Below are 127,376 nucleotides of genomic sequence, written 5' to 3'. Positions count from 1 at the left end.
CAAATCAAAAAAAAAAAAAAGTGAATATCTACCCATGGTAATAACTTCATTATTGGAAAACAAGCTTCAGTCCTTTTAAAAGAAGCAATGTATGGAATATGATTTAGGCAGTGCACACGCAGTCCTGCTAAATAGAGCAAGTAAGTGGTATAAACCCCTTATTTTTGAAAAATCAATCCACGTAAGCACTGGAGCACTACATACTGAGCCATTACCAGTCTCTTTTGCCCACTGACATATTTCTTATATGAAAAAAACCAAACTCTAATTAAAAGTAAAAAATAGAGAGCATTGATATTGTTGATTTGCAAACAGGAAGGTTATATTTGTGGCATGCAGAAATAGCATGTCAACAGAGACTGGAGGCCGTAACACAGACATTTCTGGGGCTCAGCAAACCACCTGAAGGTGAGCACAACATCCCAGCACCGTTAGCCAGCGCCGTGCGGTGACACAGCGCCGGGCTTTTGCCACATGCTGGCCGGTGGCAGACGGGCTCAGCTGCAAAAGCTTGGGAGGGGGAAAGTAAAGGAGTTATCTGAAGGGTTTTGTCATGATAGGAGGCGTTTGAAAGCTGAAAGCTCAGCAGCAGCATCACGTTGAGCACTTCTCGATGTGCTCCCACATAGCCACGTGCAGAGGAGATTGTCCCCGACACGGTCCTGCTCAGGGTTTCCTCCCTGCCTGCCGCCTTGCTGCGTGCCCAAGGAGGTTGGGGACAGGGATGGGGATGGTTTGTCCTTCCTCTCCTGCTGCCAGTTTCTGGGAGCAGCGTGGGGCAAAGCCCAGCCTGGCCCTGCTCAAGCGCTGAGCCCGTCCTGCTGTAGCCGGACAAGGGGTGCAGGCACAGCCCCCCACTGCTCTCTTTAAATTCAGCCTCCTTTGCACTGCCTGTGTGCAAGGCAGGCTCACTCCACTGGCAGCAGCTCCTGCCTGCCAGCTCGGGCATCACCCCAGTCTCCTTCCCCGTACCCCTCTGCAAAGGGACCTGCTCCGGGTGACGCTGCTGCCGAGGCTGGAGCTGAGCCCCGCTGGGTTCAGGAGCCCTTGGCAGCCCCGAGCAGAGGGAAACCAAACGCAGCAGCTCCTGCACCGCAGGTGATGCTCAGTTAGGTTTATCAAGCCCGGCCCCGTGCCTGCCCCACGTGCTGGGGCTGCGAGCAGACCCAGCACAGACATCCCTCCCGTTAGAGACTGTGCAGATAGGGAGTTTTCAAAAATTACACCGTGATAAAGTCTAATCATCCCAGCTAATTACATCTCACTAAACAGTTGGAAATAATGCTTATCTGCTTGGAGCTGGCTGAATTGTCCTAGCTTCGAAATGATGGATTTCCCTCTGAATACAGCCTAGGAGAATAAATGCTTTCATGGTTTCAGGGAGCTGCCTGGGACTGAGGCAATGGCAGCAGTGATCCGAGATAGTCCTTTAATCGTCAAAGCCCTCAAAGCATGCATGAAGCCTGAGGCTGGTACAGAAGTCCACTGTGATGAGCAAAGTATTCCAAACCTCCCCTTCGCCCTCCTAGGGACCCAGCACGCTGGGATCCTGGGTGATCTCAATCCACGACCATGAGGGATCATTTAAACCAAAAAATAGTTGGTTATTTGGGATATTTTTATGCTCACAGAAGTCAAACCAAGCCTGGCAGGGTCTGTGTGCTCAGCTCCCTGCCCCTTCAGCTGGTCCCTCTGGATTCAGTATCTGCAGGGAGGATCACCCTTGCTTCGCTCCCCTTGGATTTTCCGTGCAGTCATTACCACGGTGTAAAATCTGACCTCTGGGCAGCCAAGGTGGTTGATGCACCTGCAGAGCACCCAGAACAGGCTGTTCCCCATTGCTTACCGCCTCCAGGACATACTGAATTCCTGCGACCACTGAACACAGGAGTATGTTCCAGGATAAAGCTTTCAGCCCAGTAAATATTTATTTCCCTTTGTTTGACATAAGGAGCAATCAGTGCAGTTTTCCTTTCACTCTCATTGACCCTGGGACAAGGATCTGTTTCCACCTCAGTCGGATCACCAGGAAACCTGATCGCTTTGGGGGAAGAGCCTGGGGGTGCTCAAGGGCAGGAGGGGCAGCCGGGGGGTTTCAGGGTGTCCCTTGCACGGAGAGCTGCATGCATCTCTCCAGTGGTCCTGACAGCCAGCACAGCTGAGCTCAGGTCCCCATCCAAGGCAGGACAGCCACATGCAAACCCACCTGGGGTCACCTCTAAGGCCTTGGACATGTCCTTCTTCGGGGACTCTGCTGCAGCATGGGATCTGAGCAAGCCATGGCTGGGCAGGAGGGAAAAGCACCAGGCAAACAAGGGCATGAACGTGTCCTGCTCCTGCGCTGGGGGCTGCTCGCCTTCACAGGAACTGGTCTTGATGCAATTAACAGCTGTATAATTGCAGCAGTAAAACTTCCTTCTGCTGATAAAGCCAAGGGCAGCTCTGCCTGGCCTGGCAGAGCAGCAGTGCCATGCCCGTGGCTCCGGGGACGGGCCCCGTGGGTTGTTGTACCCTCCGTCCCACAGACTCCACTGGGATTTGCTGTGCTGGAGCAGCACTCTGAGATAACAAGGTGATTAAGCACTGCTGAATCAGGCCTGCCACCACCCAGGCTTTTGCTGAATCAGGACTGGAGCCGGGGCAGGATCAAAACCATCCAGCCCCAGTCCCAGCCTGGGCACCAGCCTCCGCGCAGGGGTATGGAGAGGAGCAGCTCCAAGCCTGTCCTTGGCTGGGGGGCAGCTTGGGACCCTGCAAAAAACCACAAGCCAGTCCCCAGGGGGCTGTGGCAGCCAGCACAGGGGTTGGGGTGTGCCCGGGACGGTCACCCCCCACCCACCCACACCCCCGTGGGTGAGCACCCACCCGGCCTGCGACCGCCCTGCTGCAGAGAGGGGACCGGCAGGGCCGGGGGACCGAAGCCCCCGGGGCTTGCAGAGGGCACGGGTGGAGCAGGGGGCCTCGTGTGGATCATCATTCCCCTCTGCTGGTCGGCACTGGGATAACTGGTCGCTGCCAGCCAGGCGTTGGCAGGGAGCTGGGGCCGGCCCGGTGCAGCCTGGGGAGGGGGCGGCAGCCTGGCTGCCCGCCCCCGGCCCCCGCGTGGGGTACTGGCACCAGCACGGGCGCTGGGATGAGCACAGGATGCGGGCAGGGCCACCAGCATGGCCTGGGACATGGGAGCAGGCACCGGTCTGGGCACGGGGCATGTTTGCAGGGACAAGGCATGGGCACAGGACACTGGCACTGGCACCGGTACGGGCACGGGGCACGGCACGGGCACGGGCGATGCCTCCCCAGCACCTCCAGCTGCTTGCAGGCTGCTGCGGGGACCCAGGAGGGGTTGGGGGCTCTGCCAGCTGCCCGGCCTTCCCGAGGGTCCCACACTGATGGGCACTGGACACCAATAAACACAGGAACTATGGTCTCATCCCCTTTGGCTCTGGCAGCTATTCCTGGTGTGGATCAGGCCAGGATGCAGCCCTGGATCTGCCCCTTGCTGTGGGATACGGTGAAAAGTGATTTTCTGACCTGTGGATTCTGCCCCGCTTCCAAACCCCAGGCAGGGACAGGGCATCGCATCATGCAAGGCCTGGCGCTGGGTCACTGCAGCCACCGCTTTGGCATTTGCACCTGGGAAAGGGAAAAAAAACCATATGGTTGAGCAATGATGAACAGCTGGGGACAGTGGGAAAACCCACAGCACGGAGCCTGAGCCTTGCTTGCACCCAGAGCAAGAGTCTGCTCAGCCATCACCCCTCACGGCCTCCAGCAAAACCACCGGACACTTGGAGGTTATTAACCCCGGGCAGCTTCGCCCCAGGCAGCTCATGGGGGTGAAAGCAATTGGTGACCTGTGTCCTCCCTGTCCCTGCAGACATCTTCCCTTGGGACATGTTCCCTACCCCGGGGTTAGTCACTGGGCTTTGTTGTCACCACTTTGCCTCTGTGGGCACTGAGGGCGGGGTGGAACTGGCCTCCCTGTTTCACATCCCCTGATGATGGATGCATCCCCCAGTGGGATGAAGCCTGGAAGGTTTCCCCCTCGCTGGGGCTCTGGAGGAGAGGAGCCCCAGGGCTCTCAAAATTTTGCAGAGACCCTGCTTGAGAGAGCCAGCAGCTCCAGGGGAATCAGAGAGGGCCCAGGGCTAGGTTCACGCTCTCCCATGGCTGCCCTGTGGGTGCCCCTGAGCTCCCAAATGCACCCGGAGAGGGCCCAGGAGGGGAAAGAGGTCAGCAGAAGCTGCTGGTGTTTCCCCCCAAAGCCCCAGCCCCAGGATTCAGGAGGTTGTGGGTCATCTCCATTTCTCCCAGTTAAACAAATTTCCAGCATCTCGACAGTTTTTAACTGAACTTTTGGGGTTGAAAACGCCCACAGCCTCCCAGCCCAGACGCCTTAGGAAAGGACCAGCAAGGAGGGATCAGGATGTGGCCCCAGGGCTGCACAGGAAAGCATATCCCACATCAACTACCCCTGGGTGCCACAGACATCCTCAAACTTGTCTTTCAGGAAAACCAGCTTCATCCAGCTCCCTCGGATTTCTTGACCCTGAGACCAGTCCCTCATCTTGCCTCCCAGCTCTCTCTGCTATTCAGGCAGGGCTAAGTTCCACGCCGACAGTCACTGCTCACACAGAGGTCCCAGCCCCCAGGGCCCAGCCATACCCGATTCACATCATTTGGATCAAAACAGCACAAGATGGAGTGAGGGGAGCAGCTATTACCTCTCCCCATCCACCCAGATGTTCCTTCCCAGCCCTACGGTGGAAAGGGGGGTGAGGAAATGCTGCTCCCCTTCCCTTACCTGTGCATGGTGTCTCACGTGCACCAGGACCCCACTGGCTGTGGCTCGGCTGTTCTGGGGGGGTCTGGGCTGCGTGGCTCCAGCTCCTCACCCGGAGCCCCTTGCAGAGGAGGGGAAAGCTCCTGGGGGTCTCCAAGGGTCTAAGGCCTGTGGCCAACAGGCTGTGGTCCCTGCTTGGAGGAGCCACCATCCCAAGGCATTTTGCACCCCAGTAAATGCCTTTGAGTGGGAACCAGCTTCCAGCCCTCACCCAGCCCTGCAGCCAGCAGGCTGCTGGATGTCAGGACGTGGGGTCCCCTTGTTTGATGGGGCCGAGCCTCTGCTGTCAGGAAGGCAATGCCAAAGCATCCATCCCGCAAGCAGCTCTCTTTCCACCCCACCACCCGTAGGACGTTTCTGTCCCTGCCCTCCCAGCACTCACCTCCAGGGCCTCCAGCCCCAGCCTTTGCCCAGGCAGCCTGCAGATTGGGACGGCCAAGGTTTGGTTGCTGATTTTTTCAAACGAAGCAAACATCACTCTTCCTTTAGTTTTTTCTGCCAGATGTTATGGATGCAGGAGAACTACCTGGCTGCTGTGGTTTTGAGTGTCCCTAAGGGCAGAGAGGGGGGACACCCCGGGGACCACCAGCAGACGGGTCCTGGCTCACCTGTGGCTCCATACACATGCTGTAATTTTGCCTACAGACAAGCGATGCTCAGCCTCACCGGGAAGATTGACAAGGAGATGGTAAATCAATATAAATATCTTGCTCTTAAATAGCCTGCTGGTATTTATAGCCCGTGGTTGGCAGAGAGTCCGGCAGCTCTGACAAACTCAACTCCAGCTTATTTTTAAGGAAACATCGAAGAGAACAGGTTTTAGAGCAAAGGATCGAGGCGCACATTTGCCTGACCTGGGGCTGCTCAGGGCACCCGTGCAGCCGGGGCGCAGCGCGGGCCCTCGTCACCCTCCACCCCTCCAGAAGCCCCTTTGCTGTCCTGTGTCACCAGGCACCCCCTGTTCCTGCCTTGTCTCTAAGCGATGGGGTGAACATTTCTATGGCCATACAAACATATATATATCTATCTATCTATCTATACCTGTGGGCACAGCCTTCTCTGGATCACTCTGCCTTTGCTCAGGCTCTGCACTAGCATTGTGCCGTTTCCCACCTCCTTTCCCATTTTTCCCTCTTCACCCCCATCACACCCTGCCCAGGCTTGGAAGGGGGAGCACAGACACTTTCCAACCCCCTCGGCACGGCCCCGGGAGCCAGCTCGGGGCCAAGCGCAGCAGCCCCCAGCCCCAGCGGGCACCCCGCACCCCAGCCTGGGGGAGAAGCCACCCTCCTGCAGCGGCACCCCGGTGCGAGGAGCCGCGGGGCCAGGGGCCGGGCGAGTGCAGCCTTTGCCCCAAGATTTACAGCCCCAGCCGTGCCCATGGTGTGCGGGTGTCTGCATCCCCTGCCGGGGCTGGGGGGGGTGTGGGGGAAGATATTTTGCTGGAAAATAAGCCTGAGACACCATAGGGACCCCTCCCCACTGCCCTCTCTGCTGTCCTGGGCAGGGCCTTTACCCCCAAGCAGGTGCTGCAGCTCTTTGGGGAGGGGGGACACGCAGGTTTCCCACAACCCCACGGTGGGGGGGGGGGGCAGGCAAGTTTCCTACAGCCCCATGGCAGTGGGGGGGGATGCAGCGCTTTGCTTCAGCGCTGGCAAAATAAACCCGGAGGTGCAGAGCTGAGTCCTGGGGGGCACGGAGAGATGCTAGGCATGGGGGGGGGGGGGGGGATGCTGGCTGCAGTGGGGGGGGGGATACTGGGTGCAGTGGGGGGGTGCTGGGTGTGGGATGGGGGGATGCTGGGTGCGGGGGGAGGGGATGCTGGATGCAGGGGGGGGGATGCTGGGTGCACGGGGCGATGCTGGGTGCGGGTGGTGATGCTGGGTGCAGTGCGGGGGGATGCTGGGTGTAGGGTGGGGGGATGCTGGGTGTAGGGTGAGGAGATGCTGGGTGCGGGGGGGGGATACTGGGTGCAGTGGGGGGGGGAATGCTGGGTGCGGGGTGGGGGGATGCTGGGTACGGGGGGTGATGCTGGGTGCGGGGGGGGGGGGGCATTCCGCGGTGGCAGGCGGGCTCTGCGCTGCGGCGCGGGGCGGGGCGGGGGCGGAGTGACGTGTGCCCCGCCCCCTCTAGCCCCGCCCCCCCGCGCAGTCAGCTGAGCCCCGCCGCGGCCGCCGGAGCCCGTTGCTCCCCCCCCCCCCCCCCCGCCCGCTCCGTGGCCCCCCCGCCCCTCGCCCTCCCTCCGCATCCTTGCGCCGCCCGGCGCTGTGCCCGCCACCCGCAGCCTCGCCCGGCTGTGTGTGCGTGCGTGTGGGTGCCCCCCTTCCCTTCCCCCTTCCCCCCCCCCCCCGATCCTTCCCCAGCCGCTGCGGACCCCCCCCCCCCCGGCACCGAGACATGGCCCCCATCGGACTCAAGGCTGTGGTGGGAGAAAGTAAGATCCGCGTCCGGCCGCGCTACTTGCGCATCCCGCGGTGGGGGGGGGGGGTGTGAAGAACTGACCGGGCTCCGGCCCCCCTTTCCCGGGGGTGGGGGATGCTGCGGGTGCGCAGTGTGGACCCTCGGGGCGGCATCAGCGCCCGGCGCGGGGGTGGGACAGGGACGGGACACCCCCGTGGGGCAGCCGGCAGGACGTGGGGACAAGCCGGCCCGGTGCGCTGGGGGGGGGGGGCTGTCGAAGCTTGCTTGTTCGGGTTTTGTTGTGGTTTGTTTTTTTTTTTTTGGGGGGGGGGAGGTGGCAGCGGGCTGTTGAGGCTATTGGGATTTTTCTGCATTGCTGAGGGAAGGGGAGGAGAAGGGGGGGGGACGGTGAAAAAAGGAAGGGGGGGTAAAGAAGGAAGCGAGAGGCGCTTGAGTCTTTCCCCCCCCCCCCGCCCCGCCTCTGGCTTCTAAATGGCCGCGGGGCGATCGCCCCATCGGAGCATAATCAGGAAAACCCAGTCGCCCCCGCTTCGGGGGCCTGAGCCCGGGGAGGGGGTCGGGGTGGGGGGGGCACAGGGAGTCCGGCGGTGCAGATCCTCCCCCCCCCCCCCCCCCGCCGCCGCCGTGCCAGGCCGGGCGCCTCTCGGCTTTGTCTGCAGCAAATCCCGCTTTAAGGCTGATATTTTTTATTTTTTATTTTTTTTTCCCCCCCGGACGTGACTTCGCTTCCCTAATGCCGGGGTGACCGTGCCGCCCCCCCTTCCCCTCTCACCCCCCCCCCCGGGTATTTGCGCGCCCGTCGGGGTCCCGATCCGCCGGGCTATTTTTGGCGGCCGGGCCGCGGGCCGGGGAGGCGGGGGGGGGGCACGGAGCGGCCCCGGGTTCGCTTCCTCCTTCCCCCGGCTGTTGCAAGATGATATTTTCAACGCCTTGATGGCGGGGGTGGTGGTGGGGGGGGGTGTTCTCCAAAACGCCCGAGGCTGGGGGGGGGGGGGGGGGGAAATGGCGGGGGGGGCGGGGAGGTGGCGGTTCCCTTCCCCGTAGCAAAATTCAAGCGAAAAACTCCGCATTGAAAATAAAATAATCAAGAGCAGAAACGGCAGGAACCGGTGGAAACTTCCCCCGGGCTCCCCGCAGCCATTAAAAGCCTTTCTCGTCCCTCCCCGCTCCTCCTTCATGATTTATTTCCGTGGCATCGTGGCCAGCCGGGGCCGGCTCTTTTTTTTTTTTTTTTTTTTTTTTGGGGGGGGTGGGGGGAAGGAAGGGGGTAGGTTAGTGTGTTGTCTGGGGGTGTATATGTGTGTGTACGTGGGTGAAGTCCCCACGGGTGGGGTGGCTCCGGCAGCCGCCGCGTTGTGCCGCGGAGCCCTCCCGCGCAGGCTGCGGGTGGTGCGGCCGGGGCTGGTGGTGTGATCGGGTGGGTGGGTGGGTGGTGATGCGAGGGGGGGGCTCTCTCCCCTGGATTGATGGCCCTGCTTTGTTCCCAGTCGTCACCAGGCTCCGGCATGGGGGGGGGGGGGGGGTGGGGGGGGTGCTGCGCCATCCCTGTGCCCCCCCCCCCCCCCCCCCCCCCCCCCCGGGGTGCTGCATTGGAGGTTAGAGCCCAGCCGGCTGCAAAATGAAAGGGAAAAGGCAGGGAAATGCCCCGTTGTTTCTCTGCTGCAGGATCAGCTTTGGGGAGGAGGGGGGTTGGCTTCTGTGCTTTGCTGGATTTTTTGGGGGGGAAGGGGGCTGGTCCCCTCACCTCTGGTATGAGGAGAGGGGCTGCCCCCAGCCCAGCCAGGCTGGGGAGGGGGGGAGCTGGACCAACCACCCACACGCCCCCAGGCAGGGCCTCATCCAGTGCCCTCGCTAAAGAGGGGACAGAGACCAGCGCCACTGCATGTCCCTTATCTTCATTCATTGTCTCTGTGCTGAAATAGGCTGGGAGAGCACACACACACACATGAGGTTCAAGGCAGCATCATGGAAATCTGGCTCAATCCTTCCCCGCAGGGTTCAGTGACAAACTGCTCTGTTCTTCCTTGAAAAATAGCATTCCAGACTGAAAATAATAACTGGTAGCTGGGCATCAGTGCCGTAGCGGGGCTGCTGGGGAAGCGTGGGTGTCTGGAAGGAGGGAGCAGGGTTTGTGCAGGCAAAATGCTGCATAGGAGCGAAGGACGGGGCCCTGGGAGAAGCACCGTGTGGGGTCCAGCCCACGGGGTTTGGGGTGCCAGGGGGAAGCTCCTGGTCTTGGTGGGTGCTGTTTTCAGCTGGAGCTGCTCCCCAGAGTTCGGACCAGTCTGTAGGGTACCCAGCCCCCTCCCCTTTTGCTGGGCACCAATGCGGCTAGCATAAGATTTCCACGGCTCTCCCTCACTGCGCCAGCCTCCTCTCGGACAGGGGTTCCCTGAAGGTTTACCTGCAGGAGAAGATATTTGCTTATAAGGAGCAAGAGGTATCTCTGCTGGGCTCCCTCCCGAGGAGGGAGGGAAGGATGCTGCCGCGTTGCCATGGCTCGCTCTGCCAGGCCCCCCCTCCGGAGCTGCATTCTGCCCTGGCTTCCCTCCAGACCCGGATTATTCTTCTGACCAGCTGGTGCCATAACAAGATGGGTTTTGGAGGCTTCCGGAGAGGTGGGAGGAGCTGGGCAGGGGGATGAGGTGGGTGAGTGTTTTGGGAGATGGGCAGAACTGGATTGTCAGCCCCCAGAGCTGTGGGGTGCGTGCTGGGGGGGGCTGTCCTCATGCCTCCCTGCAGTATCCAGCAGCGATGGCTGCATCCCTCCAGGACTCACTTTCATCTGGCCGGGGTTGGAGCTGAGGCGCTGGGCCCTGGAGGTGATGCCTGAGGACCAGGTCCTCCTCGTGTGTCTTCTGTTTGCTCTGCGACCACCTCCCAGGAAACCCCACTGGAGAACCAGTTTCTTTGCTCTGGTGCTGGTTAGAAAAATCTCACCCAAGCGTGGGAGCTGGTGCCACTTCCGTGGACACCCATCCCCAAAATCTCCATCTAACCCCCCACCACATGGACATTCCTCCCATCCTCTCTTGCCCCAGGGCCTCCTCGCATCTTCTCAGGGCAGGCTGCCCCAAGCTTCCCCTGCCCAGCCTGGTCCCAGCTCTCCTGCAGCACCCTGCAGTGTTGAGGAGGAGGAGGCTGGGTTTACTTCATTGAACTATCACCAGCGAGGCAAGACGGGCTGTGCTGCAGGGCTGACACTTGTGCAGTGCCTGCCACCACAGCGGGCTGGTGCAGGACACGGAGCCGGAGTGCACGGAGGTGGTACCGGTGCTGGATCTGAACCCCCTGGACCCCTTCACCTGTGGGAGGAGAGAAACCTCCCCGAGGGCTTCCTTTTGCTCACACGGCTGTCAGGGACAGATGGGAGAAGCAGAGCAGTCCTGGGATAAGGGAGCAAGAAAACACCTTTCCCCCAGGACACCAGCTGATCCTCCCACGGAGCATCCTTGCCTATAGAGCCTCCCGAAGAGCTGACCTGTGCCTGGATGCCTGCCAGAGCCACACCGAGGAGCCCCACGGTTAAATCCTGCCTGGATGAGGTCTGATGGGCCCTCAGCACCCATGTATGGCACTTGGTGTCCTCATCTGTACCCCTCGAGGGTCCACCCCTGCCTGGCCTGCGCTGGGATGCGATGACTCAGGGACCCAGGCTCATGCTGAGCTGCACGTGCTGTGCTGCACCTCTGGGGACAGGGAGGAGGCACGGGCAGGGCTGCCAGCGAGCTGCCAGCCTCGGGACACAGCCAGGGGCCCCGGGGACCTGCCGGCAGGTTGCTGGTGCACGACTCACCCAGGCTGCTTGGGGCACCTCACGGCTCCCACCACCCCTTTGCTGAAGGCACAGGGAGACTTCCAGGGCCAGATGCTGCTCGTTGAGGATGCTCTGAGCCCATCTCAGGGCCCAAGGCACAAGGGTTGTGCCCCAGAGCCAGGGCTGGCACGGTCCCTGCCAAGCAGAGGAAGAGGAGGCAGCGAAGGGCGCAGGGCTGTCTGGTCCTGGTGGGATCACTGCAGGGATGCACATTGCATCCTTCTGCCTGCACAGGGCCAGAGCTTCCAGCCCTGCCATCATCTCTGCACGATGGTGAAGTGGATGGGTGAGGAGGAGAGGGTTTCTACGCCTTGTCCCCACGGGTGGGAGCTGACCCTGAAGTCGGGCTCTTCCTGGGCAGCCCACCCTCCTGACCCCCAACTCCGGGGAGCCCCGAGGGCGGCGTGGGGCTGCCTGCCCGATGTGTGGGTACAGGGGTGGGCGCTTGGCAAAGCCTCTGCTGAGGCCTTTAGCCCTGTTACCAGGGTCTGTTTCGCTTCCAACGACAGCTCTATGTTGGAAAAGCTTGAAAAAATATATGCAAAATACAGGGCTTACCTTCACACACTCCAAACCGTAGTCTGCACCAGGGGCTGAGAAATACTTACCCGTACATGACCATGGAAGGTTACCAAGAATGACACACCTCACTTTGGCAGATCTGCATCCACCCACCAGTGTCTGCATGTGCAAGAAGGTTGAAAAAGCTACCGATGGAGAGAACTTGGACTTTTTCCCCTCTTAAAAAAAAAGAAACTAAGGTCTGAGTAATTCCCCTGCACCTCTCAGGAAAAATGTCCCAGGAGAGATTCCTTCCTTCTTCCCACAAAATCAACACATTTAAAAAGAGAATCATCGTCACATGGCTTTTAGTTACATGCTGAGAAGCAGATGCTGCGTCCACCAACTCACGGTGCGGGAAGGAATTTGGCTCTTGTGTTTTGGAGAGCGCAAAAATAGATCAGGCTGAAGGTGCATTAATTTGTGGGCTTCCACATCGCCCACGTACACACACAAACACATGAATGTGTGCACACACATGTTGACACTCATGTTGTAGGGTCATTTGTGGAGCCCATCAGATGGTTTGACATTGTGCCACTAAGAGAGCAGCAAAGACCACTCAGAGCTGGACCAGTTCAGCTGCACATCAGCTGCTCTCCGTCTGGTCCCCAGCATCCACATGGGCACGGGGGACCAGCCCAGCCTGGATTCCCACTGAGCTGAGCCTGAAGAGCCCCATTTTGTTGGTATTTTGCTCCTTCTTGGTTCAAAGCAGAGAAGAACCAGCTCAGAAAGCCACGGCCACACGTGTAGGAGAGAGTGACTTACCCCTGGGAGAGGGTCCCCTCCCCTCCGGGGTGCTGTGACACCCCGTGCGTGCCGTCCTGCTGCAACAAAGCTCTTGGCTTCTCTTGGCACTGAAGCACCAGCAACATTGGTGACACTGACAGCACCTACAGCTGCCAGTGGCCGGGTACAACATCTCTGCTGGGGAGGGAAACGTGGTGGAAGAGGACAAGCGTTAGTGAAGGGTGATGCCTTCAAAAGGGACCTGAGGTGGTCTGAGGCCCATTGACTACCCAGGTGAAGAACTGCTCAACTCCCAGTTCCTTGTGCAGACTCGAGGAAACTGTGCCAGGAGTGATCCCACAGTGAAAATCCTTGTGGATTTTACCCTGTTTCTCCAGTGCAGTCAATGAGAGCTATTTGTGGGTGTGATCATTCATTTAATTTCTCTTCTTTCCTTTTGGGTGTGTTATAAGGAGTTCAAGATCTCCGGGTCTCTGTCCTTCTCTTTAGGCTATGCAGGTTTTCCGTGGGTTTGGCCAGCAGGTATAAATACATACATCCTTCATGAGAGCTGTGCAAATAGGAAAAGGAGGACTTAATCACAGGTTGCTATGATTACGTGACTAATCCTTGAAGCTAGAGCCCCAGCAGCAACGCAGTGCTGCGTGGCTCCCCAGAGTAGCACAAATACTGCTTGGCGTGGCTTCAACACGTGCTGTGTTTCACCAGTGGCCATGGGGGAGACATGTGGTGCTGCTCTGGATGTGAAAATATCCAAGTTCACCTCATGCAGGGTTGGGGAGGAAAGGATGAAGCTGAGCCTGGGCAATTCTGCCCATGCAGGACTCATTGCAGCTGGACGGCACCTGGGCTGCACCACCAACAGGTTCCTTTGTGAGGAACACGTCCTCCAAAAAGGCTGAGGTCTTCCTGGTGTGCATCAGAAATAATCCAGGGAGAAAAATAGGTGTTCAGGACACAGACTGCTGGAGGGGAGGTGTTTGAGACTTGCTTGGTTTATGGATGCAGTGGTCTCCGGGCTCACATCATCCCTGAGATGGCTCTTAGCCACACTGAAGGACGTCAGTTAGGCTTTGCCTCCTGTAAATGAAGTTATTCTCTGTGTTCTGAATGGGGTTGATGGCCTTCCTGCCATCCTCTGGTCTGTGGAGCCTATTTTATTGGAGACTGCTTGGGGATGGTCCACTGTCTCCTAGAGGTCCCCCCTGAAGATGTTCAGAGGTAGATACGTGCTCCACTACATTCACACGTGGTTGTATCTATGTAACATTCACACTGTCTTAACCAGTTTGTTAATGAGCCAGCAAAAAAGCAGTTGCCAAGCCAACCCAAAGCCAAACATGTTTGTCTTGGAGATGCAGCATGACAGCTTTTTAAGAGAAGTGGGTCTTGAGCAAACCTCACCGTGGATTTCTGTGACCTGGCTCTCTGGATCTGCTCTGGGATTTTGGATCCCAAGATGGAGGACGTGTGAGGAGAGTGAAAAGGCTGAGCCCTGCCTGTGGCAGGGAAGAGCCCACGGTTGGGACCACTCGTCTCCTGTAGGACCTTGGGCAATTCCTACAGCCCGTTGCCCATCCATAAAGAAACTCCATCTTCCCTTACCACCAAGGTGTGCTGCCCGTGAGGTCCCGGGACATGGCAGCAAAGGAGCATTTCTGAGCAGCAGGAGTTTGGCCTCCTGCATTGCTCTGGGAGGGAAGGGCTCGGGTCAGCTCTAGAATAAAAATATCCCCCGGCTGCAGCGTCCCTCATCCATCCTGGTGCTCCAGGATGGGGTGGTGGCCAGGACACGGGTTTACTGCTTCCAGTGACCAGTGGAGCTTGGGGCTGCTGATTAGGTTTCAGGCTCTTTCTGAAGCGGAATAACGGGCTTGGGGCATCCCCAAATGAGTTTGTCTCAGGTGCAGCACAGGCTGGACTTGGTCACAGTTTTGTTGGTGTGGGCACAAGCGATGGCAGGGTTGGTCCCTCTTCCCCCAGAGCCACTTGGAGACATGGGGCTGGTTGCATTCACCATGAGCAAGTGAGGCAAGGCAGGCTTGGAGAAAGGCTGCCCGGCCAGCGTGGGATAAATAACGCAGGCTAAGCCTCTTGGAGTGATGCGTGGGCTCGAGTCCTGCTAGGCCACCATGTCACCAGCTTCTGGCCCTACTTGAAAATGCTGCAGTGGGTCATTTTCATGCCATGCGTCACGCCGAGAACAAGGCAGGTGGTGGGCTGGGGGAGGTGGTTGCTCTTGAGCATGTCATCTGCATGATTGCTCTTTTAGGACCATATTACTCAAGAGCGCTGGAGCTCCTCCGTTCGTGGGTGAGATGTGCTTCCTCGTCCATAGGCACTGATGTTGTCTCTACATTGGAGGATAAGTCCAGAGCTGTCTGTGTTTGTTCTCGGTAGAAATTATAATTAAAATTCTTCCAGCCTGAAGGAAACAGATGCAACGTGGTAGGTCTAGACAAGCCAAGTGTTGAAGGCACTGGATGAGATATGCTTACGCATTTTTTCCCCTGAAACCTGGTTTATCTCCAAGATGAAAAGCTTGGCTGTGAGCGTCACTGACTGACATTAGAGCCCAAAAACTCTGACTGGACAGACTGTTTAGGGACACAAACAGCAACATCTGACCTGCTAATGCGGGGATGTGAGAGCACCGCTTCCCAGGAGGGATCCGGGCTTGACTTGAGGACCTTGAACTGAGGAGCTCCTGTTTCACCTGAGAGTCTCTTGCCGATCCTATAACTGGTTGCAGAATCAGCTCAAGGATGCCTTCCCTGGTATTGCTCATCCTGGATAGCTGGCATTCCTTCTCCTGGTTATACGTGCCCTTGCCAGAGAGGCTGCTTAGAAATTGCCCTGCTCTGAGGATGGGTCCGGGTGTTTTCTCAGCTCTGGCTTTGGCTAAACCTTTGGTCTTATGGCCTCAGCTCCACCGCTAGCAGCCACGTTAGCCAAAACAGCTCCAGGGAGCAGCTGTACCCTGTTGGACTGTGCCTTTTGACCTCAAAATTCCCACATCTTCCCTCTTTCCGTGCCAGCCCTGGCCACCTGCAGCTTTTAGCGTTGCGCTCTTGGTCCACCCAAGGGCTAACAGACCGCTCTTAAACCTGGGGGTTTAATGGCTGCTGCAAGGACACCTGAGAGGTGCAGGTCATGGCCACGTCTCCTCCAAACAGAACACTGTAATCTCAAACACTTCTGTCTCGCCCTCCCACGCTTTGCCAGGGCCCCGAAGCCTCTTTGGAGGATGCTCTGTGGATGTGGCTCTTTCCTGGCCCTGCCCAGGCTCTGAGCTGGCCCTGGCAGCCGGTGGAAGAGCGGACGTGGAGGCTACTTTGCAGCCAGATCTGACCCGTGGTGAAGGCAGGAGAGGACACTGGTTTAGGGACGGGCTGTGCGTGGCTGCAGCCCAGGCACAGGGCAGCTCTGCAGCGGGCTGGGAGCAGGGCTGGGCCCCGGTGCCAGCGGGGCCCCGCCTCTGAGCAGGGGATGGACGCCCTAAAACCAGAAAGCTCAGAGCAGTCACCCTCAGAGGTGGCCAGTTTCTGCTCTGGGAGGCCCATCTTGGTGCCAGGATCAGGCCAGGGGACATGACAGCACTTTTGGCACTGGGAGGTGCACAGCCGGGCAGACGCTCCCCCCCATCGCACGCGTCCAGCTCAGCCCACCCCGTGCAGAACAGAGAGTCCCCACAAAGCCAGGCTCTGAGGACAAAATGTCCCCTACAGTGGCTGCCCCAGTGAGGAGCAGCTCGGGGCTGGCCAAGGCAGCTCCCCAGGGAGCCCTTTTTGGGTTCCCATCCCCTGCGTGCCGCAGCAGTGCTGGGAGCGCCGTGCCAGCCGGCCGTGGGAACCTTTGCACCGACAGCACCTTTCCCTGGGCCCCAGGACACTCCTTCCCAGCCTCCTTCCTTCCTTCCCCTCCCAGCCCCAGAGCAAAGCGGGATTTTCGTGGCAGGGGCAAGATTTCTTCCAGGCTGCTCACAGCCAGACCCTGACCCCTTCCCGGCCGGCGTCGCCGCCCGGCACGTGGTGCACCGGCACGGCCCCGCCGCGCTTTACTCCCCGCCGCTTGCGATGGAGGTTGTTGGTGTTGGGATGGAGGGCGCGGGCGTGCTGCCTCGTAAACAGCGCTGTTATTCCTGGATGCTTGCGCCTGGGAAGGAGCCAAACGTGAGTAATGAAAGGAAGGGGAGGGATGCGCTGGCATCCCTCCTTCCCCAGCCCCGCTCCTGCAGAGCGAAGGACCAGAGAGAGCAGGACCAGGGACACACGAGCAGCTCTTGCTGCCGGCTCCTGCCCACGGCGGAGGATAGTTCCCAACTCACTTTTTTGCTGCGTGGGTGACCTTGATTCGGGTGGGCAGCACACATGGGAGCAGGCAGCAGCTTTTGCCCCCTCAGCAGTGTCCGGCTCAGGGGCACAGATCATGTGCATCCAGTTACGCTCCATCCCCCCTTAAACGGGTGCCCTGCACCCTCTTTACCGATGGAGAGGCTGAAGGATGTGACCAAGGGCAGGCAGGACCCCAAATTCATGGCCAGCATCTTTCTGGAGCTTCCCTGAGGCAGATTTCGCTGGGAAGGAGATGGCTGTGCAGCGGTAGGAGCGGCTGCCTCCAAGTTTCACAGCAGGACAGACAGACCAGCGATGCTCACAGGCTCCCATTTTATCCCTGCTGGCAGCCGTCCCCACCCTGGTGCTGCAGCTGCAGCTGAGCCCCGCGGGCAGCCCAGGGGGTGTTACAGCCTCACTCAGCCCCTGAAATCCCCGCGGGGTGTTTGGGTGGTAGCACAGGGAATGAGCCGACCAGTGTGGGGAAACCATGGGGAGCATTACCCAGAAGCAGGAGTTTTTAGGGCTGGGTGCTCCCAGGACAGTCCCTTCTGCATACATCCCTCAAGCATTATCCTAAAAAAGGGACCAATTTAGGCCCCAAACTGCCCCATATAAACCCAAATTGAGCTTTACCTGGGGGATCAACACCCTTGGGGTCACTCCCACAGCGGAAGGCAGGGTGACACCCTCAGCGATGGGCTCCCCACACCTCATATGTGCTCTAATCTAGAAACATTTCTTAATTGTGTTTTAATTGGGCATTTCCATCCCTGTCCCTGGGACCAGAGGGTCAGAGCAGGGAGAAGCACCGTGTGGAGGACGTGGTGCAGCTGCTCACGGGCACAGACTCTCCCTCAGGCTCGGCCAGGCAGTTCCCTGGCGTGTCCCAGCTCTGTGAGGGTGCTGGTTCATACACCAAGGGTAAAAGGGGGACCTTCAAGGTGTTGGGGGACACCTCATGTCCCCTAACACAGATGTTGAGGCAACACGTGTGTCTGGCAGGAGGGCAAGTACCTATTCTGGCAAGGCTTGGAACCCCCTTCCTGCGCCAGCCCCAGAAGGGGACATCCCCATCCCGCTGCCGGGGCTGCCCCCCAAAATGGCCTTAACCTGCACCCCACGGGGAGCAGCCCGCAGGCTGGCCCAGGGCAGAAGGGGGGTGTCTGTGCCTGGGAATATGGGTGCAGGGTGGCCCCAGCCCCGAGGGGTCCCTGGGGTGGAAGGGGGACCCAGGGGTGCTGCTGTCCCGGCTGTTGTGTAAGCCCAGCAGCTGCGGGAGATGAAATGAGATTGTGGGGGATTATAAGGAACAAGCTCGGGCCGCTTGATTCTTGTTTCTAAAAGAAGCTCTTAAGCCACAGTTGTTTTTCTGGCGCTTCGGATTAGGGCCAAGACATGAGGGGTGGCCTCCAGGATCCCCACAGGGACCCCCACCGACCCTCTGCTAGCCTGCGGCTCCCCACTGGTGTGGGTTCTGTCTATTAGTGCCAAACACGAGAGAAAAACAGGGCTGGGGGGTGACCACCCCTCCCTGGGTACCCCAAAACCACCCTCCATCTCCTCCCCATGTCCCCAGGAAGGGCACCAGGGATGCAGGGCTGGCTGTGGTCCCACACACGGGTGGGGGTTTCCGTGCCCCCAGCTCAGACCCTGCTGCTGCTGCTGGGCTCCGGGGTGCTGCAGGAGGGGACTTGGGGTGCTCACAGCCCTCCGCGCTCCCTCTCTTGCAGAGATTATGCACGATGTGATCCGGAAAGTGAAGAAGAAGGGCGAATGGAAGGTGAGCAGCAAATGCCGGGAGGGCCAGGAGAGGAGAAGGAGGAGGAGGAGGAGGAGGGTGGGGAGGAGGAAGCAGGGAAGGGGGTAGGTGCGGGCAGGAAGCCCCCCAGGGATGGGTGGAAGGGTGGGGAAGGGCAGCTCCCTGGCTGCCCGCCGTGCCCCCAGCTCACAGCCCCTCTCCCCAGGTGCTGGTGGTGGACCAGCTCAGCATGCGCATGCTCTCCTCCTGCTGCAAGATGACCGACATCATGACGGAGGGCATAACCAGTGAGTACCTGCTCCCAGCCGTCTCGCAAACCCCGTTGTAGGAAAGGCGGGACCTCCCCCTCTACCAGGGGACCCGCAAAGGCATCTCCAGGCTGGCAGGAGCCAGTTGAGGCGGTGGCACAGCCCCCACCCAGCCCCATCCCACTTGGGATGGAGACACGCCACCTCCCATCGCTCGTGGCCAACTGTCTTGGTGCTGGGTTGATGTTTCACAGCCTCCCTCCTCGGCTGCTGGGGCTGGAAGAGCCCAAACACTTTGTCTGCTGGCAGTATGTCTGTCCGAGGAGAAGACTAGATGTTATTTTACGGCAGCCTTATAAATAGCTCCCTGCAGCCCTCGGAAAGGAGAAGGAAACCCCAGGGCATGCAGCGGGAGGTGTTCGGGGTGGTGGGGGTTTGCCCCAGCCCTGGTACCACCGGAGCATCACGCCTGGGGGTCCCCTCCGATGGAGGGATGTGAGAATAAACCAAGGCACCAGCAGTGTGGGAGCACACAGACAAATCCACTGGCCCCGTGGGACCTTGCCAGGCACCCACGCATGGGGCGCCACGGGGCTGGGACAGAGTGGGGACGGCCCCAGCTCCTGGGTGGGCAGGGGCGAGTGGCTGGGGACGTTTTGGACACGGAGGGGTTGGCTGGGCTGGTCCTGTGCTGCCGTGAGATTTCCAACAACCCTGTATAGCCGAGTGCCCCAGCTTACACCCAGCCCTGCCACGGCCTCTTGTTTTTTCCCCCCCACCCCTTCTAAGTTGTGGAAGACATCAACAAGCGCCGGGAGCCGCTGCCCAGCCTGGAGGCCGTCTATCTCATCACCCCTTCCGAGAAGGTGAATACGCCGTGTGGGGTGCGGGGGCACGGCCGGTGGCGGGGGGGAGGCGGGGGGATGCCCACTCTGGGACGGGCAGCCGTGCCCGTGGGAAGCATCTTGGCTCCAGCGAGGCCAACGGTGCTGAGCTGCCCCCATGCCAGGAGGGGTGGGGGGACCCTGGGGGACCCTGCTGAGATGCCCGTGGTGCCCCCCTGCCCGGCCCAGCTGGTCCCTTCTCTTGCAGTCCATCCACTCCCTCATCAACGACTTCAAGGATCCCCCCACCTCCAAGTACAGAGCTGCCCACGTCTTCTTCACTGACTGTGAGTACCTGGGGGGTCGCAGCTCCCACCCCATTGCCTAGGCACCCTGGACCCCCACCTCCCCACTGGCACCTCCCGGGCAAGAGAGGAGGAGAAAAAAGCAAACTGTGGGGTGAGAGCCCCATCCTGCCCGTGGAGCTGGGCAGCTGCAGGTGCAGACGGGTGGTTGCCATCACCCACTCCCAAAAGGATGGACAGATCCCTGTGCCCCCCAGCTGGTGCTGCAGGCAGCCAGCCCTCCTCCAAGAAAGAAACAGAGGGGAGGGAAAGTCCCTGTCACTAAAATGTCACGCAAGCAAGCGGGGATGGGGGGGATGCTGAGCACTACCCTCCTCCTCCTCCCCTTGCAGCCTGTCCCGATGCCCTCTTCAATGAGCTGGTGAAATCCCGCGCTGCCAAGGTCATCAAAACCCTGACGGAGATCAACATTGCCTTCCTCCCCTCTGAGTCCCAGGTGAGGCTGGGCTGGGGACCGTCCCCACTGGGGTGGTCCGGGGGCTGGGACAGTCGGGGGATGCTCCGGGTCCTTCTCCAGCCCGTCAGGGTCCGTGTAACAGCCCCGCACCCCTCTGCCCCGGCCGGCTCCTTGCCCCCTGCTCGGCTCTTCCTCCCTGTCTCTTTCGATTACTTCTCGGGGCTGATCTGCCGCGGGGGATTTAGCGGGTGCTGTGCCTTGGCCCCGTGCTGGCAGCCGCATTGGCCAGCACCGCACCCCCGCCCCCAGCCAAGGGCACTGGGGAGCTGGCCCGTGCCATCTGCCTGTGCTGGGGACATGGGGACAGGGAGGGGCAGATGGTGCTGGACCTGCTTGGTGCCATTAACCCTTCAAGCCTCAGCATTTCTGCAGAGACAGCCAAGCGGGAGATGACCTCTTGGCATCGCCACGTGCAGGCAAATTGGCTTCTGGTCTTTACTGGTAGCCTGGCCAGGGAGCAGCGTGTCCCCACTTGTCCCTGGGTCTCTGGTTCCCTGCCTGGAGCAGGTGACTGCTGTGGGCAGGGGGTCTCCTGCCTGCCCTGCTCACCCTGAGGGGCTACACGTGGGTAGGGACTGTGCTGCAGAGCCGGAGCCGGGGGAGGTGTCAGGGTCCAGAGCTGGCAGCCAAAAGCCCAAGGGATGCTCTGAGCATCGCTGAGCTCCGGCTGCCCGGTCCCAGGTTTGGCTGGGGACCTTCATCTGGGATCGAATCTGGTTTCCAAACCCACCGGAGTGTCCTGTGGGGCCGCTCTCCTCCAGACATCCCTCGCAGCGCATCCCCTCTAACCCCTCTCCCGCTGCACCTCCCAGGTTTACTCCCTGGATTCGGCCGACTCCTTCCAAAGCTTTTACAGCCCCCACAAGGCCCAGATGAAGAACCCGATCCTGGAGCGCCTGGCAGAGCAGATCGCCACGCTGTGCGCCACGCTGAAGGAGTACCCGGCCGTGCGGTACAGGGGGTAAGGGCAGCGCGGTCGGCACCCCCCCGGGGACCTGCCCTCTCCCCCAGCAGCGCGGCAGAGCTGGGGCTGTGCTGTGTCCGGTGCTGGTGAGGGCGTGGGGATGGAGGAGATGGCGGGACAGACGGATGTTTGTGCTCAGTATAAAATCAGGCTCAGACCTGAAGATGCTCTGGGGAGGCGGGAGCCTAAAACCCAAGTGGCACCTCATGTAGGATAGAGCGAGGCAAACCCCGGGGAGAGGTGGAAAGGGACAGCAAAACCTGCTCAGGTCTCTCCCATGAGCCAAGGACGTTGCACAGGGAAACCAGCAGCTCCTCCCCATCCCCGGCGGGCGGGAGCTGACCTCCTGCCTTCTCCAGGGATTACAAGGACAACGCCATGCTGGCGCAGCTCATCCAGGACAAGCTGGACGCCTACAAGGCTGATGACCCCACCATGGGTGAGGTGAGCAGGGACGGTGCCGGCAGCCCCGGGGGAGGATGCTTGGGCGATGCTTCACTCCCAAAGTCCTGCTCGGGCTCTGCCACGCAGCAGTTACAGACCCTGAGCAGGGACCCTGAAATGGCCCCAGCTTCCTCCGACCACCTGCAGGGCTGGAGGAGCCCCCAGCCCCGCTGCTGACGGCTCCCCCCGGCTCTGCAGGGTCCAGACAAGGCTCGCTCCCAGCTCCTCATCCTGGACCGTGGCTTTGACCCTGCTTCCCCGGTGCTACACGAGCTGACCTTCCAGGCAATGAGCTACGACCTGCTGCCCATCGAGAACGATGTCTACAAGTGAGTGCAGCGCTGCTGTCCCTGCGACCCCCACGAGTCCAGCCTTCGAGCGGGAGTTGGGAGCTCAGCCATGAAATCTGAGCATCCCTCCGTCCATCACAAGTCATCGGCTGGGAGAAACCATTCCTGCCTGCGGCCTGGCCGGCGTGGTGGGCAGGACTGATGCAAACGGGGCTTTTCTAGCCTTCGGCCCTCTATCCCTTCCCACCGTTTAGCAGCTGAAGGGGTACCAGAAGGCGAGATGCAAAAACCGACTTGAAATAAGAGTCAAGGAGCCCCCCCTTGTCCCCCCATCTCCCCACACCTCCTTAGAGCCGCGCACCCTCCCCAGCAGCAAGGGACCACATGCCCCGCCAGCCCTGTTCCCACCGTGACGCTCCCTGCCCTCTTCCCAGGTATGAGACGAGTGGTATCGGGGAGGCCCGGATTAAGGAGGTTCTTCTGGACGAGGACGACGACCTGTGGGTCACCTTGCGCCACAAACACATCGCCGAGGTGTCCCAGTGAGTGTCCCTGTGGGCGGTTTGCTGGCTGGGTGGGATGTCAGCTCGGCATTGCCACCCACCCCGCTGATGGCTGTGCCCTCCTGCTCTCCCCAGGGAGGTGACCCGGTCCCTGAAGGAGTTTTCTTCGAGCAAGAGGATGAACACAGGCGATAAGGTGACCCGACTGCACCCACCAAGCTGGGGACAGGCACCTGGGGGGCTCGGCCGTGGGCTGGCACATGGCAGAGTCTCCTGGGGACACCCGATGGGGACCTCTGCAAAGGGCCAAGGGTGCTCTGGTCCCTGATGGGGGGGAGATGACTATGGGGTCCTGTCTTACGCCCAGCCCTGAGGAGACAGGGTGCCTTGGGAGGGTGCTGTGCCCCAGGGGTCTGTTTGCCCCCAGCATGGGGTCCGTGCCCATCCCACAGTGGCTGCCTCTGTCCCCAGCCAGTTCCCTTCTTGAGGCCCTGAGTTGGTGGCAGTGAGGGGACCCCGGTGGAAATAGGATGTCAGAGTGGCCAGAAGCTAAAAGCACCATCTCAGCCTCGGCCAAGCGCACGGGGGTCTTGCAGAAGAGTCCTCAGGGGATTTCTACCCCCAGCATTCCAGTTTGCAAAGCTGCAGACCCCCTCCCTGCCCCTCAGCTGCAGCAGAGGAGACCCAGCAATGCCACAGCAGGCGTCACCAAACCCCCGCGAGGGGCTTGCACGGGGGGGACAGAAGTCCTTGGCAGGGTCACCCCCTCTCTGCTCGTGGTCCCTAAGTCCCCGGGGGTGAGCGACCGCGTCCCTTTCCCTTGCAGACCACCATGAGAGACCTGTCCCAGATGCTGAAGAAGATGCCGCAGTACCAGAAGGAGCTCAGCAAGGTACGAGGAGGAGCGGGGGGATGTCCGTGCCGAGTGGGCGATGGCAGCTCTCCCCAGGGGGTCCCCGGCCACGGGCAGGGGCTGCGGCCAGCGTGGTGGCACGGGGACCTTTGGCTGCTGCCAGCACTGCAAGGGTGGCCGCGCTGCTTGTGTCTCCCCAGTACTCAACCCACCTGCACCTGGCTGAGGACTGCATGAAGCACTACCAGGGCACAGTGGACAAGCTCTGCAGAGTGGAACAGGTACTGGCTTCCCCTGCCCCATATCCCCCATCCCCACGGGGACAACTGGGGCCGGCGGCTCCTGCCCCACAGCTCAGCACCGAGCCACAGGTTGAGGGGTGATGAGCACGTGCGTTCTCTGCAGGACCTGGCCATGGGCACTGATGCTGAAGGCGAGAAGATCAAGGACCCCATGAGGGCCATCGTCCCCATCCTGCTGGATGGGAATGTCAGCACCTATGACAAGATCCGCATCATCCTGCTCTACATCTTCCTGAAGAACGGTGAGGAGGACACCTGGGCAGGGGAGGGCAAGACGCGCAGGCAGCTCCGGGTGGCAAACAGCTCAGGGTTCAGCCAAGATAAACCAGATGAAAAAGCTCAGCACTGTCGCCCTGACCACCAGTAGGCCAGGTGTCCGTCCTGAGGTGACAACGGTGGGGCTGTGTCCCCACCGGGAGGCATTTCTGGGGACACCATCTCCCCGTTGCGTTTCCAGGTATCACTGAGGAGAACCTGAACAAGCTGATCCAGCACGCTCAGATCCCGGCGGAGGACAGCGAGATCATCACCAACATGGCCCACCTCGGGGTGCCCATCATCACAGACGTGAGTGTCCACCGCCCGCTCCCCGCAGCCCTCCTTGCCCCTCGGGAGGACCACGTACCCCCCCGGGGTGGCCCCAGCACCCTCCCGGGGTGGCCCCAGCACCCCCCCTGGGGTGTCCCCGATCCCACGGCCGGAGCCCCCGTGTCTCAGGGTGTCCCTGTGCTCCTTCTGCCCAGTCCACCCTGCGCCGCCGGAGCAAGCCGGAGCGGAAGGAGCGGATCAGTGAGCAGACCTACCAGCTCTCCCGATGGACCCCCGTAATTAAGGACATCATGGAGGTGAGCCAGCAAGGATGGGGATGGGAGATGGAGCAGAGACCTCAGCACTGCCCAGGAAGGGACCTGCAGAGAGCTGGGTGCTTCCAGCCCAAATCCTGACACCTCTCCCTGACTGTCCCCTCCAGGCTGCTCCCTACCTGCAATTGCAACAAGGTTGGGAAGTTTTGGGAGGTTTTCCTGTCCCCCCCATGTACATGCTGGCCCCAGGTGGGATGTGCAGCCCCGGCCCAGCTTGCATGGCATCCCCGCAGTACAAAATGTGATAACAAACTGGTTGCTCCTTGTGCCACACCATGTCCCACGGCGAGCACGGCCGGGTGGCCTTGTCACAGCGTAGTCCCAGCTGGGCAGGGGGATGGACATGGCACCGTTCACCGCTGCCCACAGGCACAGCCCTGCCTGTACCCACAGGAGCTGCCCCACGTGCTCTGTGCTCAGGTAGCACCAGGCAGAGCCAAAAAGTGATTTTTTTTCCAGGCACTGCCTTCATCCTGACCCGCTCCCTCCCGATCACCCCTTGAATCAGAGCAACCTGCTGGGGGTTTGCTCAGAGCTGGGGGGATCCCGGGCACCAAACCTGCCCCCCAACACAGACATTTCCCACCTGCTCAGACAGACAGACAGACCCTGGAGCCACATTTTGGGGAGGGGTTCAGTGCCACCTCTGCTCCCAGGCACCCATGACAAGTGGAGCCGCAGCTCCCTTCGGTTTCCAAAAGCGCACAGCTCTCGCCTTCCTCTACCACCGTCCGCACAAACCCTCCCGGGGTGGCTCCGTGCCCAGGATACCCCTCAACCCCATCCCCAGGGCCAGAGGGCTCAGCACAGGGCAGCAACACCTCCCAGGTGGCATCAGCCCTGCACGGCTGATGAAAGCAAGAGCAGGCCCCTTACCCCCGGGGCTGGATCACAGGTGTGAAGCCTCCAGCTCAGCTCACACCCCTGAGCTTTTTAGGAGAGGCCCCTGCCCTGGCCCCCCCTTACCCTACCTCCGCAGACACCCCCAAACTCAAGGCGAGCCTCACCCCTGTACCCCTGTGCTGCAGCCCCTCTGCGGTCCCCAGCACCTCCCTCCTCCCCCTAAGCACACCCCATTACAGAACCACAGCCAAATTGTTCCAAAAAGCAAAGCTACGCAATTATATGCCACCGATCCCGTCCCAGTTGGGCCCGGCCTCCTGGGCGCAGCGCTGCAGAGGGGTTCTAGGGCCAGGGGCCATGCCCTGCTCCTTGCTGACCCACCCCCCGGGGCTCTCTGCCCGCAGGATGCCATCGATGACAAGCTGGACACCAAGCACTACCCGTACATCTCCACCCGCTCCTCCGCCTCCTTCAGCACCACTGCCGTCAGGTGGGTCCCCCGTGCCCCCACCCTCCCCCTGTACGTTGGCACCTATAGCACCATTGGCGTCCACCTCTCGCCTGCCCGGAGGAGCTGTATCCATCAGCAGATCTGTGAGCTGCTCTGCTGCCATTTTGGCACGCCGTGCCTCAGTTTCCCTACCTGCAACACGAGCAGCGCTCGTGGCTGGAAAGCTGGACTTCTCCCTGCTCTGGCAGCAATCTGGGAGCTAATTAATACGTGGTTTAGTTAAGATGTGAACTCAGTGTTGCCTTGAGCTCATCCTTCATCCTTCTCTCCCTCTCTCTAGTGCCCGCTACGGCCACTGGCACAAGAACAAGGCCCCCGGCGAGTACCGAAGCGGCCCCCGCCTCATCATCTTCATCCTGGGCGGCGTCAGCATGAACGAGATGCGCTGCGCCTACGAGGTGACGCAAGCCAGCGGCAAGTGGGAAGTGCTAATAGGTGAGTGGGACCCGGGGCCGGACCCTGCGCCCCGTCGCGCTGGCTGCTCATCCCACGCTGCCTCCGCCACCCCGCGAATTCCCGGCTCGGGATGAGCAGGAGCTCTGCGGGAAGGTCTCCTGCTGCCTGATGTCACCTCTCTGTCCCCTATCCGCAGGGACAGGGTACGTCCCTCCACCCCTCCCTGGTTTTGCTCCCATTTTTCCTCCCCCTGGCTGGTCGTGTTCAAGCAGAGCTGAGTGAAAAGGAAGGGGGGTTTTTTTTTGCGGCTTGAGTCGCTCCTGTCGCACCCACGTTGCACGCTCGTCCTCAGCGTCGCTACAGGGAGAAAAAAAAAAAAAAAAAAAACAACAAAACACACGAAATAAAGAGGTGTGCAACACCACTCGCCAACCACGGTGTGCACTGCGTGTGCAACAGGACATGCATTTGCCTGTTGCACGTGTGCTGCGTGCCCGGCTGCACACACGCAATGCACGTGCAACAGGGCGCGCGTGGCGTGCTCAGTCTGAGCACCCCGGCTGCGCTCCCGGAGGAGCCGTGGGCAGGCGTGGAGGACGCGGTGGAAGTCCTGCCACATTGAGCAAGGAGCTTTTTAGGTCCCCTAAAAATCCCCTGGGGAAGCACAGCTGGATACACACCTTGTAGGGCAGGGGCAGGAGCCCCTCACAGTCTCATCTGGTCCCTGGATTCTTGCCTGGTAGAGCCTCTTGTCAGTGTCTTATCTGCTCCTTGTATTCCCCTGGGAGCAGCAGCCCCCTCTCCATCACCTCCCGCAGCCCCCAGCCGTGTCCCCTCTGCCTCCAGCCCCACCAGCACCGCCCAGCTCCATCCTGCCTCTCGCCCATCTCATCCGGGGACCGTCCCCTGCATGCGCCTACGATGCTCCGGGTGGCAACCGCGTCCTTCCTCGCCCCGAAAAATGGGGGTGGGGGCGGTCTTGGCGCAGCCGTCAGCCCCGCTCTGTTCTCCTGCAGGTTCTACTCACATTCTCACTCCCACCAAATTTCTCATGGACCTGAGGCACCCCGACTTCAGGGACTCTACTAGGGTATCATTTGAGGATCAGGCTCCAGCAATGGAGTGAGCCAAAGAAACCAAGTAAAGGCAGCTTACTAACGAAAAAGAAACTCTTCCTCCCCGAAGGGTTTTCTTTGATTCTTCCGTTCCTCCTTTCTTTAATTATTATTTTGGGTTTCGTTTCCGTTTGGGTCTCCAATAAGAAAATGCTTGCAGTTCCTCCTACCAGGTGGAAAAGCATCCAGCGCCGCTTCCATCACCCCTCTGCCATGTCTCTCGGGCCAGACCTGGCCGGCTCCTTCATGCCATGAGTTCCCCCTCGCCGGGGCCGGGGGTGGCGTGTCGGGGTCCTGCCTGCCCGGCAGAGACACCCCCCCCCCCCCCCCCCGGGGGCCGGGCAGGGGGCCGGAGCGCCCCGGGATGCTGCCCTGGAGCGGGGCTGGAGGTTGGGTGCCCGGGGGAGAGCAGGCAGCGGCGGGCACACGGGGCAGACCCCGGCGCTTGGCCCAGCTCCGGCTCTTCTCGCCACCCCCGAGCCAAGGGTGGGCGCTGCCGTGACACCCCCCCCCCACACACATACCCCCCCCAGCTCCAGGGTACGATGAGGCTGAAATCCCGAGGTGATGGGAAAGCTCAGGTTTGCTCTGGCGGCGTTCGGTGCCCTTGGATGGGCGGGAGCCCCCCCCCAGGACGTTGCAGACCCCCGAACCCTGTGCCAGGGTTGAGCTGCCGGCGGTTTGAGCCACCGCTGCCCGGGGGGGCTGGGCGGCCAGTGGGGGCCAGCTGCTGCCGGGCAAGGGGCAGCGAAAAGCAAGAGCCCTTTTCCTCCCCCCTCCCACCCCTCTTTGTCCCAGCCCCGCTCCGTGCAGGCAGGGGAAGAGCCGAGGGACCTGCCACACACAGTCCCTGCCTGCCCGCACCTCCCACCCCCTGCACCCCCGTGGCTTTTTGGCCAGTGCCTCCTGCATCCCCAAAGCATCCAGGAGGGACCCCACCGGCCACGACCCCGCTGCACGGGCACCTCCCGGCCCCCGCCTCATCCCGCCCAGCTCCATACCATCTCCTTCATTTCTCCTTTTCCGTTCCTTTCCCGTTATCCCTCCCCGTCCATAGACATTTTCTCGCAAGCATTTCCACCGGCGCGCGGGGCCGTCGCCGCCAGGTAAGGCCTCGCCGGGGGGGGCCGGGGACAGCGGGGCCGGCGGCCGGGGCGCAATGGGGGGGTGGGGGGGGGTGGGGGTCCCGAAGCCGTCACTGATGCTCCCCCCACCACTTCCTTTCCTTTCTTTCCTTTCCCACAGGGTCCACGCACATCCTCACCCCACAGAAACTGCTGGACACGCTGAAGAAACTCAATAAAACAGAGGAAGAAAGCAGCAGTTAAAAGGAAACGCCGCCACCGACTCGATGCCGAATTCACCTTCCCCGCCGGGCGCCAGGCCCGGGGTGCGATTCTGCGCCCAGCCCCGGCCCCCGCCCAGCCCAGCTTTCTCTCTTGTTCTTGTGTTGACCCCCTCCTCCCCTCCCGCCGCCTTCCCCATCTCATTTTATCCACAGGGAGGGGACAACAGCTGAAAAATACTAAGAAAACCAATGCATTGTGTTTAAAAGAGGAAAAGGGAAAAAAAAAAAAACAACTATATATTTGTAGCTGCAGCTATCCGAAGCACCCAGGAGCTCATTGCTGAGTAACCCATCTGCTCATTGCTAGTGAATGATTATGACAAAAAAAAAAAAAAAAAACAAAAACCCCAAAAAAAACAACCACCTTTTTCCAAAAGTTTCGCTCCTCATTGGGGTCCTGTGTGGATGGACGGAGGGCCGGCTGCTCGCTCCCGGCCGGGGATCCCCCGCCACCGTCTCCTGTCCCTTGCCTTTCCAGGGTGGTGGGTGCTCCTGCCAGATGTGCATGCCAACACCTGGCACGGGGTTTGGGGGGGGGGGGGGGGTGGGGAGGGGTGTGCACCCGGGATGCTTCACACTGTGGCAATTCCCGTGTGAAAAGGGACCAAAATGGTCAAAACCTGGAGATGGGGCTTGTTTGCTTGCACAGCCGCTCCTCTGCCCTGCTGCAGCCCGGCCTCCCCCTCTCTGGGTATTCCTTAAAATGCATATAGAGATATATATATAGAAAAAAAAAATACTAATTTTTATATATATCTATCTCTCCATCCATCCCCACGGAAGCTCGGCACCCCCGTGCCCGGCTCTGCTCGTGTCGTCCCGTGGTGAAGCGTTTCTGAGCGTGCCGTTGCCCCGAGGCCCCCCCCCACCCTCTGGGCCCCCCTCTCCAGACTCTGTGTATATTAATGACTGTGTCTTGTGACGTTCTTACAAGCTTGGTGTATAGTGATTTAACCAAACCTCTGATTTTACTTTTTTTTTTTATTTTACACCCAAGGATTGCCCCCCGCCCTCCCCTGCCGTTAGATGCACTGCAATATTTTGGGGTCCATTGTTTTGTTCTCTCCCCCTGAAGGCTGTGATCTCCTTTTCCTTCCCCAGAATCTTTCTTGCCTCGTTGGTGGTTAGCCCCTCCTTCCCTGCCCGTCTGTTCCTTGCCCATAAAGTTAAATATATATTTTTAGGGCAAAGGCTGTATCATTGCACTGATATTTGTTGGTTCCTCCTTGGTCCACCCACCCCGTTTGAGTTCCTTCTTGGTTTAGCAATGCAAATGCTTCAGGATCTTGTATGTTGGACATTATATTTTTTTTTTCTGTTACAGTTATTTATATAAAAAATAATTTATCAAAAAGGAAAACTTAAAAAAAATCTAGTCTGTCTTGGAACTTGTTTACCTTGAAATTACTGGAATCTAAATGTTTGAAAGTGTTGAAGCACAAACATGTATCATCTCTGTATATCTGTTCTGTACTAAAGCACTCGAGTGACTAAATAAAAGCGATCTCCATCCCTAGTGCAACCAGGGCTGTGCCATGCCGCTTGCTCGGGGGCCAGGCAGGCGAGGGAAAGGCCTGGGGAGATATTCTCACCAAACCCCAAATGCCTCCAAGGCAGAGATCCTGGTGTGGTGCCGCCAAAACTCACTGGAGAAATGGCTTTGAAAAGGAAGAAAAACCCACAAGCCAACCAACCACGTTTATTTCGTTCAAAAATAGGCGATTATCTTAGTACAAAATATCATCCAAATGGCTCATCTGGTCATTACAAAATAGGAGATACGGAAAAAACCCATCATCTTTGCTCCTGGCTTTTGCATTTGGGACAGTTAAATACAGCTGCACGCTCCAAGTGCTCGCTTGGGACACCGGTACGAGCAGATGCACCCAGAGACACGGAAATCTCATTAAAATCCCCCCCACATGCCCCCAGCCCACCCCTCTCCCCCCAAAGGGCCGCGTCAGGGGCAGCCCCATTGCCAGTCCCCCCCGTGCCCCCCCCCGGGGTTGCAGGATCCAGGCTCAGTGGCTTTGCAAGCGCTTGGGGAGGCTCTAGACCTGAGTAACTCGCCAGGAGAGTTAGTGATCCCCCCCCACCACCACCACCCACACACAAATGTGGGTCTTCGTACAACAAAAATTCAAAAATAAATAAATTTGACACGGGCACTTTAGGTAGGTCCTACACGTAAACACGGCCAGGGGCACTGCAGGCTGAGATGCATGGGGGGTGTGGGGGGGGTGGGTTTGGCTGGACCCATCCCGGGGGGCACAGGGTACAGGTTCCACAGGGGTGCTGGAGGGTCCCCCCAGGGTTTGTGGGGTGCAGAGCACCCACCTCTGAGGTACTGTGCCAAGGGCTGCTCCGACCACATCCACTTCATGAAAAAACAGGCATTAACTCCTTACAAAACCAGCCCGGAGGTACAGGGGCTCTGCAGACCCCCCCGGGGCCAGATCCTACCCCTGCCTCAGACTCATGGAGTGATTTCTCCTCGACCAGCCTAGATCCCCTGGGAATCTCGAGGAAAACCCCAAATCCTTCTTTTTTTTTTTTTTTTTTTTTTTTTTTTTCTGCCTGGATGACACTGTGGGCAGCCACATCCAGAGATGGCCAAAAAACCCCACAAAAATGCCCTAAGGATTATGCTGGAAATTAAAACCAGACCACCCATATGTATCTATATAGATACATACAGATACATACACAAGTTACATACCATCGATCAACCCTAAAAGAGTGATTTAGCTGCTTACTAGCTACCTTTGAGAAAATAAATTCACAGAAAACTCCCAAAAGAGCTCCCTTCCCAGGGAGGGCTGGGCTCAGGTCAAGGCCAAGGGCAGAGGGGGGGCACACGGGCTGAACCCCGGCACTGAGCCCCCCGAGGACGCCCAAAGTCTGGGAGAGGACTTGAACAGGGAATCGCGGGTATTTCTGCCCACGCAGGTGTGGAAGTAAACACTGGGGGCTCCACCTGGGTTGCAGTAGGACCTACACAAAGTCAGAGCACCCCCAGAAGCGCTCAGCTCGGGGTGGTGTCAGCCTTGGGGGGGGGGGGGGCACCGGGTCACCCTGTTGGTCCTGGGGGACGGTGCCCTCCTGCCAGGGCCATGCTCGCACCCCCAGGGAGACCTCTGCCCACCTTTTGCCCCCCACTCCCGCAGCTTGGAGGGGAGGGGGTGTGTGTCCTGAAAACGGACAGACAGCCGGACAAGCGATGCGAGAGCTCTAGGACAAGCGGGATGGGAGCTGGTGCCGGATCCCGCGGAGATGCCCCCCAGCCCTGGCACCCCCAGATCTGGCAGGGAGCACCCAGCAGTGCGGGGATTGCTGATCGGGGTTGGGGGGGGGGGGGGGACCGTCCTCCCCCTCCTTGCCCCCCCGCCAGCGCCGGGAAGGTCTGTCAGGACCCTCAGAAGAGGCAGGAGCCCCGCAGGTCCCGCGCCCGGCTCAGCTCGGCAGCCAGCGCCCGGCTCATGCGGGTGGTGGTGACCCGCACGCCCTGGGCAGCCGCCGCGGCCCGGCTCAGCGACCGGTTCAGCTCCTCCAACTCATCCAGGGCCAGGGTCAGGCAGCGGTGGTGGCCAGGGGTGTGCGGCCGGGGGGGGGGCTCGGCCCGCCGGTGCCCCGCGGCGTGTTGGAGGGGGACCCCGGCCACGGCTGGGGCTGAGGTAGGTACCGCCGGGGAGCAGTAGCTGGGAAGAAGAAGGGGACATGGGCTCGGCTTTGCTCCATGAGCTGTGCCTCCCCAGGGCTCTGGGCCTCCACGCTGCCTAATTTTTCATCCCTCTCCCTTTTCTCATCCATCCCCAACCCCCAGCACCCATCTCCCCGCGCTCACCCCCACACAGACACCCCCCCCACACACACCCTTTCCCCCAAAAAGGAGCTGAGGGCTGCACGACCCCACTCCCAGCCTGGGCTCCGTGGGCAAACCAGCGGGTCCCTCGGGTGGCCACAGCCCCTCCTGGGTTCACCCTCCTCCCCAGGGAGATGCTGACCCCCCCACCCCGACCCCCCCCGCCACAGCATCCTTACAGCACGGAGGGGGTGTAAGGCACGAGGGGGACGGGTGCAAGGCAGCCGATGGCAGCGGTGGCACCAGGGCTGGCTGTCAAGTACCAAAGTCCGGGCTGCTCTGGCTTCTCGGCTCGGGGACCGACGTGGGAGCCTGGGGGGGACGTGTCACCGGGGCCACGCTCTGCTGCGGGGAGGAAGGCAGTCAGCTGCCCCCAGGGGGGGGATGAGATGCCCCCGGGGGGGCGGGGGGTGCAGCAAGCGGCACCCCCAGGTGAGCCCCAGTGCCACACCGGGCTGGCACTGCTGGGTGCAAACACCCCTGCCCGCGGGGAGCTGGTGGTGGCACCGCTGGCTGTCACTTCTGTCCCCAAGCAGTGTGCCAGCGCTGTGCCGGGGGTCTGTTCCCTGCCCCCTCCACCCCAGCCCCCCCCGCAGGGACGAGGTGGGACGAGCACGGGCCACCCATCCCCGTCACCCACCGTGCGTGGCTCCGTCCTTGCCACCGGGCGTGGGGACACCCATGGGTGCCCGGCAAGTGGGGCAGCGTGTCCTCCTCGGGGTGCTGTGCTGGGGCTGCCCCATGGCATCGCCCACCCGGGAGCCAGCTGTGGAGAGAGGGGCGAGCGTGTCCGGGATCACCCCAGCACACAGGGCAAGCAAGGGAGGCTTGGAAGGAGGAGAGAGGTTTGGGGGAGCCGCTGGGACGGGAGCGGGGGGGGGGGGGGGGGTCCCTGCAGGGGCGGCTGCAAATGGGGGGGCTGCAAAAGGAGAGTCTGCAAAAAGGGAGGGGGTCTAAAAAGGATGGTCTGCAAAAGAAGGGCTGGGGGGTGGTGCAAAAAGTGAGTGGGCTGCAAAAGGGAGGGGAGAAGTTTGTAAAGGAGGGGGGGGGGGGCTCTTTAAAACGGCGGGGCGGGGGGTCTGCGGAGCGCTCTGCCATGCACCCAGCTCAGTTGCAGGCAGCAGGGGACACAGCCCGGCCCGGCTGTGTGCTGTTCCCCGGGAGCAGCCCAGGTTCACCTGCAGCGAAGGGACAGGGCTGGGGACAGGCCCCCAGTGACCTCGGCAGCCGCAGCCAGCGGCAGGGCGCGGGGAGGGAACCCCAGGACAGGGGGGAGTGGGGAGACCCCCCAGGCTGCGCCCCATATCCCCCCTCTCCCCGAGCCTCTGTAGTTAATGAATTAAAGTCATTAGCAGCTCCGTTAGCAGGTGTTAGAGAAGGGGCTGGGGGGCTGCTCCTGGGGCCACTCACCCGACGGTGTCCGGCTCCCACGGCACCGGGGGCACCCCGGGGTGCCCGGCTCATCTCGGGGTGCCGGGGCGACGCGTGGTGTCCCCGCCTGGTACCGTGTCCCTGCCAAAACCCAGCGTGAGCGGGGACCCCGACACGGGGGCGGGCACCCTCGGCCCTCCGGCACCGACCACCGCTGGCACCCACCTGTGTATTGTCCCCTCAATGTCACCACGCCCGGGGGGCTCCCAGGGCTCTTCTGCGGGGAGGGGGTGGCCGGGGGTCTGGTGGGCGAGGGGTCCGACTCGGAGGCTGTGGTGGAGGAGGAGAAGAGGGGAGTGGGGTGGGATCGGGCCCTGGGCTGAGCGCTGCTGGGTCCCAGGGGGGTCACCGGGACCTGCCAGGTCCCCCTCAGCGCCCCCCCAGCACCCTGTTTGGGGAAGTGGCGTGCAGGGAGGAGCATGTCCCCGCTGTCCCCACCCCGGTGGGGTCCCACTTACTGAGGTCCAGCTCCGGCCTGTCCCGTGGCAGCGATGCCGACCTCCCCCTCCTCGTGGGTGCGACCCCGGGGGCCACCCTACCCCGCACCGGGGGGCTCGGCTCCCTGCGGAGGGGACAGAGCCACCGTCACCCTCCGCTGACTCCTCAGTGTCCCCCTCAGTCATCACACCCCCCCCCCAACCCACCACCCCGATGCAGCCACGCTGCCAGTGTCCCCCCTCCCCATTCCCAAGCCCAACCTCTCCCCAGTCGCAGCAAAATGGCACAGGCTGGGGCTGGGGGTGCCCCCACGCCCACGGGACACAGCGCTGCCCCAACCAGGGGTGGCTCCTGCCACCCCCCCACACCCCCCCCCAGATCCCTCCTGCCACCTACCCCGAGGGTGCTGCGTCCTCGGGGGACGATGGTCCGTTGGCCACCGGTTGCCTCCCGGCCAGGGGCGCACGGGGGGCGGCTTTTCCTTCGGGATAGCTGCGGGAGCGGCGCAGGCTCTCCTCCAGCCTCCGCCGCAGCCGCCACACCTCGTCCCGCAGCACCCGGATGGCCTGGCTGCCACAGGACAGATGCCACGGTGAGGGGCAGCCCCGTCCTCCCCGGGCCCTGTGCCTGTCCCCCCATCCCCAACCGGTCAGGACCCGGTAGCTCATGCTGTGATGTTCCCCAAAACCAAGCCTGGGGGGGTTCTCTGGGCTGGGGTCCACGCTCAGCCAGCCCACGCGTGTCACGAGTTTGTAGGGCTCAGCCCCAGCTAGGTCCCGCCTCTCCAAGAGAAAACCTGCTGCTGCCTGTGGGGACTTTGCTTGGTGAGGTCCCTGTGGCACCCAGGGAGGGGGTTTGTCCCAGTTTGGGAGGGGGGTACCCAGACACTCACTCACGCTCCAGACGGGAGCCCAGCAGGTCGCAGCGAGCCAGGTTGAGGGACAGCAGATCGGGGGACAGGGTGGTGGGGGACGGTGTTTCAGGGGACGGTGGGGGGCTGGCTGGGCCCCTGGCCGTGGCGGGGGGGCAGCCGCTGGCGCTGGCACAACTCCTGCCTTCCACCTCGGAGTCCGTGTGAGCTGAGGGGAGGGGGGGATACGGTGAGGTTGGCAAGGTGGGACATGGGGGGGTGTCCCCCCCTGCCCCAGGAGAGACCCAGGAGAGCAGAGTCAGCAGGCGGGAGGCACCCCCAACCCAGCACCCCAAGGGGGTTTGGGGAAACACCATAAACCAGAGCCTCTTCCACCCGCAGGGCCCCCCCCCAGATCTCTCTCCCCAGGGACATGTCCCTCCCCAAAGTGCTGCCTACTCACTGCTGTCCCCGTTGGGTCCCCCCTCGCTGCCCGCGCTCCCGGCCCAGCGGCGGGGGGAGCCGCTCTGCGAGGGGGTGCAGGGGGGCAGGCGGGGCCCCCCCGTGCCGCCCTGCCTGCCTCCAGGGTAGATGCCCATCGGCGCCGTCTCGGAGGGAAGTGGGGTCACCTCTCTCTTCCGCGGAGGACGGAGGGTGGTGGGGACGGGGATGGAGAGTCCCAGTGAGCCGGGGGTCCTGGGGATGGGACAGGTCACGCAGGCAGCTTCTCTGATTGCCATGGGCCACCTCGCCCAACTCCAACCCCCCCCCAGCACCCCCGCCCTGCTCCCCACACCCTCACCGCCTCTCCCTATCATCCCACTCCCCTTCGATGTCCCAAATCCCCCCAGACAGAGCCGACAGCCCATGTCCCTGAATCCCCTCCCCGGGGCGAGGGATGTACCCGGTGCCGGGGGGCCGGTGCTCGGGGGTGTGTACGGGGGGGGACACCCTGCTGGCCTCCGAGCCCACGAAGCCGCTGTCTGTCTCCGGTGACACAATCCGCTGCTCCTACAGACGCGTCGAAGAGAGCAGGGTTGGTGCTGAGCACCCCCAGGGACCCCCCAACAGGGTTCTGGGGGTGTTGACAAGTGGGGACCCCCAGTCCCAGGGGACTTGCCTTGCGGGGCCGGGGCTGGGCAGCAGCGCTGCCCACCCTGCTGCCCTGAGGGGACAGGGGCCCCCGTGGTGGCCCAGGGAGTCCCAGGAGGGGCTTGGCTGTGGCCGGTGGCTTCTCAGTGGTGGTGGGGGACAGGTGGCCCTGTGGCCCCTCTGGCCATGGGGACTCCCTGGGGGGCAGCGGCGCGGCTCTTCTCTCTGGGGGGTGCCTGCAGGGAAAGGACGGAGCATGACCGATGGGGCAGAGCAACCCCAAATGTGGGGAAATGCCCTGGTGCAGCCAGCTCTCCCGTGGAGGCTGTTAACTCTGAAGCCTATCAATGCCAGTGATGTAAAAACCCAAGACCTGATGTAAAACCTCTCGCTTGCCCTGCCTGTTTTCCCACGACACTTACAAGGGGGAGGTCTCGAGGTCAGTCCCTTCCTCTAGTGACTGTGTCCTGGAGGGGACCTTGCTGGGGCCACTGTCCTCTGCTGCAGGTCCATCCGCCTCCTCTTGGGACCCGCTCTCTGCCAGGCTCAGCTGCTCCAGGCTCAGTGACTCCGGCAAGGACTTGAAGTGGTTGTACCTGGGGGGAACCCGCAGGCAGGAGTTGGTGGTTTTGGGGAGCTGCTCCCTGCCCGCATCCCCCCCCTTCCTGCCGCGAGGACACTCACTGCTCCAGCAGGTCACCAAAATCCTCCTCCACTCGGAGCTGCTTGTGCCAGAGGGGCCGGGGCAACCTCCCCGTCGCCTCCTCACTGTCCCCCACTGTCCCCTGGGGGCCCTCCATCAGCACAGGGCTCTGCGGGGCATGGAAAAAGTGGGGTTGGAGAAGCACGACTCCCGCAGGAGGGTGCCCCGACCCCAACATCTTTGCACCCCCCCCCGGCCCCATGCGCTCACCTCAGGGTGTGGGGAGCGGGCGGGCGGTGGCGAGGAAGGGGCTGGAGGGGAGCGGGGCTGGGCTGGGTGCTGCGGGGGGAGCTGCCGCCTGGCCCTGGGCTCCAACCGCTCCTTCAGCTCCTCCAGGCGCAGCCCCAGCTGGAAAATCTCCCCTTCCACCGCGCTGCAAGACAGCAGCCGTCAGCGCCGGGGAGACGCCAAACCCGGCGTACGGGTCCGGGGCTCAGGCGGCGGGGAGGGCGCAGTGCGGGGGGGTCAAGCACTCACCGTTCGGGGTCAAACTCCCCCAAAGCCCCTGGGTGCTGCTGCCGGGCCCGCAGGTACGCCCGCTCCAGCGCATCCTGCGCCTCCTTCAGCTTCCTAAACCTCTGTGGCACAACAGCGGTGATGGCTGAGCCTGCCAGCTTGGCCCCCGCCACCCCCCCCCCGACCCTGCCACCCCCACCCCCCACCCCGGGATGGGGTACCGGGATGGGGCTGACTCACCCAGAGCTGCTCCCGGGGCGCGGGGTCCCCCGCTTGCATCCAGCCTTCGAAGGTTTCCACCTGGCCAGGAGAGCAAGGGCTGAGCCCAGCCTTGCTGCAGCGCCCCCCACCACCGCAGCCCCCCCCCCCACACACACACCCCGCGTGTCCTTTTTTCCCCCCGGGGCTTGCCTGTGCCCGCAGCTTGTGGGTCTGTCCCGCCAGTGTCTGTGTCAGCTGGGTCCCCGGGCAGCCCCCCGCGGGTGGAGGCGGGGAAGGCTGTTGGGGTGACCCCCCCGGCTCGGGTGGTCCTGGAGCTGCAAGAAAAGACGAGGACAAGGTGATGTTGGGGACATACCACCCCCCCCCGCCACCCAGCACTGGTCCCCCACACCATGGGGAAGCTGTGGGTATGGGGCTGAACGCCCCCCCCCCTGAAAAAAAAAAAAAAAACCAAACAAAACAGAGTGGGAGGGTGATGAGCAGGACAGGGAAACGCTTTTCAACCCACCTGCACCCGGTGAGCATGGGGGGGCCGGGGCCGCGCTGAGAGCCGCCGTCCGGGCCTGTGGGATGCTGAGGGCCATCACCCGGCAGCCCCGGCCCACGGTGCCCACGGTGCCCACGGTGCCCACGGCGAGGCTGCGGCTGGGCGGCGGCGGGTCGGCGTACAGGCTCACCTGGGGGTGGGGAGAGGGGATTCGGGCACCCACCCTGCCCCACTGCCCACCCGGCCGGGCTCCCCCCACCATCCCCCCTGGCACCCTGGAGCAGCCGTTCCCACGGGGACAGCAGGCTGGTGGGGGAAAAGGTGGTGGTGGGGGGGGCACAGCCAGACACCAGCCCTGCCTCAGTTTCCCCACCCGCACAGTGGGGCAGGGCGGGGGGTGGCACGGGTGACACGGGGACGTGCTTCTGCCTGCTGTCCTGCCATTTCAGGGACGGGCCCTGCAGCCACCCCCCACCCCGCCATTTCAGAGCCCTTTTGGCTCCATCACCTTCCTGGCACGGAGGGGTGCCTGCCAGGCAAGGGGGGGGGGGCACAGCAGCCCCCACTTTTGCTGTGGGCTCTGTGGCAGCTTCAACCCCCCCCCCCCCCCCTCCCTGGGCTGGGCTTGCTCAACCACCGCTCCGCAGAAGGAGGAAGAGCAGGGGGGGGCTGGGGGGAGGAAGACACCTTGTATAACCCCGGGGAGGGGGAAGCAGAGCGGGGAGCCCCCCCCCCCCAGCCATCCCAGCGCCCCCAGCACCCACCCTGGCACCCAGGCGCAGTTGGTCGATGGTGTTTTCGGCCTCGGCGTACTTCGTCAGCAGCTTGTGGTAGTCGTCCTGCGGGGAGGGGGCACCCAGTGGGTGACAGCACCCGGAGCGGGGACGGGGGGCTTGGAGGATGCCCGAGGGGTGGGTGGGGATGTGGCAAGGAGGGAGACATCCCTGGGTGGGGGTGACAAGGGGGGGGCGGGGTGGGGTGGTGTCCCATGGGTGGGGGACACCTTGGGGTGCAGAAACCCACCCCCCCAAAGCACTCGGCTCATCAGGTGCAGATGTGGCCCCTGTTTCTCTGTGTGCAGGAAGGCTTCCCTCTCTTCTCAGGGGACAGGAGGGGACCCCAGGGGACATGCATCCTGGGGGTGACAAGCATCGGGGGGGGGGGGGGGGGGGGGATGACAATGGACACGAACATCCCTGCCTCCAGCCCTGAGCACTGCCCACATCCCTGCCTGGTCCTTCCCTCCTCACCAGCCCCCACGCAGGATGGGGGAGAGGTGACCAACACCCAGGGCCGGCTCATGGGGCTGGGGTGACACCTGCACCCCCTCCCCCCCCCCCCGGTCCCCCCCCGCCCCGGAGACCCTCCCAGTAAGGCTTCTCTGGCTGAACTGGGGGGAGCCGGGCGTTACCTGGAGCTGCTGCACCAGCTGGGTGGCTTGCCTGGGCGACCTGAACTCCTGCGGCAGCCCAGGGGTGGTGGGGGGCTGCGGGGGGACCCCCTCCCCGCTGCTCAGCAGCACCTCCCGGACGATTTCAGCCGGGGATTTGAAGCCCACGGGGCCGCCCGGGGCACTGGGGTGGGCGGGCAGGGCTCGGCCCCGCGGCGGCCGGTAGCTCTGGTCAAACTTCACCCGCGCCTCCACCTTGGAGAGGTCGGGCAGGGGGTGGTTGAGCCGCCCTCGGCCGTACTGGGTGCCACTGGCCGCGCTGGTCCCTTTTCCCGAGGGACCCCTCTCCTCCTTGCCACCTGTGTGCCGCTGCCGGGGGCACAGGGACCGCAGCTGCTGGCCGGGTTTGGGGGGCGGCACCGTGGGCGCCCCTTTCTTGGGCACCTGAGACCTGTATTGCAGCTGGGGCGCAGGGGGGGCACGTCCCATCCCAGCCAGCTGGGGCTCGGGGACAGGCTGGACGCTGGTGGCGTCGCAGAGGTCATCGGTGGAGAGGTGCAGGAGGAGGCTCCGGCTCGGGGTCCAGCCCTGCCTGTGCCCCCCTCCAGTGCCCCCAGTTGTGCCCCAGCCCCGGTGCTGGCAGGACGGGGTGGCGGGGCCAGGGCTGGCGTCCGACAGCCCTGAGGTGTCACCACCGTCTGTGCTGCAGCCGCGGGGCTGGCGGAGAGCCCGGCCATCCCGCAACGCCTCGGGGCTGCCGCTGGACCCCGAGCCCCACTGACCCTCGTAGGAGAGCTCAGGGTAGGGCTCCCCATCGCTCTCTGCCCCCCAGGGCCCCTCGTCCCCCCCGGAGCTGCCCCGCTCCTCATCCTCCTCCACCAGGTCCTGCCGTGGGCACCAGGGACCCTCCTCCACCGCGGACCCCTCCTCCAGGTCCCCGCTGTCACCTGCAAAACACCAGTGCCTCAGGGCTGCTGCCAGCCAGCCGGTGCCCCCCGGCCCCCTCGCAGCCCCCCTTCAGCTCCAGGGACACCCGGGACCCTCCCATAAGGGTCTCTGGACAGCGGGGGGGGGACGACTCACCCCATGGTGGGCTCCCAGCATCCTCCCCCAGGCCGATGACCCCATCCTTGTCCATCCGCCTTTCAAAGTCGTCTTCTTCCTCCTCCTCCTCCCCCTCCTCCTCCTCCTCCTCTCCCTCCCAGCGCGTCAGCTCTGTTTGTGTCCAGCGCAGCCATGGTGCCGGGCTGGCCATGGCCCGCGGGCACGGCGTCCCCGTCACTTGTGCCGCTTCATGACGGCAGGCTGGGGACCTCCTTGCCACGAATGTAGGTCACATCATCGCCGCCGCGTCCTGGCGGGGGGGGCGAGGGAGAGGGAGGGATGCTCAGCGGGACACAGTGGGTTCCGTTCAAGGTGTCCCCCCACCCCCCTCGCCCCGCTACCAGGGCTTCTCTTGTCCCCCAGACCCTGGGGACAAGAGCAACCCCCCCACCCTCAGGCCAGCCTCCCCCCCCACCCTGTGGAGCTGGAGCTGTGGCACCTCCCATGGCCACAACAGTCCCCTGAGCTCCCCGTGGGGAAGGAGCCCCCCAGGGCCACCCCAAAAGGCTTTTCCCCCAGTGGGGTGGGCACCAGGGGACACCCAGACCACGTGCTCGTCACGCCAGCCAGGCAGCCACAGCTTGGGGACTGTCAGCAGTGCCATCGTGGCACGGGACAGCGCCGGGGGAGGCGGGAGCACCCCAAGGCCCCTCCAGCTCTCGGGAGCTGAGTGAAAGAGAGATCACAGCAGAGGCCTGGCACACTCACTGCACCAATGACCTAAAAGCAGGTGCTCGCCCTTGCCCCCCTGCTCGGTGTGCTGGGGTCCCCAGAGCCTCAGCAGCAGCTCGAGAGATGCCGGATGCCGAAAACCCAACCGCGAGGCGGGTAGCAAGAAAGGCCCCGGGGTTTTCCCAGCAACGTCCCCTTGGTGAGATCTGAGCCCCACCCCGCAACCCAATTTTGGCCACGGGGTGCTGGAGGCGGCAGCTGCCCACGTGCCGGTGGCTGGGACCGAGCACCACGCCAGCATCACCGGCGGCTGCCCCGCAGCATCCCCCCAACCCAACGCTGAGCAGGGGGGAGCAACCGGCCCCGTGCGGGGTACACTCACCCCGTACCAGCATCCCTGGGACATCCCCATCACCGTGACCCCGCTGGGCGTCCCCAAAGCAGCATCCCCCCGAGCACCCCAAAACCTTCCCGTGCCTGCGGGCCAGCCGGGCTTTTGCAGAAGTAGGAAACGATGCTCGGGTGCTTCCTGCAAGTTTGCAGGCGGCCGCAAATTTTTTAACCCCATCAGGCCCTGCGCGGTGGGGACCAAACCCTCCTCCCACGTCGCTTTTCATCAAAACCTTTAATTTTTAATCCGATTTGGAGCAAAATGGGGTGATGGTGGGGGATATCCCTGGGACCTGCAGCCTCCAAGACGTCGGGAGTCTTTCGGGAGGCCAAGCAGCCCCAAAATTCAGGCAGATGGAACCTCTCCTTGGAAATCCAGGATATGGGCAAAGCCACCTGGCCCCTGCCCCAAGATGCTGCTCGTGACCCTTGGAACACCCCGGCGGTAACCAGGCACCCCAGTGCGTCCTGGCATATTTACAGGCAGACAATTAATCTGGCTTGTTACTGTGTAATTAGCAGTACTAGGAGGAGAGCTTGCGCAAGATCCTGGCTGCTAATGAAGCCACCACAAGATCCCTGGGGTGGCTGCATTTAGCCCGAGGGTGCTGTGATGATTTCAGGGTGCTGCTGGCTCGGGGATGGCAGTGACGAGCAGCAAACCTATTGCACCCACATGCTCCGGGAAAAGTCCTCTAACTCACTCCAAATTCTCAGATCTGCAAATTCCCTGGCTTAAATCCTGCTGTTAATGAGGGGTTTGGGGTTATTTTCTGGTGCCACCCGGCATCAAGGTCCTCAGGCATCATCCCTGCACCGGCAGCAGCACGCTCCCAGCCCTGCCTTCATCTCTGGGGCTTTGCAGGCAGGGAGCAAACCTGAAGCAAACGCCAAACCATCCCTTAGGGTTTTGCAAACCTCCGGGGGACTTTGCAGGAGGTTTTTCCCTGTACAATGGCCGGGCAACTCCACTTGCTGCACCTGGAGATGCTCCAAAGCTTCTCCTGCCTCCGGGGTGCTGTTACCATGGAGGATGGGGTTGCCCATGGGATGCTTCAGGCTCTGCAGCTTCCCAGCGCAGATAAAGAGTGATTTTGGCTTCAGCCCCTCTCCGAGGTGGGCTATTTCCAACCCCGAGCCCTTCCCTGCATCCTGACCCGGACAAGTGGCACACCAAAGTGCCCCCCAACCTGCCTCGAGCCCTGTAGCATCCCCAAGAGATGAGGAGCCCCAAACACCAGCCCCAGGGGGGTGTGGGTCCCCCAGGGGGAGCCTGTGGGTCCTGTTGTCTCGGGGCAAAGAGGGTTAAAATGTTTCCTGCCCAATTTTGGGAAGCTGGGGCCTGGATCCTGCCTAACTCACACGCCATCGGCCATCACCCCGTTTCTAAGCAGCGGCTCCCTGGGCTGCACTGCCCACAGCAGCCACAGGCTGCAGGATCTGCCTGCAAATCCAACCACATTCATCGCGTTCCCAGAAAGACCCTTCATCAACAGTTATGGTGGTAAGAGAGAAAAATCTTGGATTTTTTTCCCCTTTAAGCGAGTTGCTCGCTGTTATGGTAGCACAGCAAAGCTTGAAAAATGATGTGGCTATGTACTCAGGAACCACAAAGAAAATGCAAACAATCCCAAGTGTGTGTGTGTGTGTGAGTATACATATATACATTTTTTTTTAATCTCGCTCTTTGAAAGCCAGGATTTTGCAACAGGGTAATCAGAGAAAGAGCTAAAAAGAACCTTAAAAGCCTTAGCTAGAAAATATACTCTGCTCTGCCTGAGACCCTCAGCCCCTCTCTTGCCCTCCACCTCTCAGCCAGGGCTGTCCTGAATTGTGCCTTGGGGTTAGAGGTGCTCAGACAAGGGAGGGGACGCTCAGGGCAGTCATGCAGGCAGGAGGGGTTGCCACTGCCTGTCCCTGCCCTCAGCTCCTAATCTCCGATCCCCTCCGCCGGCAGCTTCACCCTCCGCCACAGCGATCCTGTCCTTGCCCCGCTCCCTGCCCTGCAACCCCCCGTGGGACAGACAGAGGTGCAAGGCTGAGACCGCCCAGCTCATTGCACGTGTGAGGCAGAGGAAGAGCAGCACCGTCAAGGTCACCAGGAAGCAGCGTGCGGTCCCGTCGCCCATCCCGGGTTTATCAGTGGTGACAGTGGAGGAGATGCTGCCTCCTCTGCCCCAGGGCTCTCTCGGTGACATGGGCGGGGGGGGGGGGGGGGGACGACGACGACGACGACAGCGCTGCTGTCACTCTGCCTTTGCTGCCTTGTCAACCCTGGGCAGAGCAGGTGGGCTGGGGGGGCTGTACCCCCCCACCTCCATCCCCGTGGTGCAAAGGCAGCGTCCCCTGAGCAATGGGGAATAACCTTCCCTCTGCCTCAAAATAAAATACCTATCCCTTGTCTGGGAGGAGTGCTAAAGACCCCCTGCACTCCAGCACGTGCTCATGCACGTGCCCAGCTGGAACACAGAGGGGCTTTAACCAGGTAAGGGATAGATATTTTATCTTCCTAAACCACCAGACTCAGCTCCAGAGAGCACCCGATCTCCCAGAGGTGCCAAGCACCCGCATCCCCACGGGGACCTACCCCTCCTGCAGCGGGGCACTTCCGACCCCAGGTTTTTTGGCTAAAAAGCTCTGCAGCCCAGGGCTCTGCAGGCAGGCTACTGCCCATGCAGGCACTGCATAAAAATTGACATTTTTCTGCTCGAGTGTCTAAAAAAAGAGGTTAAAAGCGAGCAGGAGCTGGTGTCTGGTCCCGGCAACTTGCAGGGATGGGCTGGGGGGGGGCTGGTTTTTGGGTGTGTGGGTCTCTCGCAGCCTCCACACGCTCCCCTTCCCCTCCCCAGCCCGCCTTTTTGCCTGAGGCCCCGGCAGGAGCAGCACGTCAGCGCTGCCATCCAAACCCTCTCTTCTGGTGGGTTTGAAGGAGGCCAGAAGAATGGCCTCGGGCTGAAATTTGGCAAGGGGCATCTGCACACCAGGAGGGAGGAATTCCTGGTTTATAAACCATTTTTTAAAGCCCACAGAGTCCTGTTTGATGAGCATGAAAGAGGGCAGAGAAGCGGAAACGCTTCTTTCTTAGCTTGCACTATTTCCCATTAAAACAAGGGAGAAACCATCGCAGCGAGGGATTGCCTGACAAGCCCTCCTCGTCCTCTGAAAGCACACACACACCTGTAACTACACCATCGCTCTAAAGGCCATGTGTGTGTGTGTGTGTGTGTGTCCCAGTTTCTCTGCCTGGAGGGGCCATGTCCCCATGGAGAGGTACCAAAACCCTGTGGAAATGGCATCCCTCCATCACTTGCACTGAAGCAAAGTCCCACACCAGGACACGGAGCTGCTCCCGCGGCCGCTTTCCTGCCTCCTCCCCAGCACACAAACCCTCCTGTCCCCTCCGCAGGGCCCTGTCCTCCCTGGGGACGGCGTCATCCCCAGGGCCCATCCTGGAAAGCTGCAGGGGTACACCCTGGGGCTGAACCCCGACATACCCATGGGAGCCAGGGTGAGCTGTAATGCCCGTGAAGGGCGGCCTTAATCCCCGCCTGGAGAGAGCTGCTGCCGCGGCAGAGCCGGGGGCACAGAGATCCCCGATTAGCGCAGGGCAGGAGGAGGTGGCGGGGGGACACGAGAGGGGACACGGGAGCACGTGGTGGGGTTACGCAGCAACAGGCTGGGTTTGGGTAAACAGCGCATCAACCGCTTGCGCTCGCCGAGGAGCCCTTAAAACACCCCTGCCTGGACCGTGTCGGAAGGGTGCTGCAGAGCAAAGGAAACCCACGGCACCCGGCCGGCACCCACTGCCGTTAAAGGAACACAGCTGTGCTTTAACTGAAACAAGGAACTGAAGCTGAAGGCAGCCCTTGCAACTTCCTCGGAGGGGCCGCCGGCAGTGCCACGGCCTCCGCGCCCCACGGCCTCCGCACCCCACGGCCTCCGCACCCCACGGCCTCCGCGCCTTGGCTTCGTGTGCCCTCGGAAACCCTTCCGAAATCCGGCCACGCCGCCCACGCGCAAGATTCGGCCCCGGCCGGGGGAGGAAGCACCGGAATAATAAAAGTTATGACAAGTTTCCCCACGGTCACGAAGGCTCCTTGCGGCGCGGGCAGGACACGTGTGGGTGAGATGCGGCGCAGTGGGGAGCGTCCCGCATCCTCCCGGCGCATCTCCCCGGCCGCAGAGACCCCAGCTGGGGGTCACCCCCCCCCCCCCCCCAACACCCAGAGACCCCAACTGGATCCCAGCTGCGAGCCAGCCGCGCCGCAGCCGAGCTGAGCAGAGCCGGGGGGGTGCTGGATGCGGCCCCCGGGATGGGGCCGGCCCCGCGGGCCCCCCCAGCTGTGCATCCAGCGGTGCCCTCAGGCCTCCTCCTTCCCAGCCCCGGGGCACAGCTGTGGGGGGGTGGGTGCTGTGCGCGCACATCTGGAAGGGCACATCTGGAGGGGCATCCCCCCCCCCCCGCGCATGCAACAAGCTGCCCCGCGGCTGCTCACCTGCAGGGAGGGCTCGGCCGGCCCCTCCTCGCCCGGCCCCGGCCCCGGCCCCGGCCCCGGCCCCGGCCCAGTCGCCGCCGCCGCCGCCGCCTCCTCTCGGCCCGGCCCCGCCGGACAATAGCGCGGCCCGCCGGCGGCGGCGGCGGCGGGGGGGGCGTGGCCTACACCCTCATTAGCATCCCTGCGGCTTCCCGCCAATCCGCGCGGGCCGCCGCGCTGCCCGCAGGGAGTTCGTTAGCATAAACCCCGCCTCTCCTGACATTTGCATAGCCCGCCGCGAACGGCCAATCAGAACCGCGGTGAACGGGGGGGGGGAGTGTCTCATTGTCATAATTTATGCAGCGCGGGCCCCCCCTGCTGGGGCCGGGGCTGCCCCGTGCCCGGGCGGGGCTGGGGGACGGGTCCCGGGCCGGATTCAGGGGGTCCGGGGTGGGGTCTGTGTCCGCTTTGCCCATCGCCACCGCACACCCCCGCGCCCGGCCTGTGCCGGGGTGCCCTGTAGGCACCCCTGCCCCTCACCGTCCTGCCGCCCATCTTCCGGTCCCGAAGAAAACACACCCACCCCCCCCCCCCCCCCCCCCGCCCCCCCCCCCCCGCTCCAAACCCAGCCTTTTTCTAACCTGATAGATTTATTGAAAAATTAAAAGCACAAGCTCTGTATATATACATACGACGACGCTGCCAGCAATTTACAAGGCCTCCGGTTGCTCTCCCTGTATCCCCACCCGTGCCACCCGCCTGGGTTTGGGGGCGAGCACCCGAGGGAGCAGCGACCGCCCCCAAAAACCCTCCAGCCTGAGCCACGGGCCCACCTCGCTCCGCGTGTGGCACTCGAATGACACGGGGGACACCCAGACCTCTGCCGCCCTCCTGCCCCGTCCCCAGCCTGGTTGAGGGGGAGAGGGTGTTCCTGAAGGGCAGCCCCCCCCCCCCCGCCCCCCCTCCACCCCAGAGGACAGGGATGGAGACTTTAAGGGATGTGCACTGATTTCTGCCCGTTCTCAGCCTGCCCTACCCAGGCATGGAGAGTCTGCGGTGGGTGAAGGGACATTGGGGGACAAGCTGGGGGGTGGCTGCGTGTGTGGGGTGGCACAGCGGGCAAGGGCTCTGTGTGGTGGGATGCTGCTTTCACACCTCGGCGCTGCCTTTCATCCCCGTTGGGGGGGTTCCCCGTCCCAAGCCACGCTCCCAAAACCCATGCGGGTTCCTAAAGGGCGACGTTGAATTCTGTGACCAAGAAATCGATGTAGTCCTTTTCCTTCAGCTTAAAGGCTTCAGCGATGATACGAGCGGCTTCCCGATGCTCTTTGCCCCGTAGCCCCGTGCCGTTCACCTCCAAAATGACGTGGCCCACCTTCAGCTTCCCGCAGTTGTGTGCCGAACCCCCGCGCTGCAGGAGAGAGGGGGTCAGCTCCTGGTCCCACCACTCCCCTGGCTCAACCCAGGGATGAAATACAGGCGGTTTTGGGAAAATGGGAAATACTTCATTTCCATCATGTTCACACGAAGCATTTGCCGGGTCAGGGTGAACGTGGTGGAAATGAAACATTTCACATTTTGAAAAGAGGGGATGAATTTGGCTTCCCTTCTGCTCGCTCCTGGAGCGGAGCACCAGCTGGGATGGCCAAGAATAACCAAGGCACAGTCTGCTTTTGCTGTAAATAACTTGAATTTTGCCCCAAGTAAACAGCAAGGGAAACAGTGCAGGGAGACATACAGCTCTCGAGGGCTCAGTTCCCCGAGCCATCATCCACCATGCCCCCTAGCCAATCCTCTATCTGAGCAGAAAAAGGGAGTTTCCAGACATCCGGAGACACCAGCCAAGCTTTTGGGACTGCCCAGACCCCCTCTGAAATGTCTGCAGCAAACCCCTGGCTCCCAGGACGTGCTTTATGGCGTGGGATCATCCACTGGACACGAATGCAACCCTCAGCAACCCTCCCCGCAGCAGAATGACGCCTCTGCTGTCTGGGGAGAGGCAGGGCTGCAGGAGGGGGAGAGCACACCTCCAAAATCCGCCCCCCCCCCCCGCCTTGGGGCAGGGCGGCCGCTGTGCTCTGGCCGTGGCTGAAGAGCTTTCCTGAGCCTGTCCAGGGAGGAGAGGGAAGGGACGTGCATCGAGTTCTCCCCATTCTCAGCCTGCCCTACCTGGATGGTGACGATGCGGGGCAGCGGCTGCCGCGTGTTCGCTCCACCCTCGATGGCGATCCCCAAGGTCGGTGCGCTCTTGGACACTCGGATCAGACACGACGTGGGCTCCAGCAGCCCCGGCTGCGGGGAGAGAGGGCAGCGCTGCCGAGGGAGGCCGGACTCCGTCTGCCGGCCGCGGCCCCATGGGAGGCAGGTTCACCCCCGACAGGCTTCCACGGGAGAGGGACAGACACACGGCCTGCAGTTGCTCTCTTGACCCCTGACAGGCAAGATCCCAACCGCGGGCAGGTCTGGAAGGGCTTGGGGAGGAGCAGAGCGGCTCTCCCGCTGCCTGCCTACACCCCTCAACCCTGCCACCACCAGAAACCCTCCAATTTACTCCTGATACCTGATGTCACCTTCCCTTCTAGGTGACGGGTGGCTTCACTCATGGGACACTGCGGATGTCCCTTCAGAGCCAGGAACTCTGCCATGTCCCAGACAGCTGCTTGCTGGAGCTGGGAGGGACTGGATTTACCCAGGACGGAGTGAATCAGCCCTGCAGTGCCCCTCTCAGCAGCTCCTGGCTCCCTTCCCCACGGCTCAGCCCACCAGCGAGCTGACTCAGCTCATTAAACAGGACAAATAACCCATCAAAAAACAGAAGAGAGGTTGCTGCCCACAGGCGGAGGGAGCAGAACTGGCAGACGGCTGGACAAGGCAGTGGGGAGCAGCACTGCCCCTTGGCAGCCCTGGGTGCCCATCTCCCACTGATGGCAGCACCCCGAGGCCCCTGGGCACCCAGCCTCACCGGCTTAGTGGCCCCTTCTGCTGCCCCCTCGCTCCTCGTGGCCTCCTTGAGGCTTCGGCTTTTCCCAGGGACCGGCTGCCGGCTCTTGTCCTTGCCGCTCATCTCGACCTCCCCGATGTCCACCCCGCTGTCCTCGCTGAGGGTCTGCCCGCTGTCCGACAGCTGGGAGAGCGTGGAGGCTGGGGAGAGACGAGGGCTGTTAGAGGTCGGGCAGCACGGCTCTGCGGCCGGCCGAGAACCCACAGGGCCACGTGCGGGTGGGAGGGAGGACATCTCACCCACTCCCAGGGCTGGGCAGGTTCCCTGGCATTTAGACCTGGACTTGAGAGAGGGGTTCCCACACTCCAAAAGAGCAGAGTTGTGCACAGGGAGCATCAAAGGAACAAGCGGCCCCAAATCTAGGTCCAGGATCCATCTCAGATCCTGAACTGGGACGGAGGGAGAGGGTGGTGAGTTCAGGGATGCTGCTGCAGGCCAGTTTGAGCCAGCCCATGCTCAGCACCAGGGTCTGGGAGGAGATGGGGACAGACCCGAGCAAAGAGGAGCTGCCAGGTAGGAGCTTTCTCCCCTTCGAGGATGAAGACTCTGATCAAGCCTCTGCCTCTGGAAATGAGCGTCAGGAACAACGGTACGACAGCACCTGCAGAGAGGGCTGATGGTCCGGGAACTCGGCTCTGGGCCTTGGGGGGAGTTGGGGGTCACACTGCTGACACCCCCCGGGCAGAGCCAGGCACCCCAGCCCCTCAGCCGTTCCCCGGAGGCGAAGGAATTAATTGCAGCAGGAGGACGGTGCCGCAGGAGGGCGACAATGCCACTCGCATCGCGTCCCACGGAGGCAAACGGGCCATTCCGGGGGAAGGGGGGACTCACAGGGGCTCGGGGGTGCTGCGGGTACCCCCAGCCCCCCCCAGAGAGCCAGGAACACCCTTCCCACTCCCGCTGGACCAGAGCCCTTTGCCGAGGGACCTCCGGAACCCAGCACGCTCCTCCCTCCCTTCCACTTTTTCCCAGCATATGTTTAGCATAAATCTGACTCCCAAGCACACTCAGACTTTTTTTTTTTTTTTTTTTTCCAAAATCTGGAGCTAATGGGAAAACCCCAGAATTATTTTTTTTTTTTCTTTTAAAACTCCAGTGGAAGCAGATTTTATTAACTAACACAGCGAAGCCCACACAAGAGAGAAGTTGCAATCAACCACCACCCGGCAGAGCTCAGGCTTTAAGCAAAGGTCAGTCTGAATTGCACTGGAAAACCAGGGAGGCGTTGAAGAGTGTGCTGAATGGCGATGGGGAGCTGGCTGCCCTGGCCCTGGGCCTCGCAGGTTTTCCAAAACCCAGGGCTGAGAGCTTTGTCTCAGAGACTAACACCACTACTGCTGCTAACACCGAAGGGCTTTATATGTTTCCTAGATTTTCTGCCATTGAAAATTCACCTCAGGGGGAAAAAAACCCAAATGAACACACAGCTACCAAATGTTGCCACACCGACCCAGGCTCTGCGGCTTTTACCCTTCCCTCCTGACTCGGAGTTTGAACCAAAATCAGGATGTTTGCCCTCGCAGTCCCTCCCTGGCAACCAAGCCCACTGCTTGTGCAGGGACCTGCAGCTTGATGCAGCTCTCCCTTTTCCAGCTCCCCCACTCTCTACCCTTCAGATGTGGCTCTTCGCCCGTTCTTCTCTCGAGGTAAACCCCAGAGAAGGTTTTTTTCACCCGGCGGCTGCTAACATGACACCCACCTCTGGCCTGGGGCAAGGGCCTCACTTCATTGACGTCGGGCTCGCTGTTGGGTTGGTGCACCTCCACCATGATGAAATGCTGGTTGGCCACGGCCTGTGGGCTGCCCTTCTCCGGCGGAGGGGGGGCCGGGTGGGCTGGGGGAGGAGGAGGGGATGGGGAAGGGGGGCTCTGAAGCCCACCGGCTGCAGGGCCGTCGGGGGGTGGGCTCTTCAACCTCGTGGGCGACTGGACCCGCGGGAAGGGCCCGATGGGGTGTTGGCTGACCAAGGCGAGCTGGGCATCCATTGGCCTCCTGGAGCTGTGCAGGGCTGGGGAAATGGTAGCGTAGATAGCGCTGGGGGCAGACTCCTCGGTGGATGTGGTAGCAGTGGAGGTCATGCTGACTGTGTCCTTCTCGGGGTGGCTGGGAGGGGGCGTGGGGTTTCGGGGGGCCACGAAAAAGAGGCCTGACTGAGAGGACTCGGAGGAAGGGCGCTTGGGCTTGTCTTTCTCTGGGTTCCTGTGCTGGGCAGCAGAGGGGTCCAGCATCTGAGAGGCCGAAGGAGGAGGCGGAGGCTTGAAGTTGGGTGGTTCATCTGGGAAGGAGGAGAGATCATCCTGCCAGACCAAGAACAGAAGCCTTTAGGACACCGTGCTCGGCTGTGAGAACTTCCCCAGGCTCACAGTCACCTGCATCTGCCTTCTGACAGTGACCACGGCAAAATGAGCTCATTTCCGTAGGAATACCTTTCTGACCTTATTGGCAATAAGAATACGACTCACAAATGAGGACGATTAGAAGACAAACTGCCCAACTTTTGCTCTGGTTTGCACAGATGCTACTCTTGTTCAGAGAGCCAGAATCCTTCCTAACCAGACTGATTCATTTGTTTCAGTGACTGCAGGGACATCCACAGGCAGGTGATGTAGCAAAGAGCTACAGAAGCTGAGGCAAAACTCGCTATCACCGATTTGCCTCCAGCTCCCATCCAAGGTGCAGCAGCAGGGTGCAGTGTCTTACCAGGGAGATGTCCGGCAGGGGGTTGATGCTACTTTGGTGGCCGTCTCCACCTCCCTCCAATTCTGATGTGTTCTGACAGGGCAAAGGAGGAAGAGAAAACCAGGTCACAGCAGCAAGGAGCAACCACCACAGTGCCAGCATGACAGGGAACATGCAGAGTGATGCAGGGTATTGCCCAAGCCCCCCACGCAAGGCCAGTCTTGCACCCAAAGGTTTTGGTTTCCTGGGAGGTTCCCTAGAGACTCACACGTATGAGCAAAGCAACGTGGGGGGAAAACCAACTCTCTCAAGATAAAAGAAATGTGCTCAAAGCATGCTGTGAACCTGACCTACCAGGGCAATTTCCCCTGTAGTAGAGGAGCATGCTCCTCAACTCAAATCTCAGCTCCTTGTGTTTAATTTGGAGGGAGGGGAAGAACCAGCTCTGAGGGCGGCAGGTTCAATACCCGTATCTTTCCTGGGAGAAGGGCAATGAAAAAGTTTAAACCTCTCTCCCTTGCAAACCAGAGCAGTTGGTCTCATGCAAACAGAAGCTGCTGCCGCTGCCTTCCGAGTCAAAATGTCATTAGAAAATGTCACAGCACAGCTCTAGAACACATCACAGCTCCTGAAATCAAGAAGGGCTTTGGGAATCAGTCTGTTTGTGCAGGGGCAGCTGTCAACCAGGATGGACCCAAGGAGAGGACGTGGATACAGTCATGCAGAGCAAAGAGGCACCCTGGCTAAATAACAGCAGGGATGGCCGAAACGGGGGCGTGCAGGGGAGGCTGGGTGTGCAGCTCTGCCCTGGCAAGCCAGCTGAACCCAGTGGGTCCCACGTCCAGCCCAGAGCCCCGGCTTTGCCCCAGGCAGGCACCACGTACTCTCCCAGGGATGCTCTGCCAGTGGTGCACAGCCCCAGCTCCGCCTGGCTCCCCTGCAAGAGCAAACCCAGACTCGGCACTCCCGGATCTGGAGAGGTTCTGCTGCGGCTCAGAAAGGGTGTGCTTCGTTTCTGTCACGTCACAGGGATGTTTGTTCATTTGTGCTGGAATGGGCAGGGTACAGTTTGTGTTTAACTGCGTGTTATTTATTGCAGGGTAAACAACTGATTAGTTGAAATGCTGGTGCATCTGCATTTCCCCCATCTGCTGGAGGCTGCTGCTGTGCTTGTAAGATGTTAGCGTCCCAAAATAGACATGGGAGACAATTAAGAGCATTACAGAAGCAGCAAAAACATTGACGGAAAGTGCTTTTATCTCTACGGCTTCAGAAGGAACCCTGGAGAAGGAGAACTAAAGGAAATGGCTTGTTCAGAGAGTGATAGGGAAAGTATTAGCTTGGGAAAGCACTCCTTCCTCTGATGAAAGTTGATTTCATCATCAGTTAATCCAATGTAAAGGCAGGTGGCTTTTGAAAGAGAAACATCCCCTACCCCTTCTTGGGTTACTGACCGTGCAACAAGCCAGGTTTGGCTGAAACACATACCAGCAGCAACAAAGATCAGGCTTCAGCCAGACCTGACGTGCCACAGGACTGTGCAAATCCAAGCACTGGTTGGCACGAAGGACGGGGCGATACCGTATGTCTGAGGCTGGAGGAAGAGGCAGATAGGGCTATTTCAAAAGCGACCTGCCTTCATATTGATTAAAACGAACATGAACTTCTCTGGGCTGCGCATGTATTAGCAATAGGTCTTCAGATTTGATTTAAGTGCCAATGAGTTTAACAGCTTGAGTGCCACCATGTCGCTGTGTGATGCCAAGGAGCAGAGACGCTCAGCCGGACAAAACACAGCACTGGGCAAACTGCACCAGTGTGCTCGCCACAGAGCTCCCTCCTTTTGCTGTTGTTTCCTCTAACGAGAAAGCTGCTCTGCAGAAAACTGCCCAAGTACCACCCTCCCCCGGCGCCAGCCCACCTCCAGATGCTGCCCAGAGCCTTCAACCCAGCCAAATGGCTGCGTGCACAGGGAAGGAGCCAAGGCAGAGACTGGCATTTCAGCACCAGCCTGGCTGTGGTCGGGAGGATCTCAGCTGTGTCCCTGACTCTTCCCTCTCCAGCCCTACCTCTGCCAGCCCCAACCTGCCTCCAAGAGCTCACTGAGCTGTTAGCAAATGCGTGAGGACTAGGCCCCTGCAATATGACCAGGAGCAGCCTGCCATCAAACAGTCGTAGCTACAATGCTACTAAAAAGAGAAGAGTCTGCCCGATTCCCCCTTAAACACTGCCAGTGCCATCTCCCCCTGTCCTTCCACTGAACTCTGTGTCCATCACCATGACATCAAGCCTGTCCCAGAGTGCATCATGTGCCATGTCCCAGCTCCGGCCTCGAAGCTGGGACCAGTCTGCCCTGAGACTTGAATCCTCCTGGCAAACGGAGGGTGGGCAGAGCCCGCTGCAGCCCGCGCCCTCCCTGCCAGCCTGGTCCGAGTCCCGCTGCCCCCCCGAACACCCAGGGACACTAATGCTACTTGTCTTCTTCAGGGCACTTTTTTCTGCTGAAGTGTGCAAGCAGGAGATGTGCCTTTCCCCGAGCTTAGTACTTTGGGGGCAAAAGCAATTAAATAGAAATTGCTCTTGGGCTATAAAATGTAATGGCTTTTAGGCTGAGCACATTTGCTTTCAGGAATTGGCTATTTTAAGACTGTGCTTTCCTGGATTTCCCTTGAAAGACCCATTAAAGCCACGTGCCACTGGCCTGAAAAATGAGTATTTATTGAGGAGGCTGCTCCCTCCTACTGACTCTCTGCTCCTTTACCCCATCTATTTTATAGTTACTTATAGGAATTGGAGGCCAGGCAAGGACCTTGCAGCCCCTCCGCAGGGTGCAGCTGGAAAACTTTTGTCCTTCCTATCTTACATGGAGTCCACAGCAGAAGTGATGGAGCTGGAGAGCATCTTTCAGACAGGCAGCCAGTTTCCATTTGCAGATTAAGTGGTAGAGAAACTGCCACCTCCCTGGGGAATACAACCCAACCTTTAATTAACCTCACAGCTCCAAATGAGTCCCTTATTTTCCAGTTACTGCTAACGAGAGCTTTGCAGAGCTACTCAGCCTGATTCCCGCAGGGTTTAAATTTTGAACAACTGCACCAGTCTGAGAATAAGCTCAGCTTTACTCCTCTCTCCCACCCCAGAATGCCTCCGCAGGGCTGGAGGAGCCCCAGAGCCCCCCAGCCCTGCCCCAGCCTGAGCACAGGCCTCTCTTGACTTTGGGGGCTCTAAGGGTGATGCAATGACACCCACAGGGAGGCTTCACTCTGTCTCTATCCTCATCACCCAAGAGGGTTGTGCCAAGCACCTGGGATGTCTGTGCCTGTCCTGGAGGGGGTCAGGGGGACAGCCGGGAGCTGGAGCAGCTCTGTAGTGGGGGACAGAGGTGCAGAAGATGTCCCCCCATGCCCCCGCTCTCGTGCTGCTCTCCCTCTGGGGATACAGATCATCTGCCAGCTCCAAAGAGGCTGTGGGCTCTTGTGCTTGAGATTCACTTTCCAGGGAGAGGAACAGCTTGGTGCCATCCGCTCCTTACTTCTATTTCTTGTGAAACGGAGATTAAAGACAGGCAGGGACTAGCAACTCAACTGGGTTACCACACTGGGCCTGATCCTACAGCTTCAGGGAGCTGTGGAATCGGGCCCTGGGAGGAAAAGGCACCTTTGGATGGCAGCGTCTTTGCTAGGAGGCAGTGGAGAAGAAAAACGAAATCAACAGAGATTTCAATTCCTTCATCCTAACAACGAGGGCTGGGTCAAGAGGCAGGGACAATGGAAATGCTAGACTGCATTGCTTGTAAGCAATCAGAAATTCATACTGCTCTGATCAGACAAGTTGCATCTGCTTATTGCAGTCTACAATTAACCTCTGCTTTGCAGAACTCATTCTGAGATCCACATTTATAAGACATGATGGTGACAGACACACACCGCCTGTGGGTGGCACCATCAAACACGGCTGTGTGTCATCTCCACGTACCCTTCAAGCATCCCATAACGGAATCTCTTTTCGCCTGATCAGTCTCATACTGGCTACTTTTGGTGTAAGCTCACCCAGTGACCCATGGAAAGCTGACAGGACAGGGGGCCTGGTCTAGTGTCACTGCCTCTGATCATGAAGCCAAAGAAATCTGTGTCCCATGGCTCAGGGTGCCTGCGATAAACTCTATCTGGGAATGCTACAGCTATCCTCTTCTAGATAAGTGCCATTCCCAGAGGGATGTGGCTCTGGGGCCAGGTTCACAGCTACCAGAGGTCCTGTCTCCCAAAGCAGTACTAGCAGCAGTCAGCTCCACCACTCCCTGTATGTGCTCAACCCGCTGACCCCTGTGATTTCCTCCCCGACGAGGAGGGAATCCACTCCACACCACGGAGCTGCACTGCAGGGCACGAGCCTGCAGCTCTTCTCAGTCTCCTCCCAACCAAGAGCTCTGTTATGACAGAGGGATTGCCGAGGCTCTCCCCGCATCCATGTCTAGCCTCTCTAAAGTCTGTGTGAGGATTTATCCAAGGCTGAACACGCACAATGTGCGTACGCTGATCCCTCCTGCACCGGAGCACAGATTTTCTTAAAGAACCAAGGCCTGCAAGTTAAATTCCTCCCCCATTCCCGAGGATGCATGGTGGGATGTGACCAGCCTACTGGTATTTAGCCAGGGTGCCCATACAGCAAGACAGCACAGCAGCAGGGACAGCAGGCAACAAGGCAGGAAGGGCAGTCCGGGGTCCATCTGGCATCAACGCTCCTGATCCTTCTAAAACCCCAGCCCTGAGCTGTCAGGGGCACTCAGGGCTTTAGTGCAAGCCGGACAGAGATACCAGCTGGGTTTGGTTCAAGGCTGAGTCTTGTCTGCACTGCAGCCGTGCTGGGGGAAGGGGCTCTGGAATGGCTCAGCAGAGCCACGGGAAGAAAAGGCAGAGATGGGTGAAACGAGGCGGCTGCTCATGTGGCTGAGCCGCGTGCTGGCCCCTGGACGGTCCGCACCCGCCTCCCGCCCCGCGCACGTTCACACGCACTCTCAACCCGTCTACTATGGCAACCGCAGCACTCGAGCTCCCCGTCTCGCTGACAGCCCCTACCTCCATCAGGTCTATTAGCCACAAGAGCCGCTCCTGGGGACGTGCAGAGGGGAAAAGCAGATTAAAACAAGCATAAAAGCGAAAACATAACATCAGGGAGGATGTAGAAGAAATGAGCGAGACAAGCAAATCCCGGCACAACGCGTCCCCCTCCTCCCCCCAAACCCACCCTGCAGAATCCACATCCAGCTGCACCCAGGGCTGAACGTGAAGGCTGAAATGAGCTGCTCCCGCGCGAGGTGCTGGGGAGGGCAACGGCAGCAGGGGCTTAGGGCAGAGGAAACAGCCCGGGAGCTCTGCCCCTGTTCTCTCCTGCTAGCTGAGATAAGCACCCATCCACCACGAGCCGATGCTCTTTGCTTGGCAGTTGTTTTGGCAAGCTGTGGTAACAACCATCTCAAGCATTAGCGTCCCCAATGCCCGAGGCAGAGCTCAGAGGGGTGTACGCTCTCATGCCCATGGAAAGAGGTGACGTGTTGTCAGGGAGGACCTGCAGTGTGACCGAGGGACACATGATCTTGAAGGAAGCTCTAACGGCAGCGGTGCCCCACTCTATCCCAGAAGAGCACCCCGGTCTCCCTCCCCGACCTCTGGGCTCGTGTGCCAGGTAGGGCTGGGCCATCGCCCGCACGCCAGGCCAAGCAGCCACGCTTGGCAGGTGGTGTCACGGCACAGGAGGGAGAGCACGGCGCACGCAGAGCAGGTGGTGCAGCCCCAGGCACGGGGATAGCACGAGAACAGGCTGCCACGCTCAGCACACAAGTCCTGGCAGACCTGTGCCAGCCCTCTGATACTTAGGAAAGATTTTTCCAGCAGGCCTTCGAGAGCAGCGCAAAACTTGGTTATCCTGATCCAGAAAGGATCTCACTGTAATTCATCCTGAACAGAGCAAACGGCTTTCCTATCAGTATCAGTGAAATCAATGGGACAAAACCACAACTCAGATGCTCTGAAAACTTTCAGAGGCCTCTTGGGAGGCCAGACCATACCGTGTAGGCAGGCACGGCCCCAGGGAAGCCCCCCGCCTCTCCCCACTGCCGGCTGTGCTGCCTGGGCCCTCCACAGCACAGTCCCACTCGCCCCGGCCGGGGGCTGGTTTGCTTGCTGTCGAACTAGCAGAAAGCCCGTTGTCATCTGTTCTTTTTCACAAAGGTTTTATTTTCCAAGGTTGCTAATGCATTTATGATGAAAGTCATTTTATGGCTAAGAAATTACTTTCAGGGCTGTGTGCCTGCACACTCTGAGGTGATTATGATAACTTAATTAGATGGTGTGTGCAATGAAGGCCTGGCAGGGAGACGTGGGAGCACCGCTGCTTAATGCTCGAGAGTGGGCAGGGGCTGGGACAGGATGCAGCTGGCGTGGCCGCTGTGGTCCTTGCTGGGTTGGGGAGCAGGCAGCCAGGGTCTCCAGGGAGGTGACTTAAAAGTGACAGCCAGAGCTGGGGAAGAGAGGCAGGCGTGGTGTGGCAGCGGCAAGTTGCTGAGATTTCTGTGTGGAGGCAGCTCACACTGAGCAGTGGAGGTCCTGGAAGGCAGGCAGACTTCCTCCCTTGCTGGGGACAAAGTGACACTTAGCATCAGGCCCAGTGCCCATGCAGAGGACACTAGCATCTCAGCCTCAGGGGCACAGAAGTACCAAGCACAAGTCATGGCATCACCTTATTGCACCTACAAACCACACTACTGCACCCAGCCTACAAGGAGAAAAAAAAAAATAAAATAAAAAAAAAGCTTTGGGGAAATCCATCGGGGAAGCAGACCGAACAGGGGTTCACTGTGGGGGGAAATGCCTTTACAGCACTCCAGGGAAATGAGTTTGTTGTGGGGCTGCCAGGAGCAGGTGCTGAAAGAAAAAGGTACAGCCAGGAGGGACTTACCCGGGCTGAGCTGACGGTTGTGGCAGTGAAGTGGCTGCTGGAAGAAGAGACGGTGTCACTGTAGGACATCATAGAGTAGGAGTCGGTGCCAGCGCTGGCCCCAGAGAGCTGTCGGGCCTTCATGGACTCGATCTCTCTCTTCAGCACCAGGTTGTCGAAGCGGTCGAGGTCTTGCGGGGAGATCACACCCCGCACCTCTGAAAGCAGTGAGAACTGGGCCAGGCAGACAGACAACCAAAGAGAGGTTGGAGCACGACCATATTCCTGGGTAGGTGAAGACCCATCCTCCCACACTGTTCACCAGTGGTAATGAGATTTACTGGCAGGTAGCGCGTGAGGTTTGATCCTAAACTTTACCAGAAGCTCCTCTGCCACTGAACACCAGCCCATATGCCCCATAATGTCCTACATCTGCATTTTGCTTTCACACTCTCACCCTTTACCATGAGCCAACCTTGGAGGCACTGAGCCACACTGTGACAGTGGCTCTACTCAGCCCACCGGGCACAAGAAATCGTCCTTGACCTTGGTGTGGGCCTCACCTTAGCATGTGTGTTGAGTAGCTCGAAGAGTGCCATGACCAGAGCATCCACGGAGATGTTGCCTTCCTTATACTCATCAAGGTAGTACCCCATGGTCGCCCGCTCCTGCTCATTCAGCAGGTGCCGTGCCTGCTCCTCCAGCATGACGCGGGTCTGGTTCACCATGCTGCTCAGCGTCACCTGGGAGCCGGCCAGGCCCCGGTAAAACACAGGCTGCAGAAGACAGGAGAAGGGCTTTGGCCTGGGGTGACAAGGAATCAGAGGGCAACTGTCTCTGCTGAGACAGCCGGGCAGCACAGGCAGGACCGAGAGCTGTCCCCTTGCTCTGGGCTCTGCTCAGCAGAAGCTGGAAACTGGGACTGGGAGGGAGATGCCGAGAATGACTAGAGGCAGGTACCCCCAAGGATTCACTCACTCACTCAGTGTCACTGGGTAACTCCAGGCCCATGAATTTATGCAGCACCAGTTGAATAAATAAAACAGCTTCCCAGCTCTGTTCAGCAAGCGTGGATGCTGTTCCTTGACTACCATTTGATTTAATAGCAGGCTACATTCCTTCCTGGCAGAGCTGGGAGAACTGGGGCCATGAGAGAAAGGCAAACTTCCCATTTTGTGTAAAAGACACACTTGCCCCCGCTGCAAGCTCAAAGCAGACCCTGGTGAAGAAAGAGCCGCTGGCAACCAAAGGAGTCCCCAGGAAAGACATGTCTGGCTGCAGATGAAAGGCTTTTTTCTTTGAGAGGGATTTCTAAGAGGAGGCCTTTGCTGTTCCTCTCCCAGGCAGTGTTGGCACAGCCCGCGTAGGGATACGGAGCCAGACAAGATCCTGACTATCCCGGAGACACTGTGGAGTTGAGGCTGGGGAGCATATTTTACCAGCAAACAGTACAAAGCCGTTATCAGTGAGGGCCACCTGTGAAACCTCACTGCTTCATTTCCATTTAAAAGAAATGCACTTTGGAAAGAGGTCTTCAGAGAAGACATGCTGTCACAGAGCTGCAGCCACAGCACTGGGTAAGTCCCTGCCACTGGCTGGTGTGCCAGAGAGGGCTGGCCCTGCTTCGGGGTGGGAAAGATCCCATGTCGGGACCCGCAGACAGTCACCACGTGGAAGGCATCATGGTCACCTCTGCAGGGTGGAGGGAGTCCTCACAGTTCTTGCCCACGTGTGATCGTTGCCCCTTGCCCATTAATGTGATCGTTCCCAGGCTGGGAGGCACCAGATGTGCCGCAGAACTGACCCACCAGCAGCACAGGAGAGGGGGTACCATTATGTCACTCTTTGCAGAACCACAGCTGGCAACATGAGGTGGGCAGAGGAAAGGCCAGTTCAAACCTATCGGTCCTCACAAAACTAGCAACCCTTTTATAATCAGGAGCACAAAGCCCTCCCCTCCCGTGGAAAATAAGAGTCAATAGCGGTGATTTTTTCGCAAAGCATCAGGAAAGCCTGATATCTCTTACCCTGGCTGCCGCCTCCGCAGCATGGTCGCCCACTGCCCTGCGAGGAGGGAGAAGATCAGTTAGCCCCAAGCACCACGTGCCCATCACTCATCACCTGAGGGCTGGCACGAGAGCTGTTACGTGCTCTCCTCTCCGCGCCTGTAAGCTAAAGCTTCAGGCCTGAGAGAAAGGGAAGGTGCACAGCAGCATGCTGTCCAGACCTGATGCACCTTACAGGCCAGAGGTGCTGCCTGGTAAGCGCCGCGCAGGGGGGCCACGTGCCCGAGCGCCAGGGGTGCTCCCATCGACGGGCTGTCCCCACACATTGCACTGCATGGGGCTGCCACCATTTCACGTGCTGGGGGTCCACACCCACGCTGGGTGACTGTGCGCGACCCACACGAGCTCCGACTTGACAGATCCACAGGGGCAGCTTGCACAGGGCGTGCCAAGCACGTACCCTGCGGAGTTGACGAGGGTCTCTCCGATCTGGGAGCTTGCTATCCAGCTGGTCTCGTCCACGGTGGTGCGGGCGTGTGGCAGCCTCCCGATGTCCTTCACCGTCATGATGAGGTGGCGGGAAGACTTGAGCAGCTTCACCGCCTCGTCGTGGGGGATGCTGAGGAAGCTCCTGCCGTTCACTTCCAGGATCTGGTCTCCTACCTGTGGAGTCAGGATGGGGTGAGCCTGGCAAGCCCTGGGGGGCTTTTTCGTTAGGAATATGCCTTGCTCCCCAACCAGGGAGGAGCTCCTCAGTCTAACCCACCACCAAACGAGGGACACAGTGATTGGAAGGACCAAGAATAACGAGGGAGAGGGGCCAAGTGCTGGTGGCTGGCCCCAGTCCAGCTGACAGCCAGTAAAGGACCAGGCTGTGAAGCCTAGAAGAGCCTGTTTAGGATCCCCGGTCAGACCAATCTGCTGTCTCCTCCATTAACTAGATCTGCAGACCAACTTGCTTCCAACAGCCCACAGAGAACATCAAGACCTCCAGCCCCAATCCCTCCTGCTGATCTGGGAGGCCAGGAACCATCTGTGGAAGCCCCAAACCTCAGATCTCTGCATGAAGCAGGGAGGGTTCAATTCAAGTGTCTCACCACAGTCTCCAACACTCTCTAAGCTGTAGGATCTGAGACAGCTGGGTTTCATCTCTCCTCTCCTCCTATTTCCTCCCCAGCTGCTCCCAAGAGCTTTCATTTTGTGGCTAGGGCCTTTGCTGTAATCAGGAGCTTCCCTGACAGCCTCGACATATTCAAGACACAGCACTCATCTGGCATTTCCCCTTTCATCCCTGGTCCTCCTCCTCTTTGCTCCTAGGGCATTCAGTGCCACTTCTCCTCACTCCCGTATCACAATTCACCCTGTTTCTGATAAGCCACTTCTTTGAAACTGCTCTTTCATATCTTTGCTTAACCATAGGCTTCTGTTCAGCTCTGTCAAAAGTCTTACTTTCTTTATGCTGGCAATGCAAGTAGAAGGAGACATTCCTTTAAATAACTCACCTCCATCTTGGAGGAGAAGGGGGGAAAAGGGGGAAGGACGAGAATTTCCAAGTCTAAGATAATAACATGGAGAGTCAATACGATCCTTCCAATTCAGTCCATCTCATTCTGTCGCTGGGTTAAGAAAGCCTCAGAGGACTGGGATTAATTATTCAGACTCTTACTCCAGTGAGAAGCCATGATTAACCCCTGCCAAGTCTGTGTGGTGGACTGTGACACCGCTCTCACCCAAGTTTCCACCAGTGCTACCCTGAACTTTGCTGGGGTGAAACAGTGGACATTGGGACTACCACCAGCAAAGCTCAGCTCAGCCTAAAGCATGAGAGAGATCCATCAAATGCTCCAGCAAGGAGGGGAAGCCAGTTGCTGCTCCGAGGAGGCAGCAGCTGATCCAGAAACTGCAGCACAGCCCCTGCACTCGGACATGGCCTCTGTCTTATGCTACAGTAGTGCTGATGCTCACAAGAGCACAGGGCCAGAGCTTGCATCAGCTGCACCCCAGGCACAGCACTGCCAGCTGAGATGGAAGAAGGCCGGGGGCTCACACACATACGGGCAACTTGCACACTCCCACTCGATTGCTGCTAGCCTCTGCTGCTATGCCTGTGGCAACCAGATGGCTGATCCAACAACCATCGAGGCTTCAAAGCTAACAGAACCCCTGTCAAGGCATCCACTGCTCTCACTTTGTCTTCCTGGGATGTTTCCCTTCCACTAGTGCATCCCGTAAGGGGCTGATGGGAACCGAGGGTGGAGTGGCTATGCCACGGTGTCAGATACGGTGCTGATAAAACCCAACTGTGGCTTCTCCTGGCATCCCCATGAGGATGTCCTCGGCAGAGAAAGCAGGAGAATGAGAAAAAAAAGATAGAGAAATGCTGCTACTTGGACCAGAAGAGAACCCTGATCATCACCCTGGCTGTCTTGGGGTCTGTGGTGTGATGGAGATCATTCAGACTGCCCGAGAGGTTTCTTTGTGAGAAATCAAGGAGAGAGAAGAAGAGCAAGCAGGTGAAGAGCCCCTGGGTGGCAGAAGTAAACACGACTTAGGAGGGCTCTGCCAGAGGCAGCAGGACCTACCCTGCGCTTGTCTCCAGAATCACTGACCCACCTCGGGCTGTCTGATGCAAATCCCAGTCCCAAGAGTCCTGCTGGGGTGAGGGTGTTTTGTGAGCAGGGTCTGACCCTGCCAGCAGCCACATTCAGGGACAGTTACCCACTGGTGAGAGGCTGTCCCAGCTCCAGTGTAACCAGCCAAGGGTGCAGGGTGCAACCAGGAGCATAAGCCAGAGTCTCAACAGGAGCATAACTGACCATTTCAGACAGAGGATTTTAGCCTGGGAGCTACCATCAAACCAGAGGCCACGGTCCAGCCCCCATGAGCCCCCCTTGTACTCCGCAGTGCTGTGATCTCAGCATCCCATTTCTGCCAGTTTCTTTTTTTTTATATACCTGTGGCACCAAGGCACCTCCCGGACAGACTGCTGTAGAGAAAAGTTGGCTCAATAGCAAAGAAAAACACCATTAGCTTGAATTACACTCCTCCCAGGAGCAGCCCTCAAGGCAAGACTGCAGCAGTTTAATTATTATTGTATTTTGTTTTGATTTGAAATGAGTCTTAAAGAAAATTCCAGGTGGCTTTTACAGCAGCCTCCTGCCTGCTCTCTCAAGTGGTGCCAGGCACCAGGCACTCTGGCCCCACTGCAAAACTAAGCCAGAACACAGGAAAAACTCTTGGACCCATGATCTGTGCAGAGGGCACAGAGAGGCTGCAGAGTGGGGACCCCCCCTTCATGCAGGTGAAGACTGTCAAAGCAGGCAAACTGATCAATCCAGGGCTGTTTCCAAGGAGAGTCTGGCTCTTCCCATCCAGCTCAGCACTCACAAGCACCTCTCCCTTCACTTGTCCCACGGCAGTGACTTGGCTCAGTTGATGGATCTGACACACTCATGGCTGCTTCTTGCAGGGTTGGCTTTCAGCTGGTTCAGCTCTCCTATCCGATTCCCCCCACGGCTACAGGATCAGGCAGCTGCTCTGGGGTGGCAGGAAGCCCCAGGATGGTCCTGGACTAGTGGGTGGCCACCAGGACGGCAGAGGTGGCACGGCCTCAGAGCAGCGCAAAGCCCCAGGAGCACTTCACTCACTCTGGCCTGCTTTCCAGGGAAGGGCAGAAGAAATCCTCCAAATCCATTGTATAACAATTGTGCAGACAGGTATTGCTCAGGCTATTTAAGGGATTACAGAGGAAGAGTTTCCGAGTGCCAAGCAGGCGTGGCTTCTTCCCTGCCTGGCCACTGTAGGGCCATGGAGGGTCACATATGGAGACGTTTGTGTTCCTCTGGCCTTGCAAAAATAGATGCAGAGGGAGAGATGGCACATGAGAAGCAGTAGAGATGCAAAGGAATGGGAGAACCTGAGGGTCACTGAACATCCAGAAGGTGGGGAAGAAAATCCAAAGATGCTTGCAGCAGCAGTGTGAGAATGAGCCCAGGAGGGAGTCAAGATATACCAGCAACACTAAACTATTTGGGTTAGTTCAGACTAGAGGTGTCAGAAGGGGCTGGTAAAGGTGTTTTGAAGAACCAGGCATGACTTTGCAACTGGCCGAGACGTGACTGACGCCTCTTGAATGACCAGAGAGGACACAGTTAAAGACTATAACCAATAGCTTATGGACCACTTTGCTCAGGGTGCAGCTGTGATTTGAGAATGATCAAGGAAGACTGCAATAAAAATACATGATGGGAAAAGGTGGTGAGAAACATATCAAGAATGCTCAAACTAGTGTAATGGCAATATCCAAGTGAATGTGTGACCCTGCAGTGAGTGCATTCCTTGAGTGTATCTCTGCCTGCCCAGCAAGAAGACACAAAGTTCTGAGAAGGGAAACAGAAATGATTAATGGCAGATGAAGGTGCCTGTGAAAGGACAGATCGAAAAGATTAGGCCTGTTAAATTTAGAGAGAAGATAATGTCTGGGGAGCTTGATGAAGCTATACAAAATAATGCTGGCGATAATGAGAAGACAGAGAAGAGCTCCCGTCTACCCTTCCCTATGATGAAAGGACAGAGGATGCTCAGTGAGGCTGGAAGGATGCTTTGAGTAGCATTGATAGGAGAAAAGAATCTAGAGCAAGAACACCACAGAATCATAGAATCGTTTAGGTTGGAAAAGACCTTTAAGATCATCAAGTCCAGACACAGCTTGGATGCAGCAGAGATCAGTTCTGCATTCAGCTTCGTCCAGTGACCTCGAGCAGATTTGCCTCTGGAGACAGTTTCTTCCTCTGTGACACACAGAGGGGGTGGTGGATAGCAAGGGCAGCACAGGAGAGCCCAATTCCTACCAACACCACCGTCAGGGCCTCTCAGTTTTCTCCTCACATGGGTCAGCTGCTGCCCTCTGCTTGTTGTCTTCATAACCGCTGGTAACGGGGCAACTGCACAGCTAGTAAAGCAAAGGAGATGGTGTAGGTAAGAGATAAACCCACAGTCCTATAGCCAGCCAAGAAGGGAGCCAACAGCTTCAAGCTGGGCTGATGCAAACATCTGGAAGGGAAGAGGGAGCACATGACAGATGCATTGCAACAGCCACTGCAAGGCCCTGGTGTTGGCACAGGCCAGGTCCTGCTCCACCATCGTCTGCTTCGGCTCCAGTAAGACACTCAAAGCAGCAGGTCCTGCAAACAGAGCTGCCTGCTCTTGGCTGGCCTTCCCCACCTTGGACTTTCCCTGTGGAGGGACAAGAGGCAGCACTGGGCACAGCTTGGACTTGGCAGGTCATGGCCTGGGGATGGGGGCCCTTCGCACCGGCTGGCTGGAGGGGACAGAGCACAGAGCAGAGCTGTGTCAGGGTGGGATACTCACACCTAGCCCAGCAGACTGCAGAGCACAGATCGGTTGCCAAAATCATATGCTAGGGATGTGAAACTTCCCTGGTTTGAAAGAAAGACAGCCTGGAGCCAGTCTCATCTCTGTGAACCAGCTGCAGAAAGAGAGCCAGAGGCATCCAGCTCCACCTGAGCTGATCCACAGAGACCAAGAATGGGAAGGGAAGGAGCCTACGGGAAGGCAAATGACACAAATAACCACATTCCCGACCAGCAGACTCCACAGATATCTCAGGTTCCCTTCAAGCTCTGTCAGCTTTAAACAAACAATCGGAAAAATGCTGACCACCAACATTACAAGGAGGAAAAATTATGCAAGTGCCCAAACTGCCAGGAGAAACACACACTCAGGTGTAATGAGTGTCATCTCTCAGGTCTTTCTAATTCACTGGAAAACCCACTGGAGTGGATTTTGCTGTTATAATCAGGAGCACCAGGATCACTGCGGCACCAAAACAATGAAAATCCGAATTTCATTAGTTTTATTGCAATTGTGAATCTTTAATAGTTTTCCACATTCAGGATTAAACCGTCATGATTTTTTGTTCAAGACAGTTACACAGATTTAATAACCTTTCTTTAGTTTCTCCTTTCAAGAGTGGACCAAAAGGAACCTGGCAAGCCCTCGCTCTATCAGGGAGACCAGAGGGGCCCTGGACAAGCTATTTCATCTATCCACGTCTGTCCTTCATTGCTGTCTCAACATTTAGTCAAGGCACTCCCGGTCGCTTGTGCTCCCTCAGTATAGTGCCCAGCACAAGACCACCTCTAACTGGTGCTGCCAGAATATTAACACCAGGTGAGAACATCTGGACACAAAACACTTGGATAAGTTTGAGCGCCTCGTGCAGTGGGGAAAAAAAACCCTTGCAAAAATAATTGCTGGTGAAAGGCAGATAAGGGAATCATTGGATAACCCAAATGCCTGCAAATCAGCCTATCTTGATAAACTATTAGAGTTGGAAAGTATTTTTTGCTAATTAATATAGATAATATTTTTTTTTTTCCCCATAGTCAAGGACAACTGGGAAGGTAACAGAAGACTGCAGAGATGCAAAAGAACCATCTATTAAAACAAACATTGACCCTGGCAAATTATTTGCTGTATGCACAGCTCCAAAGCAGCACAGAATAAAAGAAGTAATAAGAAGACACAAAAAAGTTATAATACAACACAGAAAAAAAATATTGCCCTGGATATTTCAGAAACAAGTTTTCATTTGTGCTCAGCTAATGGTGGGTGGACACAACAAGACCAGCTGAGTGCCTGGCCACTTCTGAAAATGGGATTATTCTCATTTCCTAGAAAAAAATCTAAAGTGCAGGGGCTGAACATGACATGGAAAAGGTGACAGACCACAGAAAAGAAGCAGAATTCAGGAATAACACACCTCAATGACAGGCTTGGGTCCTTCTCTTTCTGGAGACAGAGAGAATAACATGGGAAAGGGAGGTGCAGTCAAGAGAAACTTAATGGGTTTAAGACAAGGGTTTTGAGCACCTAAAGTCTCTTAAAAATAATCAAAATCAACTCTGGGAGAAATTCAGTCACACAGACAGAAAAACAGGTGAGAGATTTCAAACATGAATTAATGTTAAATGATACCAAATTGAGCTGGGAATAGCAGGGCTAATAGGATGCCAAATGGTTTGGCACTAGTCTTATTTAATGCCACTAATGCGCTAGAAGAGAGGTTAAATTACACTTGTGGATACCACTAAAGTAGAAGGAGTCTCTCTCTAACACAAATAATTACCAAAAGCAGACCTTAAGAAATTAAAAATATGGGCAGGAAAAAGCATGAATCGATTTGGAAATGTCCAAATTAAGACTCGCAGAAAAATACAGAGGTGCTCAGCTTCCCAGGAGGGAAACAGGTCAGGGCAGATGATCCACGTCCAGCGAAGCCAACACAGCCTGTTGGAAGGATGAGAGAGATCAGGGAGGAAGGCAAGGGAACAGCGGGTGCCAAGTCCTGTCTGAAAACATGTTCCTCTCCCCAAATACCTTGCAATACAAATATGAGGAACAGAGCAGATACAGATTGGAAATGAAAGCATAAAAGGAGAGAAGATTGTCTCTTGGGGTAGGCAGTGGTTTTGGCACTGCTGCAGGGAGGTTTCTGGTAGCGTCCCAGAAGAGGAGCAATTTAATGTCTGTCCCCATAAAGGTGACATCATTTGAAGGACCACTCCACACTGCCTCCAGTGGAAAGGTTACATCTTGCATACCACAACCACACACCTCACTGAATTTCTCGCTATACAGCTTATTCCCCAGACTCTGAGGAAGCCACAAGGCTCTTTTATTACCTTCGTGCAGACCTCAAAATACATGCTAGTTGTCAAGAGGCAGCTTCGTGACTGCCACTGATGATGTAAAATTATTCTTCCTACCTACAGTCTCTCTTTTTTCTCTCCTTCTTTTGTATATGGATATATATGGATCGTGGTAGCTTCTTTTTACCACAGTCTTTGTGCTGGGAACTCAATATTGAGTTGTTTGTTCAAAGAAAGCTACCTGAAAACTGCTATTTCTGATGTAAAGGTCAAGGAAAGGAGAAAAAAAAAAAAAAGGCTTAGAAAAAAGTCCTGACAAAATACACCACCAGAAAATATGAACAAGGAAGAAATCGGGTTGAGTAGAGCCACGAATGCCAGCACAAGCAGCTCAGCTCCTGTACGGCATCGCTGCGAACATCACGAAGGAGGCAGGAAGGACAGAAGCTGAAAGCAAACAAGACCGGCTCACGTTCCTCCTTTGCAGTCCTCTGCTAACCTGCACTTTTTCAGTCTGAGAACTTAGACCGAGGCAGCATATTTTAAAACATGCCCAAAGAACCAATTGTCAGAAGTTTCATGAATGAATAAACATAAAGAAGGCCAAGGCCAAGAGTATGAATATTTAATTATTGACTGACTGCCGTGCTCTTGCACCTGGGGGAACGCTCTGCCTCATGGCCATGAAGCCGGAGGGAGCAGAGCAGCAGTGCCCAAACTGGCACCAGCAGGGCCAGACCTCCTCTGGGACTTACTTCTCCGGACCACGGCCCCTCTTTCTGTAGCAGTCAAAAGCCACCTTAGCCTTTGGGCCTGAGGGAAACTTCCTTGGTTTCGACTGGCTTTCAATATCACGTTGTTTGCCCTTTAATCAAAATCTAAGGGAAATGCAAAATATGTCATTAAAACATTAAATAATTCTGATTTGCTGCCATAGATGCAAGAAGGTTTTCCCTAAAATGAAAAATCTGGCAGAATCAACTCTAACAATTCTGGTAACAAACTCAGTGAAAGCAGCAAGACCCACAGAAATAGTCACTGTCTGGGAAGTCAGCACGAACCTTCCCATCGACCCAGAAAGGTTGGGTTGATCCCACATGGAACAAACCCATGATTTTTCTATTTGAGAGAGCAACAAAATACCTAGAAGCCACATTTACCCATCAGTTCTTCCCTCCTCGTGGTATCACACCCCCTCCACGACCACCTGAAGCAGTGGAGGGAGCGTGTGGATGCAGCCTACACCTGACCATGTCTAGCAGCAGAACATAAAAGGCCTCTCTATCTCCAAACCTCCAAACAGTTTTAAATTTACAGCCTGCAGCATACACAAATCAGGGTGGGAAGTGTCTGTGTGTATCTGAAATCACATAAAGCCTGACATTCAGAAAAGCACCGGCCTGCTGGCACGCACAGATCAGTTACTAGAAAACAGAACAGCAAGGAGAAGGATATAAAGAATCAATAAGCAGAGGCTGTGGTGTGCAAACAATTGCCACGGCGCGGGGACCTTGCTTGGCAGGGATGGCTCCACGTGCTTCGACTACAGCATGCGTGTGATTATTTTCTTGCCTTCCTAGCAGGCATGGAATAAGAGGTGGAGGGATAAAGACGTGTATTATGCTGCTGTGACTTTTCCTGCCCGTGTCAGTTTGCAGTGTGACATTATCTGTGCTGAGCTCACTGGCTGGTGGACTGAACCAAGAGAAGCAGCAGTTTTCCCCATGCAGCGAAGAGAGAGATTTGGAGCAGGATGGAAGCACTAAACATGAAACAAACAGAAAGAACCTTAGGAAAACAATGCAACTTCATTTTCTTCTCCTGCCTTTAATCTTTCAGGCTTCTGGCATTTATGAGATGGAGTCTGGCACTCTGGCACAGGCTCAGCAGGCACTGGGGACAAACAGGCTTGCTTCAGATGGCAGGTCCTCTGACTCACCAAAGTCACCCGTGTGACACCCTGGGCAGCTCGAGCCAGTCCCTCTCTTTCCAGCTCTATTAGGCAGAAACAAATTGTCCTGTGCCCTTCATCATTATCATCTCTGTCTTGAAATCCTTGCGTCCCAGGGCACTGTCCCTGCTGCCTCTCACCACGACCTTGCGCTAATGAACAAGCGTCCCCGGGAGACGTCTGGCTGTGCTCGGGTGTGCAGGCAGAGCGGCTGCGAGAGGAGTACTGAGAATTACTGAGGAGTAACGTACACTCTGGGAGAGAAGGATGGTCTGCAGGGAGTTTCCAGTAGCAGCTTTCACTTCTTGCTGCCCTGGGAAACACCCAGCCAGCTCCCTAGGATGCTCCCACAGCTCCTCATTGCTAGTGCCCGAGTGACCCTCTCATACAGCGGGGACCAAAACCCCATTTCCCTGCTAGGGATCAAGAGAGAGATTAAGGCTCTGATTGACTTAAACTTCCAAGTTCAACATTTTCATTCTGTGTCAGAAAGAGTCAGCAGAGAGAAACAGGAGCCTGCAGTAAACAATTAAGCTCAAAAGTGGTTGCATTACCCCTACAAATGTCTCCCTTTTTCTCCTTTGTCTATAAAGGGAGCCCTGGTGACCTCAGTGCCCGGCTAGATGGTCCTAGGGGTTTTTATGCCAAAGCAACTCGACGGATGGGAAGGCATCTGTCCCAGCCCAAATCACAGCCCTCTCCACCAGACAGTCCACCTACTTCAGGCTACCAGCATTGACAAGTTTCTGACTTTATGGGGCCACTGGAGGAGCAAAGCTGAAGGCTTGGCCCTAAACTCTCCAGGGCCAACCAAGGGAGAAATGTACAACTTCACAATACAGAGGAGGGGATTACCCCTCAATCCTCAGCAGTCCAGCACCATTTCAGGGGAGTGAGAGAATGTTAGGGCGTTAACATCCATTGAGTCTTGCCTGACACAAGGAACAAGGAAAGAACTGTCTCTCAGAGCCAATGGGATTGGACTGGAGGAAGCAAAAAGGGCACAATGTGATTGCAGGGAGTTGGGTCATTTAGAGAAGAAAAACACACCAGAAAAGAAACCCCAAGTGATGAAGTAAAACTCTGGAGCTTGAGGATTTTGAGTTTCAAACATGCCCCATTCATGAGCAGCACAGAGATACGCCCAGAGTCCAATGGCTTCCTTTTCAACTTATTTTACTGGTGAGCACCTTAAACCATATAAAATTTTAACCCCAAATGCCCCTTCCAGGAACAGCTGAGGTCCCAGTATGTCCCATCTTGTTCTAAGACTCGTTATGCTGGTAAGGCTGGAGAAGCTCGGAGGTGGTATGTCTACAAGTATATATGGTGGGATGAAAGAGATGTAGGATCTCGCTTTACACGAGGTCTGCAGCAAAACTGTAGCCAACTCTGGACTAGTACAGCCTCAGCAGGGCCCAGCCAAACCACAGAGCATCTTTTAGGAACCCGTTTGACTATGGAGGCAGCCTGCTGTAGCTGCAGGTCACACCAAGTTAGGCTGCTGATAGATCAGCTCTGCTCTAGCCCCGAGGGTGATCCTGCTGTTTCTGCTTGTTAAGACATGATCCTCGCGAATGCCAGTGCTGCAGGAGGAAACCAGCACACACTTGCTCCCACCGAAGCAAGCCTGGCCTCCTCTCATGGCAGCAGCAAAACACATTCCCTGGAGGCAGGCTAAGAGCACCTTGAGCAAAACACTAGCTCCAAACATAATGGGTTTGGATGTGAGATGCATGAAGAGGGCACAGGACCAGGATCTTTAACAGAAAACTCTTCCCTGCCAGCTCAGGGAGGTGAGAGTGACTTTCTCCACCTGCTAGGTCTGAGCTGCACTCTTGGATATCTACACTAAAAACAACCCTGGGCTATCTCAAAGGGGAGAAATCAAGTGTGGGGGGATGCTAAGGCAGAAGGCAAATACAACCTCTTCCAGAAGTTGTAAGGCTGCATTTCTCTCTGCACCACCACTTTGCTCCCTCTAGGCTTAGTATCCAAAACATCCAAAGAACCTGCCCTGAAAAGCCATCCCCAGAAATGTAACGCTCACCTTTACACCAGGAGCCCTGCCTGGCGGGGGGCAGAGGCGCAGGAACAGCAGCAGTTATGTGCCCCAGGGCCCTGCAGCCCCAGCCCCTGACACTCTGCCTCCCGCCCCAGCCCACTCTGGGGTCACTCTTACCTTTAAGCCAGTGCTCTCTGCCTCAGAGCCTTTATCTACACCAGTGATGTAGATGCCCAGGGAATATTCTGCGCCTCCTCGGATCATGAGGCCCAGGGATTTCCCTTCATTCAGGACCAGATTCACCTGCAGAGGAACAGGAACAGCCATTTATGCGGTGACTGAGCACTGCACAAAAGCAGCGTGAGCTCCACGCTTCTGACAACAGCCACGTCCCTCCTGCTGCCACCGGCTCTCCCACCGGTCCCCGAGTGAGCAGCACACCCCCTTGGGACTGAGCCCCTTCTGTAGAATCCTCCAGACACCCGCAGGCCAGGACAGAGCTCTAAACCAGGGATATCCCCCCCGTGCTGCGGCCGGCTCCTGTAGCAATGCGGAGGAGGGAGGAGAGCAGGCCCAGTCGCTCCCACGGCTCCCCAGGTTTGTCTGTCTCTCCGTCCCTGGACCGTCAGCCAGGGCTGGCTGTGGCTCAAAGGATGCTTTAGGGGTACATGGCCTGCAGGGTGGGCAGTGCCCCGAGCATCCCCAGAGTTAACCACAGGCACGGGAGGGACAGACAGGGCCATTCTACCAAGGGCGGCATTTTCCAGTGAAGCGTGGGAAAATATGCGACATGCATGATTTGGGTTTGTTTTGTCTTCTTCTGTTTTTTCAATAATTTAGAGGCTCAAGTGGGACGCGAGGGCAGATCACGTTGAGAAGGTGTGGACGTCTGGCTCTTCCAAAGGAAAACGTGGGAGAAGTGAGAAAGATGGAATGACATCCAGGACCCAGGTGGCAAATCCAGAAGCAAAGCACTGGCACGGAAAGAGGTTAATGCCTCAAGTGGAGCGAGTAATGCTATTTCAGGAAGGACCTGGGCCTCAGGAAAGGAGACACAGCTTAGGCAAGGGCTGAGAGTCCATTTTTCAGGCTGAGTCCAGCTGTCAGCCAGACAAGGGACTGCCACAGCTCTGATGGATAGTGCCCTTCTCCTCCTGTCTGTGCTACAGAAACGCAGCCTCCAGTATTAGCAACCATAAACATCAACTAAAAAAGCAAGCTGTAGTTTTCATTCCAGTTTATCACAAACACCCTCAGGGTTCAGACGGAGCTGCTGTTAAGCTCTCTGGCTGAAGGCCCACCACACCTCCCCTGACACCAGCCCCAGGTGCCACAGGACACAGGGTGACAAAGCAGCCCCGACGGGGCCCTTCTGTTCCTGTTCTGCAATCCTCAGAAACACGAGGAGGAAACCGTGCAGGTGAAGGGAGAGGTAGGATACACACCTGGCTGAGCACAGGATAGCTGTACCCCTGCCATGTCCCTCGGCCGGACCGGGCAGGTCCTGTGGGACAGGGGAGGCAGCGAGGAATACGAGAAGGAAACGCCAGCTCTGGAGATCTGAGAGGGTTCAGCTACACGAGGGGCAGCACACGTGGCCTGGCAGGATTACAGCCACAAACCAGAGGAAGAGTTGACCTGCCGCAGCGTTCAGCGCTCTCCTTTTACAGGTGCATCTCTGGGCTAGATACTTAGCAGAGAAAAATCCCCAAAGCACCACTGACGGAGCGGTGCCAGGCAGCACTGGCTGCGCCTTTCCCCTCTGCCTGCCCCTGCTCTGCGCAAACCTGCGATTACACAGCAACTCCCCACATCCACCCAGACTGGGGAACAGCCCGGCTCCACTCCTCTGTCCTTCTTCCACGTAGCAGTGGCTGCGAGGGGCCACTCCAGGCACTCTCCCCTCGGGAGAGGGTACAGAGAACAAGCGACAAGACGAGGAACCCAGAGGCACGGGCTGCAGTGGGGAAAGGCCCCAGCACAGCCCAGGCTGGTCCCCACACACCTCCACCAGCCCTGCACTGGTCCCTGCTCCGTAGGACACCCTACCCAGCACACAGCAGGAGCTCAGGACTCCTCCACACAGCCGTGTGCCTTATTAACTTTAATTAATAATGCTAGGACAGATTTTCCATCTATCCTGCCCAGAACAGCCAGCACATACTGCAATAGATGTTCAATATTTTCCACAAACCTCTGACAGGCTGAAGTACCACGCAGTACCTGGACAGCTGTTTTCCTCACCAAATGCTGGCCGCAGGGCTGATTTTGCAAGGTATGCCAAAGCTATTAGCCAGCTTCCCATCTGCCTTCTTCCAACCTTTCCTACTCAGAGGGCCTGACGATGTATGAAAGTTCAGGTGAGAATTTAGAGTGAATGAGCAAGCCTGTGTTTAGCTCCCATGAAGACTCTCAATTTAAAATGGCCTTTGTTCACTTGCTGCACGACATTTTCTAAACTAATAACTCCAGGTTTTTTTTTGCTTTTGTCCCAAGTTTCAAGTCAATTCTGGAGAAAAGCAGACAGCAGGAATAAAAACAAATGAGAAAAGCCAAAATGTGTTTCACACTGATAGAAACAACCAGAAACAGACTGCTTGTGAATGGCTTTTATATTTAAAACTCTTCATTGCAGTCAAATCAAAAGCTTGCACATTTACTTGGAAGGAAAAGTAATTTCCAGATTCAAGTCACCAATTAACCTGCCTTTCTAGAGGACACAACACCACGCAGGGAATTCAGCCCAGCCTTAGAGAGGCTGGTATTGAAAACCCATTTTCTATTTTGGTGGTGGTGCAGCAGCAGGACAGAAATCAGCAGCAGTGCATAAATCTACCTAAGGACAATGCACTGCAAAATTTTGCACTTTAAGAAATGAATGCTAAAACAGCTCTTACTTTTCTATACCGGTATCGCAGGTGGCTGGCAATGCCTCAACAGCTGCATGTGTTTTATGGATCTGCGAGCTAAGGCTGGGGTGATCCCACAAATGTGGTACCAACACGGGCAGCGCTCGGCACGGCGCCGCGGAAAGCGAGAACTGAGAGCCATTAACTACCTGTATCAGCGTCCTTGTCTCGGGCTGCACAAAACTGATGTTCCCTGGGTTAGTCCGTCCCCTGCGTTAAAGTGCACAGAGCATTGGAAACAATTTTAGGATTCAAGCATTATAAAGGAACCATAAAGAGACCTTCGCGCTTCAGGCTGGAGAGGAGAGTGGGCATTGTACCCACCCAACAGAGCATTTGCCTGTCAAAATCTTTCTCTTTAGGTGAAAACATTGCTCTGGACATAGAACGATTACTTTATAGAACATTTCACTGGGTTTTATTAAAACGAGAAAACTACTGAACTTTTCCAAGGTCCTTCTCTTTTCTCCCCATTTGTCTAATGACATTCAGGGTTTCCCTTCTACTGTAACTTCTTCACCAGACCATGGCCGTATCTTTCAAAAATTCCCCAACGTTGAGAAAAATACAAGTAGCAGAAACGCAGCACAGTGCATGTAATTACAGATCAGGGTCAAAATAGGCTGGTAACGGCACCACTCTCTCTCTACAAGTCCCTAACCAAGAAATATATGTGCCAGCACTTCACTGGAGTTAGCAACAGGAGGAGTAGCTTTGTATCAAGACATTTACATTTCCCTTTAACACTATCCCGACGGCCTGGTAAACTGAGAAGCTGCTCTCCCCACCCTGATATCATCAGATCGAGTAAGAGATACCCCCTCTCCCTATAAACCTGAGGTGCTGCTCTGTGAGCTGGTTTGTTTATACACGTACCAGGCAAACCTAGTCTTTAAGAAGCAGAAAGCAATGAACACAGCCACAAGCAATAAAGGTCTGAAAGACCTTCCTGCAAACTCAAGCTGAGTGAAAAAATCTGAGCACTACTTAAAAATTTGTCGCTGCTGGCAATCCCAGAAAGCTGGGTTGTTGAGGGCTTAATTGCATTTCTTAATCAACTAATACCTACGCCTCTCTGAATAAGCCCTGCGGAAACTGCAGTAGAAACTCAGGCTGCTGGGAAAAGTGTGGCAGCAGCAGGGGCCACACAAATAACCACTCTCGGAGCATTCGGCTTATTGACAAACTGCAGATTTAGGGAATAGCCGAGAAATAAAGCGAGTGCTCGCAGGCAGGGGGCTCAGTTCGTTCAGACTGGGGGAGCGATGGGGGAGGCAGGAAGGAGGAGCGGAGAAAAAGTGTTCAGGAGCCAAACCGAGAGATAAGCTGCTTGCCAGGATGAAGCAAAGGCTGAGTCACTCCATGTTAAGGGCTTAGGGATCAGAGGGGAGACTATTTTGCACGCTATTTCCCCCGGGGCCTCCTGCCTCCGAGCGGCTGTCTCCGGTGACGGGGCACACGGCAGCGATGGTGTTCGGTGGGGTTGGCCCCGTCACGCCGGCTGCCCCAAGCCCAGCACTGCCCGCACCCACCACCACCCTACCGAGGGCCCACGCTCCAGGCACAGCCGTGGGGTGGGAGGGGGACTGCGGGACGACAGTGAAGCACAGCCCACGCCGTGCTGTCCGGGAAGGGAGCTGAACATCTCCACTGTGACCAGGCTGTTGTTTCTGGTAGTTGCCACCACTGTGACTTGATCCTGCCACAATGGGAAGCACCGATGCTGGGCCCCACTGGGAACACGCCCCCAACACACCATTTCCTGCACCAAGCCCTTCTGTTTGGGCTTTTCCACTCAGGTAAGCAGGTTTGTACAGGTATGATTAACACTTCTGCACAAGTCTTGTCCCAGAAGAGGGCATTTTGGTTACATTTCCACTTTACGCTTCCTCCTTCCTCTGCTCTCCCTCCGTGGTGCTGCCAGGATGAAGCTCAGAGTAAGAAGCTGTAACATGCCTCAGGGGTTGGTATCAGGGAGAGCCGGGATCACTCCAAGCTGCTAAATGCACAGCTGTCCTAACACCAGCCTAAAACAGAGACAGCAAGCAAGGCTGTGCAGAAAGGCAGCTATTCTGCAAGGGGAAACTGAGGACATCCAGGCACGGTAACCCCCCTGCACCTTGCTGAGAAGAGTCAGGTATTCCCAGGCTCGTGGTAGCACAGATGCTGCGCAGTTCCCACCTCCTCCTCTATGCTGTACCAAGGCTGTGTCCAGCCCCGTGCTACTCCTGCGTGTACAACACACAGAAGCATTTGGAAGATCAAGGTCACAGTTTTAACTTCAATTTCAACACTGAAACATCTGCCACCTCCTCTAGCAGGAAATGAAGGGAAAAAAATGCCATCATCAGTAAGGCATTTGCTCTGACTTGATTCTTGCATGGGATTTCTTTTCTCCAGGTTTATGAAATTACCTGTTGACAGATTCAATTTTACCATTAGAAAAAGCACTTTCAGACAAGAATTGCTCTGCATCAGTACAATTCAACACACAGCTGCGTGAGTGGCTGAGGAGGTTTCACCCATGCCGACAGCTATTTCCATGCCATTACTGCTACCATACAACAAAAACAACACTTAAGGAGGCTCCACAGGGCTCATCCTCCTCCTGCTTCCCAAGGAAACCCCACTGGCTTATGTCTAGACATCCTGCAAACGTGCGAGCACAGCTCACAGGAACGCAGAGCCAGCTCCCGCCCCATTAACTGTGGTACTGGGAGCAGCAGAGTCACGGCTGCTAGGGGTGCCAGGTCACTCAGAGATGCCTCAACATCAGCCCCCCTTTCCAGGGCAGGCTTTGTAAGGCCGTGCCGGGGACTTTGCTGCCACAGCTGCGCTGGCAGCCACCTCCAAGTGTGTTTAATATCAGCGCAGCTACAGCCCTGCTTCTGGCTACGCAACAGGCACTGATTTGCAAACAGGTTCTTTTAAGAGGTGTGTGCCGGGCCAGTGAGCATCTCCCAGGGCTGAGAGGTGACACTTAGAGCAGAGGGACAGGCAGGCAACAACAAAAGCAGCACAGGACAGTCTCTAAAGCAAGTCCTCTGCCGCAGGGCCCGATCCCAAGCCTCAGCCCAGCAGCGCTGCCCAGCTCCTGCCCACGCTGCTGCTGCAGCCAACGGCCACCGCCCCACCGGGCCGTGCTTGACTCGTGCGGCACAATTACCACTTCTGGGTGCTCTTGCTGCTTAAAGTGCCTTAAATAATGAAGAGATGGCACTGCGGCCCGCCAGCATGGGGTGAGGCGAGCTGAGGTGTGACCCAAGGGGCATTTTGGGGTAAGCTGGGACAGTGCTACCGACCGCCCAAGGCAGAGGGATACCTTTAATCCCCAGGGAACTGGGGGACCAGTGGCTCACTCACATACTTCAGTCACCACAGGGATGTAACCCCCGAGGAGCCTGGATATGCTTCCAGCTGTAAACCAAAGCAAACCCTAGCAAGGTCAGAGCAAGCAAGTAGTGAGAGACACAGGGAGCTGTATCACTTCACACTGAAAATGTCATTACAATCTAATAGAAAGAAATCCTTCCTTATCTCTCCTGCATCTCTTATCCTTCATGCTCAAGTAGTCACCATTAGCGTCTCAAACATTCAAGCCATGCAATGTTATCTCCAATATATTTTTTTGTTTTGTTTTGTTTTGTTTTTTTTTTGTTTTTTTGTTTTGTTTTGTTTTTTTGTTTTTTTATAATAATTATGGATACTTTTGGATACAGAACTGCCTGAAGGCAAGAGATGTTCACACTCTCTTCTTTACATACATTTTCTTTCTTCTGCTGCACCAGAAGCTTAAAGGAATAAGCAGCTCCCCTGGCAATAAGCACATTAGAGCAACAATTCAGCTGATGAAATGGCGTTTCTCAGAGAATTAGCAGTCCAACACTTGCAGAGCATTTTGCACAGTTCATCTTCCTCCCAGCTCAGCAGCACCTACGAGTTTTCGCTGACTGATGGATTCCAAAGTGCTTTTAATGAAATCAGCTGTTGATCCCAGAAGTACATCAATGACAACTCAAAGTACAAATGGTCCTTGCTGTTGTGAAAAATCCAGAGGACTTAAGCCTGGACAGATCGTAGAAATCAAATGGTTCTAAAGCACAAGGTGAGCACTGGAAGCAGATCCCATCTTTCCAGCATGTAGGCTACATCCTCTGTTGGGATGGTGCTGAGGGACCGTGACCTGCTGCTGTGTCTGTCCTGGACACAGGTGGCTCCAACAAATGTTTCGCCAGAGCTTTGCACTGGCGCGAGCCCTTCGTTCCACGCTTATTACTGACCACCATCACTGGCTACTTCACCTACGGGGAGGATGGGTACAGGGCTCTGATGAAACACTGGATCCACTGGTTATGACTACAGGGAAGGCTGCCCAATAATAGCAAAACTTGGGAAGTACGGCCATCTCTCCAACCTGCCACAGACAACACAGACATGGAAAGCATAAAGATTTGCAACAACTTATACAAGGGCATACGTGCCAGCACCCTCTTCATCCCTCCATTCCTTTTAATTCTCGCATCCCTTTTTGTGCCTTCTCTTGAGATATCATTCATGTCAGGTCAGGTCTACACTGAATAGTTGGCCCAGATCTTAGTATTCACCTCCTGCTCATCTACACAGAATAGCCTCTGACCCAAGCTTGTTGCAAGCTGGATTTTGGCCCAGTACCACTGACTGGAACAGGATGGTGAAAGCAAAGCCAGTGGACAGCTGACAGCCCACCAGTAACTTCCCAAATCCCCATAATGGCTTCTTCCACAGCTGACAGTGAAGGAATCCCAGTGTCCACACAAAAATGCAACGTAAAGCCACAGGCAAGGAACGTGCCAGCTCTGGGCCAGCAGCACTGGCTGCCTTCTGCACTGAATCCCCACTGCAGCAAAGCTACCCCAGGAGGTCAGGCTGGCCCATGAGCTGAAAGCCCGGCCGCACACCAGCCCATCTGCTCCACACCCCCGTCCCAGCGCCCCGGGAAGGTACGCAGCCACGCGCCAGATCCCCCCTCCGCCAGACGGATCGGTTACACTATCACACACACGCCAACAGCAGCGGTTTCCATTTCAAGCCTTTTGATAATGAATGCTTCTGCCTACAGATAAGCAAACTTGTTAAACTATGCTACAATCCCCATCCTTTCAGGCATACAGAACAGATGCGCTGGAGGGAAAGGTAGCCAGACAGGGATATCTCTGTTGCCTGATGAATGTAGGATGCCTCCACCAACCTTGAATTTAACCTTGCAAAAGCTGGAAATACCACCTTAACTACAGTAGCGTTGCAGGCTTACTGAACTGTAGCAATGCATTAACAAACTTGCTGGTGTACATCGCTTTAGCCTCCTGCTGTAGGGCTGAAGTCTGATCTCTGCTGTACTTTCCCAAACGGTGCCTGTTTGAAAGCTTTTGCATATGTATTCCAGGACATTCAGATCGATTAGAAATAGGAAAGAGAGAGAAAGGCTGGGGGGGGGGGTGGGGGTGGGGGAGATGACACACGCTAACCAACTAATCCCCAGCCCTCTCCTCAAAATGTAAAACCATACAGAAATGAAATAGCCCACGGGGGATACCTGTCAATTCTGATTCACTGAGCTGAATTAACCAGGGTATGTTGCATTTATTTGCATGATATTTGTGAAGAGAATAACCCACCTTTCAACAGTTAAATATCTATCTATATCTCTACACATAGAAATAAAAAGATAAAAAAATAGAGACAGGCTGTTCCCATGCTCTGGGACATGTTTTCAACACTTCGATGGTCCACAGTAAGTCAGGACGAAGCAGCCCAGCTAATTCATGCCCTGAAGCATGTGTTCAGACAAATGACACAGGCAGTCACACCAAATAACCCCTCAAATCCAGCAGCCAAGTCAGGCCCTCCTCACTGCCAGCCAGGCTTTGATCATGGTGGGGCTTTCTTACACCATCAGCTGTCAAAGCAAGGCACCTCTGGATACAGAAGTGTCTGGGTGGCCTTGGTCTTTCGAGTTGTAGCATCTAGTAATTTTATTTTGCCAGTCTTGAAAATGGGAATTCAGGAGTGGAGGTTATTGCAACACGCATACCAAGCCTTGCACATTGACACCAGTGAAGAGGACTGTGAGGAGGAGCTGGGTCTGAAGGCAGGCTCAAGGCAGTGCAAGGAGTGGAGGGGTCAAGGTGCTGTTAGGAGCAACCCTGGGTCCCACCAGTGCTAACAGCTACCCCTGAAAGCACTCCTGAACAGCAGGCTAGGGGGAAAGGTGCATCGTGCTTGTGGTCAGCAAGGACAGAGGAAGGAGAAGGCCTCCAGCCAGTGCCGAGAGCTGGAGGCACACTGGAGCCTGACACAAGAAATCAAGTCTGGAGTGGCCAAGAGAGCCAAGGGCTAGCAGCAGCGTGGGGATCCCCGGACTGAAACTTAGAACAAGGTTGATAGCTTTTTAGAAGTGCAGTACACGGCCAGAGTGGCACAGGGGGGCAGGATGGGAACAGCAGAGTGACCGATGCCACTGCTGATGTGCCACGGAGGAGTAGTGCCAGGGAAGGTTGAATCCTGCCTGTTCTCATGAGGCCAGCACTGCACTCTGCATCAGATCTTTGCACACTCACTTCTGCAAGCTTCAAATATTTCCTGCAATTGTCATTGACTCTTCCCAGGCTAACAGAGGGGCCCTCACCTGCCTGCCCTGGGGTCAAAGCACAATCCTCCACTACAAGAAGTCAAAGGGCTGCCTGACTGTGTGGAGCAGCACCGAGGAATGGAAGGACAAGCTCAGATTTTGAAAGAGCCAGGTGGAGCACAAGGCTCTTCACCACACCTTATACCTGGGGCAAAGGTTCTGAAGCCAGCAAGCCACGAGCTGGTAGCACCATGAAGACCCAGCATCCCACCCAAGGCTGGCAGATTTTCCCAGTGCTCTGCAAGTGCAGTGCTGCCGCAAAGAAGCATCACAGCAATGGCACCAGAGAAGCACAGCTCAGAGCAAGGGCAGCCACCTGTGAGCCAAGGTCCCGCAGCCTGGCTCAGCTAGAACGGTGCCACAGTGGGTGACTTGGAGCTGGGACCCCCTCCCACCTCGGGAGTGAGTGTATCCAACAGCAGCCAAGCCCAGCACGGATGTTCTTCGAAGTGTAACGTGGCCTTCATTCAACTCAGCTTCATTCCATTCCAAAGCAGAATAAGCTATGGTAATTAAAGCTCTTTTAACTTGCAAAGTTCTGTTGGATTCATTTTCCTGTGCACCCCCTGGGAGTCAGCCCGGACGGGAGCAGCACAGAGGAGGGTGCTTTGGCCTGATGACCGGCCCAGGCAGCAGCCAAGCTGCCCAGACAGCTCAGGATCTGTAATCACATCTCCATCAGGACTGAAGGGAAGGGGCTGTCCGGGGCCACGCCAGGCCCACGCACCGGGCAGGGATGTGTATGGCTGCAGGCTTCAAAGCATTTCATGTCGATACACAGCAAGGACTAAAGGAACAATGTGCAGAGAAACACTTCCTACCTACAGCTTCAAAGAGTCGCTGCCTTCTGTATCAAGGTGACACTGAGTGGAAGGGGGTGGGGGACACCAGCAAGCCAGCAGCAGCTGCTTTTCTCTTTTTTCTTAAAATAAAAATAACGGGCCCTTCTCCCTTGTGGTCTACATCAGTATTTCATCAGCAAACTGCCTCAACCTGTATTAGATTTTTTTTTTTCCTGTTCTGGCTGAGATGGGTGGCTCCAGCTTACAGATCCCTCCACAGCATTTCCAGGTGGAGCTGAGGACATTTTGGACATAGAATCAAAGTGCTGGGGAGAGCCAGAGTGATCTTAGGATAACAGGATGGAACTATGTCAAGGCTCAAGCAACTCTGCCTTTGCAAAGCAAGTGCCCTGCTCACTCATATGACAGTACTTTGATATCCCATGAATGCCAGTGAGGCAACACCATGTCCTGCTTGTACAGGACAAACAGGTTCCCTATCCATCACCACCCAGAAAGCGAGCAGAGTCTGCCCCTCCAGCCTATGCCTCAGTGCAAGGGCACCTGAGCACTGCTTCTCTGCATCTACAGGTCTCTAGTTCTGTTTGCGCATGGGAAGCACGAGGGAGAAGAAACACTAAATCTCCGAGATCAGACATTGCAGCTTGCACATATCCTCTGCTGGCTTCACTTGCAGTAAGGCCTATTTCAAAGGAGGCCAGGCTCACAGTAAGAGAAGGGGACTGGGAATTAGATGTGCTGATATACTTTCCTTTCTGTCAAAGGCCCAAGATCCAGACCCTGTTGGAATGGCCAGCACTGGCCAGACACCAGATCCCCTGGGTACCTTTATGAAAGCCATTCCCTTCCCCGCTCCTTTTCCACTTGCTAGGGCTTTTTACACAGGCACTACTCATGGCCTTCCTGGCTCAGCCTGTCCCTCCCCAAATGGAAAAGGAAAATCACCTGGTTTATTTTATAGTTTTTTTGGGTGAGAATTTTTTTTTTTTTTTTTACTTAGACAAAACTGCTAAGAGACCCAATAAACCCTCATGGAAACACTTGAGGGAAGATCTGAAACACAGGAAGAAAAGCAGCAATGCACTCTGAGATCTAGACCTCCAAATCCACGAGCCCTCCTGAACATAAGATCTATGTCAGCCTCTCAATGAGCACGTTGGCAGCAGGCCTCCAGCCAAACCAACAACCTGTTCAGCAAAAGCCTGAAAAGCAAATTCTGGTTTGCTGCTCCTGACAGGACCCTTACTGCCAGACAATTCTGCATCTGGATAATGCCTTGTCCTCAGCTCAGGTTCTACTTGTGTCAAATGGGAATAAAGGCATTCCATCCTGATCTACAGGGCTCATTGGAGGAGACAGGGTAAGGTACAGACCAAGGGAGAAAACGAGGATCCAGTGTACCCTGAAGGAGAGACAGGCTATCCCATTAGAGGCCAGAATCACATGAATGAAAAGCGTAAGGGGAACGAAGAGGGTTGGCACCTACATGGTAGCAGGTAACCGCAGACAGGCCCCAGGGCTGTGGCTGATCCCCCCTTGCTCACCTTCTTCTCGTCTCCCTCTTGCAGGAGCTGGAGGTGGCTCCTCTTCTCGCTGTCCTTGCGGAGGGAGCTGTTCTGGTGGTGTGGCAGGCCCGTGGTCGGCGGGGACACGCTCCGGCCCTGCGGGTCCACCCAGGTGTAGATGTGGTTGGTGACATAGCCCCCGGGGATGCGTCCCACCGAATGTACAGACAGGTTCAGCTTCTTGCAGCCTTTCAGTACCTGGAAGACAAGCCAAGGCAAGGAGGGAGTTAATGCCTATGGAGGGGGAAGGACAATCTGTCTGAGGACTCTAGGGTGGCAGGGCTTTGCTCTTCCTTGAGGCTGAATTAGCTCAAGCTACTTTGCAACCACCAATGACTGAATGTCTGAACTACATAAAAAGCTAGTGAAAGAGCTGGGATTTTTCTATTCTCTCCTGAACTGCAACGGTGTTAAGGCAAAGCTGCTGCTGCTGACAGAGAAAATACGCTCTCCTCACCAGCCAGGGAAAGAGCAGAGTGAAGCAGAGTATGGGAGGCAAGGTGGGTAGAGGTGTGCTAGGAGGAACCCCATTATGGGCTGAACCTGAGACTGAGCAGTTTCTGCAGCTTTGGAGAGGACTCGGAGCAGGACAGGGATCAGCGCTGGAGGAAAGCAGTACTGCTGGTCCCTACAGCTCAGCCCCAAACTCTGGAACTGGAAAAGCTCCCGATGCCTTCAGGGGACACTGACAGTGCTTCCAGAAATTCAGCCTCTGTTGCCATTTCATTACCAGCTGCCTTGCCCAGCATAAGCAGTCAATTCATGAGTACAAAAATTACTAAATATATAAATGTATTTAAAACAGCATGCACAGAGATGACCTTGGGACCCAGATAAGGTGATCTGCAATTGCTCCTCTGCCCCTCCAGCTTCCACTGTGAGAAGCTGACATAGGCTTTATAGTAAACTTAAATTAACATATAGGAGTTTTCCCTGAAGACAGCTGTAAGTGCTGTTCCCTTCCGAGGCCTCAGGAACATCAATGCTCTGGACCTCCTCTCAGAAAGGAGGTGCTTTGGGTTTTTTTTCCATATATATGTCCTTTTGATGAGCTGCTCCTGCAAGGTCTCCTCTCCCCACTAAGCAGAGAAGCTGCCGAGTAAAGCTCGTGACCAGGAAGCACTAATACCAGCAGCTCTTTGGTAAAAAGTAATATCATCAGGAATACTGGACTGGCTGGATCCCAGCTCTGACCTGGCAACACTCCTGTCCCTCCCTGCCAGAGCTAGAGAGAATCCAGCTCACCAATTCCCAGTTCAGCATCTCCATCACATATAGCAATTTGGCTGCAAATTTGTCACATACTCACAAGGTCATCACGTGCCCGGAAAGCTTAAACAAGGATTGGAAAACCAACAGACCCATCAGAACAACTGCAGAGCACTTCAGCATCGTTGGCTGCTCACTAACTCTAGCCCCTGTCCCCTTAGCTCCCCTGGTCCCTCAAACACATTGCCTGCCGTGCTCTCTTCTCCCCCTGTGAGCACATTGAGCCCAGCCTGGCTGGCAGACAGGCAGAGCTCCTCACCACACTCCAGTCTTGCTGGCATCAGCTCCAGACTCACTGGGATGATGGAGCTATTTCTGAGCCCGCTGCCCACTCCAGGGTATCGCTCTCAAACGGGCACCATGGCGTGGGGGCCCAGCCATGCCTGAGGGCACAGTTCAGCTTCCCAACCCAAAGCCCCTTCACAGGCTGCCTTGCAGACAGGCTCAGGATGATCTGAACTCCACAGCAATGAGATGGGGTGGCAGAGAGGCTTCTCACCTGTCCTAGAGCTGCCAGTGCAGAGCAACCCCCATGAGATGGGGTACAGCCCCCCACAGAAACATCATTCATTCAAGCCATCTCTGAAAACCTCTTTTAAACCTGTATAACATAATTTACTTACCTAGGTACTGAGACAGCAAACAGCGCTGACAATCCCATGAGCAAAGTCTCTGAATGAGGCTGCAACTCTTCCCCAAGCACAGGCAAATGCTGAGGGTAATCAGTGATTTGTCCAACTGTACAGGGTTACAGTCCTCCCTCTGCCACAGAAATGCCATGCAATCCTAACTGATACTCGCACTCCCACCCTTTTTCTCCTCTCAATGAAAGAGCAGGCTCTCCGTTTGCACTGATGCTGGGCATTCCTCAACCGTATATGTTCACACAGTGCCTCAAAGTCAGTTGCTGAATGTCACTGTAATTTAAGTAAGGGGCAAATTAAAAACTCAGAGCTGAAGCTGGGTCAGGAACACACACAGGGCCCTCCATGAGCTGCTCTCTCCCCTTCCTCCCCACATTCACCGCCACCCCGTTCCCATGTGGGTCTCTTTGGGACTGACACAGGGATCCTGTTTCCTTCCTTCCTCAGAGCATCCATGCTGGCAGGGCGGGGGGGACCAAAGGTAACCCTCTGGGGTTATCTCCCGTCCTGCCTCAGCTTCATGTCATCCCTTGGAAGAACAGGAACAGCAGCAGAGCTCCTCTCTGGAGGCTCAGTAAAGTTTCCAGGGATGAGAGGCCAGAGATTTACAAGGGACTTTTTATGTCCCCCTGCAGCTCCCTTGACAAGGCCACCAGGAGATGGGATCTCAGTCAACAGGGAGATGTTTTATGCATGAAGGTGACAGCAGAGCTGGGAGGCGAGGAGAGCAGCCGGCTGGCTCGAGGCAGCAGGCTGGGCCAGGGCTGCCCGGCAGCCTCAGCACAAGAAGAGACGTGAGGGGAGGGAGCGAACAGAAGCTGGCGGTGCCCCTCGGGACGTTCCTGGTGACACTCTCCCAGCAGAAGGCAGAGCTGCAGCAGGCAGACCAGTGACACTCTCCCTAGTCCTTTATACACCTACTGAGGCCTCTCAGGGAGTGCAGCAGTGTCCTGCCCAGCACGGCGTTTCTCCCCCAGCACATTGCCACTGCTAATGCCTATTAGTGCGGGACCACAATGGTACCACATCAGAGGCCCTCCCTACACTTAGGAACCCTCAGGATGCAGCTCCGCTGGCCTCCTAGCCACCTGCACTAGCACCTGCACCTTTTGGGTGATGACAAGTGGGGGAAGAGCAGTGACACCCACAAAGGACTTACCCTGCCGCTGTGAGGCAGAGTGGGACCATTCATGTGGCTCAACGACAGTAAAGCACTGATACCAACCTCAGTAGCTGGGGATTCCAGCTACCTGCCCTTATGCTAGGTGCTAAACACACTCGAGGGGATGGTGCTTGCCGAGAAACGCAAGTGAGAAAGCACAAGCAGAAAGGGGAGAAGCAAGGCAGGGAACACCTTGTCCAAGCTGACCCCACAAACCCCTGAGACAGTTGGTGAGAGCCCCTCTCTCTAGGCATGGTGTCACACCTACTCGGTGACACAGGTCCTGCGTGTGGCCGAGTCTCCGTGCCTCCCACTGCAACTCCAACCTGCTTTCCAGTGCTGCCTTTTACAAGTCAGGCTGCACCTCAGCCCCTGTCTGCTCCCACCCTGCCTCCCCAATTCCCAGCTTGCAGCAGACGGCCCCTGCCATCGCACGCAGCTTCCATACAGCTCCCATCCTCGCCAAACTCACTCTTCCTTGGCTTTATAACCCATGACACGATGAAGGGCCATGGCACAAGCAAACCCTTGACCCAACCACAAGCTGGCAGAAGAGCTATAGGGCATTGGGTACCCCCCAAACCACACAGAACTTGGGTGTATATACTGGTGTGCAGATGTGCATACTGTATGCAGCTGTACAATACACCACTGCAGGCATCACCAAGACACACACAAGTAAGTAAAGAGCAGTAGCTGCTTAACAGGACACAGCAACACTACGGGACCATTTAAGAGTTAAACAGCTGGGGTTTTTTTTCCTAGAAGATGGTCTCCCACAGCTCTGATTCAACATGGCCTTCAGGCATGTGCTTAAATGAGCAAACATTTAAACTTCTGCCTAGATCATGTCTAAGTACAGGTCTGAAATTCAGTCAGTGAAGTCCATTTGTAAGCTGCATCTATTTGTAATCTGAGTCTATGTATAAGAACAGAGTTTTGACTCATGAGTTTGCAAGTTTGAATAGATTCTTAATTTTAGGATAAGCCTAGGTTTGTATCAGCTCAGGGGGTAAATCCTTCTTTTTGAAGAACATGTGCACAAATAGCCTGGGGAATCCCTGGTTTTAACCTCCACTAGAAGCATGTCTGCTCCAGTAAGCCAAAGTACAGGCCTAGCATGGGAGCTGGAGGTTGAGGAGCACAAAACTTGCCCAGCACCACCCATGTCCCTCTGGCCACCACAGTCTTGTCAAAAACTACAGGAAGGTCAGCACAAACCACTTCCCCAACCTGGTGACGATTAAAGTCAGTTTTGTTCAAACATCTGAGCTTCCAGGAAGCTTTTTGTTCATTAGGCAGCCACCAGCTATTTAAACTAAAGCTGCCACAGCTATGAAACGGGATGAGAAGGGAAGCAGTGTTTTCCCTCGGATAACAGCACCACACGCACTCCATAATGAAGCACAGCAGGCACGCGAATGAGATCTGGCACAGACCTGTAAAACCTTTATACGTCCACATACTGAACTAGACTTTAACAAAGCACTTGGCACGCAGAGCTGCAAAGTGATGAGGCATCAGGTGAGCCAAATGGGAGAAGCTTCCATCATATATCCAAAGAGACAGAAATCACTATCAGCTGCTTTGGTGAGCTCCAAGTGAACAGTACTGCTATCTATTTCCCTGCACAGGAAGAAACACTTCACTTCCCCCTCTGCTTTTTTTTCCTGGCTTTACTGAGGCTGATGCATCTGTTCATCTTCTGGTTTGTAGGAATGCCCCTCCTGGTATCTGAGGAGATGAAGTCTGCTACCCCTGGGGGAAAGAGAGGAAAAATGATGAGCTCAATAGCATGGAAGAGACCTGCTGGGAGAAGGTCGCTCCCTGGAAGTGGTGCAGCGGTCTTGTGGGGACACGTTGGGTCAGCAGCCCATGGAAAGGGACCGTCTCTGCACTGCACAGCCTTTGACTCGCCTGTTCCTTCGAGTCCTGCACCCATCTGATATACAAAATCAAACCCACACTGACCTGTGGGGCTTAACCCACCTTCACCCAGCTCCCAGGAGCCTACAAGCCAGCCACTGGGATCCCCAGCACAGCTGCCACGCTTCCATCAGCCTTTGCTATTTACCATCCCTGTGCTCTGACAGGGTGTAGCCTTTAGAGTGGGAGCCAAAAGACCTCCAGCCATTACAGATCCTGCCACAGCAAGTAGCTTCCCATTTTTCAGTGCCTCAGTCTCCCTGTATTGAGGCTGACAAATCATCTGCTTTTGGAAAGAATGATGAGACAACCTCAACAGCAAGTTCTCTCCAAGCTGAGTCATCTGAATTTTCCACCCAGGCACAGAAGACAGACCCAGGAAGTCTTTCTCACCAAGCTTGGGGCACCAGACAGGTACCCTCAGCTGCTCCTCCCCTTCTCCACCCCATTTCATCCCTTCAGTTCTGCTACTATACAGTTCTGTCAGGCTTTCCGCAGCTTTCAGAGTCAGGAGGAAACAAGGTTGATTTGACATCCCAAAGAAGTTCGCAGGTAATTTTCTCATCCACTGAGCATGATTATCCAGCACCTTTGGAAAGTGAGCAGCACACGATAACGACTCTCTCCTGCCAGCTGTTCTTCAGGTTGTTATGAAGTGCTTTGGGAGAAGCCTCCCTCTAAAGGACACTTGAGCCCCAACACTGGCTCCTATGAGGAATCCAAGCGACCACCATAGCAGAGAATTCACCATAAATCTCTCAATACCATCTTGGCCCTGACAATTTTTATTGCTACACCACTGGGATACAGAGTAGATTTAATGGGGCCACTGATGCCTCCTACTAAGGTAATGAGGTGCAGCCTACTGCCGCACTACCACTGGGCCAGGATCTTACCACCCGCTTTACTTCTGAAGCCAGGCTGGGCTTGGTTAAGCCAGAGCGCTTCATACAGCACCGCTCCTCTCCAATTCAGTATGCAGCTGTAGCTGGGTGCTGGAGTACCCAAGGAGACAACTTCAGAATGAGAATTGAGGTGGAAGTCTTGCCTCTAATAAAAGAAAGTGCTTTGGGTGTAGAGGTGCCGCAAAAATGGAAATCATTAATAGCCATCCAAGCAGGGAAGAGCAAAGGCTAATGGGCTGAGCTGGAGAGGCAGCGGGTGTCTCTGCAAGACCTCGGGGACACACCAGTGCTAGGGGACGATGGCAACTGCATTACAAACAGGCAACTCAGCAGCTCGGGCAGGATGGGAGGTTTTCAAGCCAAGGATGCGGCACCAAAGCCGTTCATCACAGGCAGAGGAGGTGGCCGATGACAGGGCATCAGAGAGCACAGCAACAGCCACTGCTGCTCACCAGAGCCAGCTCCGCTCATCTTAGACCCTCTCAGCAAGAGCAGAGCTTTGCTCTCTCAGGGCATGGGGTGTAGAAAGGAGTCCTGGCATCCCCTGGGAGCAGCCAACAGCCCAGGCAGACTTTGTGCTGAGGGACAGAGCCCAGATACAGCCGCTGGCTGGACCTCTGCACTGCCAGGACCACTGCCATGGGCTTCGCTTCCCTGGCCCACGGCGGGTAGCTGGAGCTGGCTCTGCTAAACCAGCCTGGAGCCAGCCCTGCATGAGCAGACTCAGACCGGTACCCAAGGGCAGATCCAGCCCCAAGACCGCTCGTCTTTACCCAGCTGTCCCAGCAAGCAGGATTATCCTCTCCTCTGTTTCATTTTAATTTAATTTCTCAGTGTATTGGGTTTGCGTGGCAAGGTTTTGGTAGCCGGGGGCTGCAGGGGTGGCTTCTGTGAGAAGCTGCTAGAAGCTTCCCCCACGTGTGACAGACCCAATGCAGCCGCCTCCAAGATGGACCCGCCGCCGGCCAAGGCCGAGCCCCTCAGCGACAGGGGCAGCGCCTCTGGGATAACGTATTTAAGGACGGGAAGAAGTTACTGCACAACAGCAACTGCAGCGGGAGAGAGGAGCGAGGCTGTGTGAGAGAAACAGCTCTGCAGACACCGAGGTCAGTGAAGAAGGAGGGGGAGGAGGTGCCCCAGGCACCGGAGCCGAGATTCCCCCACAGCCCGCGGTGAGGCCGGCGGTGCCCTGCAGCCCAGGGAGGCCCATGGTGGAGCAGGTCGCCACATGCGGCCCATGGAGGTTACCGGTGGAGAAATGCCCACCTGCAGCCCGTGGAGGACCCCACGCCGGAGCAGGTGGGTCCCCGAAGGAGGCTGTGGCCCCGTGGAGAGCCCACGCTGGAGCGGGCTCCTGGCAGGACTTGTGGGCCTGGGGAGAGAGGAGCCCACGCTGGAGCAGGTTTGCTGGCAGGACTCGCGACCCCGTGGGGGACCCACGCGGGAGCAGCCTGTTCCTGAAGGGCTGCACCCGTGGGAGGCACCCACGCTGGAGCAGTTTGTGAAGGACTGCCGCCCGTGGGAAGGACCCATGCTGGAGAAGTTCGTGAAGGTCTGTCTCCTGTGGGAGGGACCCCATGCTGGAGCAGGGGAAGAGTGTGAGGAGTCCTCGCCCTGAGGAGGAAGGAGCAACGTGTGATGAACTGACCGCAGTCCCCATCCCTGTCCCCCTGTGCCACTGGCGAGGAGGAGGGAGAGAAATTGGGAGTGAAGCTGAGCCCGGGAAGAAGTGAGGGGAAGGTATTTTTAAGATTTGGTCTTATTTCTCATTATTCTACTCTGACTTGATTGGCAATAAATAAAATTCTTTCCCCAAGTTGAGTCTGTTTTGCCCGTGACTGTAATTGCCGAGAGATCTCCTCTTGACCCACGAGCCTTTCATTATATTTTCTCTCCCCTGTCTGGAGGGGGGTGACAGAGTGACTTTGGGGGGCACCTGGCATCCAGCCACAGTCAACCCGCCACTGAGGGCTGACGATCTGGGGACCAGAGGTGCTAATTAATGAAAGACCAGGGACCACACAGGCAGCTTCAGCACATCTTTCCCTGCCATCACAGGGACCCTCATCTACAGCAGAGGGCAGGAGCCATTTTCCAGCTTATCTCCCTGAACATCAAGCAATCAGCAGGAATTATTTTCCAGCCCTAGCGTATCAGCTTCTCCCACACTGTGCACTGTTTGCAGAGACTCCCAACACGCATCTGAGCTGCATCGACCCCTTGGTGGAGGGGGGAATTTGTGACAGGTTTCTACCTCTGTACCCTCCTCCTCCCTTGCAAGCCTTCAAGCTGCTGGTCCCTGTGCCCGGCAGCCTACCTACTGCTCGAACATTTAGCACTTTGCCCTTCCCCATGCCTGGTGAGGTGCCACAGTGCCATCAAGCTGGCACGAGTCCACTGACCTCGATTTTGCTGTCAGCCCTACTTATAAAGCAACAACGGCAAACGAGAGGGCCAGCACCTGCCCACACGAACAATACACTTTCCGTGAAGCAGGTCACCCCGACTCCCTGGGACAAAAGCAAAAGCTTTTTAGGGCAGAGCTTTCACCCAATACAAAAAGCATGGGACCCACGGAAAGAAAGGATAGGCTCTGGATGTGAATACTACCAGGGAGAACTTCTTCCTCAGACACGATTTCTTGAGTCCAAAGACTGCAGAGATACCACCACAAAAGCAACAGCATAATTCATCCTGCAAGCTCTTTGGGAAAGTGTGTTATTTGATGGGCATACTGAACCTAACCCATTTGCAGTGGACCATTAAATAAAATAGTTCCACCCCCTTAATCCCTTCTGCAGAATCAGACAGTGCAGACTGCTTCTCCGTTTCCTTTCTCAAGCCATTTCAGGGACTTCCTACATGTTGTTCAGTGCTGCTGTTTCGCTTCAGACTCAGATAAAATTTGGCTTTGCCCCATCTATAATGCTTTTGAAGACCGTGGTATGAACAGTTTAACACTGGCACCTCAGCGTGCAAGCACACTTACTAGAAGACAAGCTTAAAGAAATAATTTAGTTGAATCTGGGGCTCAGTGCCAAAGCATTTAGCAGAGGAACAGTAACCAATTGCCTAGAAATGTTATTAGAAGCAGCAAGTGCCAGAAAGAAGGGCAGGTTGATTCCATAAGGCCACCGATCCCCTGACAACACTCTATTTAATTATCTATCAAGTCCTTTGAGAGTGAAGTATATTGCTTAAAATAGTCAAAAAAGGAAATCTCACATAACCACAGTTATTACCTTTTTTTTTTTTAAAAAAAAAAAAAAAAGGCAAAAACCAAAACACCACAAAATGCAGCATGTTCTTTCTTAAGATCAAGACTGACAGCTGCCTTCTGGAAACCCACCCATGCCATGCCTTTCCTGCCCAGCACATCTTGCATTACCAAAGGCATTTCTCTCTTGCCTTCAGAGTTTTCCCCTTGTTCTTTCCACTTCTTGAGGGCGCTGAAAGGTTGAAGGCTATGTAAAAGCATCTTCCAGGCCTTCAAAAATTCCCCCAGCAGGAATACAGATGTCACAAATCAATGGCAATTAATCACCAGTATTCTGGCAGCCTGAATAAAATATGCGTCTCGTACGGATACAACCCACGCACTTACCTTCGCCGCTAATGAAATGAGCAATCTATTCCAATTCATTCTGTTAGTGGGTAGATCACAGTTTGATACAAGAAGCATTAACTATGAGCTATCCTCCCCCTTGCTACAGATGCAGGCTGCTTTCTTCCGGCAATAACAGACTCAGAGCTGTTTGGCTTCTTGGGCTGCTCAGATAATGGGCATCCCAGCACTCGCTCCATTTGCAAGCTGCAAAGGTCAGTGAGGAGGTTATCAATCATTGAAGTACCACGCAATTTTGCACCAAGTCCCAAAAAAGTAAGGCACAGACTTGAAAAAAAGGCTGGAAAGGGGAAAGAAATGCAGAGATACCACAGGAGGGAGGCAGGGGGAGCTTTTACAGCATGCTCCAGCACCATGGAGGGAACGATTTGCAGAAGTTCGTCCAACCGCTATTTCCTGCACCGTCCTGGGGGGTGTTCCTGCTAGTCTCAGGTGGTTTTAAGCCTGTGGGCTCGGCTAGACTGAGCAAAACCATCTCAGTGCCAGTGGGAACGATGGGGCTCCCCGTGTCTCTATGGCAGGGAGGGGGCTGCAGGGAAAGGACTGCGAGACCTTTTACAGGGAGATTGATTGAGCCGTATCAGCTAAACGGTTCCTCTGCCGGCAGAAAGGACAGAGCAGAAGACAGCAGACAGAGGCACTACCTGCCTGCCTGTCCCCAAAGGCTTCCTCCAGGGATCCTCTGCAGGCAGGACAAATACAAGACTATTACAGCTCCCACTACACACCTTGGTTGAGGCCAAGTTTGCTAGGTGCCATACAAAAATGCATAGGGAGAGATTGTCCCCTGCTCCAGACTGCAGTCTGTAGCCATAAATAAGAGGCTTTGGATCAAGTGCATCCCCTCCCCATCTTGCCTGACAAAGACCAGGGAACTGCTTCTGTGCAGAGGGACCAGGAGACTCATCTGCACTGACGTATGCAAACAGCTCGTCCCTGCGCAGCGAGGACGTGCGGCTGGGGCAGGCGGGAACGAAGAAAACTGGTACAAGAAAAAGGTGACACAGAGGCAGGTGGAGAGAGAAACAGATAGAAGGAGGGACAAAGGGAAGCAGAGGCACTCCAGATGGAGTGCTGAGCGAGAGGAACCAGAGAGGAGAGAAGTGAGTAACACAGCATAGGGGATGGAGGGTGTGAAATGGCCTCCCTGTCAGGAAGACAAATGAGAATTGCAGGAGGCAGAGTCCAACCTCTCCCCCTCTCCCACAGCAAAGGTGACAGCAGTTTGGCTTTCAAGTAGTGGCACTTATGCAAATAAATGCAAATTGATGCATAATTATGGTGATTGCACACGTTTAGCCCCAAGGCATCAGGAAGCCCATGTCCCTTTCACCTGGAAAGGTCACATGAAATCTTAGCTCCAGGGCCTTCTCCCTAACCCCTCCAAGGGCTAGGACCCCCAGCCCCGCTTCAAGACAACAGCTCTGTAACCTGCCACCCCCTCAAAGCCGGTCACTGCCCAGCATGTCCCTCAGGCAAGTTCAGCACAATTTTAAAAACAGCAGAAAACTCCACAAAGCTTTATTTCAATGCAAGCCTGGAAAGCTGTTTAGGTGCTTTCTGGGGTGGGGAGGGGTATGTAAGGGGAATTTAGATCAAAGCACTCCTCCCCTCCCCTGCCACCAATTCCTCATCTTCTCTTTCCGCTCCATAGCGAACAACGCTGAAAAATACCATGAGAAACACTGACAAACCCATATTGTCTAGATATGGTTAGTCACTCAGTGGAAAAAGCTAACTTTGATAGAAGCAGAGGCCCTTCCAGCCTTCCCTGCCAGCACATCCCATCCCGAGCGGCTCAGATGCAGTTTCTGAGCCCAGCAACAAGAAGCTGGCAGGCACAGAGCTCCTCCCGGCTGCCCAGGTCCCTGTCTCACCTCTATTTACTGAGCATTTGGTGGTCCGTGACAGGGAGAATTCACAGAGCATCCAGTCAAAAGAAACTAAGCCAAATCATTTTAGCAGATGCATTGTCAGTTTAGGCGAGGGGATTTAGAGCCGAATAATTCTCTGAGCAGACGTGGCATTGAGGAAGGTGTCAAGAAAATCCATCGCCTTCCCTGAGGACAGAGGAACTGAGTAAAAGATATTTTAACTCTCCAGTTATGCTGCACAGTAATGCTTTTGTTTTCTTCTAATGGACACTGCAAGGAAAGAGGCTTTTATCCTTCAGGTTATCTTATGAATTTCTCTACCGAGGCAAAAGTGTTTATTTACAAGGAGCCCACTAAATAACATTAATGATCCAAGAACTCAAGGATGCCCTAACAATACGAACCCTGACGAACAAGCCAGTACTGATGCCAAGTACTATCATCCTTGCATTATGAAGAGAGGAGAGATTAAGGACCTCATTCTAATCATTTGCATCAGTATAATGTCATTTGATTTCATTAGGGCCGATTGTGATTTGCTGGTGTAATGAAGGGAAACAGATGACTAAGTAACTTGCCCACTGAGGGAAATCAGTGGCAGAGCAGCAAATATAACTACTCCTATCTCCAGTGCAACAGCTAAACCCAAATTCCCACAGATGCTGTCTGTACGTGCAAGTTCACTCCGCTCCACGTTACATGTGATATTAGTTTGATCAGCTCAGATTAGCTCACAGTGACAGCAGAGCATCGGCTCTCCGCCCCACCGCCGGGCCCTCAGCACTAGGAGAGCTCCAGCGTTCCAGCCTGCTCCACCACGCGTCATCAGATCTGCCTGTGAAACCAAGAGCATCACTTGCCAGATCTATTGCTGTCACTGCCATGAGCCCTTCCCTTTAAGGAGCAATAAAGCTAATTTAAAATGCAGATGCCTCCAAGTTCAAGAGTGACCTTTTTCCCCTCCCCCTTTTTCCTAGAGGTAGATCCTGGTGACTTTACACTTTCCACCCTCTCCCTCTGAGCTCAGTCAGCTACAGAAGTTAAAATGGAAACTGTTTGCAGGACAGAAAAGCAGAGCAGAAGCCTGTGGCACTGCACAGCACCTGCATTTTAAGCTGTAGGTTCTTTTTTGCGTGCAGTTCTTGGGGTTTTTTGGTTTCAAAGCAGACCCACAGAGCAAGGAATCGGTTACCGCTCTAACTATTGGGGGAGATGCTAGTCACATCTTTCTTTTCCATGCTCCAGCTACCCGAGATCCCTCGGGAAGGCGAGAGGTTTCTAACCTCTGGATCAGTCAGTGACTTCTAAAAATACAGAGACAGAGATAAGCAAGTAGGCACTTAAAGGAACAAGCCTGATATCTTTACAGAATCAGGGGATCAATGTATTGCTTTCACTCCTCGCTCATCCCAACCATGACTGTGTGTGATGGTCCACATCTGCGCACAAGTACTTGGAAGGGTTAAAAACCAACCAAAGAAACCAAGCTGAACTCATTCCTACTAGCTGTTACAATGCCTGTGCAGTACAGTGGTGATTACTGACTACAGCAAATAAGCAGTCTCAGATAATGATAATCAATTAATTGGGCATCACAAGAAACAATGAAATGAGATTTGCTTTCTTATAAGCTGCCTGGAAAGTAAAATTGTTCTAAATATCCTTCCAAGGCTCAGGGCTGCACATCTCTTCCATCATTTCTCAGCAGTCTTTTAGCAATACCAGAAGTGCCCTGAGCACAAGCAGCTGGAGCCCCTTCTACCTCGTATGAAATATTACGGTCTCTGAAGAGATCACCTTGTTTGCCATCATGAAAGTCCAAATGAATAGAACAGAACATAAAAAGAATTTTAATCTCCTCTAATTATTTTTAAAAGCCCACTTGACACTATCAAAGCAGGAGACAGAAAGGCTGGTTTGGACAGTGACCAGCTCTGCCGGAGCAGAGAGCTGGTGGCGGCTGGGGATGCGGTGTGCCCCCCCGGCAGGGCTGCAGCAGGGACCCACCCGCAGCCCGGCAGAGCACGGCGCTGCCTTCGAGAGCTTTGCTTTGCCACCAAGAGCCCTGTCTCACCACACGCCTTCCCCCGGGGCCCACCACGCCTGCAGCAAAACCCCCAGCTGCTCTCCAAGGCTACTCAGAAGACCCCAAGACAGTGGGCTTCAACTTACCCCAGTTCCTTCAGAATAAATGCCACGCGAGATCACTCACTTTGGCAAAGCTGCTGCCACAGATTTACACCAAGACGAAAGAATCGCTCTCCCTAAGACCACGGCATACAAATCAGTCTAGCTGTGATGATTTTGATCAAGCTCGTCCGGATTTGCCCAGCTGTCAGCATGGACAGAAAGACACAGCAGGGTGAATGGTGGAATCAGTGCAGCTCTTTTGAGGCTGGTGTAGCTCATTAAGCCAAATCCTCAATCAGGAATGACCTGTCAGTCATGATACTTTACACTTTCTCTTGTCCCCTTCCTCCCCTAAATGATTTAAAAGGCATAAAAACCTACTGGAAAGTAACAAAAGTAATGGGGGGTTGGTGGCTGTGAGGGGAAGAAAAAGGGAGCGCGAGTTTAATGTAAACTCCAGAGCAGAGGAGAAATACATCCCTGTGTAATGATTTGATGGTCTAAAGCACCTCAATTTTAACTGCTCTGGACAAAATATTACAGCTTATCAACACAAACTTTCAGCCCGACTGCTACAATAATCAACTGTGTACTCTACAGCAAGGCTGATGAGAGCCAAGCGAGCTCTAAAAATATGACAGACAATATAAACTTCTTCACTTACGCCATAATTCAAATTACAGTGATCTTTTGCTAAAGTGCACTCTTGAATGCTGGAATGATAGAGCTATAATTGTAATGGAGTCATTTAATTTTGATTTGGATGAAACTGCAAGCACAAAGCAGACAAGGCATAAAACTCTGCTACTCACATAAAGGTTAAGAAGTTGGTCATTAAGTGAATTGATTTGGAATGCTTAGGTAATCTTGTCATTTAAATCAGAATTCCACTTTTTATCTAATTTATACTAAAATATCTACAAACCCCACTGCACTGGTCACAGGCCACCAGTCAGTTTCCATCTAGGGCAGCAAGCATGCAACTCATTACTTTCTCTTCTTTGCCCACTGTTGTGGCAGTTTTCATTTGGTGCCACGATTCCACTTTTGGTGCAGCACGGTTCTGAGCGATGCCTGAAGACACAAGGCAGAAGACAGAAATTGCTCCTACCCCACAGCTGGTGCTTCTCTCCTAGAAAGGAGCATGGGAAACAGTCGAGGTACTCCTGCATGGCCAGACATGAAAGAAAAGAATGCAACTGAGCTATCACGACTTGTAAAATGAGTGCAGTAACTACCGTGTGAACGCTCTTACAAGACTGCACAAACAAGTTAAGGCTACGTATTTATTCACTGCTCCGTCTGAACAGCTGCCACACTGCCCATATTCACAACTGGCCATCTCTGAGCACCCTGACAGACAGAAAGTTGATTTCTGGCTCAGTAAGTTTGTCATGCTCACCCCGGAGAGCACGATGTGCCTGGGAGCAGGCCAGGCCAGCAGTGGAAGAGCCTTCCTGATCTCTGCAATCGTCCTGTGCCCCGAAGAACAAGCTTTGACGTCTCTCACAACGACACATTCTGCATATTAAGAACAACAGCGCTGTCCTAGACAGTCAGTTTCTTGCTGCAGGACAGTCAAGATGGGAGCGCAGCACGGGAACGTGCTCCTCCTCCGACAGATGGAGAGACAGACCATCACTCCACACGCAGAACGGGAGCTGTGCTCTAAGCAGACAGCTTCTGACGGAGAGTTCACCACATCTACTTGTCTAAAGCAGGCAGACAGTGTTTGGGAGATTAAGCTACGCAGCTGTGGTTTTGCATTAAGAAAGCCCCTCTCTGCTCACCTTCTCCCCTCTCTGTATGTGATCCCAAGTACAGTGTACGCATAAATTCCAGGACCAAACCCAGCCCTGGTAGACACCTGTTTATCCGATGTTTCTCTCTCCACTGATCCAGTACAGAGCAGAGCAACAGACACCAGTGAGGACTTCAGGACACAGTGAGGTTTGCTCCGCTCAAGGAGACCAGGTCACAGCCAGAGACCTTTGCAGAGCTGGTTACACATCAAGGCTGAGCCCAAGATCCCTGGTTTCAAGGAGAAGCAGAGAACAGGAGAACAAGCCACCCTGTACATCCCCACCCCTTGTCCCTGCAGCTCTGACACCCCTGCCCGATGTGCAAAACATTAGGCTGAGGTATTTATATCTTGACTCCAGAGAAATCCTCCAAGGACTGCCCTTTAGCATCACTGAATGCAATCTACTCTTCATTTCCCCCTTTCCCAAATGCAGCATGCAAGGATAAATTTGCACTTGCTTGATTTCAAAATCTCCAAAGGAACTATTACAGCTGGACTGCAAATCACTCTGCGACCCTTCCCAAGGGAAGTGTTTCTACCAGCACTACATGGGTCATAAACCCTTTCCAGATGTAACACCGGTGCAGGAGCTCTAGAAGATGCCAGCACAACTGGGTACGTGATAAAACTGTTGTGTAAAGAAGTTCAGCTCACAAGCAGACAGTTTATAAGCTTCTCCTTCCTATTAGGATCACAATAACAAAATACAGCTCTGTCACAGAACAACCCCTTGGCAAACTCCATCCTACAGAAATTATTTCTGTGCAGGAAGCACCGAGTTTCACTCAATATTAATAGTCTCTAAAAGACATCATGTACATTATATTAGAGAACAAACAAAAAGTGATGTGAATTACCCAGCAGAGTGGGTTGAATTAGAGATGAAGTCATTTTAACAGACCAGAGCGTTTTTGACACAGGGTTTCTACCCATTCCAAAACCACAGCCAAAATATGGGTTTTTTTCAGCAATCTTCAGTGCACAACATTGCAGAATAACTCCCAAAAGCTTACATTGTTGCTGACCTATCATTAGGAACAATAACCAGTAAAAAAAATAAAAATCTTACAAATCTTTTCTTTTCTCTGGTCTCAAGATTACCAGGGACTCCAGCCTGGAAGACGTGCCCTTGCCTAGGGCACAGATTTAAAGGTGGGGCAGGGAACACGCAGGTTGGCTGTGAAGACACTGTTCAGAGCTGTGCAAGATTAACGCGCTGTTGGAGGAAAGCACCACATGAAGCAGGCTGCGAAGAGAAGTGCTTTAGCTTATTACGGAATAATTAAAGCACAAACAGCTGCAAAAAGTGTCTTGTCACCCCAGATCCCATCTCTCCACGCGATGCCTACAAAAAACCCCTGCCCTAAAAAGTCGACTCTCCAGCTGAGGAGGTTTGTGCCTGGCACTCCCGTGCCGCGGGAACGCTCCGAGCTGAGCCCACCAGCCACAACAGCATCGCTGTGAACCGTTTGGGTCACGCAAATGTGGACTTTGCCTCGAAACACTGAGCCTCAGGTGAAAATCGCAGAGTTTATGGAGCTCCCTCACCTAACCTTACAGGAAGGCTTTTCTAGATAGCAGCCCTGCTGATACGTGCTCCAGCAGCTCTGCGGGGCGTATGGAAAGGTGCTGTGCTGCAGGCAGCGCCGGGGGCACCCCGGTTGTGTAACTGTTCTCCTTCCCACCCCCCCACCCCCGACACAGCCCGGGGTAGGGATCTGGGCTCTGCTCCTGCTTTGGGCACTATGCAGGCCTGGGGCAGCGGGGGGGGGGGGTTGTTCTGCTTCTCCGTGCCTCAGTTTCTCCACCTTTAGGAGGAGAAAAAAAATGGTCTAGCAGTTAAAGTACATGCCTTAAAACCCGGCTCGAGAAGAATTCAAACTTCCACAAGCCTCCCGTGTTGAAAGGAAGGGACAAGAAGCATCGCTACGTTGTGATTAAAAAAAAAAAAAAAAAAAAAAAAGGAAAGTATCGCTTAGCCCCGAGGGGCCGAACCAGCCGTGCCAAGAGCCGCCGTGCTATCAGCGGGCATCGCTCTTTCCACCGCGAACTTTCCGTGCGCCGGCGGGACGAGCCCCGGCCGCCCGGCTCGATGCCAACCCGGAGCCGCCCCGCGAAGGAGCTGCGGGTTTCCCCGGGGCTCCGGTCCCAGCGGCTGGAGCGGGCGGGAGCAGCCGCCGAAGGCGGAGCGGGGAGAAGCCGGACGGGGCGCACGGCGATCGCGGGCGGGGAAGGAGGGAACCCGGGACGGGACGCCCCCGCAACCGGAGTCCGTCCCGGAGCCGCCTCACCTTGACAGCCTCGGCGTGGGTCACCCGGTCCAAGGACTTGCCGTTGACACCCAGGATCTGGTCGCCGACGCGCAGCCCCTCCCGCTCGGCCAGGGAGCCCGGCTCCACCAGCGACACGTAGATCCCGACGCCGTGCTCGGCCCCGCCGCGGATGCTGAAGCCCAGACCCTCGTGGGCTTTGCTCCGCCGCAGCGTGACCTGCCGCAGCTCGCCGGGGACCACCGGCGGCGGGGCGGGGGCGGGCGGGGGGCGGCCGGGCAGCGGCAGGTAGGGCCCCTCGGCGGTGTACTGGTCGAAGAGGAGCTGGTCGGAGCGCGGCAGGACGAGGCGGAGCAGCGGCAGGAGCTGCCGGCGGCGGGGCCCGTCGAGGAGGGCTCGGAGGGAGCGCACCAGGTCGCAGACGTTGCGGCGGCCGTGGTAGGCGTTGAGGCAGAGGATGAAGCGCTCCCGCTCCGCCTCGCTCAGCAGCGCCGTCAGCGCCTGGTGCAGCCGCCGCACGTTGGCCGACAGCGGCCGCGGCGCCGGCCCCGCCGCCGAGCTCAGGGAGCCCGAGGAGGAGGAGGAGGAGTGCACCGACACGCCGTCCAGCTCCGCGCTCGTCGCGCTCATCGCGCCGAACCGGCCCCGAAAGCGGCGCCGCACGCGCCGCTCCACCTGCCCGCGCGCTGGCCGGCGCCTCGCGGCGGCTCCCCAGGAAGTGACGTGCCCGCCGTTGCCGGGAGACGGGTTATACAGAGCGGGCCCGCGCCCCGCCCCCGCGCCCCCCCCCCCCCCCCCCCCCTCGACCGGCAATTAGGCTCATTACGGCCACTCGCCGCCGGGGGCAGCGGTTGGGCGGTTGGGCTGAGGCCGGCGCGCAGCTCATCGCAGGGGTGAGCCCCGCGCTGGCAGCGGCCGCCTCGGGCGGGGAGATGCTTCGCTGTGGGACCGGCCGGCCAAGGGCGGGGTGAGGCCCTTCCGCTGGTCCCCGGGCCCGCCTGCAGGGCTGGGGGTGCTCGCTGTCCCCCGGCCCGGCCACCCCCCCCCCCCCCGGGGTCCTGCCACCCCCCTGAGAACCCGGGAGGATTCGGCTTACACCCCCAGAGAACGGCCGACCCGGCACACACAGCGCCCGTGACTTGGCCCCTACGGCTGCTTCTCCATCGCCAGACCGTGGATCATCGTTAAGTTGTAGTACAGGTAATTATACCTGGTATCTGGTGGTGCTGGTAATTACACCCAGTAAATTATGGCACTGGTAATTCATCCATTCAGCCATGACCCAGTAGAGAACATCAGCACAGGCTTCGCTTGAATCGCAAGCCCATGGGATTTAGCATTACTGCCCGGGTGTTGAAGCAATTTGTGATGTGGGGCTTGGAGTGAAACCCCAACGCCCTGTAATTAACCAACCCCCCTCATTTAACAAACAGCCCCCCCCCGGGGAAGCCCCTCCTCGGAGGGATGGATCCCGGTGATCCAGACGCGGCGATGGAGGGGCTGGCAGGGCCGCAGGCAGCCGGGATCAGCGGGATTCAGGGGAGCACAGCAGTGCCTGGGACGCTGCCACACGCCCCGCCTCCCTCCTTTCTGCTCCACTGATGAATTGTCGCCTACTACATGAGGTTTTAGTTTCTTTTACATCTCCGAACACTAAGCAAAGACCATTTTCCACCTTAGTCGTTTGAAATCTTTTAGTCTTCACTGAAGTGCCTTCTACCCACTGCAGTAGGGGAGAATTAAACCTAATTCATCAGAAGCATCTCGATAGCAATAGAATTCATTTTGTTCATGGATATGATGGAAGAGCTTTAACAGCTGCATTACAAGTAGTTTTATGTATTAAAGCTTTGTTGGAGCTTTCAATGCTTTGTTTAAAAGAAAACTAAACAAAGTAGATTGCTGATTGAAATTGGGGTTTTAACGTGGGTGATAAATAAGCAGATGGAACAGTCAACATTACTGAAAAAAAGGGACAATATAGGACAGAAAAGTGAATAAAAACAAAAATACGCCTACATCAGCCAAACAAAATATGGGCAAACAAGTATTTCATGTCTTTGAATTGCACTCAAACACAATTTTAATGCTTAGCACCCTGCTCAAAGACTCTTCTATTTAAAGTACTACTATTTCCACAAGCGCAGCATCTGAACATCTCCAACCTTTTAACACCGAGTATGTTAACACACGCAGAGGCAGAGGGAGCTGCCCCCGCGCTGCGCTCGCTCCGGACCGGAGCGGCACATCCCGTTCTTCCCGCTCCAGTGGAGCACGGCCGTGCCCGAGCCGCAGCCACCGCGGGTGTCTGATGTCCAAAGCTGCCCGGAGGTGGCATTTGGTCCCTGATATTTTGTTCCCTACTCTGGAAACTATCACACAGCCAGTTTCCCAAGCCTAAGACAAGTTCGATACAACTCTACCCAGCAGAAATGCATGACATCCACACACGAGTAGCTGCATTTGGAAATAATTGTTTTCTTGCTGCCAGAGGAGACTGTTCATCCTTGGGATGTGACTACTTGCCACAGGACATCTCCAAGCCATCCCTCTGGAGCAGGGCTGGGTGTGATGCCGGTTCCAGTTTCTGCTCACAGATCCTCACAGAACACATACAAAGTTTTAATCCCCAGATGTTTTACAGATTTAGACTGTTCACACACTGTGTAAATTGGCTCTTTATCATATATACTGCCAGCCAGGGAGCCCCTCTGCTTTTCCACTGGAGAAGAAAGCGATTGAAATCTTCTCAGAACCTCACCTTCGAATTGAAGCTGATTAATTTCTAGGGGCTTTATGCTTTCCACTGCTTTAAGCACTTAAGCCACACAGTGGAGAGCAAGCCTTCGGTCAGAGGGGGTTCATCCAACTCTTGGGCACAGGAGTGTTCCCACACCTGAGTAAAACCTCTCAAAGCTTTCTCAGCACAAGTAACACCACTGAACAAATGCCTCACAGCAGCTTGCCATTCCTGTGTAGAGCTGCGTGGCACAATGGGCCAGATTCTCACTACTGGGAATCAAAATAGTCCTTTGAGAAAGGGAGCTCTGCCAGCCAGGGAGTTGGCAGCAAGCGCTCAGGATGGAAAGCCAATGCCAGGTACCAAGAGCACTACTCTGCAAACACCCAGGTAAGTACGTGGTCCTTTGGAGCTGAGATTAATGAACACTGCAAGTCCGTTCATTCCTGGGGCAACTCCTGGCTGAACTGGACCTTTGTTAACTGGAGGGGCTACACAGACACTGGCAATGAAACTCCAGCACCCTCCCACACAGCTGGGAGCTGTTGGAGCAGTCAGAGGCTGCGTAAACTCAATTCTCAAACAGCATTTCAAACCCAACAAGTAGCTTGCACAGCAGAGTTCCTTAAGGCTAGCAAGAGCCGGAAAGGTGTTATTAATTTGCTTTTTTAAATCATCCGTGCAGCACAAAATAATCCAATGCATTTGCTAAGTGCCAGATGAATAAATTGCCTAACCTTTCCGCTTTAATCCACTGTAATCACTTTCCAGAGCACTCTTTGAAAAGTGAGCTCCATGTTTCCAGCGCAGCTGTGCTCCTAATTAAAAGGCACTGTAGCAAGAAGACAACTAAACGTAATTCTGGTTGGAAATGCCTTGCTGCAGAGTTGGAGGACTGAGCTGAACAGTGAGCAGGGCCAGGGAGGAAGCAGCAGCTGCCTGTGCTGCTCCGCTCCTTCAGAGAGCACTAGGAGCTGGCTGGCACTCGGGGCTGCCTTTTGGCTAAATCCCTGTTTAGCAGATCGGCTCCCAACCCTCTGTCCCTGGCCGGCTGGACTGGTTTGTGCAGCTTGAACATGTGCTCTCCTCAGCATGGTTGAGAATCAGCTGAGTGCTGCCGTTAAGCAGTCTACAGAAATAGGCAATGCAGGAAAAAAAGCATCATGAGGGTTTTCTAACAGAAGTCCTGGGTACCGGGGGTTCCAGCACCACCTCTACTGTTTGTCTTGTGGTAAAGCTGGATCCTGCACAGTTCAGAGACGAGTTCCCCACTGTGCTGCACAAACAGCAGAGATGCGTGCTCTGTCTCTTCAGCTCCAGGTATAGCAGGCAGAAGTCTGATTTAAAGAAAAGCCCTAGGAGCGGTGAGAAATCATCATTTCAAGGAGGATTTTCTAAGCTTTGAGTTACGAGCATAAATGTAATCCACTCGCAACAGGAATGTTTCCAATTTATGGGCACTGTCACGCTTAATCAGACCAAGTTCAATTTGACATGTCCCAGCCAACAGCCAGGGGTAGATGCTTAAGAGGAAGGTTCAGGCAAGAAGAGGAGGTAGGGAACTCCAACACTTCCTAAAACCTTCTCTATCTGCATGTCTACAAATCTTTGTGCTCATAATGCTCCGTGCCACACTGAGACTGTTTCTGAGCAAAGCCAGTCTGAAACAGGTTCAGCTGGGTGGGAATTTATTGTTTACCATGTGCAAGAGAAGATCAAAGATGAGAATTTTAGCTCCAAACTACTGAGACATACTGTTTCCATAGGGTGGACTGCACAGGATTACAGTTTTAGTCATTTAGATACTGCCTGAATTAAAAAGTTAATCAAATCAGAAAGCAATAGTTTCACCTATATTACTGCAAATATTTTGGTTTAATGCCATTGGAATGCCTTGACACTTATTAAAACCCAAAGTTAACACAATTCAAATTCAAGCAAAACCACATTTTGGGAAAACATTTGCTTTGGATAAAGCTATGTTTTCTAGTGAAAAAAAATCCTTTCAGCTAAAATAAGTTTCACCCAGATTTGCCTGCAGTGGTCTCTCTACCATGCCAACATCATTGAGTGTAACCCTGCATCACAGTGCCAGGCAATTTAAAAGCTGCAATCCGCCTCCTCTCTCCGGCAATTTCTTGCACTTACGCTCTCTCCAGTCCTTTCTGAAATGCCTAAAAGCCACTTGTGTCACCAATTTTGTTTTTAATGCCCAGCACAAATCATCTGTAAGTCACAATGTGGGCCTGGATATTACAGACAGGCAAAGCAGAGACTTGCTGAGGATCAATCTTTGTCATTGCCTGGTCTCTGATTTGGGCACCCTGGCTGTTAAACTTCTCGGTGTATAAAGGACATGAGCCTGTTCCTGCGGGCTGACTGTCCTTAGGTGTGAGAGGTGAAGTCTCCAGCACGGTGGTGTAGGCAACACATGCAGAACGGGCCAGCCTTAGGGGTGCAAGTAACTCGCTCTACAGGACTAGGCTTATTTATATTAACTGTGGAAATTGCCAAGCAAGTCCAATGTTCTCATACAGATGAGCTGGGTGGCAGAGGAGGACTAGCTAGATTCTCATGTGAAGTTGCGGGATGCTTTAACAGAGTGGAGAGCACTGACTCTTTACCCTCAGTGTTGCCTTCATTCGTGATCTGGGATCTACCTTGCACACAGCAGGTGTCATAGTACAAATTTATGCCTCCAACCCTGACTTCTCTTGCTGGGGACATCACTTCCCCAGCCCAGTGGCCTAATTAGTCTCCGTTCTTCAGTCAAGGACTGCCTCATGCTGGGTGTCTGCACACCGGAGCCTTGACTTCTGCAGGAGCTACAGCTGAGGCACCCAAGCCAGTGCAGTACATCACACAGCTCTGACACTCGCTTACTTACTCTACTCACTCTCCACCACCGTGGCTGGAGAGTACCAAACGAATTTGAGGGAAGTACAGTCCCTTTCTGAAGGGCTCTCTTAAATCTGACAATTTCAGAACAGGCCTGAGCATTGCTGAGCTCATTTGCACAAGTTCAGCCTCCCAGCAGGTGGGAAATTCTGGGGCTTCACTCACACTGAGCATCTTATTTGAAGACATTTATCTAATTCAAATACATTTATCTAATTCAAATACATTTATCTAATTCAAATACATTTATCTAATTCAAATACATTTATCTAATTCAAATACATTCATCTAAGCCTACAACTTGTGGAAGCCTGTCAGTCTAGCAGGATTTAGACACCGACTTCCCGACCACATTTTCTGCAGTGGCAGAAATCCAGCTGACTGACAGCAGCGGTACACACTATCCCCACAGGTTAGCATCAGGAGCGCAACTCAGCCCAGCAAGCAGAGAAACTCAGCTTCAAGGTCTGATTGCACAGATGTGGGGGAACAAACACATCTGGGGAAACAGGGAGGTTACTCCTCCCAGCTGCTCACTGGGGCGCTCTGCTGTTCTGTGCATCTAGCACAGTAGGCACTGTCCCATGTCCTAGGGGCAAGTGCAACACAAAAAAGTCACGGGGAAGCAGCTCGCTCCTGCTGTGGCAGCCCTGAAACACCACAGCACCAGGCATTTCTCTCTTCCTCAGGCATATTCACCACACCAAAGGTTTTGCACTGCTGAGGTTTGGTCCCTGTTCAACCATTGCCACAGAGTTACGGGGTTGAGATGTTTGCCAGCTTATGCCGTGGGAGCGTGGAGGTGAGCAAACCTTCCCATGAACATCTCTCCTAGTGGGGGTGATTTACACCAGGTTTCCTCCTCTTAGAGATGTAATGGGGCTGCAGGGTCACACTCCTCATCAAAAGCATCAGCACTTATCTTCTCCAGCCTACAAACCCATCTCTGCCAGGCTAGAGAGGGATGCTCTGTGCTCTGTTATTACAACACTGCATGACGACAATCAAAATAAAAAGAAAGGTTAACGAGGTACTAATCACTATTGATCTGTAATATATAATGCAATAAATATGCGCTGCCATCAATTAAATGTAGCAGGGAAAAAAGCACCTAATCAACCACATCAGCCATTTGATTTTCTTTTTCAAAATTAATTTCATACCACCAGGGAAACGCTGAGAGATGCCCGAGGACTGATATCTAGCCCAAGCAGCACAGCTGGCTGAGCAGCTACAGCTTCAATTCCCCCCCACAGCACCCACCACAGATCAGTAGCCACACCACGACTGTGCCAAATCTTGCTGATGGGGCTCCATGAGATTTCACTGGAAAAGCCACAGTGAGGAATTTGGAGCATGGAGGGACAGGAGGAAAAGCTAGGACAAGCTTGAATCCTGGATCCTTTCTCTGCAGGCTTTTACTTGTTTGCCTCCAGTCCTAATCCCCATTCTCTTGCAGAAATTAAGCATTTGGGCAAACAAATAGTGGTTTTAGGAAAAAGCTGTTCTGAATGCTCCTAAGGTAATACGCTCCTAAAGTAAAAAATGGCCAATAGAAAACAGACTTAAAAAAAGTCTCAGAGTTGTTAATGAATTTCTGAAACTCCCCAGAAGAGAGGAAAAAAGTGCTCAGATTTCTCTGAGGGAGACAAAGTTAAGATAACCCCCCTACAACCGGGGGTGGGCAGTGCTGGGTCTGGCCTGGATGGACGGCGGCATGGTGCTATGCCGAAGCTGCGCAACTCCAGAGCTTTGGAGAGCGTTTCTGACTGCACAGGACAGGCAAGTGGCTTGACTGCCAGCAGAGGATGAGACTAATTAAGGCTGTGATCCCCCGACTCACACACACTAATGCCCGTGGATAGGTCTCTAATGCTCTCAATTCATGCTCATTAGCACAGGCAGCAGAAACAAGACAAGCATTTTATGTCGTTGTTTAAATCCTGTCACATTTCCCCAGTGACTCTGATTACATTTTTAAATATTTATTCTTCCCCCCTGAGGCAGGATTGGCTTGCCCTGGAAGCTCTGAACCCAGCAGATTTGCTCCAAACAAAGCTCCCGCACATGGTAGCAATGATCTGATCCCCAGCCTTCCCCTTCCCTAAGGAAAGCAGAGTTCTGCTGGTAAAAGCTTTCAAAACATCAGCTCATCCTTCCCTAATTTTCAACACGACTTCATGTCTCAGACTGAAGTTAAACTGAATATTTTCTAGTCACCTTTGCATGAGGAGGGAGAACTGCACCCGTGGACATACGAGTATGCGGCTGTGCATCTCAGTGTATGAACAGTCACACTCCAGTTAAGTAAGCATAGAACACTTTTCCAGGCACAAGAAGCCAATTTTTCTTGCAAGTCAACTAGCAGGAGTGAAGAGAATAAATATTTATGAGGACATACTTCACTAATCCATATCAGCTGTATTTATACCAACCCCCCTTGTTCCCAGAGGGTGGCTGCAGCCTTCTGTCCTCCTGAGCCCTTCCTGCCCTCATCGCCGAGTGACCTGCTGGTGACAGGAAGGTTGGGGGGGTTATAACTCCCCCGGGACTATGGCCAGCTAGTACCCAGTGGCTACTCTGCAGCAGTGTCCCCTGAGAGAGCAGCAGGGGTGGGGAGAGATGTGAAATAAATCTTCATGCTTTGAAACCCTGGGGCAGAGCAGACACTCCAGCACTAGTCACAAGCTCCTACCCAAGGGGAGGGGATGTTTCCCACGGAGTTCAGGCCGGATCAGGCCCATTCACTCTCCCTGGGAACCAGTTACTTCCACGACCCCTTTGCAGAAGCTACAGAGGGAGGAGACCTGGCCAGGCGCACGAGGGAGAGCCCAGAGCACCCTCACTGGCCCCCAGCCACAGACTCAACCCCACGGCACATCCATCCCATCCCATCCCACCCCACTCCTGCTTTGTTTCCCCAGCTGGGCTGTAGAATAGATGGTGGTGTAGGTCCGAGCCCCCTGCACTTCTGCTGTCCTCCCTTTCGCGCTGCTGGCAGCACCAGCAGGCACTTGGTGCGGCTTTTTCTGCAGGATCTCCCAGGGGAAGGGCTGAACTGCTTTTGTTACAGCAGTTGTGTATTTTAGATCTTGCATATCAAAGCAGGGAAAGGAAGAAATAATAGAAACCTGGCTGGAGTCACATCTACCTTAACAGAATGGGTTTACACTAGGTGGCACCTGATCGCATCATTTTAGGTGCAAAGAGTAAAGCCACCAGGATTATTATACTGAATTATGTTATTACTTTACTAGAGGCTGGCTTTGTGGCCCTCCCTGAGCTCCCAGCAGCAGTAACACACAAAGTGCAGTGAGCCCAGCAGCCAGCACGCTGCTGTGAATGTTAAACACCCTTTTCATAACCCCAGCCTGAATCTCTTTGGAGATGCTGGAGTACCCAGGTTTGCTCAGCGCAAGCTGCTTTCCAACAGCTTTGTCTAACCTGAAGAACAACCTCGCTCTGTGGAAGCAAAGGGAGTTAAACAGGCTCTGTCCCTCACGGATTTAACTTGATGCTCACAGGCAGCAAAGCTGCTCCAGGGCCACAACATGGTTAATCCAGCAGATACAAACCACCCACCCTGAGCACAGCTCTACCGCCACAGCCACTCAGGCACACGGGGGCACTTCAGAGCCGAAGATGTGGCTCAGTTATGCCAAACCCACCCACAAGCTCAAGCCCCTTAACCCAGCTGCCTCCTGTGAGGACATGGACAGCCCTGCGACACCAGCTGAAGACACAAAAAAGTGGCCATGATCTTCGCAGCACTGGTGCACGAGCAGCCTGAGGACCTGCCACTCAGAGGCACACGGGTGGAGGGCTTGCTGGAATTGCTGGTCATGGAATGATTCCACGACTTGCTCTGAGGGAAATGCTGCTGCCTGGGAAGGGGAGAGAAGGAGGCTCAGCCGCAGGCTCGTTCCTATGACAGCATCCTCTCCCTCTGCCATCAGGAGCCAAGCACACTGAAGGTGGAAGCGGGCACAGTTCCATTTCCTGAATTACCAGCCTGAACCTGAGCTTGAGCTGCCCACCTCATTCAGTTTCTGCCCCTAAATACTATTAATGAGATTCCCATCTAAACAAAAGCTGGTCAAAGCTAAAGGAAAGCTAAATAAGTGAGGAAATGATCTTTCCACAGACCAGTGGCAGAGCCAGCAACCGGTATCAGCCCAACATCCCAGTCCCTCGCTGGACTGTTCTGCTTCTTGGAGTCTACCATGGGCTGGGGAAGATATTTCTGTTCCTACTAACTACGCAGCACCTTTGCAACGAGTCTCAGAGTAAGGTCACTATCATGCTGCTCTGAAGACATTGATAGGGAAATTATTCTGTCTCTCCCAAGCACTGAGAGTCATTGCTTCAGCAGGAGGCAGCAACTAGATTACAGGAGATAATTTAGTAGCTGACATTAAAAACATCACATTTAGCCTGGAATAAAAACATCTTCATTCAGTGTAAGCTATATTAAGATAACTGAATTCATAGTAAGTTTTAAATAGCTGCTCACCTGGGCAGTTGAATGAAGATTGCCTTCTCCAAACCAACATCTCCCCCATCATCACGTCCTTGCTGGAAAAACAGGAATGACAGCAGGGACTACTGCAGTAAATGGATTCTCATGTGGCCTAAATCTTTCTCTTTGGTACAACAGATTTAATTTTCCAGCTTTCCTATGTGAATTGCATTTTACCTTATTCCAGGTGTGGGCCTGTGTCCTCCAGCTAATAGAAAGTGGAGATGAATTTTACTGCATCTCAAGCAGCAGCTGCTGTAAGCAGAGCTACAGTGTTTGGCTATCCCAGTGAGACGAGCAACAGGGAGAAGAGATGTAATGGGATGCAGTGAGGAGGAGTATTTTTAAGCACTGGTTTATCTGACAAATTCTGCAGTTATACATCCCGTGCTCTGCTTTCCATCACAGCCCATCAGCAGATAGATGAAAACAACTTTTACATGGTATAAGCAGAAGAGAAGCAATCAAATCCTTGCTCCCAGTGCAAGACTCAACTGCAGAGGTGCCATTTCTGTAACCTTTGGAGACCTTCACAATAAAGAAATTACAAAAAAATGAAGATATAATCCTTACCCAACCCCATTTTTGGGGCAGCAGCTCCTCTGCGGTGCTGGGGATTCATTCAGGCACCAGTCCAGAAGAATCTCCTCCCAGACAAAGCAGCTGAGTTTCAACAGCAGAACCCAGAGCTCTCTGTACAATGGCGTTAAAACACACACTCCCCCCCCACACCAAAAAAAAAAAAAAAAAGCACCACTGCAAGGCCCATAGCCTTACGTGGCTTTAATTTGTGATTCCCCATCGCAGTGCTTTTTTTTCTAATACCTGAAGCTGAAGAATCAGAATTTGCAAATTCCTGCCCCCGTGGAGGCTGCTAGCCGTTCAAGATGCTCTCTAGAGCGGTTAGAGGAGTCGCCAGAGGTGCACACGTGCTGCCCCGGCTCTCTGCTCCCACCACACTATCAGCAGAGCACTTCTTTCAGAGAAGAAATCAAAGTACCTGATCTCAAAGCCCTGCTCTGGATCCCAGCTCTGTGCTGAAGTCCACACAGAGGCAGGAGTTGGCACACAGAGAGTGGTCTCCATTTAATATTTTCTTTATCAGCTTTAAGCCAGAGGCCCATAGCACCCTGATCCTTTGGTGCCTTGATCTCTTTAGACCATCTGGGTACCCAGCTCATGGCTAGAGTAGCTCCAATTGTTAGCCATGTCTAAACATAACTCCGAGCTCTTTTCCACAAGGATTTGCTCTGAGCTGATGCTCCTGGAGATGATGGACAGAGGGACGTCCAGCTGTGAGGAAGTGTAGGACAATCTCACCCGGAATAACTCACACCAGTGCCTTTGGCTGCAACAGAGCTGCCTGATTTACACCAGCTGATGATCTGGCCTGAGGACCAGTCCCCAAAGGATTGCAAAAGTGCAACTCCAAAGGCCTCATGAAACGAAGCTCTACATGCCCGTGGACTGTAAGAAATGCTGACGTACCAGAGCAAACCAGAGGGGACAACTGTCCTTCTGGATTTGCACTCTGGAGCTCTGTAAGAGAAGCCAGAGGACATTTGGCATGTGTATCTGGATATTAAACTTACAATGAGGACGTCTGGGCTTGTTTCCCAACTTTGAGACTGACACGGTTTGAAAACTCAGTCAGTTCACCTTCCTTTCCAGGCCTGACTTCTCCCCGCGCTACACCTTACAGAGTCATTTTGTACCTGTACAAAGTGTTAACCCAGCCAGAACATTTTGCTCACTTACACGGTTGTCACATTTTAACATCAACAGAGGAGTACTTTCAGCATCACTTAATGAGGCTTTTCCACTTTGCATAAAAACTTGGCAATAAAACTTGCAAGGATGATAAAGGAGGAGAGCTGCCAGCTGACAGGCAGGGAGATAGACAGGCAGTGCTTGACACCCTCCTTTCCCTTGGGCACAAGCAAGAGGGTTGTGAAGGCAACCACGCTGCTGCACCGGGGCTCCAGCAGCCCTCACGAACTGGATTCACGTCCCCTAAGGCTTCCCTCAGCCCAGAGAGGGTCTGTGTTAACACTCGGTTCCTGCTCTCTCCAGCCTGCCTTTGGTGTGCCTGCCCCAAGGCCCAGCTCACCTCCTTGGGCTCTGCGGTCACTCAGGATCTTGCTTCTCCCCAACTCCAACACCTTGTGCAAAAGCCAGTACAGACAAGAGAACAGCAAAGGTCAGAACGTAACAGTGCACTTTCACTAGCTGTATTTTCTCACTTCTTCGAGAATATATTACTCTTAAACCAGAACGCCTTACAAAAGTCTTCCAGCCAACAAAAAACAAGGCTACTGCTGCTACCCGAGCTCTGCAAGGAGCAGCTAGCAACTGCCCTCCCCTCTTATAACCTCCAGTCTGTCTTTCCCAGGTGCTCTCCTTCAACCAATAAACACCCATCAGGGTTTGAAGTCTTCCACCACCCGAGCTCCTTCTTGCTTTCCCTCATAGGATTTCTGTGGGAAAAGGGGCTGTCTTAAGGGCTGTTGACTCTTTGAACAAAATGTTCCGTGTAAATGAGCCCACAGTGCAGCTGGATGGCTGTTAGAAACAAGCCCACGTATATATACTGGGGACAAAGTCAGTGGAGCAAAGAATCCAGCGCTGGGCGCAATGGCGCGCCCTGGAGCCAAAGGGGCTCCCTTTTATTGTATAAACGGTTACATATTCATCTACCCTAATACATATGCATCACTACTCTAAGGACAGGGAGGGAATATTACAATTAGTTCTGAGAAATCATTAACATATCCCCCCACCCCAAATTCCTCCCATCGTGCTTGCACAGTGCTCCCTGGTGGTCATGGGCAGGGGTCTGCAGATGAAGGCTCGTAGTCTTCTTCACTGTGCTCGCTAGCTGACCCTTACTTCTGCGCCAACTCAGTCCTGTGGTCACGTACACCTTGTCCTTCAAGTCTGGGCTAATTTGCAGCTCCTTTGTCTTTCTGGCTCAGTGGTTCAGTTCCTCTCTTATCTCAAGGACAAGAGATACCAGGGATGGCCCGTCCTGTTCTTTCTCATTCCATTGCAAAGGAGTTACTGCCCTGTGATATGGACCGTCTGGTGAGCATCCCAAGAAGGGGGGGGGGGCTGTTGGGTTGGTGCTTCCCCAGATCAATTCCCCACCTTTTCCCAGTAGTAAATTCTTTTACTTTTCTTAAAATTTGGATCGTTGTGCTAATAATAGCTTTAGCCTAACTCAATAAAAGTAATTGTTTAATTACCTTTAGCGAAAGCAAAATTCTTCTATTATTTATCACAATGGCCATTGCTCCATTGCTGCATGACCTGTGCTAGACATGGCAATGGTTCCTGTTCCCTTTGCTCATTTAGCTCAGAAGCAGCTCTTAGAGCTGCGGAGGCATCTCAGAGTGGTTCCCACCTGCAGCTTGCAAGTCTTTTTCTGTGCTATTAAGGACACAGAAGTGTAGAGAGTCCAGTGCCACCGCGGCTTCCCACCCTTCCTGCTTGCTTCTTGCAGTGTCCGTAGCCTTGCTGGCACAGGACGTGCCCTTCCTTCCCCAGAGAAGGCAGACTATATGCTTCCTTGCACTGGTTTCAAACAACAAGCTTGCCGGTGACAGAAAGGTTGCTGAGTTTTGGCATGAGTTGTTACCATTTAAATTAATTTGTCCCTGAGAGGGGTCAGTGCTGTAGCTGAGGCTGCAGCTTTGGTAGCACCACGCAGGCTGGGTAACGCAGCATCTTGCAGTTCCAGGAGCTGTGCTCCCTGCAGAATGAGCCCCGTTCCCCAGCATCTGAGCACTGTGTGTTAGGAGAGATTTCCTAGGGTTTGAGCTAGGCTGAATGTTTTTTTTTTTTTTTTTTTTTTTCCTCCTGGTACAAACTAAAGCATCTAAGTGGTAAATTAGATCCACTTGGGATATGCATAAAAATGCAGACAGATAGGCCAGGAGGCTGTTAGCAATGTTAACCTTGGAAGTTCTGAACTACCATTTATTTTGCTGCAGACAGGGGACTTTGTAAGGATTATAACAAGAAATGCTAGAAACAAAAGGCAAAAAGAAATAATTCACACTGCCAGATTTGTCTGTGCCTTCTTCTAACATGGGTGACTCTGCCCTTCCGAGCCAGCAGCAAGTTGTAGATGACTATTTTTGTCAAAACCATCTTTGCAAACGCTGTTGAACTTCTTTGGTCTTCCAAGAACCAAATAATTTCCCTGATTCAGGTCATACAGATCTGAGACACATTCTCCAAAATAAGGATTGTCTGTAGTGTTGCACACTTAACTACCAACCCCCTGCACCAACGATCTATTTTCCCCAAGCACCAAACTCTCACCACTTCTTTCTCCCAAAGGCCCAGAAGCCCAACGTTGCAATAGGCTGTGTGCTTGCTGTTGCTATAATCAGGAATCCACAGCAGAGAGGAGTTCACCTCTATGTTGGCAGTTCAGGATAGTGCAGGAGGAAATCCCTAGCGCTATGGCACAACAATAGCAGAGGGGCTTTTATTTGATATATAGCACACAGTGCTTTAGAACAAATTTGAGGGAGAAAACACTTAAAGCCCAGATTTAACTGGAAAATAGCATAAAAGTCAACATGGCTAATGATCCGACAAGGAACATGCAAGGCTAATTTAGTATTTCTTTAAGTAGGATGCTTGAATTCATAGGCACTAGAAAGGCATTAAATCATGTAGGTGCTCTTTGGTAAAAGCATCCGTAATGAGGCTGTAGTGAGAAATTTTTAGTGAAGCTGAAGAAAACAGAAACAAGGAGATAAAACAGAGAGAAGATCTGGTGAAAGAAGAGATGGCAACAATCACTGACACTCCTGATTGCAAGGAGCACAGGGATGGAGTTCCTTTAAGGTCTGATTTTGCTTAATTACTGTGGCAAAAGGGTAGGACTTTGCAGCTGCGTGCCCCCCCTCATTTCGCTATTCTTTCTCCCTGTGCTCCAGCGGGCTCTGATTGCCCCGGGCAGCCCCAGCTGGGGTCTCCACCCACCAGCTTTCACCTGTTGGCTCAGGAGAGGGATTTAAACTCAGGCCTTTATGCAAGTTGTGTTGTATGGGTGATGTGTGTGGTTCTGTGCCTTGGTTTCTTGACTGTTTGCCTGTGGATTTGTCCGGAGACCAGGGGATTGCTAGTCAACCTACAGGTACCGTGGCACTGCACCCTCCTCGGTGAGGATGCTGCCCTCTGCTCCCTTTTCCCTTGCCCAACAGCTCCCTTTTGCTCTCCCCTCGTAGTTGTTACCAAAGCTATAGCAGTAAATTCATGCTCAGAGGAGCTGTAATGCTGTGGCCAGTTTCTGTGGCCACATTTGCAATCTGATATTGCAAAAATGGTAATGAGTAATTACCAATAAACTGTGTTGTCATGTGGAAGGCTCTGGAGGCTGGACAGAGGAGCGGTAGTAGTTATTAAACAAGAAAAGGCAAAAAAGTGCATAAAAAAAAAAAGTGTTGCTCTACCAACTGCATTCTTAGCCTAATGCTGAACATGTAGCTCCCTTATATGAAGTCCATGTTCTTGGTGTGCCTTCAGCCAGTTCCGCAGCCAGATTCAGGTTTGACAAGAAGCTCTGGGCCTTTGGTGTTGGATGAAATGCTACCCAGCACCTCTTAGCTGAGATTGTTGCTTTGTTGCTGTCTCCCCTCTTGTTTCTAGGGGCAGGGTGTTTTGTGTGAGGTGGGGGTTTTGCCTTTGCTGACCTCCTGTTTTCCCAGGTCAGAAGCTAGCTCTGCCTGATGGCTAAGGCCTGCAGCACCATGTGGATTCTCCACTCCTCCAGTTTGTAGTCATGGGATGGAAATGAAGTCCTTCCACAGCAGAAGTTGCATTTTTTTAATTTTGTTTGGGCAGTATTGGATGCTCCTTTTGAATAGCCAATGTATGATGAATAACCTCGAGTTTTCACATGTAATTACAGTCTTCATAGTCTCAATCAATAAATACAGTGAGCTTGAACAGACCAGTGCTGTGAGTTCTTTAAAATCATATCCTCTATTAGAGACAACAATCAATAGTACGTATTTCAGTTTAACAGTGTTTATATACTAGTTACTGTAGAAAGTCGCTACCAATCCAGAAGAGGGGACTGTTTTCTTTTGGTCTATAGCACACCTGCCTTCCTCTATAAATATTAGTTTTTAATTAAAGTGGATAAAATGCTTTAGAAAATGTTATGTGCTTGTTTAAATATCAGTCATCATTCATGGGAAAGGGATTTGAACAGGGAACTCTGAGCATTTTGTGATGAAATATGTAGCTGACTGCATAAGGTATCTCACTTAGCAAGATATAAATCATTCAGTGTCAGCCCCAAAATACACATGCCCTCTAAAGTAGAGGGAGAGGAGGAAAGGAATACATGTGTATATATACATTCTACATATATAAGAAATCCTTGGGTTTGATAACAAATACATTTATTAAAACTGTTGGAAATCACAGAGAAAACAAGTGCAATTGTGAGTTAACCCCCCTTCTATGCCAGCACATTGCCTCCACCTGAAATGAAGACCACCAGGGAGTTTAAGCTGTCCATTATTAAACAAAATTCGAGGTGTGGACATAGCAGAGAGTTGTATACCTTTCACTTTGAATCTTACCTGCCGGAGCACTGCAGACAGACAAACTGCATTCCTCTTGGGCAAAATCCCAGGCCTCTTATATCAATAAACTTGGGCCAGAACTGAAGGGGTGGTTTTACCCATCACAAATGTATTTTTCAGTACTAATAACAGTAGTAAGACCAGGTTTCCTAGAGCTATGTACAGGGTGTCTGTGGTAGGAATAAGCAAAACTTTGATCAAATCCCCCTTGCTGGGCTGGCTGAAATGGAGCTGGCATTTGGACTCTGCCAGAGTCCTACCCACAAGCAGAACGCGCTTACAAATAGAAACTCCTCACGTTGTTCCTTTTTATTGCAAATTCACTTTATTGTATTTTATGTTGGGCAAAACAACCAACCTAGCAAGTAGCACAGCAGGAGCTGCGCTGCTGGTGCCGGGTAGGCTTGATATATACTGCTCCAAAGGGAGTACTTTAGGCTACGTGAAGAGGTGGCTCGTGAAATCCCTGTGATCTGGGTATGAAGAGGCAGAGGCTGTATAGCACAGGGTATCGATCGGCTCTGCCTCCGTTTATCACTAGGAGGGAATTCAAGGCTTGCTCAGACCTCGGCTCTGCAGTGAAGAACTGACAGTGCGGAGCCCGGGCTGAATTGCTGAACGTTACCCAACGTCTGCTGCTCCCCAGAAATGTGGGGAGTGCGAGGGTTGAAGGATGGCAGCTGGGCAGACCGGTTGAATGTTTAGTGCACTGCTGAAATCAGAAGGGAAGCGGCACGTGCAGTTTGCACCGAGTTAGACCGAGAAGGATGTCAATTCTAGGAGTTCTAGATGCTAATGAGCATTTTCTTTTTACACAAACATGGATCCGTGGAAGTCTTATGAGAATGAATATGTAGAAGTTGCACCCAAGTCTCGGAAGTAAATAACTTTGTTAAAAATGCAGCAGCACCCAAAGGTCCTGGTGGGGAATACGGTCCTTATTTAATGTTTCACGTAAGCAAAAAAGATGGCAACGATTTGTGAAGAATTTTCATTTTTATGTATGTTTGACCTAGACTTAATTGTGCTATTTTGCTATATAAACCAACCAGAAGCTCCCCTAAAACAGATGTGGATAACTCAACCATCCATCCTTGCTTAATAAAACAAATAATATGCTGGCAATGCACCAATATTGTGTCTGAGGCACAAAGGTTACTAAGCACAGAAGTAAAAGGCTGATTTTTGACAAGGTACAAAGTGTAGGTGTTTCAGACTTTGCTTGTATACAGATGTCACTCAGAGCATGGATTAACATGTGGCAAACTAAGCTGTCACCATTTCAAAATGCTGCAGATATGTGGGTGGGTGTAGTGCAAGTCTAAAAATGATGGATCTGTACACCAGGAATGGCAAATTTATTCCTGGATGAATCAACTGCGCTTGATTTTTTTTTTTTTTTCCACTTTTTTTTTTTTTTTCTCTAATGCCTGCCTCTGGATGCCCTGGCACAACCTTCTCATTTGAGGCATCTCCCGGGATGCACATTGCTCCAGTTCTGCACCTTGGGGCTCATGACATGTGTCCATCACCTGAGGATTGTCCTGATTGTTTAGTGATGCTGGTATAAGGTACCATTCTCGAGTGAATGCAGCTTTACTTGTATAAAAATACCTCTACTGTTAGAGATTGCCTTCTCTGTGGCAGTAGCTCGAGCAGAATGAGCAACCTCAGCTGTACTTGTACTAATAAGAGTGGGTTAAGTCTGAGCAGCTCTGGTGTGTGGGCAAGGCCTAAGGGGTTTAGGCGCTCATCCCTCTGTGTGTGATTGGAAGTTAGGGACTTTATTCTGAGCGTCCCAGAAGTGGGATTTTCACTAAGTGGCACTTAGTGTCATCTCTAGATGCACAAATGGTTTTAAAAGCCTTGTCTTGCATTGTTTGAATATTTCAGCATCGATTTGTGAAGATAATGTAGGATTACTCAATGCATCTAATACAATTGAATCCCTTTGGCTAAGTTAGAGACCCTCTTAAAGCCATTTAAGCTCCCACTCATGCAAACCCTTGGGGTCTGTTCATTCACAAATGGGGGTGGATACAAACCAAACAGCAGCTCTCCAGCACTGCCACCAGAGCTACCCACTGAGCTCCGGAACTACCTTCTTTCTAAGCCTAGTCATATTGATTGCAAAAGGAGTGAAAAGATCAATCCAACAGAAGAGCCTTACATGGGGAAAGAGCAAGCTCATGCATACTGGCAAAACCCAAGTGATGCTTTTAAAGCCCTAAGTAAGCAAGGAAGTCTTTATAGGAGCATTTTTCTGCCTCAGGCATTAGGACTGCCATGAAACCCCCTGAAATCAATAGGTTTTGTTGATCTATGCTGTCAGGGCTTGGATCAGGTTGAGGGTGAATACAGAGCTACATCACAGTTACAAGGATTCTGCTTGTCGTGCCAATGGCCCAGTGTTGCTCTAACAGATTGCATCCTTCTCTAAGTAATTACCTGTGTTCATATATCATGTTATTATCTGCAAGATGAATTTGTAATATCTCTCTCGGGATCCTGTGTCTCATCACTGGCAGACTAAAATGACGGATCACTCTTCCCTCCACCTCCATCCTCAGTGCCTGGCAGCAAGATGGGGCTGCAGGTAGCCCTGTTTGTCAGGAAGGGCTCCCAGGGCCAGGGCAGCACTGGGGAAACTGGATCCAAGATATGGCCTTTATGTCACAGGTGCCCAAGAGGCAGCAGGACATTTTGTCCATTTAACCTGCAAGTTCCTTGATGGGAGAAGCGTGCTGCAGTGGCTCTGTGGATGGCAGCAGTGCTGACTCGTTAAGGAACTGCAGGCTCTTCTGCCAGAAGGTGCTATGGGGTGGTTGGTCCTTCTCCCAGAGGTGAGCCTCACCTCTCTGGGAGCATTGCTGCCAAGGCTGGACAAAGGCAAATTCTCCCACCTGCCATCTCAGTCTTTCTATGTCCTGACTCCAGCACCACTGCAATGGAATACAGGCTTTGAGATACCCAATCTGCCAATCTCTAGATTCTTCCTTGCCCAGAAATGTCTCTGTAAATGTCTCCTTCTGGGAAGATGGAGGTAGTGAATGGGGTGCAGGGGAGCCCTGATGCTCAAAGGTCTCAAAGCCCAAATGGCTCACAGGCTGTCTTTGCTCTGATGCCAGTATTAATACAGGTCAACAGCCAGCATGCTACCAACTTCTCCTGGCTCAATCCCTGGATGTCTTAGTGACCCCCTTGGCTTGGATCTAATTTTTGTCACCAGATGTAAATTATTCTCAAATTAAAGCAGTGAGCTGTGGCCCAGCAATTTGAATTGGATGGCTGGACTTGCTTTTGACTTATTAACAGCAGCAGTCGGCACTTCTTGTCCCATCTGTCCACACGAAGATTCCCGTTCAACTCTTAGCCTCGGTACAAGGAGCACAGGGCAGCTGCGTAACTCCTTATGCAATGGAGAGCCTGCCAGGGCAGAAGGGCTACGAAGGGGTCTGTTATCTGCTGTTTCCCAGTGCAGATCAGAGCTGATGGAAGGGACATGGACAGGGGGGTTCTGAGCTACAGCCAAACCTGAGCACCCTCCTACAGAGGTGCTATAGTTGAAGTACACTTGATAGCACTCAGGAGATACCTGGAAGTGAAATAAGCCCTGGTCTACACTGGGACTGGTCCAGTGTAAGCTCTGCTGATGCCTCCCTGTGTGCAGATGGTGACTGGGTCTAGCAGAGGACCCTGAGCACTCGCCCCAAGCCAAGTGAGTATTTCTCTGCTGCTGTTTGTGTGCATGTGGATAGCATTTGCAAATTATCACCTGAAACGTTCCATGATGTTATAAATAGCCTGCATCAGAGGCTGAGAGGCACATACTTGTTCCCTCTTAGCCACGTTCATCTCCAGCTCCTTGGATGTGGATATGTGCACTGCAATACAACAGCAGATGGTTAATGAACCTCTCTGGACAAAAGGTGCAATCACCAAGGAAAGGCAATAACTCATCCTCCCCATGTGCGAGCAGGGCCCTGCTCGGGGCTCACTCACTGTTTCCTTTCTGGATCAGGAGATGGGAGCAATGACTTATATTCCATGTGCAGGAGTTATTCACTTGTGTGTCAAAGGAAATGAGAGTTCAGCTTCCAGCTGTGGCTTACATCGAATGAATTTGGGTATCTGATGCTTTAAAGTTCTTCAAATATTGCAGCAGTGAGCCTTGTTGGAGCCCTGTTACTGTGTGTGGGAATGCAGCTGGATCCTGCTGGGTTGAGCCTTTAGCAATAGCCCAGAGTCTGAATTCAAAGGGTTGTGTATGGAAAACTGTGTGAGCAAATCCAGGGAGCTCAGGGCTCTGGGATTCAGAGGGGGCCCAGCCCATCACTCAGCAGCTCGGTGTATCTTGTAGGCTCTGGATTGCTCCATGCTGTAGCCACACGCCTGCCCATGTCCTTTGTGACCAGAGCAGCCACATCTTGCCCTGGCTCCAGGCCCTGTAAAGTCAGTCCCAAAGTCTTCTGAAAAGGACTGGCCAGTAGATGGGGATGTGCAGGAAATTAGGATGAAAGTTATCACATTACTTGTGTCCAAATCTTAAAGATGTAAAAGCCGGAAGCCTTCTCCTCCTTTGTCTTGTATATTCCCAAAATAGTTTAATCAAATACTGTTTGGCCTTTTCCTGAGCATTGCTCCGTGCTGGAGGCTGTTATGCTCCTGTAGACAGACTTATGATTTTCCAATGCAAAAAACCCCCAGGCTACCTGTATGTACAAGAAGATGATTTATTGTTCTTGATAATCAATTTGTTACTGTGGTTGTTTCAGGTTAATCACGCTATTAATGTCCTGAAACCTACTGAACTGCAATTTCATTACACGGAGCCCAAACTCAGCTCCCATGCCCCTGCCCACAAGGCAGCCGGGCAGATGATTGCAGTCTCTGCACTAGCAGCTCTGTAATACAGCAAACCAAATGGCCTTGGGCTTGTTTGGTGGTAGCCAGCTGTTGGAGAACTCATCTTGGCAACAGAAGGCTTGATGCTGGGCGAAGCATGAAGCTGATGGATGAGGTGGTGGAAAAATATATTGATTTTATTTTTCCCTGCGGCTAAGAGCTGTCTGACAATGGAAACAAGTGGGATGGAGTAGAGGTTTGATCTGAGGAGGGAGGAGCAGTAAGAGAACAAGGGGGTAATTCAGGTAAACTGGGTAGACTCAATTCTACAATGAACTGTGCCTTTGTTAAATGAAGAGTCATAAATGTGTATTCAGTATTGCCAGAGCAGACCAGCAGCCTTTGGGTCTTGTTTGGCAGAAACATCAAGACCAAGGGAGGGTCGTGCTGGCTGTCAGTTTATTTCTGGCCTTTTCCCATAGCCCTGCATGAGTGGATGGGTCCAGTAAGCACAGGGATAGAGAGCTCAGATTTTCAAAGGCATTTAGACTAAATATAGAAACTGGTTATTAAGATTTTTCCATGAATGTTGTAAACAAATTAGTTCCACTAGGTAGCTATCTGCATGCATAGGTGCTTATACCTCTGAAAAACCTTACTTGAAGAGCTATTTATTGTCTGACTTTCAGGCTCCAAACTCTGCTGAGCTGGGAGTGAGGAAAGTTCCCCTTCCTGAAGCAATTCAGAGCATTTGGTTGGACTTCTGCAGCGAAGGGTCTATCGCTCCATTGACTCTTTATGGAGAAAATCTGCTTCGTTTAGCAGGCAGGAGTCCTGTAGCTGACTGATGTGAGCAGTCCCGTGAGGAACCTGCACATCAGCAACTCTGGTTATACATCTCCTCAGGCCCCAGAGGCAAGCAGGATATTTGCTAGAGCCCCAGATGCTGTCAGTTGGACGCTTTCCAGCATCACTTTTATTTGAACAAGTGTTTGAGAAGGATCCCCCAGCACTCACAACATGTTTCCTCGTGGCCTAGAAGTACACCAGCTCTCCACCACTGCTTAAAGCTGGTCAGCATCACTGCTGCAGTATTTTGTTACTGTCATATTTTTTCATTTCTCTAGAGCCTATGATAAGCATGCAAATTAAACTGAGGCCTCAGATATTTTTGATCTTTTCAAGCAATATTGATAATGCGTCTTATACTGCAGTGTATTATTTATTCAAACATCTCTCAAAGCACCAAACAATCTATTATTTCATCCATCACTGAAATTCAGCCACCTGAAAGCAGTGGCTGTACTGTGTTACACAATGACATTACTCAGCAGTTTGGGGCAGAAAAAGCTGAATTGTAAAGACAAGAGATCTTGGTATGCTAGGCAAAACAGTATTGGACTGTGTGCTTCTTCCCAGCAGAGCAGGAGTAATGCTCTTGTTCTTGCAGAAGCTGATGAAGAACGGGTAGTTGCCTTCAGCAGTCAAGGCTTTGGTGCCACCCATTACAGAAGCTACTTGCTAGTGTACAACAGGACCTGCTTTGTTTTTTGTCGTATCTAAAAGTCCTGGTCCAGACAGCCTGTACGCTGTGTGGATGTGGCTGAGTCCATGACTGCCAACACAGCTGTGCTCCCTAATGCTGGGACCCCCCAGTGGCTTCACAGACATTGGACACACCAGCAGCTGGTAACCTGCAGGCAACAGTGTTAAATCACTCATCAGACAGTGGATTAAACTTTCCAGGCACATCCCTTGAAAAGGACACTTGACCTCTGATTAAGAATGGACACCAATAAATGTCAAGGAAATATGAAGATGTGTTTTGGTACACAAGGAATTAATAAGGTCTGCTGACATTTCATCAGAACAGAAGAATACATAAACAGAGTCGCCAGCTTCCCTGACTGTTATGAAGAGATCCTGATTTATAGGAAACTGAGACCTCAGTTTGTTGCTGTAGGTGCTGAGGCAAGAGTGGGTTTGTGACAGGTACCAGGGCTGGCGCCCTCCAGGAGAAGGTGCCCTGTGGCAGGGCTGAGCTCCAGCCCAGGGGCTCTGCCATGACCCGGCCCTTGGTACTGTGCTCCAAAAGCAACTGGTTAGTGCCGGGGGAACACGTCCACCACGGGGGTCCGTATGTGGGAGCTCAGCAGAAGGGGCTGCAGCACAGCTTGGTGCAATAAGGAGGTTGCTGCGGGACAGGATAACCCGGGGGAGTACCCCACTTGGCGGGTAAAGCTCGGGGAGCCTCCAGGGTGCCTGGCAAACCATTGAAACAAGCCCAGCAGCACCCCAAAGCAGCAGGTTTTTCCCAAAGATAGTAAGAGTTGACACCAGACATATGGCTTCTTGAATTGCTTTAAAAAAAAAAAAAAAAATCACTTCTTACAATATAAACATGAGTCTATTCTTCTGGTGTAATTCCATCACTGCAATCAGGTTTACTTTGGGCTTTAAGTTGCTGTGGATCATAAAGAAGCTCCACATAGAAAATGAGAGTCTTTCTTATTTTGAGGTATTTAGGCCAAATTCTTGGTGTAGGTCAGGTACAGTCAAGTGGTACTGACATGTGCAGTTAAAGCTTTTGTTGATTTTTCTCTATGTAAATTTTATTGCAGTGTTGTACTCAGATTTCTAACACTCAGTTTATAAATTTAAAATATCCCTCCAAACTATGAATTCTAATTAATTATTATTCATTGGTAGTCTTTTAATGACCAACTAATGATCATTTATCAACAACCAACAGCTGCATCACCTCAATGCCTCAAAGTGATTTGTGTTAATGAATTAAACCTCAGAAGGAAACCAGTTTGGTTCCCAGGCGTTCAGCACAAAACCTTTCTAAAACAGTAGACAATTGCACAGCATAACAGTTTAAGTCAGGGAAAGGAGAATAATAAAGTATCCAATTGAAAATGCAGGGGAATTTAGAGAGGAAAAATGTAATTACCTGATCTGGAAAGAAGCCAGACACAATGTTTAAAATCTCATTCTTAGGAAATGTGTCTCAGAATCCTTAATGACTGCAGGATCTTAAGACACAGTACATGTTTTCTGTGCTTGGAAACTAGAAGAAAAACAAAGATAAAGGAAATATGTATTTTTTTTTTTCCTTCCTGATTCTAGAAACATCCTCTGATATTTCAGAAACCAGCGTAACACATGCATGGAGTTATGACCAGGTGTAGAACAAAAGCAGAAAGACAAAAGACACCACTCCAAAATGAAAATTAGTCTTCAATGCTTGCAAGAAAATAAAGTCTTTGGAAAAAGAAAATTAAGAAATGTGTTTAATCTCACTTTCACTAATGTGATCTGTGGAAACAGGCGAAGAAAACCAAAGTCCTTTTGTTTCCTTCAAGCTCTGCAGGCCAGGCCTCCCTTTCTGGCAAGGGCCGGCACGTGAGCCATGAGCCACTGCCCTGGCCCAGCGCTCCTCCCTTGCTCCTCAGGCATCAGGACCTTTCAGATCCCAACAGACTTCAGATACAGAGATGATACTTCTAAAATACTAAACTTTTCATGTTGCTTAAATATCTTGGGGTGTATGTCTAGCCAAAGAGGCTG

At 54.9% G+C, this 127,376-nt stretch overlaps 3 protein-coding genes across 11 annotated transcripts; 1 reads left to right on the top strand and 2 right to left on the bottom strand.

Annotated features, from left to right (window-relative positions):
- The first annotated feature begins 7,070 nt into the window (after positions 1 to 7,070).
- On the top strand, positions 7,071 to 30,339 carry STXBP1 (syntaxin binding protein 1). Of its 3 annotated transcripts, XM_042786452.1 has the most exons (20): positions 7,071 to 7,277; positions 18,463 to 18,512; positions 18,697 to 18,778; positions 19,529 to 19,605; positions 19,832 to 19,910; positions 20,261 to 20,364; positions 21,198 to 21,346; positions 21,709 to 21,793; positions 21,992 to 22,122; positions 22,518 to 22,625; positions 22,722 to 22,782; positions 23,413 to 23,478; positions 23,640 to 23,720; positions 23,845 to 23,983; positions 24,199 to 24,308; positions 24,485 to 24,586; positions 25,852 to 25,937; positions 26,239 to 26,393; positions 27,371 to 27,494; positions 28,715 to 30,339. In XM_042786452.1, the coding sequence occupies exons 1-19, from the start codon at positions 7,241 to 7,243 to the stop codon at positions 27,478 to 27,480; spliced, it is 1,812 nt and encodes a 603-aa protein (XP_042642386.1). In that variant the 5' UTR covers positions 7,071 to 7,240; the 3' UTR covers positions 27,481 to 27,494; positions 28,715 to 30,339. The 3 variants fall into 3 exon arrangements, with proteins under 3 accessions (XP_042642386.1, XP_042642388.1, XP_042642387.1); XM_042786454.1 differs by lacking the exon at positions 27,371 to 27,494; XM_042786453.1 differs by lacking the exon at positions 28,715 to 30,339 and having other exon boundaries at positions 27,371 to 27,498.
- Positions 30,340 to 30,500: 161 nt separating this feature from the next.
- Positions 30,501 to 46,480, bottom strand: AKNA (AT-hook transcription factor). 3 transcript variants are annotated; one of them, XM_042786449.1, is made up of 22 exons: positions 46,411 to 46,480; positions 40,832 to 41,102; positions 39,770 to 40,695; positions 39,123 to 39,197; positions 38,380 to 38,548; positions 38,061 to 38,185; positions 37,890 to 37,949; positions 37,671 to 37,771; positions 37,404 to 37,566; positions 37,175 to 37,302; positions 36,913 to 37,086; positions 36,519 to 36,726; positions 36,303 to 36,409; positions 35,862 to 36,094; positions 35,441 to 35,627; positions 34,945 to 35,118; positions 34,569 to 34,672; positions 34,276 to 34,380; positions 34,090 to 34,191; positions 33,320 to 33,445; positions 32,859 to 33,024; positions 30,501 to 32,515 (listed from the first exon to the last, which is right to left on the bottom strand). In XM_042786449.1, exons 2-22 carry the CDS (start codon positions 41,001 to 41,003, stop codon positions 32,233 to 32,235), a joined length of 3,888 nt encoding a protein of 1,295 aa, XP_042642383.1. In that variant the 5' UTR covers positions 41,004 to 41,102; positions 46,411 to 46,480; the 3' UTR covers positions 30,501 to 32,232. The 3 variants fall into 3 exon arrangements, with proteins under 3 accessions (XP_042642383.1, XP_042642384.1, XP_042642385.1); XM_042786450.1 differs by having other exon boundaries at positions 32,859 to 33,021; XM_042786451.1 differs by lacking the exons at positions 30,501 to 32,515; positions 32,859 to 33,024; positions 33,320 to 33,445 and having other exon boundaries at positions 35,445 to 35,627.
- A 540-nt stretch (positions 46,481 to 47,020) lies between these two features.
- Positions 47,021 to 102,898, bottom strand: WHRN (whirlin). 5 transcript variants are annotated; one of them, XM_042786818.1, is made up of 13 exons: positions 102,212 to 102,898; positions 84,561 to 84,779; positions 72,815 to 72,940; positions 61,469 to 61,671; positions 61,030 to 61,066; positions 59,566 to 59,778; positions 59,024 to 59,236; positions 57,145 to 57,177; positions 52,091 to 52,162; positions 51,090 to 51,687; positions 49,352 to 49,530; positions 48,559 to 48,681; positions 47,021 to 47,800 (listed from the first exon to the last, which is right to left on the bottom strand). In XM_042786818.1, exons 1-13 carry the CDS (start codon positions 102,818 to 102,820, stop codon positions 47,618 to 47,620), a joined length of 2,808 nt encoding a protein of 935 aa, XP_042642752.1. In that variant the 5' UTR covers positions 102,821 to 102,898; the 3' UTR covers positions 47,021 to 47,617. The 5 variants fall into 5 exon arrangements, with proteins under 5 accessions (XP_042642752.1, XP_042642754.1, XP_042642753.1 ...); XM_042786820.1 differs by lacking the exon at positions 52,091 to 52,162; XM_042786819.1 differs by lacking the exon at positions 57,145 to 57,177.
- Between the last annotated feature and the right edge of the window lie 24,478 nt (positions 102,899 to 127,376).

The sequence above is a fragment of the Tyto alba genome, unplaced genomic scaffold (genome assembly GCF_018691265.1).
Source record: "Tyto alba isolate M040663 unplaced genomic scaffold, T.alba_DEE_v4.0 Super-Scaffold_11, whole genome shotgun sequence".
In the NCBI taxonomy this organism is placed as follows: Eukaryota; Metazoa; Chordata; class Aves; order Strigiformes; family Tytonidae; genus Tyto; species Tyto alba.
This window is presented reverse-complemented; position numbering and strand designations above follow the sequence as displayed.

Excerpts from the sequence above, each read along its gene's own strand:
- STXBP1 (XM_042786452.1), top strand. The coding sequence starts at position 7,241 with ATGGCCCCCATCGGACTCAAGGCTGTGGTGGGAGAAA. Across the intron at positions 19,911-20,260 it reads CCACGTCTTCTTCACTGACT|CCTGTCCCGATGCCCTCTTC; the intron begins GTGAGTACCTGG and ends CTCCCCTTGCAG. Across the intron at positions 23,479-23,639 it reads ACCAGAAGGAGCTCAGCAAG|TACTCAACCCACCTGCACCT; the intron begins GTACGAGGAGGA and ends GTGTCTCCCCAG.
- AKNA (XM_042786449.1), bottom strand. The coding sequence starts at position 41,003 with ATGGCCAGCCCGGCACCATGGCTGCGCTGGACACAAACAGAGCTGACG. Across the intron at positions 40,696-40,831 it reads TGCTGGGAGCCCACCATGGG|GTGACAGCGGGGACCTGGAG; the intron begins GTGAGTCGTCCC and ends GGTGTTTTGCAG. Across the intron at positions 37,772-37,889 it reads CGCCCCGGGAGCAGCTCTGG|AGGTTTAGGAAGCTGAAGGA; the intron begins GTGAGTCAGCCC and ends GTTGTGCCACAG.
- WHRN (XM_042786818.1), bottom strand. The coding sequence starts at position 102,820 with ATGAGCGCGACGAGCGCGGAGCTGGACGGCGTGTCGGTGCACTCCTCC. Across the intron at positions 49,531-51,089 it reads GCCCTTGCCCCAGGCCAGAG|CCTCCACGCTCTCCCAGCTG; the intron begins GTGGGTGTCATG and ends GTCTCTCCCCAG. Across the intron at positions 48,682-49,351 it reads CAGAAGGGGCCACTAAGCCG|CCGGGGCTGCTGGAGCCCAC; the intron begins GTGAGGCTGGGT and ends CTCTCCCCGCAG.